General features: G+C 42.1%; 1 protein-coding gene across 1 annotated transcript; it reads right to left on the reverse strand.

Moving 5' to 3' along the window:
* Positions 1–12662: 12662 nt before the first annotated feature.
* Positions 12663–118318, reverse strand: CRHR2 (corticotropin releasing hormone receptor 2). Its single transcript, XM_086466646.1, has 12 exons — positions 118201–118318; positions 117939–118058; positions 80827–80912; positions 74363–74469; positions 59015–59132; positions 55074–55227; positions 51529–51589; positions 45302–45374; positions 31084–31169; positions 26411–26546; positions 24638–24679; positions 12663–12803 (listed from the first exon to the last, which is right to left on the reverse strand). Exons 1-12 carry the CDS (start codon positions 118316–118318, stop codon positions 12663–12665), a joined length of 1242 nt encoding a protein of 413 aa, XP_086322772.1.
* Positions 118319–144179: the final 25861 nt, after the last annotated feature.

Here is a 144179-nt window from a genome sequence, read left to right on the forward strand (position 1 = left end):
AGGAAGACTCAGCTGTCTCTGTTCTGGAGGTAGGCATGTGAGAAATGAAGAGTATGGTGCCAAGCAAGGATCAATCATAAAGTTTCTGGAAAAATAGAAATTGATGTTAAAGTGAGTGGATGCTGAATTGGCTGAAATTCAGAGGCTCCTAGCTCTCATGGCAGTATTATCACCACATGCAGGGCAGAAAATGCATTCAGGTTTCTCTCAAGGATTCACCCATAACCTCAAGTCAAACTGAGGCCAAAAGCAGCCACCAAAACTCACGGAGATAACTTGCAGGGTAAAGTACCAAGGGGAATTAGGGTTGTGAGGCCTACAGGTGGTCCTTTTGGAAGTAAGAGGATTTTGGAGCAGTTTGATAGGAAGCTGCTAAATGGCTACCACCCATTTAGCCAATCTTGCCAGTTCTCTGGACATTCCCTTGCCTTCGATGGTCATTTTTGCTTTCAAAGTTTCAATGAGCATCAGTGTAATGAGGCTGGGGGAGGATGTGCTCTTAGCAGGCTCCGAGAGGACGTGCTCTTAGCAAGCTCCTCATTTTCTGATGGGGGAAGCTACTACCAGTTCTTCAAATCAAGAACTGTCTTCAAAATCCAGAAGAAAATGTCTTGAATGTATATTTTAAAGGGAAAGTGTGCTACATATTGCCTGGCAGGACAGAGGAGAAATTTTTTAAAAAGCTAAATTCCATTTTTCCTAAAGCAATCTACTTGTCAGACAAATAAAACTTTGTTTTATTACGTGTGAAGAAGAGGGAATCATGTGCCCAAAGCTCATTTACCTTGTCCAGTGACATGAACAGGTCTAATAAAAGACACTGTCCTTAGTAGGACTCAGTACAAGCCAGACAAGCATCTTTATGCTAATATGTCCAAAGCTGATGCAGATTTTAAAGAGTTTGGAATAAGTCTGTGTTTTGTTACATACTGCCTGGTCAAGTTGGAGGGGGAACGTAAGAACCACGGTCACTGAAGTGATAGTTAGACATTTGCTTCATGGGCTGCCAGTTCTGCATAAGGAAAGTCACCGAGGAGTCCTGCCAGGAACTGGCAGCGTGTGGCAGTCAGATCGTCTGGGAGATGTGTTAAGCAGCTTTCATCTGTGATGTCTAAGGGGGGGAAAAGAAGAACCAGTATGAATCTCCCATTTTTACAAGGCCCTCTTTACAAAGTGTTCATGGTAGGACTAAAGTCTGTAGACATTTGCAGGAGCAATAGCCTCCTCTGCTGACCCACAAATGCTGGAGAAATTGGGAAAAACAGAAGGAAGCACTGGGTAAAGAGCTTCCTGTGATTTGACATAGGTGTTATTTCTTAAATCCTTGGGTTTTTTTTTTTAAAGAATTTTGTCAATTTTAAAATAAAAAGATCGTTTTTTAAAAATATGAAATGTAGTTCTTAGTCATCAGTAACAGCGCTTTGAACAACCTGTTTTTCTTCAGTCAAAATTATTGCTTCATTTAACCCAGTTTTGCAAATAGCTTTAGTTCCTGTGAAATTCCCTTTTGGGAAAGAGACATGAATTTGCTGTCTATTGGGAAAACGTCATGTTGTTCTGGTTCAGCGACCTAAACTGATTTGGTGGTGGAGCTGGATATATAAATGGTACCTCTTGCACATATTTAACCCTTGAAAAATGGAAACACTGCCTACGAAAAAATCTGAAGAAAAAAAAAAAAGCCCACTCACTTAAATTAAAAAGGGCAAGTGAAAAATAACCGAGACTTTTCCTCTTTGTATTTTCATAGACACCACCATCAAAGAAATCCAAAATGGCTTCAGGAAAAAAAGGAATATTGTTCCTCCCACTCCCTCTTTTCCTAAGGTATATGATATTGGGTTCAAAAGCTTGATCTGTGTCTTCAAAGCTCTCAGTGGGTCAGACTGAAATTATCAAAACAGAAAAGAAACCAATTGGTGGCTGTGATTGATTCATTATTTTGCACTGAGTGTTTCTCGGTCTGTGAGTCAGTCTTTAGCCATAATACATCTTCTTAAGTAAAGAAAAGGATCAAAAACCCATGTGTGCTCCTATACATACAAGTAAACAAGTTAAAGGCTAATAGAAGCCATCACTAGGTACTCAAAGTGAACTCCAGCTTTCACTTGATTGTTGTTATTGTGGCAAAGCAGAATAGGATGACTAGATTTGTGTTTGATTTTTTTCTTTTTCCCTAAAAGATTCTGTGGTCCTTTTGTTAAAGAAAGGCTGCTCCAGACCTGATGACTCTTCTGAAACTCCTGCACACAGGTACCCGCTCAGGGCTCTGAGCAACCTGCTCTAGTGGAAGATGCCCCTGCTTACTGCAGGGGGGGTTGGACTAGATGACCTTTAAAGGTCCCTTCCAACACAAACTATTCTGTGATTCTATGATTTACAAGGCCAATCCCCATCTGGTTGCTGGACAAGGAGACTTGCAGGGATCCCTGGGAGGTATAAAACCACGGCAATCACCAGATCTCACAAACAAGCAGTTGGGCTGACCTTGTGGCCTGTTTTACTTTGGTTGCACACTGGTCCTGAGTCACCTTAGATGTTGCCTCACTCTTGTACTAGGAAGAGGCAAGCTCTGTTTTAGACATCAGAATGATCAGTTAATGTGCCAGGACCCAGTCACTGGTTGACACAGCAGCTAATTAGTTAACCTCTGGCTGAACTGCTGAGCTCGAAGTCAGCAACCAGTGAGCATCCCCAATGTCAAAATGAGTCAACTACTAAATCACAGGCAAGCCAGCTGAAGGACACTCAGAATTTCTACTGTTTAAATGTGCTTTCAGGCTGGATGTGGCTGGCCAGGGTTGGGATGACCCAGGTTAACCATTATTCCCTGCTCAGCCTGGATGGGGCAGCTCATTAGCCACTCTGCCAATAATCAACACAATACCGCTGGACCCTGAGGAAAGCATCCCTGCAGGGTGCTGGTGCTGTTTCTTACGACCTTGCCAGCAGCTTTATAATTCTTCATTTTTCCACCACAGAAGATTGAATCACTCATTTGACATATGCCAATATCCAGAGGGCAATTAATTGGTCCAGCCTTTGACATGACCCCTTGGAGCCTGGAAGCGCAGAGGAAAGATGTGTCAAAAGGGTCAGAGGGTTCATTTCACAGCCTTTGGAGACTGCTGAGCACAGACAGCCTCCATGGAAGCTGGCTTGCTTGTTAGCATCTGGGAAGCTCATTAAAGTTTTACGAGTTCTGTTTTAAAGCTTTGGCTTCTTGTAGTTTAAGGTCACTATAGCACTGCTCTACGGTAATCATACTAATCAAAAGTATTTTCTTTCTACTACACTAATTAGAAAGTGGAGAAACTTAAGAAACCAATGTAGAATCCAACAGGGCTATCCAGATGATGCATGTTTTTGTTTTAAATACGTATTTTGCCATCAGTCCACAATTTATAGATATGCTCTATTTCTTTTCCAAAAGTTTCTCCTGAGGTGCTTGTTATCTTCCAGCTCTATGGCATTAAATGAGAAAGGGAATAAAGGGAACTAGTCTATGAAAATTTGAAGGATTTCTGTGAAACTTTCACACTCATGAACCCACAATATCCTTTCCACATAGGGAAATGACATTTTCTCGATGGGGAACACAGAGCACTGTAAGTGTTTTGTTTCTCTCCATGGGCTAAAAGGAAAGCCTTGTGGTGGCTGTCTGCAGAAGTAGGTAACAACACTGCAGAAACAGTGAGGCTGACCAAAGACCAGGGTGGTCAGAAGCTGGCTAGACCCCTCCACAACTCCTCTCTGCCCAGCCTCCTGCTCCACACTGCCCTGAGTGACTCAGCCCCAGCATCAAAACACGTTTTTGTCCCAAGACCCATTCGCTTGTGCACATCATCTCACATTGCAGAGCACATTACTAATGGTGTGATATGTAGCCAAGGTCAGGAGTGTTCCTGGAAGCTGTAGCTATGTACTACATACCGTGGGTTCAGGGCTGTCCTATTCCTGCCCTCCAGCCAGCTCAGACCCCATGCAGTGAAAACTCCTCTTTCCTTCAAGGTGCCATGCACATACCCATCTTTGTGCACGTTGCAGCAGCCAAATTGTTGGGATCACCAAAGCTGTGTTAACCCTCTGTAAGGAAATCTTCCTGCAAGTCAAGGGGCACCCAGGAAAACAGCACCATTTGCCTCAGCCCAAATCACCTGATGATCCGTCCCCAAAAGACCCTGCTGCAAAATTTACCTATTAAATGGGTGACACTTAGAAAATCAGCTAAGGCATTGCCCTGTTAGGTGCTAAGATGTTCACAGTGGAATAGGGGTTAAGAGGGACTTGCTTCCAGCCCCTCTAGGCCTGGCAGGAAAGGAAAAGATCTTCTAGATGGACGTGGGAGCTTCAATGAGTTGAGTTTGTTCGGGCGTGAGACTTTAAAAGGATGCCCAAAATCTTCTTTCTCATCCTTGCTCATCTCCTTGAACAGTTTGCAAGAAGTGACTTTACTCTGAAGAGAAAGCCTTGGCACAGCCTCTCCTTGCAGAGCCTTGAGCTTTTCCCCACTCTGGGACCAGTTCTCCAGGGCACACTGCCTATTTACTGTGTTCATCCTTGTGACCCTCACCTGAAATTGGACCTTCACCTGAAAACGGAGCCAGGCTCCTATTTTCTCCCTCTGGTCCTTAGGCCATACTGACCTCTATGCCCTGGAGGCACATCCTCCCTTCTTCCAGCATACAGATCATCTTGGTCTCATGTCTCCCTCTTCCTCATCCTCCAACAGACTGCTGCTATGTTTTCTAGGTGACTGTTAAGAATGGCAAATCTTCATTATGGTCCTTCCTTCTGCTTGGACATTTTAGCCTTGAAAACTGTGCTACGGTGGTCTGATGGCCAGTGTTGTCCACTGGTACTCCACTGGAATGGATGATAATGATGCTTAATGACCCTCCGTGCCAGATGCAGGGGATTTTTACTGGTATCTCCTGGGGGCTGGAGCTCAGTCTGGAAGCAAAAGATGACAGAGGAGGCTACAAAACCCTGCATTTAAAGCGGAATTTGCCATCTGATACAAGCGTCTATGCTCATTCCCTAAGCTGACATCCCTACATCCAAGGAACTGCAGTGCAGCCTCACTGACTCCCCCCCAGTAACAGTCAGGAGAAGGCAATGTGTTGTCTCCACAGCAAGCTGGGACTGGGGATTTATTGCAAAGGAGGAGGGTGAAAAGATTTAAATAATGTCAGAAGGAAGCAATTATTCCAGATCCAAAGTAAGCTTACACTTGCTCTCAGATGCCAGTTGGCGCATGCATTATCTGCAACACTCAGCACTGCAAAGATTTTCCTGGAAGAGCTCTTATGAATTCTGTTTCAAGTACTTAAGTGTTCGTGGATGTTCACTTCCATAACGATTCACTGAAAACAAGAAGCCTTGTTTTCTTTGTACCTCATAGGCTATAAATCAAAAGTACCTTGACTGGTTTTCTTCACACACACAGACACACACTCTCACACACACATACAATTGGACACGTACGTACACGTGCATACACTGGTACGTACACACACATAAACACAGAGGTTGTCCGTCCATCATACCCACAATCACTTTCCTGGCATAGGTGAGACTGTTCCTGATGATCCAAAAGCCACTTCTGAATCATCCCAGATCTGTGCTGTGAATAATTATTTTGTTGAAAGAGACGTGGGCTTTAAAAGGCATCCCGATGTAAAGGAGACAGTTTTACCTAAAGAGATGTGATTTATTCAACTTCGCACACTTGCCAGGAGAAAGCAAAGGAAGACAGGGGGCATCAGCATATTTCCAAGATCCCTGAGGTGCACTTGAAAAAAATTCAGCAGCCAAAACACTCATATTCATTCTTTTGTAGTGTAGTGGAATGACTGACTATATTACTACTAGGATGACAGGATAATTCAGGTTGTAAGGAGGTCTCTGGTCCAACCCCCTGCTCACAGCAGGCTCAGCTATGATCGCAGACAAAGTTGCTCAGGGCTTTATCCTGTTGGGTTTTGAAAACCTCTCGGAGATGGAGATTGCACATCCTCAGTCCCCTTGCTTGGCTGTTGTCTTGAGGAAAAACTTTCTCCTTATATCTGATCTGACCCTTTCTTGTTTCGACTTATGTCTGTTGTCTCATCCTCCAGCCATGCACCCTTGTGAAAGGCCTTGGTCTGTCATCTCAGTAACCTCCTTGTAGGTACTGGCAGGCTGTTATTAGATCCCCTCAAAGCCTTCTCTTCCACAAGCTGAACCAGCTCCTCCGGCCTCTCTGCACATGGCAAGTGCTCCAGAGCTGAGCATCTTGGTGGCCCATGGCTGACCTTGCTCTAGTTTATCGAAGTCATCTTGGACTGTGGGGGGCCAAACTATGGTCTAATGAATGCAAAATAGAGGGCAACAATGACTTCCCTTAGAACAGTCCAGGTTGCTGGTAGCTGCCCTTGCTGCCAGGGCACGTGGCTGGCTTGGGTTCACTTCATTATCCACCAAGGTCCCTGGGTGCTTTTCCACAGCACTGCTCCTCAGCCAGTTGGTCCTCGCCTTTCTCAGATGGCACACTCAGCCAAGGGACTCCCCTTTGCTATCCAAGACATCTGTGGATCATCTCAGTAGCTCTGCTCACAGGTATCCTGAATAATCCACGTGAAAATCACTCACTGGACTTTGGAAATGGACAGTGCCATCGGAGGCCAAACACCACTGGGGGACATGGCTGGTGTGGAAGGCAGGGAGGAGACAACCCCTTCAGAGACATGACTCCAGTCTGTGAAGGTGTAGCTGAAAATGACTGAAACAGCTTGGTTTGACTGGCAAATCTGTCATCAGAGATGGGAGTTCCTCCCTGTAGAAACCCAGGAACCTTGGCCCAGAAGTTCACCCATGTCAGGGCTTCCCCATACGCTCATGTTCACATCCTCTTGTCCTGCCAGGGTTTTGGTCTCTGAGCTGGGATGATCCCCGAAGGGTGCCCTTAGGTTCCCAGGCAGCCACAGGCTTACTTGCACATGCCAATTCAAATCTGGAAACCGTTGGCTTCTTGAGCTGAGGCTGTGTGGCTTACCTCCAGCTCAGCGAGTAGTTTTATCAAAGGCTACCCAAGCTCTTGCTTATCTGTTTTGATTCCAGCCAGTTTTCTCCTGGGATGATTTCCAAACAGTTTAATTCAAATGAATTCAATTCTGAGTAGCCCCATGACTTGATCTCATGCCATGCTACTTTGGCTGGTGTTTCGAGGAATGGTGAGCATTTTGTCATCCCAGCTTAGATGTGCCAAATGTTGTTGATGAAAGGCAGCTCTCCATCAGTGGGACTATACAGTACAGCAGAGACAAGAGTATCACCATTGATAACAGTCAAGTGAACTGGGAACTTCTTCGAAACTTCTATGGGTGAGAACTTGCAGAGTCGGAAAGGTTATTTTGATCTCCTTCAAATTGTTTGCACTAATAAAATAAAGAGTACCATATTTTTACCCTTGAGTCATGCCTAATAGCAGAAAAAGGAGACAGCCCCTCGTAGCCTCATTTCTTTAGGCAGTGCAAATCTTAATGGCTTCAGTGTGCTTTGCATCGAACTCACTGATGAAAGAAAAATCCACCACGGTCCCTCCTAGCTTCCTTGGCTAACTAGGTCTCCCTACACTCTGTTTACAGCTAACAGAGGCTTATTCACAGGACCCTGGATTAGCTGACTTGACCCTGTCCAACTCGATTTCTCCCTAGGGGAAGAGCAGAGAAGTGGTTGAGTAAGTGTACAAGTGTAAAAGACATTCGTAAGTGTCTCTTTCCGCCTGAAAGAGCTTAGAGAAGGTGGGACATATGCACAGGCCGTACAGCTACTCTTCTGGACTGACAGCTAGAAGGCAGCTGGGATTCCTGGGGCATCTGAAATGATACTAGAAGAGTGTATTTAGGTGACTGAATCAAGCCCTCAGCAAGGCCAAGAGATGTGTTCCATCCAGCAAGGCCAAGAGCTCCTCCTGAAGCAGATACCTCCTGACGGCCAGCTAAGAGGCTCTGCAGTTGCTGCACAATTTGCTTAGTCATGCACAAAGTGTAATGGGAGATCAGACATCTGACTTACTGAGACAGAGACCGAATTTAGGTGTATTCATCTGTCTATTGATCTTAAACGTTTAGTGAATATTTATTGTGAGTGAAAACAGGTCATCTCAAATATAGCCCTGAAAACACTGATACAAGGCCAGTGCCCTGGCATCAATGCATTCCAGTGGTTTACTGTGAGGTCAACGACTCTGAGCTCTCAAGGACTTTGTGAAAGCAAACCCTGCAGTTGAATGTCTATTGCCAGAGACATTAGTTCACTTCATCTGCCAAATTTATTTTCTACTCAGACTGCTAGACATCTGGATTTGATCTGGACAGTATAGATTTAAGGTTAGGTATATGGATAACACCACAGTCCTTCAAAAGTTTGGTTGTGCAATCCACAGGGTCTAGATAAGACTTACTTCTTTCTGTAGCCACACCATGGGACTAGAAAGATGCATGGCTAACAGCATCTACATCAGACCTAGATAGATCTGGCAATTCTTCAATTCCAGTTCTGGTACCTGGACTCCTTAGTTTTGCGAAGAGCACAAAAAGGACTTGTTACCATCCCCTTACTGCTTACTGGATACAATATCCCATTCCATGTCACTGATGTGCTACCAAATTTTGCACTGGGTCTGTCTCTACAGAAGCAAATAACTCAGGGACAAAATAAGTGTTAGGTGCAACTCCCCTGCCCTATTGTACACACCTACTTTAGGATGAGATGATTCATACCTTGGACTCCATTGACCGTATTGAACAGTTCTCCAACGATCACAGAAGGAACTAGCTCCAGCTGAAACTTTTGTAGAGCTACGTAATGTCAAGTGAGTCTTTGGAAGAACAGTATCCTGTGCCCGGATTGTACTTTTGCTCCACTGACAGGACAAGTCCTCCATTCCAGTGATGGTCACCGTGGTCCTTTATACTGCCCCGAGACTCCACTTGTGGCTGAGAACTATATGATGCCAGGTGTCATGCAGACACACAGGATTAAGATGATCCCTTCCTTACAGTACTAGCGGAGTCTCATCTGACAAAGGGCAGGCTTCACAGGATAAAGGCGAGTCACTCTGTCTAAGCACTCCAAGGGCAGATGCAGCTGTGCCCACAAAGTTGTGTTTTGTGTCTATTAAGAAAAAGAAAATACCCCATTATAGGAGAAAGAAATCAGCCCAGTGAAAGTGTTGCTGCACTGCACTTGTATTTCAGAGCTGGGTGTATTTCCACAGCAGTGAGGAAAACTCAAGATGAGTTCTAGCTCTTCCAACTCTGAAACGTGAAGAGCAACTTGGTTTCACAGCTAACATGCGCTATACTGACTCGCAGTCGTGGTATCGAGTAGGGTTTTACTGCACCTAGTAAAACCAAAAGAAGGATACAGGCAGACAGGTAAACTTAAGGAAGCAATAAGATGATATTGATCAGTTGACAGATTAGGGGAAAGAAAAACAGCCTTCAAAGCACTATTTCCATGGAGACTACTTGCCACTCCCTGTTTCTATGGCAGCTTTCATCAGGAGATCTTGACTGCCCTATGGTCTGCCTGTCCTTGATCTGGAGGAAAGGGAAAGACAGGGAACCAGAAAGGGATACTAAGATGGAAAATGTGAGCCTGACACCAGTTCTACCCACACCAGTAAGTCCTTCCAGAGACTTCAAATGTCTGCCTAGAAAACCGACTGACAGTGACCACCTTGCAAATGCGGAGAGCCCACAGATAATTTGCCTCAGCTTGTGGCTCCAGAGGAACTGGAACATGAGATCCAAGACAGAGATATTCCACTTCTTGTTGCTGACCAGGAGCTTTTGGTGCCCACTGAAAGGTTAGGCAACCTACAAACTAGTCATTGGCTGTCTACAGGGCAGCCATGTGCAGAAAAGGTAGAGCTCACTGTATATAATGTGAAGAGCTTTGGTTTGAGCCTCATGTGTTCAATCTCAGATAGGAAACCCTCAGTTGGTGCAAATATTCCTTCCACTAGCTGTCACAAAGCAGTCACCCCCTAGGACTTTGCCTGATACAACCTAGACCCTGACTCTTTTTTTTTCCAATCTTGGCCTCCATGACTCCCCTAGATGTGCTGTGTTCAGTCACACACGTAGCTGTCTCCAACATTCTCCCCTGCTCTGCACTCTGAGAAGACAAAAAAACCCCACCCTCAAAATAATTTGTTATTGCTCTTCCAAGGATGGTCTGAAATCTTGCTCTTACAAGGCTAATGGTAGAAATTGAAGCTTGATTTTCATCACAGTGCTCTAGAGAAAATGGGCCGTGGTTGTCAGTACCTCAGGCATGACAGAGTCAGAAAGCTTCCACGGCAAAACAAGTACAGGTAGTGTATGTGTTAGCATGGCAATCACTTCAAAATTAACATAAGCAATATCCCCTCAATGCTCTATGCCCACCGTGCTGGCTTGAAACAGGGTCCAGTGCTGGAAGGACTGAAAATCTCTGCTTTGGACAAATACTATTTGGAAAAAGGATTTTAATTTCTGTGAAAATACACTCCTGATCGCAACAATAACCTGCAATTTCTGACAGTATCTGTGGCATTGCAAATCCCTTTTCCATCCCAGACTGGCCTAGAGACAGAGCAAACACAGAGGTACTCAATCCACATATTTCTACCCTGTAGATACATCTGTCCCTTCAAACACAAAACGCCAGGAGGCTGTGCACTGCTATTGTGATGCATGCAATGAATAAAAGCACCGACACACTCCTCTCTCATCAGACACTTTTGTTTCCCAGCTACCACGAGCACGGTTCTCATCGCTTTGCAGAACTCACGGCATGCACAGCAACGAGTGGCACAGGCAGGCACATTTCCAGTCTTATTTGTATCCCTGCCGCACTGGGATCTATCACGCTGGTTGGCATGCCACATGGAAGGCTATGTGAAGACTCTTCCCTGCTCCTCCTCTTTGGCAGAGAGGATAGGTCTAACTAGACAGAATCTCAAATCTTCTCCCTCCTCCCTCAGTTATCTCACTGAGGCACATGAACCCAAATGACAGTTAGGAGGTAGAAAAGTTACAGAATTTTAATTTGTTAATTTAAATTTGCTGTGCATTGCCAATCAGCTCAAAGTTGAATGTGATCAAGCTGTTAGGACAGAATGCCTCCAAAAGCAGGGGATTAACATCAGTGTCTTCCAGGTTATTTTCCAGCCTTGGGTAGTCCTGGAAACTAGAAAGAGACCAATTTAAATGTGGAGATTTAAACCCATCTTGTGCTGGAAAGTCCTCTAAAACATGTGAAGAAAATTCAGAATAAGCATGCCAAAGTGGGAAGGGAAAATGACTCCAGCACTGGTGAGATACAGGTGATGGAGAATATAGTTACACAACTTGCTTTTTCCTTTCTGCTTGTTGCAAAGCCCAATGGAGGGAAGGGGAGTGCAGAGGGACAGGGATCCAGTGTAACACCATGAGCTGAGAAGGAAGGCAATTAGTCTTGCATTTAAATGCCCTCTTGCTCAGATTTTATCGTGAGGTTGTTCTTTTTATTGGCTAATTATCCAACAGAATTTCTTTCCCTGATCTTAGCTATAAAACCACTCTCAAGATAGGTGTTCTCTTCCTTTCCAGAGTAAAGAAAATGATGCCTGGTTTTATTGAAACCAACCCAGAGTAGTGTTTATTATTGAAAATATACAGTATTTTTGAACATCACATAAAAAGCCTAGTAGATACAACTGCTCTAGTTGAAAATGCTCAATAGATAATCTTTGTGCAGCATGTAGCACTACCCTCAAAATGCAAACATCCTCTTCTCATTATTATTTTTACAGTGCTTCCCTTTTATATTTTTTTTAAACCCAGAAAACATGTTCAGTTGTCCTTCCCCACCCCAATCCTCTTAGCTGAAAAAAACCTGAAGACTTTCCAAAGGCTACTTACATTGTGTCAAAAGCGTGGGGTTAAGAGGAATAAGGGTGTTCTATAGAGCTAGCTAGAGATACTGCTGTCCTTTTCAAAATTCTGTGTATGAACAGGGCGTGGTTCTTACAAGGCAAAGTGCCCTGTGTTAAACAGTCCAGCGATGCCCTGGCCAACTCCCAGTCTATCAAAGGGAGAAATCGGGAAGGTAAGTAGATTCAGATTTTTCACACCACCTTTCAGGTGCTCTTTTTCTTGCTGCCACATGTTCTCAAATGACAGAGAGAAGAAATTTTTACAAAGAAACCAGAAAGAGACGGGCTATCTATACACCAAACTGTTGAAATCATTGGGAATCAATGTACAGGGTGAGGTGGGCAGTATGTCAAAAATAGTCTTTGTTCACCACAATACAGAAGGCAAAAACAAAAGAAAGGAGAAGAAAATGGATTGTTCCTGCCAGTGTGCTGTTCTAGACTTTGTATTGTCAACTTCCACAAGGTGCAGTCAGTGCTGAATCTCTTTCTTCTCTGAATCTGTTTCGCCACCACCTGCTCCAAGAGGCTTTTGCCTTAAAGCAGCACCACGAACATGGGAGATGAGAGTCCACAAAAATACGACGGGCACCTCATTGCAAAAGAGAGCAGTGCAGAATAAAGGAAGAAAGTTTGAAGAAAGGGGCTTGTGGAGAGTGAAGAAAGAAGAACCCTGAAGGCCACCAGGTGGTGCGTGTATGTGCGGGGCATATCACACGGCTGCGGTCTGTTTGATGCTGTGGAAGCTGATTCGTGTCGGAGAGGTGGGGATAGACATGGCACGAGCCACACGCACTCGGAGGGAGTGATGGTCTTGCCAGCGATGCCATCTTTTCCTGGCAGCAGAACGGACCTGGTGAAAAAGAAAAAAAGGAGGACATGAACACTTAGAAGACTCAGATGTCCTCTGTAAAGGGACACTAGACAGCACTGAGACAAATGATGGTAGGTGTCGCGCCACTGAGACATGCAGGGCTTGTTTCAGCTGCCTAACATGGGCATCTGGTTCCCTTGATATTCTCTTGGGTACCGCACTCTGGGAAAAGCATGGGTTTCACATATCTCATGTCTCACATCTGACGCCTTAAATACCCCAGAGCATTTCAAATGGCAATAAATGCCTAAGCTTATGCAATTGAATCAAGCCCTCAAGATGGATGCACCTGAGAGAGATCTATCACCGGGGCTGTAGCTGCCCCTGCTTCCCTTGTCTATGAAGGGGAATCACAGACCATCTAAATAAACAACGGTGTCTACAACATCGACACACCTGACCTAAGCCCTGTGAGCTCCTTGTACAGGCAGCGGAGAGCTGCTCTACGGTCAACAGAAGGTCATCCTCAAGCAGATGCTTACAAAGATGCCAGTTGAATCTTGAACTTTTAAGTGCACATTTTTTTGCATGGAGCAAAGAGAGAGCCCAGGATCTCTTGCTCAAATACCTGTGTATACAAGCAGGAGAAAGACAGGCGATAGGAACCCTAGCCTCAAACACAATGGGAGGGAAAGCTTAAGATACTCCTAACATAGACTGTAATCAATTCCTGCCAGATCACTGGCATAGAAGACTCAAAGTCAGAAGCTGAGATGAAATATTTAGGCCAATTTCTAGAAATTCTTTTTGATCTCTGCTTACTGTAGAGACGAGAGCAATTCAGACCCCTAACCCAGGCAGCTAGGGAAGGCTACAAAATTAGGTGAGATGAAACTGGGCCCAGCTTCTCGGACATTCAATGGGTAATTGTACTCATGACATCGGAAAGGACGTTGCCATTCTGCTGCCGACCTGAAATCCAGTCAACTTTGAAAAAAGAGCATTTTTACATCCAACCTCTATATCAAGCCAGAGCCTCCTTTGCCAAAACCACATTTGTTTAGAAGGTGGGGTTATAAATAATATAATGTAGCATTACACCTCAGCTACTGACCGGTAGTTCTCTTCCTGGACAAGAGAGAACCAGCCAGTACGGTCAAAGGGTATGACTCATCTCCTCCTAAAGCAGATGTCCAAAGTAGTCCAGATATTGTGGTCAGATGAAAAATACCTATTTCTTTTCAATAGTTATAAAGTGAGTCTAGACAACTAGCTCTGCTTTAGATGTCTGGATTATAAATTTAGCTAAATTTAGACAATATTGATATCTTACCCTGAATGTTTTTCCATCTTTAATGTACTTATCTTCACTGCATCCCTCAAAAGCAAAGGAGTGCTCTTATCCCCATTTTACCACCGGCAGGCTAAAGCCTGGGTATTAATAGCAGTCATGTTGTTGTAGAGAAGACCTCAACACGGATCAGCTACCATGGCAACTGTACAAGGCCTGGGATGAGCTTGCACAGCCTGTGTGAAACCCATGCTGACACAGCTTCTCAGCTATCAGCACCTGAGGCAGATCAAAGCCATCCCAGGTGTACCTATAATCACCGCTGGGATTGCAGGGAACATGGTGTTGAAACAAATTGCCCAAAGGTGCACAAAAGCCACCGCTTTTCTTCATTTCTTTTGAAAGCTGGGGCCTGTCCTCAGGTGCAGTGGGAAGCCTACTCAAAACACAATGAACACACACTTCCAAACCCCACTTCAGACTGGTTCCAACATGCTGTCTAACAGTTGCTCAGATGAGCTGATCAGCTCTATTAGCAGAGGTATTTCCCACCCAAACCACACACGGTCAGTATTAGGTGTCCTCAATGAACAGGAATGGTGGCCTGATAGTTAAAACATACAACAATTCATAAGAAGGACATGGGAAGGGGGGGATTTGCAGTCCTTCTCTCAGATGATTTCAATCCTCCTATGTCTTGGTGGGCCTTGAGGGACTTAGACTCATCGTCTGTAGCGCTACTACTTAGACAGTTCGCAGTGCTGTGGTCTGGCACTTAATAATCTCTTCTCATCACTAGCTTTGCCCATGAAATACACTCCATTTCAGGTTTGCGAGTATCAACTTGGAAAACAGTTTTGCAACTGCCCTCTTTGGTGCCTTGTCAGGGGAATCCTGAAGCTGGAAATCTGGCTTTTCTACCAGAGCCCTTCTAGAAGGTGCAGATTGGGCAAAATGGACCCGAGGATCTCTTTCTTTGGTTGTTTTCTTGACTGTGTATGATCTGTGCTGCTTGATTTAGCACTTAAGACAAGCAGATGCAAACATTTATAGTAAGGTGAGAAGAGTGCCACACTGGGTTTCTTTCTTTTGATTTTGAATTTGTTTCAATACAAAATAATGGGGTTTAGACTTAATAGGTGGGATAGACCCTAGAAAAATAAAGGCTACGAGGGGATAGGACTGCTTGCCTGGAGAAGGGGAAGAGTGAACATCCAAGTGAAAGAAGGACTGAAGTTAAAAGACGGCACTGCCAGGAGAAGCATGACCATCATGAACGAATTTGTGGTGAGAATGAGCATAATGTGGTCAAACAACAGTGCAGGGGATTTCTGGAAGAGCCTCTCATTACGAAGCAGCGGTACAACATGCCTCCGCTAGCTTCAAGAAGGGATTTGGCCAGTTTACAAAATGAGTTAAATGAGGCAGTTACATGAGATAGCCAGAATCAGGATGGGCTGACTCAGTCACATACTAACTACTACAGTAGTAGCCATCCTGGACTGATGACTTTCACTGTCCATCAAACTGACCTCACCGGCTCACTGAACCCTCCTGTTGAAACATGACAAACAGTGGAAAGGTGCGTCACGGTGTTGCACTTTCCTAGACGCCCACTATTTGCAAACCTATTGTGGTTCTACCTGGAGTGGCAAAGGGATACTTATTTCTGATTCTGGATTTAAGGGAGGATATAATACACACCCAAAGGCAAATATATGTGCCAGAGTACATACAAGGGGGGGATGCATCTCATCTGAAAGCTTGACACGTAGTCTTGGACAATTATTTATGCTTTCAATATAGACAATGGAGCATAACAGATGATCCCCCTACGGACATGACTTAGCTAAGTGGAATGAGTAAGTCCTTGCTCCATCTTGCTCCTCCGAGTAGAAAACCAGCTCAGCTAAATGTTGGGCACCTAAGGCAAATGGTAGAAGTAACATGTAAAGTGTCGGAGGGGTAACCATTGTCGTGGGAAATTGTCCCATGAAGAACATAGGACTTGATTTGAAGAGGCATGTTGCCTCTCAAATGCTCATTTCTTCCCAGATGTCACCAAATGCTGAGATATTATTAGAAAAAGTTTTTCCCCTTTCTGCTGGAGTGAAATCCATCCTTGTACAGGCAGCCTGTGATCCACTCAAGTCCTTCAAAGAGGTGAATTTCTTCATCTCTGGTGCAAAAGCAGAGAGTAAGTCTCTGTGTACAGCACAGTCTTGCTAAAGACAATCGTAGCAGACTGGCAGTCCGGTGAGTTCACGTATCCCAGGTACTCCTGCAGCAGCATTTCATTGGGTCATGAAAAGGGGAAGTCACCTTGTGGGATTTTTGTGTTTCTGAGCAACTTGTGTGAACGGATACTTACTCAGCCAGTGAAGCCAGACTAGATTTATCACTTGAGCTTCAAACCAATCAAGTCAAAAAGATTCACCTGGAGATAAAGACGTGAGTCTAAACAAGCAGTTGACTGAATGGCTTTTATGATACGGCTTGTTTACAAGCTTTGAGAGAGGATAAAAAGTAGTAACAAAAGTGCTGTCTTCTTGTACAGCTGGAGCCTTTCCTAATGGACTGGGCACATTCCTAATGGACTCTGCACTTACAGCGGTGAGCGCAAAGCATTTCTTAATGACAGAGTAATTCACTGAAATTAGGAGGTGACCAGAGCACAAGCAGAAAAGGTTAAGCTCAAATTCACCTCTTACAATTGGACTCGGAAACAAATGCTAGCTTAACTTTAAGTCAGGAAAGAAAAAAGAAAACGTCTGTGATTGCTATAATAACATGTTAAAAAAGACACCAAAAAAAGCTATTACACAGAGAAAGAATAATAGAAAAAGATAAAGCAAAATAGCAACTTCAAACCTGGTTGTTAATCTCCATGAGAGCAACTATGCCTATCCATCAAGCATTTGTAGAGTCAGTACCATGTCCTAGAGTCAGCATTAGTGCATCTACGACCTGCAATTAACAGCACTTGCCTGTACCAGCCCAAAGATGCGTACGGGCTATCATCAGTGGTTAAAGCCAAACAGAGTCTTGGGAATACAAATTATCCGCTTCACCTCCATGTAACTTCAGTTGCTTGAGATGACAACGTTTATCTGCGCTGCGGAGCAGAGAGCTCAGTTTTCTGTGTTGACCCTTGGTCTTTTTCTTGCTAACAGTCACACTCTCAGAATTACTCTTTTCAGCTCTTCACACTTTGCATACTGTGAATAATCACAGCTTCTGAACATGTGGTCAAATCAGATTCATCAACATATTTGTGTCTACCGAGTGTGGGCACTGCTCTCAGCAGGATTGCTTTAGAACAGTCAAGAGAAATAATTCAGGTGATGGGATGGAGAGAAGTCAGTGGGTGATTTTCTTTCCTGATTGGATCACCTAACTGAGGAGCTCTCAAACTTTCAGATCACATCTGAAAATCACTAAAACCCACATCTGATCATAACAATTGTTAAGAACTTCTCCTCAGAAGAACAACAACAAGAATGAAAGAGATGGAGAGAAGGGTGAAAACATGCAGAGGAGGTTTGCTTTTGATAAAATACACATCAACTTTCGCTATTACTTATGCTAGACATTGGCTGCTGGCTAATTTCTTGCAGCCATCAATTAGAAATGAGACGAAGAAAGAGCCTTTAGTGACATTAAAACAGCTTTTGGAAGAAACGTCATGTTTTATTAGCAGAGAGAAAGAAAGCTTGATCCATTTACACAGTGCTTAGGACAAAGGGGCCCATTCACTTGGGGCTTCTTGATGTAATACTAAAATATAATAGTAGTAATGTAGGTAAAAAGGAAGGTTTTGATAAGGAGAGTAGGATTAAATGAGCTGTCATGGCAATGGATGTTTGAAGCAAGATTATTGGGATGCCTCCATACTGTGTCCCCAGAGAACACCTCTCATATGAAAATGTCAGTAAGTGAGGGGCAGAGAGACAATACGTATTCCCTAAGAATAATCATGGTGTGACTACATAACTCTAATTAAGTTCTTGCTTTGCTCATATGCAACTTCTTATTCCCAGAACACCTGATCCAAAGGCAAATGAAATACATGAAAAATGTTTATCTAGATTTCAATGTCCTTTGAAACAGACTGATTTTCTCTCTATGAAAACAGGTCTCAGTGATGAACTCATGAAGTTCCACCTACACTTGAGCACCTTTGTGACATGTTTCAGATCCTTGTGTTGCAGCTGGAGGTAACTAGAGAATAACTTTGGACTTTAAACATCTTTGGTTCTGAATGGCGGTGCAAATTGTGGAAAAGTTGATGAAGTTTTATTCAATCTTATTGTAAGTTACAGACGAGCAAGAGGGACTTTCAAGCCATGCCTAGATCAGCAAAAGGGAACTGGCTATGCAGCCTTTAAATCTCCAGACACTGGTGTCACTGTGTTTGACTCTGCAGTGTAATCCACTTCCATGAAGTTTGTGAAGCCCTGGCCTCTCTCTGTATCCAGAAGAGATACAGGAAAGGCCATCAGGTATTGGCAACTGTTTATCAAAAAGAGACAACTAAAATAGGTCAGTTGAAATCTACTCTCAATTGGGTGAATCATTGCCTATAAATAAAGTCAAGGGTGATCAGCTCAACTGCATATATGTATCTATTAGATGTCTAACGTTAGGGGAATAAATCCCATCCATTACATAATAGAACTTAAACCAACGTAAGGTGATGGCTTGCGTGATACCTTGACAGTTTTCCAAAGGGTTAGGGTGTCCCCCAAGGGAGGACGGACAGTAAATGTGGGATTTAATAGTAAATGCTGTGAAGAAGCCTACAGATCAAGCCTCTCCACATGCTTGGAAGGATTCAGTGCAGTCCTGAATGGAAGCAAAGAAACAGAATGGCCTAACACAGAGACCATTGAACTGACAGACCTGGGGACCTGCAGATGGGGAATGCTAACGCTCTCAGAGAGCTATGAGTGAGTCTTTATTTATTCTTTTGTAAATAAAGCATATCACTGAGCAGCTACATGTATGTCCTACAGCCACACCTCACCCTATTGGTATGGCTTTACAAGAGCCAACCTCTCAGGCCAAAGATGGCCATATTACCATTAGACAAAAAAATTGAACCAATCATCTCTTTAAAGATGCCATTATCAGTGTTTAATCCTCCTAAGGTAGGGAAGAAATGTAGCCAAAACCATCTGCAAGGCTGGAGGGAAGCAAAAATGAAGCTCAGGTGGCTTTCTTTTTCCTCCCAAATAGCCTACACCACACTGTTATTTTATGTAACATTTTTCTTTCTATTCACAGTTTCTTTTTCTCCCTAAAAAATTAGCCTGCTTATCTGGTCTGCAATTCATCTTTTGTGCCAGAGTCTTTGGCAAACACCTGGTAACAGGTGGATAGTTTTGCAGCACCTGACAGACCGGGATGTGGAAGTTTCATTTCTCAGATCACAACACTGCAATTTTGTTATCATATATAACTGCCTGAGAAGCTAAACCAGTTCTGATTAGTTATAAAGATTTGCCTCACATTTTGGGCTGGAAGCAAATGCTGCTCCTTTCTTCTAGGCCACAAAGGACCAGAGCTAAGCACTAGAGAGGGAGGCCATGAATGCAATCAGCCCACCCCAAGCCTCTGTGGTTTTGCTGTGGAGTGCTCTGGAGTCGTGCTAACAGCAGTGGCGCCGTGGAAAGGAAGATAGGGTGGGGAAAGACCCTCAGACCAGTTGCTATTTTTCTCCGTGCCTGGACTTCTCATTTTTCTTTCTCTGGCAGGACCTCAGTCTGAAGAGGCCTACTGGAGTCACAGCAATGAAGGTGACCTTCTACCAGAGCGCACCCGGGTGTGGGAGATGGGTACCGAGAGGCGACTGCAGTCCTGTCATGAACTGCCGCCTGGTGGTCCCAAAGGGAAGGTTTGATCCCTTGAGTTGACTCTATATTGACCAGGCATTCTCAGGGGCATTTAGGAGTAGTACCCATGCACGCACTGTTGGGCACCTTCGCTCAGAAAGTAATTGCTGTGGGAGATGGAATTAAACTTTAGCCCTCTAGTCCACCCCCATATTCATATTTATTCAGTGGTTTGAAGGAACGCTTAATGCGTGTCCTTTGGGTTCAGAATGATTAATGTGAAGTCTGTTTAGATTGACGGGCAGGTGGATGACTAACCATTTAGGCAGTGATTCATAGCTGGCAATTATAATGAATAACCTCCCAAGATGATCAGATCAAAGTAAGCCACTTTGAGCTTAATAGATTTTGAGAGACAGATGGTGCCTGGGTAAAGGGTCAACACACACAAAAAATTAAACATATTTATCCTTGCTTTGCATCTTGTTGCGAGAATAATTTACAGTGCTGTCTAAAGAAGTAACCTGCTCTATTCCTCTCTGGTTATGGTTCCTCTCTAAGTCAGCTAATTGATTTACATTTTAAATGTTAATTCATAGCTGATTATCAGTATTGACCAGATAATACTAGAATCTGAGGCCTGCTTGAGCTAAGAATTCATGCTTTGCAGGACGATTTCAGGCACACACCTTGCTAGTTACATATCCCTCCAGGACATGGTTAGAAATGAAGGACAGCCACCTTATTATGGACATAGGATCAATGAATTATAGAATAATTAAGGTTGGAAGGGACCTCAGAAGGCCTCTGGTCCAATGCCATGATCAAAGCTAGTCCAGCATAGAAATTTTATCCCGTTTTGAAATTATGTCAGGGCCTTATCCAGTCATTTTGAGTACATCCAAGGACAGAAATCTCAAAACACCTTTGGGCCTCTCTTCTAGTGCTTGAACGTCCTCACTATGATTTTTTCTCCAGCATGTTTAACCAGGATTTCCCTTGTTTCCTCATTCAGCTTGATAGCGGAGGTTCCTCTTTTCTGTCTAGCCCTTCATCAAGCACTAACACTTTATAAATTTGGGTCATTCTCACACACAGTCACCTTCATTCACAAGCACCTAGATATAGTACAGCTGTGTTATTACTTCCCATTATGGTTGGTAAGGTTTCCAAGCATCACAGAGCTCTCTGAGGGATCAGCACTGGTGGTTATTGAAAATGACATGAAGCACCTAATAACAAGGATAGGTGTTCTCTGGAGGCAGGGATCATTCCTCCATTATCCTCTTGTTTCCATCATGTCTTTATTGAGGTAGCAGGAATGTATCCAGCCCTACCAACGAAGTTCTCATTCCTCTGGATGTTTACCAGTGGCTGGACAGAAATATTTTATTTCCTTTTCTGGGAGATGCTGCAGCATCTGAGATCTGATCTCTTCCCCTCCAGACTCCAACAAACAGCAGCCATAAGAACAAAGCTAACACAACTGTACAGGAAGGTATATTTGGAATATGGAACACTATAAAAGCACTCTTTTCCATTCTCTCTGCAATAGTTTTTCTCTCAGGAGAAAACCGTCACTAGCAAGGAGGTCTGGCTGAGAAGGTAGATACCACACTAGAAAGGTAACTGGAGGGAAGATCCATCTTCCTTTAAAGATGCTTTATCTGGAATCAAAGAGGGAACAGAAATGCTGGGAGTGCTGTACCCATCTGCCTGTGAGCAGAAGGTGCATACTAAAGAACTGAAAGAAGACCCCTAAGCGAGCTGTGAGCCTAAAGACCAACAAAGAGCGATTACAGTTTCACTACTGTCTTCCCTTGATGCTCCCCTACGAAAAGCTGAAGGTGACAACTGTCTTCATTGGCCTAAGAACAGTTAGCCTCTTTTGGTACTGAAACTATAAGGAATATTCTTCCTGGGTTTTGTATCATGCAAACCATTATAAGGCTACTCTACACATGCCTAAAGACTATAACCATTACTGAGACTTTTTTCAGTTGCAGGTCTGGCTGTTTGTCCTGGATAGGATAACAATGTCTTTATCCAACACGCAGTTGTCAAGATCATTGTCAGAAAAATCAGAGGTACCATGTGAGATGAATCCCACACGAGATACCCTTTTGAAAGACAGGCTGTAATTAAACACACGCTATCAAGCTCAGTTACTGCACTGAATTAATCAGCTTGAAGAGACGGTTTAGTGGTTTCTATGGATTTATACTCTCATCCAAACTTACATAAGGATGAGATATCATGAAAGCATATCCCTGATCACACATTATTATCTTGTTATAAGCAAACGGTTTGAGGTAGAATAAAGTTCATCAACTAAAAAAAACCTAAAGATTTTTTAGTAACTTGCAAGAAAAATTGTCCAAGAGTTTTGTGACAATGCATTCCCTTCAGCACAGATTCAAGCCATTATATCTACTCTTGTTCCAAAAAACTCCATCTTGAACTTTTTTTTCTTTAATCCAGTGTTATGTGAAATTAAATTCAGTCATGTGATCTGTGAGTCGACAGAAAAAAATCTGAGGAGCATCTTGACTTTTGCAATCATTGAAAAAGAAGTTCACAACCTACATTCATTCTTTTTAAGTGGCATTCAACAGAAATGCATATTTTTCATTGTGCCATTTTTCATAACGTCGTAAGTTCTCAGAAACCTCTCATCCTTAATTTTCTTGGAAGCCCAGAGATGCTCTTTACTACTCAGATTATATTAAATTTGTATATTTTTGCCCTCTAGTGCTAGGAGATTTTCTCTGTCCAAAAAGTACAACTTTTTTCCATAAAGTCTCTAGATAAATTAACATGAGTCAAGTGTCAATGGCCCTTCGTGCCCACCCATGGCACACACTCTTTGTTCTAAACAGCTTCAGAACTTTTCAGAAGCAATAAAACATAAAAAACCTGTTCAACTTTGTTTCTAAACTGCTGCTGCTCCTTAGGTTCATTGGAATAACTTGTGTAGAACGTGTTGGCTTCAAAAGATATTCATATTAAAAATCTGAAGGATCGTATCTCCAGTAGAGTGGCCCAAATGATACACGCTCTCTCAAGACCTGGCCCATCTTAATTCTTAATGCTCACTGCAGCCAACAAAGCTAGTCCAAGATCTGTGTGAAACATTGGGTATTGTGGAAATGAGGGAAAGGCAGATGTTTGTATTCCCAGGTCAAATGCCTGCTCCAAAGCATAAGGAAATAAACTTGTCCCATTTGAAATTCTTTGTATGGACTATAATTTAATAGCTTCACTTGTTCCCTTCAGTGATCCCACTGCTGAATTGTCAGACCAAATCACTGCAAAATCAGGAGCAGGACCTTTTATGGTGATATCTTGCATTACCAAGGTGCCATCTTCAGTGAGAGTGCTGCAGGCGCTGCCTTCTCCACTAGAACACCAGATCTATTCAAGCAGCACAGCTGTGTAACTCCTCTGATCTGGGGTAAAAGAGCTCATAGGAAGAGAAACGCTCTAAGTCATATTTGTTTAAATCAAGGGAGGCTACAAGAAGTCGCAGAGAAAAAAACCTCTTTTCTGTTTCATTGTCTATTGCAGATGAAATAGAACACTGAAAAAAACCAGAGGCTTTGATAACTTCAATCTGCGATCCATATTGTTTGAGCTCTACTACAGACAGTTATTGGAAGTGTGTAAGTACCTAGTGGCACCCGTATCAAATATGAAATGGTAGAGATGCGCTGAGGTCACAGCATTATTACAGCTTTAAATTAATGGATTTTCTAGCCTTTTCACTTGTGTCATCATTCAGAGCAGGCCTGGCACTGTGTGGGATGAATAACCTGAGAAAGCGGTGCTGCTTGTTGTTAACATCACCTCAGAATTAATGAGGAAGAGAGGAAATGAAGAAAAACTAAAAAAAAAAAAAATAAATACTGGTGCTTCATAGGCTGAAGTATAGAAAATGTTGTAGAGCAGCTGGGTCAGAAGACATGCCCATTCTTTCTCATAGCCCTCAATGAAATTAAGAAGCAGCACAAACAAAATATATACCAATACAGCAGGAATAATTAAGACATGGAGTTAATTTCTGCAGAGACACAAATTTTAACTGGACAAAGATGACACACTCAAATGCAGGTAAATGAGACACTGGCAGTGTCAGTAGAGGAAAAGATGTAAATTGTTATTTCACACTTTGGGGTGTAAGTCATTCAAACACCGAGGGATATTAGTGAAACATTTCTTGCTTGATTAGCAGTACCTAAATTTAATTCTGAGGAACACCACTGACCCTGTTCCCAAACCTCTTCTGAATGCAACAGGCATTGATCACTCAGAGATAGGTGTTCACACAGAAAAACGAACTCACTCAACTCAGCATGGCAATCCCATTGTAAAAATGGGTCACCTGCAGCATATCCTTAACAAGAGCCGAGCTCAGAAGTAACGCTCATGTATGCCCTATTAGTAATTAATGAGAAGCTTCAAAGAAGTCTTAAAATGAAGAATAAAAATTTTATAACACGAGAAGACTTCTTTTCCTCTGCTCTGACCTCCCAGGTAATTACTTGAATGTGATAAAGCTTTGTGAACAACGGACACCTACAAAGAGGGCTGGGAAATTCAGATGCACATTAACAGAAACTTCTGCAAGAGCAAGAGACTGATGGGACTATGACCCCATGTAAAAACATCTCATTTCTCTATAATCAGGCATTCAAGTAAGTTCCACCTCCCAAGAATTAATTAGACTGACAGCAGGGGACAACACTTACCTCACCATTCAAGAAGCAGTAAAATACTGATACAAAGAAACCCTGGGAAGAAGAGAAAGCAGTCAATTATTAGGGATTTTAACACGTAGAATTGAGGACTGAGCTTTATCCTGGGATCACCCTGAGTAAGAACATGATCTTGTTGAGATCATCCACTTCTAGGCAGATGAAATCCTTACCCTACAACTTCATTAGAAAATACTAAGTGTCTTGCAGCTCACAGGTGAGACATGAGTCTAGAACTTAGACAGCCCTTCTGCTGACAGAGGGGATGGACAATTCAGCTGTGCTAAAGCTTATCTACAGCTGCCAGCCGCCTCCCCAAAATGGCACAGACCCCTCAGAGGGGCTATGTCGTGCCTGCCAGCTCTATGCGGATGTCTCAGACGCTTACATGGGGGTGTCAAATGGCCTTAGATGGTCTTGTGTGGGCAAGCGTATCATCAGGTTGCTTACACTCATCTGAGCTGAATTGCTCTGTGGAATCTGTTGACAGCAGTGACTGTAATGACTGCAGAGCTTGCAATGACTGTAATGGAAGCTCAAATGACAACACCATGACACTTTCATCTCTAAACCTGTGAGCGGAATCCTACCTGTTTTGCTTTCAGCAATGAACTGTAATTATTGTCACCATGAAGGAGAGATTCCCTGTGCTTTCTTTCTTACATCTCTTCATAACACTAACAATAAAATAAAGTGTAGCATTTTTTGAGACATTGAGCATCAGCAGATAAAAAATATAATTCATTTTAGGGAATGAAAAATGTGGATTGGTTCACTGGCAAAGGCTGAATTTCCTTTGTTCATAGATTAAAAGGGACATTTTTCATTTTGAATATTCACTTGTGATTTCTGGTGGGACGCCCTGTGTTTCAAAGCTAAACATGCAATCAGCAAAACCAGTAATCTAAACCTCAAAACTTTTGTAATCCATAACCCTAGATTTGGCTTGACAGTGTGCATGCTGTATATTTGTATTGATATCCTGGGTATCAGAGTGTTTGTTCCTGCAAACATCAGAGGTAAAACATTAACGTCATAGTTCCACCCTGGTTCAAGAAGGTCTTTAAGCAAAGGTAAAGCTGTAGAACACACCTAAGCAGAAATGGTTGGCTAAATACCATTCAAGGTCTTCAGTCACTTTTGGGTTTGTGCCAAACTCAGAAAGCTGGGGCAATTACTCACATTCCACTGCCTTTTACATCCTGGCAGAACTCCTATTAAATTCAGGGAAGGGAGGAGACAGGGTATGAGTTCTCAGTCGGTACAGGCTGGTGGCTGAGTGCACGCACCATTGCAGGAGGGCTGGAGTGACAGGCTGAGAAATATAGCTAATGTCTTAATCAAGCGAGCCCAACAGGTAGGAGTTGTTTCCCTTTGTTTTAGCAACATCTAGTCTAAGTCTCAGCTCACTGTGTGCTCTGTGAAGAGAGAGGTACCTTGGGAGGGTGATTCATCATCCTCTCTCAGGCAGTTTAGGGTAGAATGAAACATCATCTCTCCACTGACTTTAGATGGAGCCCAGGTGAGGAGCTGTAGCTACAGACTGAACATACTGCTGATGTAAGGGAGACGAATCCCTCCAGTACACACCTGAGAGATCTCCGTCCCATATGTCATGCTTTTGTATCTGTTGCATAAACATGGACAAAGCTGAACTGTTTTCAACTGATATTTCTATCAGGGACTTCATTGCCATAAGTTTCATGGCCGAAAAGCATCGAGGATCTTTTCAGTAGTAGCTGACACAAGCTGTAAACTTGCTCTCACCTGAAAAGACTGCAGGAAGGAATTGAAATAGATGAAGACGATCTGGGAAATGTCATCTTCACCAGGATTGACAAAGAAAAGCATATAGGTGATGCCTAGCAGAGGCAGAAGAACTAACGTTGCCTTGACTGCCTTCCTGTGGGTAGGAAACAGAAAACACAAGTGAACACAAGGAAGAACTACCGTGTTATCCGAACCACAGCAGATCAACCCAATCCAAACAAACCACTCCTTTAGTGGAGCGAGGGGAGGTGTCTCAGAGCAATTCAGAGGGAAGTGAAGTACCTACATCAGCTAGAGAGGGAACTTGTATGGCTCCTTAAGACAGCTTAGCACCTGCACATGTCAAACAGGGTGAGAAAAAACTAAAAGGATGGCCTAAGACATGTCTGCTCAGGGCTGTTCAGCATGTAGAGTTGGTGGAGGAAAGAAGTGTTTTAAGAGAGAAATTTACATGTCAACTTCTGTCCAGTATCTAACACGAATGAATGGAGTCAGGGAACACAAGTACTCACTGTTGATACCTCCATCTCTCGAGGCGTGCTGCTAGAGCATTTGCTGAGGAGAGCAGTGCAAGCCTATATTTGCACAGTGGCCACATAATTTGAGCTTTTTCCCAGGAGGACATCCAAGTTTTAGGCACTTCACCTGCCTGCACAGGAACAGTCCCAAGGCTCATGACCAGCTTATCGTGCAACCCAAGATGGAGGCTCCCGGAGTCCTCAGGCAATGAAGAACACAAGTTTCTTAGGCCCCAGGAGAGGACATTTAAGAGGGAGCCCAGGGGATAGGACAGAATTTAGCAGAGGGGCATGGAAAGAGCAACAGCCTCCACTTTGGGCTGTGAAGCCACAGGTGAGTTTGCCAGCTAGCACTTTCTGACCAGTGCCTGACCACTTGGGGAAACTGGGAAAGCCTTTGCCTTTGGATCCTGCTGTTTGTCCCCACCCCCTGAACTCCAGGGGACAAACGGAAACCTTTTTTATATCCCTCCCTTTCTCTTCTTCCTCCAGACAATTTCTGTCCTGCCAATTAGGCTTGCATTAGGCTGAAGCTTTGACATTCTCTGCAGCCCCAGTGAGTGATTTCTTACACCTCAGGGTGAGGTGGTAAGTGCACAATTTAGCTGCTGACCAGGGCAGGAATGCTGTGCCCATGAGACCTGCTCTACTCCCATCTTCTGATTCTGTCTGGAGTATAAATGCTCTCTCTCTCTCTGCAACACCTGCACATCCAACAAAATTGCTAAGAGCTGTCTTATAAATAATAAAAGCAAATGGTGCATATTGAAGAATAAGTGATTATTAACAGAATTATTAGGGGCTAATCTTTATTATTGGTGCTATAATAGTGTCTTGAGATGTCAGCTGCAGAACAGCACTCATTGTGCTAGACCCTGTACAAACACAGAAGACTGCAATTTTGCTAAGCCTGTAGAAATCTCTGTATAATGCTGTAACAGGTAGATAAAGACAGGCAGGTAGGCAGGCAGGGGAGCAGGCAGGGGAGCACGAAAACCTTGCCAGTGTCACGACAGAATGACAGTCTTAACAAAATAGCTGCCACATCATTTAACACTTGCTTAACAAACGTTTGGACTACTTAGCTTTAGAGCAGCAAGGCTTGCCCCAGGCTTTCCTGGTATTACAAGGGTTTATATTTAGGCTGTGAAAAAGAAGATTCCCTCACAGAGCTTGTAGCAAGGATAAAATCACCATCATCTGTTCAAGGACGAAGGCAGTTACTCCAGATTGCCTCAGAATCTAGTATCTCTAATGCTCCCCGCAAACTGCGGCAGGGAGAAAAATGTACTGAGATTTGAATCAGTGTTTTTTCATTCTAGTTTTAGTTCTATGGCATGAGATTTGAGCATGAAAAAGGTGTATTTTTTTCCCTTCTCTTCTCAGGAAACATGCAGAGAAGAGTCTGAACAAGGAAGTCCAACCACTGCATTAACTTCACATTTGTGCCCAAACCCCAGACAGGAGTAAAAGGAAGGAATCGTGCAAAACGACAGAATCCCATTACTGCAGCAAAACTGCCTCCAAAGTCAAAAGCGGGCTGATCTATGGACATCAGGATTCAAGCTTCAGCTTGATACACTGGGATTTTATCCAGAAATGATTTAGAGGATTTTGACCAAACTTACTCCACAAAATCTGTGTTATTTCCCAGTGTAAGGACCTGTTTGTCCATAAATGTTCCAAACACCTTGCAAGATACTGCAAATGTAAGAGAGGGAGGGCACTCAGCATCTCCTGATCTCTAAGAATTTGCTTTTGGACTGTTTATGTTAGTCCATACTGCTGCCAGAAGGGGCCAGGCCACCTTCCTTTCGCTGCCTTGGGCTAAACATTCCTGTCTCCTCCTTTTTGCCATACTAGTGCTCATGAGGTTGCATAGTCAGCCAGCTCAGGGATCTGATCTACCGGAGAAGCCACCTCATATAAAGGTAATGATTAGTTGAGGACCAGTTCCATGATGCAACCCACTGAGTGGCTACACTAATGCTGGTACCAGCTGAAGGGAAGGGGCACTATCACCCTTCACTCCCATTCCCTACACTTATAAATAAAAGAACATTAAACCCTACTGTAAATACCTGTATGCACACAGTAATCATCAGTAATGATACTGCTATTGATTACAGATGTGATATGAGTGTTCTGGCCCAGGATCTGTTATTCTTTTACTTCTGGCTCTGCATCCCAGTTTGGCTGGGATAGAATAACAGCCCAGCCATGCGAGGCAGGCCGTTAGCAGTTTTGAGTCAGCCAGGGCAGCTGGTGTAGCCTGTACCATAATGTCATGGTCATTATAAAGGGGGAAGGTTTCCTGAGGAAGAGGAGTTCCTGTGGGATTCCTCACGCTTCTCTCTGCTCCTGAGGACTGCTCTCCTGTTGATTGTGACTGCTGTATATTCCATTTGGCTGAGTATAACTTGTATACCTTTGTTGCTATTAGTGCTGTTTCATTAAATCTGTTTTTCTCTTCGACCCATGGGTCACCTCTCCTATTCCCGATTCCCTTTCCTGGCTGGTGAGGAGTCATCAGGTGATACAGCAACTGTTATAGTTTAGCCGTGGATATGGGCTAAATGTAGATGCTCTACTAAGGTATGTATGAACAAGGACCTTAATACACATATGATTTATTGGGAAGTCTTGATATTGTGTTGTTCTGCATCTACAAAGCTAGAGACTGGGACACAGAAGCCACCTAGTAGGGACTGAACAGTTTTTCACTGATTCTTCATACTAGAAGATTCTTCAGACTAGACCAGCTGAATGAAAGGACTTACGGTATAGTTATACAATATCCAGTTTGCAGCTGGTAACAAGTGGTGTTCCCCAGGCTCAGTATGGGGGACAGTTCTGTTCAATATTCTTTATCAACGATCTGGATGAGGGCATTGAGTGCTCCCTCAGTAAGTTTGCAGATGACACCGAGTTGGGTAGGAGTGCTGATCTGCTTGAGGGTAAGAAGGCTCTGTAGAGGGACCTGGACAGGCTGGATCGATGGGCTGAGGCCAATGCCATGAGGTTCAACAAGGCCAAGTGCCGAGTCCTGCCCTTGGGTCACACCAACCCCACGCAGCGCTGCAGGCTGGGGAGGAGTGGCTGGAAAGCTGCCCGGTGGAAAAGGAGCTGGGGGTGCTGGTCAACAGCCGGCTGAACATGAGCCAGCAGTGTGCCCAGGTGGCCAAGAAGGCCAACAGCCTCCTGGCCTGTATCAGCAATGGTGTGGTCAGCAGGAGCAGGGAGGTGATCGTGCCCCTGTACTGGGCACTGGTGAGGCCGCCCCTCGAATGCTGGGTGCAGTTTTGGGCCCCTCCCTGCAAGAAGGACATTGAGGTGCTGGAGCGAAGGTGGGGAAGGGTCTGGAGAACAGGTCTGGTGAGGAGCGGCTGAGGGAACTGGGGGTGTTCAGCCTGGAGAAGAGGAGGCTGAGGGGAGACCTTATCGCTCTGTACAGCTACCTGAGAAGAGGTTATGGTGAGGTGGGGGTCAGTCTCTTCTCCCAAGTAACAAGTGACAGGACAAGAGGAAATGGCCTCAAGTTGTGCCAGATTGGATGTTAGGAAAAATTTCATCACTGAATGGGTTGTCAAGCATTGGAACAGGCTGCCCAGGGAAGCAGTTGAGTCACCATCCCTGGAGGTATTTAAAAGATGTGTAGATGTGGCACTCGGGGACATGGTTTACTGGTGGATTTGGCAGTGCTAGGTTAATGGTTGGACTCATCTTTTCCAGCCTAAATTATTCTATGATTCTATAATATATACGCCTGAGTACATATAGAAACTGACGAAGTTCCTATCCTAACTTGAAATTGAATCCTTCAAATTGAATGGGAAGGGAGAAACTTCATGTGTGTTGGGGTATGTGCAAGCCTGAAGGAGGTTAAAAAGGCTGGTGGCTGTGGTAGTACACTGGTCTGTACCTGTTAGCCTAGGGTGTTTACATTGTTTGGACGTAGAAATGGAGCAGACAGAGGAAAATGCAGGCATGCTTTTATGGATAGCCTGCAAAAATAAACACTGGGTACTCAACTGTATGAGCTCAAGGGGCAAGAAAGATACCCTCTGAGATCAATGGAAAGACAAAGATGGGACAAGGACAGGGCAGTTCTTTGTTAACACCAGAAACAGCAAGAAGCACCAGCTGACTTACCTGTACTGTATTGTTTCTGAAGTGGTTGAAGCTCTCAGCTTTGTCATTAAAATCCTAACTATGTTAAATAGAAATACAAAATTTATCTGGAAAAGAAGAGAGAGAGGAAAAAATAAGACCAGTGAGTCAAAAAATGGCTTAAAGGATGTGATATGCCTTAAAAGGCACATTCTGCAGTTCTAATCTGATTGAAAACTGCCTCTTGGTTTTACCATTGATTGCAAAAGTCTCACAAGTTTACTAGAAATATCAGATTATGCAGCAAATATCCAACAGCTATTAATGTTTTCAAAACAGCAATGAAAATGGAATACAAAATTAATGGTCCCAGCAAGGAACTTACTTTCACTGCCTTTTACTCCTTTCCTGGGTGCCTCAAGGAACTAAGGGTGGGATTTGTCTGGCTATTTGCATCTGTCTCTGGCTGAGCTCATCCGAGGCTCCCTCAACAGAGTATTTGGCAGCACTGTGCTGTGTCGGTATGGCAGGTGTTTGAAACCAGCCTCCCATTCCACAGCAGGCTGTAATGGTTAGGTAGGGCTCCCCAGACCACAGTACAAGGCTGCGTTGCAGATATCTGAATGGGAGCTAGTCACACCGGACTCCCTTTGTATTCAGTGGAGGCTATTCATTGCACTCCACAAGAGACATTTGAAACAGAGCAGATGAATCATACCTGAAAAATGCCTATTTTTTTGCACTGTCTTTAAAGGTGAGATGTTTACCACTTTCCTTTTTAATCTGCTGAGCTAGGTAATTATTATCTCTGTTACCATCTCACCACTGAGAATTGAGATTTGCTCTAATTATTGTTGCTGCAGCATCTGCTAGCGAGTTCCTTACATAAGTTTTCTCTCAGTGTAAACAGGAAAGAAAAAAACCAAAACCCTGAAAAGAAGATTCTGATTTGTAGGTTGTGATCAGCAAAAGGATTTGGCACCCAGGAGCAAGTTTTGGGTTTATTTCAACACATAAAAGTAGGGTGGCTTACAAGACACTAATCTGTCTCAAAACTGTTGATGTACACTGCCAGAATCACAGAACTGTTACCTCGGGACTGCTGAGGTCACAACCAAAGCTCGTGAGAAGACACTTCTCGCACACATTTCCAGAGTCCCAGGGCTCCTGGCATTTTGCAGTCTATGAATGGTACAATTCTGTAATTGACTTTCGACTATTTATGAACCCTGTAGCAGAGCTGCCAATTTAAAGGTGTTCTTAAAATACGCTCCTTTTTTTTTCCCCCCATGCGGTGTGGTACATTTCAATGATGACAGTATCTTGGCATCCATCATATCGTTCCCTGTGGTTACTGGAGCATCGTTAATAATGAGTGGGGCAATAAGCACCTGAATGGACACTGAGAGACTGGCAGCGGTGGGAATCATGTACATTAAACACTTATTGTGTGAGATGCAAAAATGCTGCTCTAGGAATTAACGTGACATTTTTTGAAATCATTTCCTTAGCAGAGAAGGGCCTTAGGGAGTACAAGAAACAAATAAAACAGTGCAGTTTGTATATTTGTTCTTGCTACAATTGTCGTTGTCATACTTAAGAGCTTGAAGTCAACTGGTTCTCACTTTATTTATCAGAGACAAAACCAGCTTCATATCACTGATTTGACTCGAATCTTAAACTCCTCATGTTGGTGACCGCACCATTCTTCAGTAACAGAAAGAGAAATGTTCAGGCAGCCTCCACTGCAGGGGAGGTGGATGGGAGTGTCCCTCACCCACAGAAAGAAAACTTCTGTCTCTGAAATTCTGCTGCCAAATCTTGAAGTTCTTCGTCAGCTCAGAGCCAGGTTTGGGTTACTTCTATCGAGGATAGAAGTGCAAAAAGGCACCGATCCAAAACTTGCCACTTTTGTAATCGTAATGGAAGGTGTCAGATGGAATTACAGACTCTTAGGCAAGGGCAAGTTCAAATATAAATAGGACTAATCACATAGGATTAATGTGACTAACTGGAAAAGGCATTTCAAGTTTTATGAGTCCTACTTTGATGTGACAGTAGGGAACTGGAAATTCAAACCGCCACAAGCTGCATCAGAAAAATTAGGGATTTTGATCTTCTCTGAAATGAAATTGCAAAAGTGTGATTCATCAGTCCAGAAGGAGAATTGCTAGCTGAAAAGTTTGTAAGTTACTGCACTAGAAACACTCTTACTTTATATAAATCAATTTTTCATTCTCCCACTCCTTCCCCTAAGCTCCCCCTATCCGAGGGCTGCAGAAAGAAAACAACGATGACATACAGCAGAGAGGATGTATTAAAACGTCTCGCCTAGATTTTCATGTATGTCACCCAGTGACAGCTGGCTGGCTCATCTGGTTGGCAGCAGTAACACGGACTGTCGTGGCTGAAGCTCACTGTGTGCTGGGTACCACCAAAAGCACATTCTGCAGTTCTAATCTGATTCCAGTGGAGGCCACATTCAGGGAGACAATTAGCTACTCAAGCACTATCCACAGTAGCACGTGAGGTACTCTGGCATAGCCAAGGCCTACGGGTGGCACTGGTACATGTGTCCCAGGGCTGGTAAGAGACCACAACTGTCTACAGCAGCAACACGAAGGCAGATACATTGGTGCTTCCTTCTAACAAGCTGCCCGGGTGTCAGAGGAAAGCCTGCTAGGGACACTGTTTCTACAGCATCTTCTAGGAAAGAGGAATACTGAACCCAGAACAGGGGCATTGGCCATTCACTCTGAGCCTCTTCCTAGTTCTTGCACGGAATATGCTGTGTACCCTTAGTCACACAGGCAGTGTTCAAGCCCGTGGATCTGAAGGCAGACACTAAAATCTACCTGAAGGGGGTACTCGGTGATCTCAGGTCTGCATTTCAGAGTGACTGTCACCCCTATTCTTAGAGAGGGTCCCAAGTTATATCAGCTCCAGAGCTCAGACCAGTTTAGTACTCACACAATTACACTTTGCTAACATTTAATAAATGAATTTAAAATGCCCATCAAAGCCCTGGTAGTTGCCTAAGGAGAAATGTCAGACCTGACACCCAGTCATCTGATCACTGTGCATACCCTGATGTGTAAAGGAAGAGTGCAAGGACAAATATTCAAAGACATTGGCCAAGTACAGAGTCCTAGCTTTCAGCAACAGGCAACTCTGAGTACTTGTTTTTTTTTGAGACAGGTATTAGAGACTCATCACTGCCTCAATGAGCTTCTCCTCCCTTAATCCCTTAACTTAATTTCCTCTGGGTTTCATCTTTGCAACACCCAGCGACAGTGAGTTCTGCAGTTTAGTAGTTCATGAGGAGGAAGGAGGAAAACTTGAAAAGAAAATAAATTTGCCTGAAAAGCAAAGAGAAACATGTTCCAAAAGAAGGAGGGCAGGAAAAATCCAACATCAACATTTGGTCTGTCTTTCCCCGCAAAGCAGAGTGGGGTGTGTTGTGTTGTTTGGGTTTTTGTTGTGGGGTTTGCTTTTTTTTGTGTGTGTTTGGTTGGGTTTTTTTTTTTTGCCCTTTTTTTTTAAAGGGCTGGTAAATGGGACAGGGAGAATTAGAGCATTCTGGGCTGGCTGGAAGGTACGGGAAAAATGAGTCATATATATCAGCCCAAGAGATGATGGCTGGGATGCAAAGAGAATCATCAAGTCGGAAGAACCCTATGGCCTTTTTTATACATGAAGTAAGGTTAGAAAAAACATTCACATCTCCTTCTGGCTTTAGAATCTATGAATAATGGATGCAGCTCTTTTAAGGCTTGGTTTGCTACTTTCCACATAGGTTGCTGCACCAGGACAGCACACAAGTGCAGTCTTTGGCTTGTTATGCACGAAGCTCCTTTCTGGCTTCATCCCACAGGCTTCTTCAGGAAAAAGAGTAACATTCTTCCTCATTCTAGATTAGGTAACTAAGAGAGACAAGTGGCTTGGCCTTGCTGTCCTAGGTTACAGTGTAAAATGTGCCAAAAGAAAAAAAGTATTCTATGACCATCTTCAGGAGCTGTTGAGACCAGGTGGGGCAGCGCTCCCTGCCTCCCCCCTCTGGACTATCTCCTGTTCATGGGCACAACAATGCCTTATCGCCTGACCCATCGATAACTCGCTCCTGGGCTATCTCCTGTTCATGGCCCATCAAGGAACTGCCTCATGACTCCCCATCCCATGGTGAGATGCTCCGCCCGGGGGGGAAGGAGCCAAGCAGTCCATGCCAAATAAAAACTGAGAGCTGGAACACCCTAGCAGCCTTCTTCCACTGGGTTCCCAGAGGAGTTTTTCCCCCCCCCACTGGAGTTCCAGAGGACAAGAGCTACCTACCTACCACTGGACCTTCGGAGGAAGACCAGACCCTTTTACAAGATCGCTGCTTCCACAGAACTACACCCATCGCTTCAGGAGGACTGCAGCCAGCATCTTATCGGACTGCTACTGCCACCCTAACAGGGTGTCAGGTTGTATTTCTGACTCTGTCAGTGTAAACCAGTGGGTTGTTTGTTTCTTTTTTTTTTCCTGCCTTGTGTTATATATATATATATATTTTAGTAAAGAACTGTTATTCCTATTCCCCATATCTTTGCCTGAAGGCCCATTAATTTCAAAATTATAATTATTTGGAGGGAAGGGGGTTGCATTTTCTATTTCAAGGGAGGCTCCTGCCTTCCTCCGCAGACACCTGTCTTTCAAACCAAGACACTTGCCTATAAAGTGATTCCACCACACAGTGAGGATAAGAGTAAAAGCATAAGGAGTCGAGTTGGATTGTTAATTTTAGATTACTTCTAGGCAGCTGGTTATCCCAGGCTCTATTTATATTCAGTGCCAAGAAACAGGCACTTTTCAACAGTGGTTCATGTGGTATATTTAAAATAAGTGTCTTTAAATAGTGCTTGGACTTGCACCAGTTGTCCACACAAATCATTCGGTGATCTTCAGATTGTCCAGTGGTATCCCACCTGAGCAGTAACTGAACGAATGTGGCTGTATCTACTGAGGATCTGTGACTTGACATGAAAGCGTAGAAAATGTTTTGAGGCACCAACATCAGGAGTTCCCTCTTGCCTCTATTTAGGTTTCTCTGGGAGATCTTTAAGACTTGGATAGGATAACCTCTCAACCGCAGAGCTCCACAGGCAAAAAGATCCAAGGCAAATGATGCAAATGTGGTTACATTAAAATACTTGTTTCTGGTTTTGTCTACTAGAAAAACATTTCAGTATGTTCAATTTTAATAATTTCTTTAAAAAAAAAGACTCCATTTCAGAAAGACATTTGGCTCAGTAGGACCTTTTAGTAGCACTCAGAGGTCTAATCTGAAGATCAGTTTTCGCTCCACAATCAGATGGATTCTTACCATCCATTTATCCACGCTGGGCCTGATGCTGTAGCCCACAGGGTGATAGCTTGAGTTCGTTCAGGACAGAAGCCACAATCTGGGAATCAAACATGCAACCGGCTGCTGCACACAGCCTGTGAAAGCTGAAGTCTTTGAAATGAGAATGGAGCTATTTTTTCAGCTGGAGAGACACCATACAGTTCTAGTGACTACCAGATTGATTCTGATTTACAAGCAAAGAAGATGAAGCCTCTGGTGTTTATTCCTTATATATATATATAGAAGCATTTCAAAGGAACAAAGATCCTACTACTGCAAAGTGAGTTTTCCTAGAAAAGAGCCTCTGTACTGTATCCAGCAAAGTACACAATTATTTGTCAAGGACTTTCTTGTTATTATTGGAGCTCTGTGTCAACAAATTAATTTCTCTCAGAATGGGACAGCTCTAACAAAACCCACATGTTAGCTCCATAAACGGAGACTGATGAATAGACATTTAAGAGAAGTCATGATGACAGGCAGTGCATCCTTCTTATTTATCTTTAATCTCACTTGATATTTTTATTCATCTCTGTTTATACATGTTTTCTGCTTCATAATGGAAAACAGAACTAAGGATTTTTTCCCTTGATACTTATCGAGAGAGAAAATGAATCCAAAGGTGAGGTCTTGAAGTCAGAATAAAACAGCTTATTTCTTATTCTCTTACTTTTATTTATTGCGTGCTAAGAATATCCTTAGTGCTGGAATAAGACTCTCTCCAACTACAGATGGGAAAGAAGTAGTTTCATATCTTGCCAGGGCTTTGGAATTTTAGTGTTTCCATTTCTAAACTGAGATGAAAATTCAGAGCCCCAAAATGGAGTTATAAGCCAGTGATCCAAAAAGCATTTGGACCATCTGTTTTGGCTCTGATCAATTCTAATCTGAACATACAAACCAAAAGCTCTTTTGAACCAAAAGAAACTTTTTGGTGAAAGATTTCGGTCATAAAAGTTTTCTGTCATAAAAACCAAACTCCATTTGAGAGGAAATTTATCTCCCTTAGTGAGAGGAAATAGCCAAAATATTCCAAGATGCAAAGAAGAGGGAAAACTGACTGTGAAGGCTTCTTTGAGTTTTCCTTAAGCTCAGGAGTTTAAATGGGAAATCATTAAGCTCTGCTCCTTTTTTTGAGAGTTTAATGGACAACTAGCATTCATTTTGCTCATTTCTGCTGGTCTTCCTATTTTATGCTTCACAGAAAGATTGTACTTCTGTGCTTCCTAGAATGTTTGCTTCTTTTCACTTCCACGTAACGTAAACATTATTCTATTTAGGCTTTGCATTTTTATACAATGTGGTAAAATCCACTCCAGGATTAAGTAACCCAAATTAGCACCAGAGCAGTCATTTTAGCTGGAGCACTATTTACTGTCAACCTGACCGCAAATGATTAGTCTGCCAGTTTATTAATGCCTCATTTTAATTGTTCTGTCATACCATCCTGACACAATTCTCAGACAGGGCCTTTTATCACAAAAGTTTCCCTTTCAAATATCACAGGCATCTCAACAACTCCTTTTGGCATACAGCAAAGTGCTGGAAAACGCTATCTGATCAGGGACATTGAGATGCAATTAAGAAGAGTGAGGCATACTGTGGTGGATGGTCATGATCAGGTAGACTGTGGAAGAGACTCCCTAGATCAGCAGTGAAAGACCAACTCTTCAGGCAAGCAAGAAGGACTATATACATCCTGAAGAGTGAAGGGGATGCAGTTGTGTTTTGGTGAAGAAGGGAGAGAGTGGTAAATGAACAGACACCTTCCTTACCTAATGTCTGTGTTACACATCAGCACACAGACCCTTGCCCGCACTGTCGCCTAAACCCAAGTCCAAACACAACTCCAGTCCTAGTTGGGATCACACTGTTTCCTCACTGGAGCCTCACATTGTGCATGAGCATGTCCACAGTCTCTTTTTCTAATCTTATAATCCCACCTCTGGTCCTCTTACTACTGTGCTGGTCCTTCTGTTTCTCCTGAAACATCTTGTACTCAAAAAGCTTTGTGAATGAAACACACTGCAGGTCACTCTCCAGTCCAGTCAACTACCATGGGGTCTCTAGTCACATGTGACTCAACACGGCTTCTCTCCAACTATTTCACCTCATAAGCCAGGAACACACTGAATGTTGCAATACCAGTTCACACACCCCCTTGCAAAAATAGCAATGGCACACAGAGAGTTCTTGCCTGGATGGAGTGATAACCCCTTGACAACCAACTCAGCGCACCAGCACATTGAAAATGACCGAGATGACAAGACAGCCTAAAACATGGGCACGCTGCTGTGAATAGTCCACCTGGCAGTTCCCCAGGCTGGGCAGGTTCAGGTTGCCATGTGTTGACAGGAAGAACCACAAGAGAAGACTCAAGAGAGAGTCTTCGTCCAAAGAGGAACCACCCAGCAACTCGCTGATGAAATGTAATTTCCTATCTGGAAAGTATTCTGAGTAAGACCTGACAGGATGAATTTTAGAGAAAGTTTTATGGGCAACTGCTGCTGGTCATAAGAGTTTCTTATTGCCTGTGGAACATCTCACAAACAGAATTAGAAATCATAGAAAGAAAGAGACATTGTAGGAGTGTACACGGTATTGGACACCCTGTTTGACGCTGCTGACTCCACAGCTACAAAATGTAAACCACAGGAAGACAGTAATAGCAATGATGGCAGAATCGGAGATAAATTCTGGATGGACTGTAATCAAATTAGCATATTATCTTCATCCTATGTGTAGCTATGACAGCATGCTTGAAAACCACTGAAAATTATGATAAATGTCTTATAAGAAAAACTTAGGGATGTCTACAGTTTGTAGGCCATGAACTACAACTTTGTCAGCAATGAAAGAACTGGGAATCTGTAAAGAGAAAGAAATTTTAAAAAATCAGTAGGAAAACTAAATGAATCAGCAATCCAGTGGTTAAGAAAAACCATAAGCCAGTCAGATAGGAAGGAGAAGGGAAAATGGAAAAGATATATGATAATAATAATAAATTCTCAGTCTCTGAACAGAACAGTGTAGAAGTCAAAGCGTAAGTGTGAAGAGAGTCAGCAGCAACTCAGGAAATATTCAGAGAAGTAATTGTATCAGCAAGGAAGATGGTTGCACAGATATAAGGAATACTTTTCAGAAAAAAACAAAAATGAACAGCATATAGATACATACACAGATGCAATGCTTCTGTATATAAAATGGCAAATGAACAAACCTTTATGACTGTTTTAGAAGAGCAAAAGAATGGAACTTTAGCAATGTGGACTGTAACATTTGGAGTAGAGCATTACAGTCAAGCAAAAGGAAGTGAAGATCAAGTTTAAGATACACCATGAATTTTATCTATTGGAGATATCAAAAAGGAATGGATTCCATAAACACTGGTTATGTTGCTTAATAAACCTATTTCCCCTACCTGCAATATTTTTAAAGACATATTGGGAAAAGATGTATGTAATAGGATGGCAGAAAGATGCCTCTGCTCTTCAGAAGTGTAAATGCCTATGTGAGTATCCTATCATGCAAAAGCAGAGAGTAGCACATTTCAAGAAAAAAAAATGAACGTGTGAACACTGTAGAGTATCATTACACTGATAAACTAGGACACAGGACGGGAAGAATTATTGAGTTGAGCCCTATAGCTATGGTAAACAGTTATAATGAAACATCCTTTGCACAAGCGGGCAGTATTAAATAAATTGTTACTATTCCTTTACTTCTATTGGAAGACAGCTAATGAAGCCTACTTCTATGAATGCTAGAAGTCTTGTTAATTTAGCTTAAATAAATTAATGGTCACTTATGATGATTTCCTTTTTGTTAATAATACTAATAAGCTTAAGTACCTCCATTCTCCTCTGTGACGTACGTACAAAACCACCGTATCTTTCCACAGTCTTGAAAAACTAAACAAACTCAGATATTTACCAAAAATTTCTCCATGACGTGGTCTTCCAGAATATCAGCCAGCAATTGCTATATATAAGATATTGATATATCCCATAACCTGAAGCTGAGCTGGACAAATTCTTTGCAAGCACTGTAAAGAAGAGTAATTGTAGAAATGAAGTGTAAAGAGGAAGAATTATGTGGTTTGTGAAGTCCTCTGAAAGAGTCATCACCGCGACAAGGGAGATCCAGCAGACAGTCTACTCGGGTTTCTGAAAGGAATTTAAATTTGTTTCTCCAAAGGGTCTTATAGAAATTTGGCCGTTGGAGGTTTGGAGGGAAGAACATTATGCATAGAAATACAAGAAAGAAAAGGTAGGAATATATAGAGTCTGTCTTCTCAGTGGAGAGATGCTACCAGGAGATCTGTGCTGTTTTACATAGACCTTAGTGATCTATAAAAGGGAATGAAGAGCAGGCTGACAGATTTTTAGTGACACTAAGCTACTCAGGATAGCAAAACTAAAGGCTGATTGCAAAGAGCTGTACAGGGACTCACAATATTAAATGACCAGGCAATAAGACAGCACATGAAATCACATGATATAAAGGTAATACAATGGGGAAGTAAAGCAATCTTAAATTACTTGAAGAGTGACGAGCTCTGGATATTTTCATTCACAAAAGAAATGTTGGAATTACACTAGCTAGCTCCCTGAAAATTTCATCTCAGTTCCCAGGGATATTCAAGAAAGGAAACAAAAAAATGTTTGGAATTCCTGAGAAAGAAAAAGAAAATAAAACGGAGAACAGGATGCTGCTAAAAAATTGCATTTGTGTGGCCACACCTTGAGTACTGGGGCAAGCTTTGGTCTTGCCACCACCAAAATTTTATGCTGTTAATGATTAGCACAGTGTAAAGACCACTTTGGTATACGTGTCAGCTGTCTCCTGAGCAAAATTCCACATTACAATAAGGACAACCCTATCTTCTTAAGGACACTTAACTCTCCTACAGCACTCATCATCCAGGGGTCTCCAAACATTTTACAAAGGCAGATAAGTATCATTAAGCTTGCTTTATAGCTGAGGAAACTGAGACCTAGAGCAGCACCTAACTTGTTCAAAAGTAAATAGCAGATGAAGGCAGAGACAGATGTGAACTCCAGGTCTTCCCACATATCCTCTTCTGCCAGCAGTTAATTGAGTGTGGTGAATTATTTCCAACAAGGCCCAAAAAGCTGAGGTTAGAAAACTGTTCAGTTCTCAAGCACAAGGGGGAAAAAAATCTATTAAAGCTGAATCTAAGGTTTGAAAAAAACCTAAATAATTGATATGCTTGTTTGAAAAACTGAATATTTAATACAATTTTAGTTCCGAGAAACATTGCAGAGCAGTTCATATCTGGGGTCAGTTCACAACAGTAGTTACCGAGAAAAAAAAAAGCAGCTCAGTTAACTGCCTCTGGTGCCTATTTCTTGAGGTTCGTCCTCTGCTCCGCTGTGTTCTCATGGTTCACCAACTTAAAATTGCACATAAGAAATGTATTTTTCCTAATAAAATCAGTCTGAAATTCAGATCATTGGCATGTATTTCCAACCCTTTGCCCCTTCTTTACCTTCAGAGAGGGAGGTATGATTAAAACTTCATTATGCCATTCTGAGGACGATACCAAAATTTTAAAAAAACCCACTAATTTGCAGAGAAAATAGAGTATTTTTCTAGTGCTATCAGAAATTGAATTTCAAAGCATTCAATGTACTGAATGGTTACATCTCTCTTGGGATATGTTCAAGCCAAAATCCATTCAGGAATGAATTAAAGAAGGATGATTACCTACATTTTCTCCCTCACTTTTTCTGTCAATAAAAATACGGGTTTCTCGCCCAATATTCAGGATCAGCATTTATACCCAGTTTCCTTTGCCTCTGAAATGGTTTCCTTGTTTTCAGCCCAAGTCAATGTTCAAGTTTCTTCTAAAGACAAGTGGGAAAGCAATCAAACAAATCTCTCTACTGCATTGTTCAAAGTTTTTGTACCTTGAGACATAACAGAGAATAATATGGTTTGAAGATGGACTTGAGGACTGCTACCATGATCGAAGCGCTTTATTTTTGGTCGATCTTTATTTCCCAGTGAGGCTTAGAACTCCTGCATGACCTGTTTCATGGTGATATGCTATCTTGTGCTGCAGCAGTCCAATGCATAGAGGCAAGAAAAATAAGAAATCAAAATGAGTGGAAATAATTTTTGATGGACAAAATCTTCCTATCTTTTAAAGAGCCTCAGCATCTTTAGAAGCAGGTTTTATTCCTCTGGAACTATTTATCAACAAGAGCACGCTAATCACATTGCCACTGGCTAGTATGATGCCCCTTGAACAGAGTGATTCTACCTTTGTCTAACAGGTAAGCAAACCTCAGCTGAGCTGTACAGCGGGCACTTGGCTCCTAACTAACTAAAGCGGGTGAAAACAAAAAATTGTTTTGTGGACAGGAACTGTAATTTGATGGAGTTTTTAGACTTTTAGCGTGAAGACTCTTTTGGAAATAAAATTCCTTTCTTCTAGTAACATTCAGGTCTCTCTTATCATTCCAGCAGTACACTGGGATAGTTCTCTCACGGAATTGTCCTGTACGTTCTTTCATAAAACATGACTGTCAGTTGAACGTTTCAGTTCTTCATTAGTTCAAATACAGCTCATTAGCTGCGACTCAAAGAGGTCACAGAGTTGTACTGTTTTTGAAATCTTTGTGTCTTCCACTTCTGGTGAGCATTGTCCACTGGAGGGGAAAGGAAAGCAGCACTTTGCCCCCATTGATGTTAAGGCAGAGGCATACTGGCATATTGGGGTGGTGATGTTTGACTGTTGCCTTGATTGTATGGCAGGCATCAAGCTTCAGTGCTCTTAACCCAGCATCCCTCATGGCACCCTTGAAAGGGTCAGTAACTCCAATAATAATAAGTGATGCTTGAGTCATCACATACAATTTGATTTCATCCAGGATCAAAAAATGAGCCTGTCAGGTTGCTTTAACACACTATGAACTTGTGTATTTTAATTACGAACAAAGGACTTACCTTTCAGGTTTTTTAAAAAAGGGGGTGTGTGTACATTTCAGCAATCAGGAGTGTATTGTAACAGGAGTTTTCAGATTTACCTTTCAGATTTTATTTCTGGAGAGCTCTTTTCCTCAACCAGCAGTGCTTTCTGATGAGAGCAACCATGAAGAGAGGGAAGGAAGGGCTTGCCCTTATGTTACTCCTCTAAATTGTATCAGCTGCTTTCCACCCCACAGTGCAATTACTGTTGTTATCTCATTAGTGTTTTAATTACAGCTCAAGTGAGCACAATGTAGAAAGGTTCAATACACAATGTCAGTTCAGGGCAGTATAGTTATTGGCTCAGTTTAGAGGGGTCTCAAGGCTACTCAATATTAGAGGCAGATTTAATGACTTCTACATAAAGAGCCATCCTCCAACTGTACCTCCATTTTCTGTGCCTCTTTGGAGTCTTTAAATAGAAAGTGATGTTCTGGGGAGGACAAAGCTATTTTCATGACTCTAAGCTACCTATGGTACCTGCCAGAGATGCCACCCACAGATCTTGTTGACTCAAGGAGTTATGGTAGATTCACAGACTTCCAGGCAATGATTTGAAAACTAATGTTCTGCGTATTGCAAACCTGCTAGCTTGTGTTGTCTAAACAGGATTTGTTTGTGAGTTAGTCTCTGTATCAGTGAGCCAATTTACTGTGAGGCTGTTTGTGTTTTTTGGGATGGCTCCCTTGAAGACACACAACTACACTGTGTGTATCACACCAATTGTACTTCTCTCCTTAGAACGTAAAGAAAAGAATTTTTACATAAAAAACAGACTCCTATATGTTTCCCCCCCCCCCCCTCTTTTTAGCTATGCACAATCTGATCTGTTTGCTGCATCTTAACAATTAACACAGAAATTATCTCTCCTGATTTCAGGTTAGGAAACACTCAGATTAGTAGCTGACTTCCTAGGCAACAGTGAAGCTTTTTCCATGCTAAATCACAGGAAAGGCACAGCACTGACAAGGTAAGAGCACAAGGCTTCAAAACCTTGAAAAAGATGGCAGTGGCTGCCTGTTCTGGAGTACTTGCACCTTCTCCGTGGGTCTTGGAGAGGCCTAAGGGACAGCTATACTGAGTCTTGGTTCACCAAGAGAGGGGACCCCACTGAGACCTGTGAATTCTCTGTTAGGACATCTGCCTTCTTCCTAGCTGGCTTTTACCACAAAGGAGTGGAACAGTAGAATCGAGTTTTTCAGCATCGTCCTTTCTAACAGCATTGATCCTTTCCATCCACACACACAGTATTTTCTGGGAAGGCATCACTGCATTTTAGCTGAAGGTTCAAAATGGTTTATGCATAAGCTTCCTTCTTCTTCTGACTACTGTTCGTGGGCACAGAAGACAGAGTGTTGGGTAAACAGATAAACATCCTGTTAACCGTAGGCAGCACCGACAAGGAAACTTAACAACAGGAAAGCTAACACATACACACCAATGATGGGGATGTAGAAGACGTAGATGACTTTACAAAGAGATGCAATTCCTTACCATGATTACTATATTTTTCTAATCAATGTGCATGACAGAATTGCCCTAGTTCGCAAGAGCCTCAAGTGGATGAGCAGATATTGTAATGTACCTCCTGTTTTTGAACACGTTTCCTTCCTACATCTCAAAACATTGTATAAAGGAAGGCAAACAGCATTACAGAGAGAAAAGGAGAGCGGCCTAAGGTCAAGGAAACAGCCAAAACCAGATCACTGCAATTCTGACTTGCAGTGTTAGCTACTGTGGCAACTTCAGAGAACAGCTGAAGATGTTTGACCTTGTTTGTGTCTTATTTTACATAAAAGTAGATATGGAACATCACAGATGCCTATGAAATTATCCTTCAATGGGAGATGGCAGTGTCCTTCCACCCACATATATGCTTACCAGGAGAACAAGAATCACTGGCCCTTGATATATGTAGTCAATATATTTCCCTGGCTCTTTTCCAAACCAGCATCTGTAAGAAACAAAATAAATAAGAAAATAATTTATAAAGGGGAATACACTTCTTTTAGATTGTAATATCAAGGACACCATAGAGAGATGTTGCCTTATTCCCCGAGTTGTTTAATCATATACATAATCGACAAGTGATTGAGTGTTCTACTACAAATCCACCTTTTGTTTGGACACAGACCTGAGCCCCATTTTCCGTTCCCATTAGACCATTAATTTTCCCACCATGTTTTTTGCTATTGCCATGTAAACATTTCCAAGAACGTGAGAACCTGCAGAAGATATGTCCTGCTGAGTCTGAAAAAGGGATGGTAGAAATATTTTGTGTAAGGAAAGCACTGCAGTGCTCAGAGACACTAAAATTCCATGAAGTAAGGGCTGTTACTTACAGCAAATACGTCTCGAGTTGCATGGAATGATGTCTAAAGGTATGGGATGAATAAGTAGTTTATCCCATTAGCTTTGAACCAAGCTGGTGACCACCAAATCCAGCATACAGTACAGAGACATCATCTGAAGATACCAAATACTGATCCAATGTCAGCAAAGGGAAAGCAACTCAGGTTAAGTGAAACCACAGGTAAACTGAAGGGCCTCAAACCAGACTGAGCGCTGGCTTGACTTCCAGTAATTACAAGTGTTTTCCTCCCTGCTGTGTTATACAACAGGCTAAGCCTGTGATTTCACAACAACCCACACTGACGTTCACTTCATTCTCTTAACCGAGAGTAATAAATCAGTTACATTCATGTCAGTAAATGAATCAGAAACTGGGCTCAGGTCTGGACTCAATTATTTACACCATTACATTTTCCTTGGTGCAATTTTGGCCCAGGCCAAACAATAGCCAATTCTGAAACTATTCCTGGGGAACAAATCTGGCGCTAGCAGGAGCCAGACAACATTCCCAGTAGTCTACAGACTGCAGCTACCATGAAGTGGAGGCCAAAAGGGTTTAAGAATACGGATGTGAACTACTCCATGCTATTTGGACTCCAGCCCCAGGAACACTTCCAGGACCAGCTAATTTAATAGTACAGATACAGCCACGTGGTCTGGATCCTGGTTCCACTAAGCATATACAACTTCGCTATTATAATGCCTTACGGTTTAAGTCATTGGAGCTCCACATCCCTTAGGAAGTAGATTTTGGAATTCAAGGGTCTGAGAGTTTTCTTCCCTTTTGTGGATGCCACATAACAAGTCTACACAGCAAAAATTATGCCTTCCCTGTGTTCACCTTGTGACAAAAGATAAGCTTAGTGCCACTGGAGACATGAAAACAAGGATAATTCCTGAGCCAAGGAGACCATGAAGACAGGTGAAGATTTGCACTTTTAGAAGCATGTAAGAAATATACTTGTTGCCTCAAAGAGGTTGTAGTCTGTAAGACGTGCCCTCACAAGATCAAGGTAAATAAACTGAGATAAGCAGAGCTATGGTTCAGATGGAATTCCTTTGGATCACGTAACGTCCCCAAAATGTATTGCTTGCTAAGACACGAGGAGATGTTTGCCCATTGCAAAATGCTCTTACTGAACTGACTGTACAGAAATGTTGAGATATGCATTGAGGTATGCACCTAGGCATATCCTAGTTATGAGGTATCTAGAAACACGATTGTTTGCCTTTTCTTATTCAATTTCTACATCTTTTAAGTTCCAAATGAATGAGAAATCATTGAATATTTCCTAAATATAAGACATGTCCCATTCTCTTGATGCACTGACTGCAAATTAGTGTAAATTGATAATTTTGCAACTAATATTCCAAAATCTGGTGATGAGAGCAAGATTTGCAATCAGGTACTTCCTCTAGCCAAGCCATCATCCAAGAAGAATCCTCAGGACAGCCTTAAATAAAGGAATGATTTTTTTGGGGGGGGGTTGTTACAGACATGGTAAGATATGAAGAAAATTTAATTACAAGATATGCCAAGGCAGGAAATACATCTCTCCAGAACTTTCACGACCTACATTTGAGAGAGGTTTTTGAAGGGCGTTTTGGGATAAATACTATATATTGCCTGAAACTCAGAGAACCAAGAGCTGCTAGAAGAGGAGTTTCTGGGAAGCTGGCTGTTCTAGCCAGCAGAGGAAGCCAGCAGAGGGACTAATAAGAAGCAGACTGAGGTGTGTCGCAGAACTTAGTGGGCTAGAAAAAGTCAGCAGAGAATTTGGAACAGAGCTGGTACAGCCCAAATGAGGTTCCAGGGCAAAGGCTGCGTACTGCTCTTTGGAATTTAAATATTGCTTAACTGTAAGACCATACTGAAAAGCAAAATGCTGACATCTATTATCTGAAGCCCAGTATTAGATCAAGGTTGCATTGAGTGAAACACCATGTGTCTATACACGTTTTCACACAATTTGAGGAAACAAGGCCAAAGGTAGACTTCTACAACACAGGCATCTACAGGGCAGCTTGACGCTCCAGGTTCCTTCTGTAGTTAGTGGCGAAGAAAACGCAGCTTTTCTAGGACAGCATTCATCTCATTAGGCTATAAACCAGATCTGTTACATCGTAATCTAAACATTTCTAATATACACATTAAATCAAGTGAGTAAGGGTGAGAGGACAGGTATTTGCCACTGACATTACATATGTCTGCATTTGATTAGCCATATTTCGTATTTACGGTCCAACTGTTCAAACTAGGACCTTAGATATTGCAGGCTTTTCTGCCTGTCATCTTAACTCTTACTTTAAATCCACCACAAGTTCTTATTTCTGCAATAAAATCAGCACTGCACATTTCTTGAAAGAGAAAGCTAAAGAACTGAAAATTACTCGGTGCATCAGAATTTTAATTCCATCTGTGCGAAATAAAAGCCATTTTCTTTTTTTTACCTCTGAAAGAATACACAAACACTCCCAGAATATTGAAGATGACAATTTAGGAAGACAGTTTTGATTAGACTCAGATATGTAAACACACTTCTATTGAATAGCACTAATAAATATTCTTCATGGTTCTCTGTTAGTTCCTTATATAACAAAAACCACCACTGGTTTTATCATTATTGTTAATTAGATCTTACTAATGTTCTTCCCCTTACCAACTGTCCATCAATGAAATTACTACAATAATTCTTAATCACTTGTGAGGTTTTTTTATTGACACTTAACCAGTTTTTTTCAGAGTTGTCTGATTTTACTAAAGTACTGCTAAACCCCAGACAGGGTATTTGCCACAGTACCAATTATATTTGCATCACTATGCAGAACACAATCTCCAGTAAGTACAAAAATGAAAATAATTAAGAAGTTGGTTGAAGCATTTTCTTAACATTCTTTCTGTGTGCTATTTTGAGCTTTTAAACTATTATGAGCTACATAACTTGAAGCCCTATTCAAACTCCAAACAAGTTACAGCTGAAGTGCATACTCAGATGAAGAAGAGGAGTTTCCCATTCTGTCCGGAGTTTTGGGCTGTCCACTGAGTTATCCAAACAGTCTTGGAAGCTGCAGGAGAGTGTCTATTTTCTGCATGTGTCCACTTTGCTAGGTCTGACCTCATGGGGGAATAACACATGATTTCCCCAGTGGTCAAGATAAATGGAGCATAACAGCTAGGCTGACTGGGGACAGCAGCCTGTTCTCACAGAGTAGCCGAGCTTGGCAGGGACCTCTGGAGATTGTCTAGTCCACCCCCGTGCTCAAAGCAGAGTCAGTTGAAGCAGGTTGCTAGACCTGTGCACAGCTGAGTAGCTCCAAGGATAAAGATTCCACTCCTTCCCTGGGCAACCTCTTCCAGTGTTCTACCACCCTCACTGTAAAAAGAGGTTTCCTGACGTTCACATGGAATTTCACATGTTTCAGTTTGTGTCACTGCCTCTTGTCCTGTCACTGGGCACCACTGAGAAGAGTCTGGCTCCACCTTCTTCATAACCTCTATCAGATATTTATAAACATAAGATCCAATCGAGCCTTCTCTTCTCCAGGCTAAACACTCCCAACTGTCTCAGCCTCTCCTCACATGAGAGACGCTCCAGTATCCTGACAGCAATTATTTCTCAAATCCAGGGCTTAGTTTTCTCTCATTAGTCTATATTTGCACACACTTACAGAATTCAAATTAAAGGCATGATTTCTATATCATCCCAGCACAGACAAAGGATTTTGTAAGTAGTTTAGACCGAAGTCTAAACAAAGTTTAGACTAAACTGTCCCAATGGCTCATGGACTGGAGAGGAGAATAGACCACAAGTAAGTTAAATACACACAAGTGTACGTCTCAGACGTACCAGAGGTACGTTCCTACATGTGGTTCAGTTTGATGGTTTAGCAGAATCTGCTCCTCTCCTCAGGCCGGGAGGCAGTGAGCGGGGGCTATCTGAAGTATCACATGCTTTAATGCCTGAGAAGATGACTGAATATTTATGACAACTGACAGGCCTCAGCAAGTTATACATCTCCCGTTTTGCTTCGGTTCATTTACTTTACTCAGTCCCCTCTGCATATGACATTACTACAAATGCAAAAAGCAGATTTCATTTAATAGCCTTTGCTTTACAGCTTAATGCCCTTATCAGCTCTTCATTTACAAGAGCTCTGCCTGTCTCCCTGGGTGCGTGTGCTACATCAAAGAAATGGCACTTTTGAAGCATCCATGTCTCTATTTCTCAAGCAGAATAAAGTATGTGAATCTTGGCCCCACTGCTGACAATAAGCGAGCACGACACTGAGGCTCCAGGCCATTACACCTCACGCTATGGTGGGCAGAAGCCAAATTCTGCACTTACTCAATGCACAACACATTTAGAGTAGTTACAATGTGCAGTGAGGATGTATGTGAATGTTTCACTCCAAGGCAAACACCAGCATTAAAGACAGAAAGGTGAAAACATCCCACGACATTAGGTTTAATTGTCTGGGTTGACCAAGAGTAACCTGCAGCCTCCCTTATCAGCAAGCTTGTGAGGCAAATGGTGTATGTGAGTTAGAGTGTACGGGTTTGTCCATGACATGGATTTAAAAGCACAAGCTCCAATTGATAATCCACCCAAGGCAGAGAGCTTGAGACTAGAGACTCAACAGGAACAGCCTGGATATTCTGCATATCAAATAGGATCACTTTGTCTTTCTTCCCTGTCCCCCTTTCTTTTGTTGCATGGGATCTGGGCCAGTTACACCTTCAGTGGTGGAAGGTGGCACACATACCTATGTAAACATGCCACGTCTTTCTTCATATCCACGACATATCAAGGGGAGATTTTTCACATTCACTTTGTGGGCACACAATGATGGTGAAAGAAGGCAGTGGTACAGACGATGCAGTGGTTTCTCCATCTATCCAGCTTGTGGGCAGTGCAATCCCAGTTGTTGTGGCATCTTTCTAGCAGGGGTCCTACTTTCCATTATTTCTTTTGGGAGTGATAAGCAGTCTTCCAAAATGAGGGGATCAAACCTTGGTGTTGAACCCCCTCACAACAGCAATGTTTAAAGCGCATCACCATTATTAAAGCATGTGGACTAGATGATCTCCAAAGGCCCCTTCCAACCTCTACCATTCTGTGATTCTGTGACAGTCAGACAGTGTGGTCACACGAAAAACAGATTCATGGAGAAAAGAATTTGCTTAAGGTTAGGGAAGGGAGCTGTAACAGATAACAGACATGATCCAAACACTAGTTGAAAAGTAGACGCTGAGCCATATCTGACCAGTATCAATGTTTGGGGGAAAAATTCCCCAAACACAGATGCCTCTTTATCTTTATTTTTCACTTTCATGGACTATTTCCAACTGGAAAAGCCAGAAACACAAAAATTCCAGCCATAAGACTATTCTTGGCAGACTGTCAACTGAATTCTGCACACCCAGAAGGCTAAATCCTTTAGCACTCAACTGTAGCTTTTACCAAAGTCTAACTCAAGCAAAACTCCCACTGATGGAGATTACACTGACTGTAAACCATGTATAAACCTATCAAATGAGAACTTCAGGGCTTGGCCAAGGATATTTGGGAAAGGTATTTTCAGGAGTTGACTCAAGTAGTGGTCTGAAATTTAAGATGGTCTGGATTTGGACGGAGGTGATGTGACCTCTCCTCTTTCCTATCAATCAGTCTTATTTCTAAATTAGCAGTTCAGCCTGCAGGCATTTCTTAATTTATTTAGAGAGCCACATAAACACAAATGTTAACATCACTTACTGTTCGTTTTCATAATATAGCTTGCCAATGGCCCAGGCAATGATGATTGGGCAAGGAATACCTGCAACAGCAAAAAAAGAGGGGTTAATCACAACCCATGGATGGATGGATGACACAGATGTAGATTCAGATTTGTGTGAGAAGAGTCTTAGTTAATGAGCTGGAAGATTCTAAATACAAGTGGTCCTATCTTGGTATACTTGAGACATTGCAATTGCTAAGACCTCTTTATGTATATATGAAAAAGATCATCTCAAAAAGAAAAAACTCTAGTACCAGCACGAAAAATTAATAAAATTATTAACAAACACACTTACATATCTATATTTCTATATACGTGATCAGAACAATTTTGGCTGTCTTAAAGGCAATTTTGGTCCCTTTTAATTTTCCTGCAGTTGATAGGGCAAAACCTTAGAAACATCATTTGGAGGTAGGTGTTTGGATTTTTATTTTCCAGGCTTCAAGAAGATTGTAAACTTACGGGGCTGTTTGGATAAAGCCCATTTTCAACATTTTTTTTTCAGTTGAGTCTTCCCTGTGACACAGGATTAGGAGAAAGAATCTCTTGGTATCTTGCAATGTCAGAATTCATTCATTGTTTGCCCTTTCTAAAGGATCCAGCTACTTTACCTTTATATATATCATTCTCCCTATGATGTGCAGTGTGCTCTCTGTCCGAATGTGAGTTCTTATCAAGGCCACGCACCCAGAAGGTGCTACGGTAGCGTTCCTTGGGAGTGCAACCTCATTGCTGTAGATGAGGTCTATTTGTAAACTTAATGTTCCTGCAGTGCCATATCCTCTGCTTTCCAGTTCTACCATTATACCAGTCTCATGTCGAGAGCCTTGCCCTTGTGCTTGTTTTGTGTTAGGCCTTCAGAGTTCAGCTGGTTTCAGGGGCATTTGCCGGAGCAGGAAACTGGAAATGAGGAAGAGTAAGTGAAGCTGGCCTTTTGACACAGACCTCCTGGGGGAAACAGGAACTTTTTCACCCAGGCATTCTCCAGCCAAACACTGGATTGATGTGAGAATCGGAGGAGAGTTTCTCCTCTCCATTTCCCCTTTGCCTTTAAGCTGTCACCTCAGGCAAAACCAAACAAGAAGACAAGCCTCTCCAGCTCCATCCCTCATTCCAACCTCTAGGTTCACGTCCCTCTGAAATCACTGCTACTCTAAGGTGAATTCATGACTCAACATGACTTAAACCTTCATGTAGGAGTCAGCACATCCTCGATCTAATACTGCCTTTTAACCTTCCCTTTGTTGCCTCTTCGGTGGGAAATAGAGGATTTAAAGAGATGAAGCGGAGTGGAAAGAACCACAATACAGTAGGGAAGGGATTGAATTGCCAGGTGGTCATGTTTAACCTCAGCAAGAAATACAGCGCAGCTCTGATCTCCTGCACCACCACCACCCCTGGCGGCTCTTGGGCCCTGCAAGTGATTGTGTTGTCTTCCATCTTGTTCACCACTGACTCACAGGGTCCGGCACACTTGTTTCCCTCATGTTCTTGCTAGGCATGAAGACAAAAAAAGCGCTATGCTCTTTCTCCTAGAGGAAAACATATAACTTTTCCTTGTGAAGCGAAAACCAGGGATTTGAGAATGAGGATGGTAAAAGATCATGTATGGGAAGGCAAGGCAAAGCCAGAAAGCACCTGAAAGGGTGAGAGGAATGGTTTAGTCAGCTCACACCACTCCTACATCAGTAATCAGAGACCCAGAGGGCTCTGAGAGAGGTAAAATACTAGGGACCAGAGCAGTCAGGGGGTCTGTGAGAGCTGTGTGAACAGCTGATTTTCCAGTTTGTGACAGAACTGAAAAATATTGGGAAAAAAATTGAATCAATTCCCCAAACAGACATTTTCTGTCTACTGCAACTCCTCTTTCCTCCCATTTGATTTTGGATTGACTGATATATTTTGTTTTAAAGGTTGTTTCTGCCCTCAGAACTGCAATTCAATTACTTCTACTCAATTCTGAGAGGAAGAGGAATTTCTGAACAAAATGTCATTCTACTTTCAGAAAAGAAAATATTTGCGACTTTTTCCCACCTTTCCTCTTTCAACAGAAAACAACTGCCAAATTCATTAGTTCTGTTGGATGCATTCAAACAAACAAGCTGCCTGCATGGGGCTTGTCTTGCCAAACTTCTCCTGGACAAGTTCAAATCATGGATATATTGGTTGGAAAGGACTTCTGAAGGTGTTCAGTCCAACTCCCTGCTCAAAGCAGAACTATCAACACTAGTTCAGCTCAATCAGCGCTTAAGCTTACTGAATTTTCAATACTCACAGGGTCAGAGACTCCACAGCTTCTAAGTCATCTGTTCCAGTGTTGCACTACCTTTTTGATAAGTTTTCTGTTTTCTTTTTGTCCAGCTGGAACCTCCCCATCTGCAATTTGTGGTCACTGTCCCTTCTTATAACATTTGCTATTACCAAGAAGAATTTGGCTTAATCATCTTTGTAACTATCCTTCAAATCACTCCTGGTACCTAACAGATCCCTCCTTATCTTCCACTTTGCCAGATCAAACAAGCCTTCAGCCTCACTTCACAGGGCATGTACTCTAGATCCCTGATCATATTGACAACCTCCTACCGGATAATCTCCATTTTTTCCCCATCCCTTTTGATCTCAGAGACCCCAAACTAACCACAGTATTCCAAAGGCAGCCTTACCAAAGCTGAGTAGAAAGTATTAGTAACTTCTCCTCATCTTCTGGCCACACTCCTGGTGCAGTCCAGTATGTGTTTTACATTATTCATGATGAGAAGGCACTGATGGCTTATACTCAACCTGCATCCACTGCAAGCCCTATATTCTTTTCAGCAGGACTGCTACTCTGACAGTCGGTGCCCAGCCTGTACTGATGGACTAGTTCATGTTGATGCAGCTAGGGAAAAGGTGCAGCCTTTGCTCTGGCCCAGGCTGACACGAAAGTGAGGTAACAGGGCATGCAATGAGCTATTTTTCTGTCTTTGAGCAGACACAACGATAGTGCAAAGATGACATGTGACTCTTTGTTAAAGGCTGTTTTCTAGGAACGAATCCCTCAGCAGTCCAAAAGACAGCTGCAAAGTTGGACTGGCAGATAATTCGCTTTCTCTTCTAGGCAGCTTCTGACTTAAAAATGTCTCTTGAGACTGAGTGGTCCACAGGGCACGGACAGTGCCTTTTCTGTTTCACGCCATGTTGAAGAGCAGTGTATAAGGGGTTGTGATCACTGCTTTGATCAGCAAAGTGAAAGGGACGTGGTATGAACTGCTGCATTCCTAAAATTCTGAGCCTGGGAGTTCTCTTTCTTTCCTTAACGCCAGCTGCCTGAGGATCTAAATGAAGAAGATAAATCCAGCAATAACCTATTTGTCATCACCACAGTGAAGAGCTAAACCTGATCTCATGTTGTTCTGACCAAGTTAGGTTTGAATGTCAGATTTCATCACACTGGGATTTTTAAACTTCATTCTTGCTGCTGTTGTCTTTATCACTTTAATGCCAGGTACCACGTAACACCATTTTCAACACAGAAGTCACTTACACCATCCTATGAAGAGAAAGACCCATTTCCGCAGCTTATCTGTGGAATAAGTCATCACTATAGCAGTGTGTAAGTAGCAGCCTTCCACAAACATCCAGAAGAAGTTGGTCACCACAAAATAATTGTAGACAGTGGTAATACACCGACACCAGGGCTACAAAAGAAACAGAAAAGAATACTTTAAAATCCTGGTGAGAACATTTAAAACATTCTGTATGTTGTCATTTCCTTAAAAATCACTGGTAGAATTAATTCATAGGATGCAGATTTATACCTGTGACTTGGAATCACAATATCTTAGGCCCTGTTGGGAGCTCACAGCTTTGTCTGTGACTTTCTACTGAGGCTTGGCTCTCCTGTACCTGACCATATCTGGAAAGTTAATGTGCCACAAGGCACGTCCACATCAGCCGTCTGCAAGCAGTTTAACAAGCAGCCGTGTGGAAAGAAGACAAGAGGAGGCAGGTCATTTGACTACAGATGTTCTTTCAGAGAGGTACAGACATAGTCTAGGGTCATATCCAAAGATGACATAAGAGTCTAAGCATATCTTAGGCAGTGTAATCCACCTGCTGAGCAATTCAAAGAAAATATAAGATAGAAGTTAGTGTCAGTCTTGCTTCATCTCCACTGAAGGGAAGGGGCACCACTGACATTTAGAAAAAAGATATTTTACTTTAAACATAGGCTTTTATCAGCTACTTCATCCCTTTTATTCTTGCCATTGGTGCTTCAGTCTGGAAGTCACAACACTAGACACATCACCTCTGAATTTTGCCATAACTTCAACAGGGATTTTTGGTCAGGCTCAGAGTATCAGTAAAGGCATCTTCTCCTAACGGCTGTGCAGTGAGAGCACAGCTGTGGAATACACAATTAGCTATAGAGAGGCAGATGGTAACATCATACCAATAAATCACAAGTAACTGCTGATGGTAATTTCCATAGTGCTACACACAGAAGTCTGGGAACATTTCTTTCTGACCAAGGAGGCATTCAGCATATTCCCTGAAGCACGACATTAATTACCTATGTTAGCTGGTATCATTGATGTCATTTTGGTCTCACCATTCTCCAGCCTTTTAATTAACTCTACTAAAGTATTTGAAACTTTTGACCCTTGGTTAATTTTATTTCAGATTTCATATGCATGAGGTATTGATGATCTCTAGGCAGTTAAACAGAGCAGCAGATGCACTATCAAACCCAGCAAAATTCTGTGGACTAAGAATTTATTGGACAAGAAAAAGAGTTACAAAATGATAGCCCGTTCACAAGTTGGGATCACTTCTGTTTAGTGAGCTGAAATAAACAAAAGAAATCTTTTGTATGTGTTAAAGCTTTAATTTTTGTATTATTTCATCAAGAGTTGAAATTTAGTTTGGCTTCATCTTTAAAGTAGGATTACAAACCAAAACAACCCAGAAGAAGATGAAACATTTTGTTTTTAAAGTTTTGTTTAAGTCAAATTAAAGTTTCTTGGTTTGTTTTTTTTTTTTTTTTCCTTTTGGCCTAAGCAAAGGGAAATAAAACTACAAACTAAAAAAAAAACCCTATTTTGAGCTAAAACCAAACAAATTTTTTGGCTCCGTTCCTGACTGATCCCCAAACTAGTAAGACTAGGTTTCCAAAGACTCTAAGTCTCACATTCAATTTTTCGAAGGTATAAGCATGAATTAAATCTTTCCCTGTGGCCTCAATCTCATGTAAATTCTCTGATACAACGTCTAGACTCTGGTTCTCCTCTATCCCTCAGTTGCAACACTTCCACAGTTTTTGTCCTCTCCGCAGTTGCCCATTTTCACATGAAATGTAAAAAATAATTATATCTGAGCCTCCTGTTCCTGTGTCAGAACTGAGTGGAATTGGCCAGTGGATTGGGAAGGTACTGGGACAGATACAGACAAATACACATAATGGTGGTGAGACCTCCCTCTGCATAGTTTCCATAGGAAACCAGAATAAAATGAATGTTCAGCAATTCCTCTTGGAATTGTGGATTTATTATTATTGAATAATAAGCCAAATTAGCAGAACTCATTAATTTACACCTTGTCATTTATTTGACCACAGATTCTTGATCCCCACATGTATCCACCAGTAGGCTCCAGATATCTTCAGCAATTCCCCTTCTTGAGTTATTAACATAAGCACTATAACTTCATGCAAAATGATTCCACGTCGAGTCCTTGGTGCTTCTGTAACCGCATTATTTAATCTCCAGTGATCAGCACAGAAGAGATCACACCATTAGCTAGCATAAATGATATTGCTTCCATTGATTTTGGTGGTGTTATTTTGACTCTGACTTATACCACAATGAGAACACAACAAAGTTATCACTAAGCTTGTATAAAGCACCTTCCCAAAAAGACTGCCGTGTTCTACAGAGAAAAGGCGAGTCAGTGAAAACTGAGGCATGTGAGGATCTGTCCTTATATTTGCAGGTTTATATATTCCTTGGCACTTTGTGGTCACATTTTAAAAGGCCTGACTCCAACTGATTTTACTAAATAACTGTAAAAATCTGTATTAAGATTTGCAGTATTGTCATGAGAGTAAATCACGCAGCATAAAACTGTCAACAACAGAGCTCATACACCACCAACGGGTGGTGCTATGGGTGTGTGTATGTGTGTACATGTGAGTTTGTAGCACACTTTTTTCTTGATTATGGAGGCAAATATCAGACGATAGCCCTAAAAGGAGAATATTCCACTGTAAGAATATTACAAGGGAAAGAGAACAGTAATAGACACTGCCAAAGGACTATCAAAAAGGACTACTTGCCAAGGAAATACAGAATTATTCCCCAAGAAAAGAAATAAAAATTCTTTTTCTTTTGGAGTGGATGCTTTCAATCCACTCCAAAATCCTCGTGTTATTTGGGCTGCTGGATGACTCCACAGGGGGAGGCATTACAGTACTTACATAGGGACTGAGTCAACGTCCTCAGTCAAGCATCTACAGTTGGAAGTTGTTACTTCGAGTGAACAAGAAATAACAGGGAGAGTAAGAGAAATGGGAGCACGGTGACATGCTGTATTCCTGAAGAGTGCTCAAAGCGAGGTCAGCAGAAAATTCCTCCTTGCTTTTCTGTTGGCTAGGTTAGTTCTCCACCAGCTTAGTGAGTTCAGTCTCCAAGGGCTCAGTCCTCCCCAAGGGATCAAGAAATGGAGCAGAATTAGCGCAAAAGAAGCAGCAGGTGCTGCAGTGAAGTGTTTGGGGCCCTGGAGGAATGAGCCACCCCTTTCAGTGACAGGGAGCTGCTGCTGGATGCAGCCCATGTCACAGAACTTCACCTTCAAGGCCAGCACGGAGAAAAAAGGATTAGCAGAAAAATGGAATTTTGTAAAAAAAAAAACAACCCACAAAGGTATCAACAAGCAAAAATTTTAATGTTTCAGGCCCTGTTTCTTTTATTTCCTTATTTTCTTGGGAGTCCCGCTGACTCGAGGCAGCAAGGTGCCCACTGTCATCAGACAAAGTAGCTGATTGGGAGCCTCAACAGCCAAATCAATTATTTCTGCACCCTCTTCATGGAGACGTTGCCCTTTGGAATGAAAGCTTTCCCTACAGAGGTGCACACCACTGCAAGATGCTCTGACAAAAATGTTCAAGAACCACCAAATTTAGTGTCTTGCACGATACTGCGTCTCACAGTATACAAATTTGGAAAGCGTCTATGGTTAATGATGATAAGAGAGAAGCTTTTGGGTGGGACTCTTACTTTAAAAAAACTCTTTGATATTCAATAATGAGGGAATAAATGAAAAAAATAGCAACCAACACTCATTTTCTTAATCTTTTTGAAATTAAATGAAAGTCACTCTAGGCTGTGGATAAGGTGTCCTTTGTAATATTTCTATCAGTTGAACACTTCAGCATCCCTGCCTGCCCCCAAACTATGTGGCAGAGACACGCTACCTCCAAGCACTTACTTCATTGCTTTCATGTATGTTGTGATCTATCATTTGAAGCAGAAACCACATCACATTCCTCAGGATGAATGTGGTGATCAAGTTCCAGTGGATAATATTCCGCAGGCATCTGATACTCCTAAATAGGGAAATAAATTTAAATCATCACATACACATTAATGACTATATAAAATAAACAAGCTAATTCCGTTCACTTGCAGAATTCCTCATGGTTTATCCCCCTCCACTACCTCTCTCACACTATGAAACAGGAGGTTCGTCTGTCCGATGGGTCGGCAATAACAGTCTATGAGCTTGTATCTTTACCAGCAAGCGTGTCTGGGTCTGGTCCCATTCTCTGGCTCTCAGGGTAGATTGCACAGCTAGTGTCAAAGCCAAAACTTGGATTTTGCTGTGTAGATGTTGCGGTGTAGTCACAACACAAATAAATGACATAAATATAAAACAGCAACAGGAGGGTGGCAAAATCAGCGTGTCTTTTCCTTGCTATCCACCTTTCCAGAAGCTACAGCATAACTTTTGCAAAGCCATGTACAACAATTTGTCTTCATAACATGAGGAGCTCCCTTTGACAAGAAACAATTCAAGCAAGTAAAGCAAGATCTACTGGAAAGGCTCAAATATTCAAAAGGTCATTTCATTCTTGGTTATCATTTTTGCTCCCCTCCATGCCAACCCTAGAACAACTAGAGTTGACAAACCTCTAAACAACCAGGCTGCACCGGTTCCAAAAGGAAAAGGCACAATCCAATAACCAACTCTGCTGTTGCTTCAGGTCTTTTGCATGACAATCGAGCCAGACTTTTTAATAACAACCACCATTTTGCTATCATAAAACACATTGAACTTTTCCTAGGACTCAATTAGTCAGTCTCAGGGTCAGAAGCAATTCTGTTACGTCCTTCAGCCTCACAAATCTCTCAACGATTTCACAGCAATCCAGCAAAAAAACCAAATAGAAGACCTCCCACATACGAGATACTGCAATGTACAGAGAGGTGCTCAAAGGTATAACTCTACTAAGTCAATGTTGAAATAGCTTCTGAGTTTAACAGCTCAGGCTCCAGGTATGAAACTGGTATTTGAAAGCCTCAGTGATTCATGACCGGAGTCAATTTGGAAAACAAATCTCCAGCTGCTCGGATCTATTCACTTTTATTTTGGCTACAAAACCCAGAAGTGTTGCTCTCAGTGTAACCTGCGGTACCAGGGAACATGACAGAGACATGTCTCACTTTGAAAATTTCACTTCTAGCACAAGGCAAAGATCACAGTTAGGCTTCCAAAGAAACTAGGCAGCCAACACCTACTGCCTTTCATACTGAATCCCAGGAACCCATCTGGCTCTGGACAGACTTTGAAACATGCTATTAAGTTCTCTTCTCTCTTGATCGTTCTGCACATAAATGTCCCGCGGCCGCTGTTCATCTAGATGTTTTACTCACTCCCTTCAGGTTAAGGATTAGCAGATTAAGGAAGGAGTTTGAAACACTGCTTCTAGGGGGAGAGAGACACAGGGGAGTAGAAACTGAGGAAATTCAGGTCAAACTGTAGAGGCACTGACATCAAATTAATTGCTTTTGAGAGCTCTAACAACAAAACACATCCAGCACACTTGCCACCTGAATGCATTTCTTGACAGAGAAGATAAAAGAATGGAAAAAAAAAATCCTTGCTGCATCCCTCCATTTAGATGTAGTTTAATCATCCCATATGCTGGAACATCATTAAATCTGGCTGGAAGAAACCTTATTTCCACAAGACATACAGCAGGACATTGGACTGGCTGCAGACGTAAATGGCATGAAACAAATAGCTGTAGACATTTTGGTCCAGTTCATAAAAACAACTTTTTTCCCCCCTAGCAGGATCCTAGTCATCAAAACCACACTCTTTTCTGTGTCTTGGAATATAAAGACAAACTCAGCATCTACTGGCTGCATGATCTTTGCCCTCCTACTACTTCTTGGTTCATACTTTTTTGTCTTCTTTGCCCATCTGTCTGCACCTAGCCATTGGCTTTTGTTTGGACTGAAAGATGCTTGGGACAGAGGGAAACTTTAAATGATGTCTGTTCAGGACCCAGAGCAAGACGATCTGGTTGTGTTGGGAACTCCCAGGCTTTACAGAGAATTATAACCGAAACTCTCGTTTTAATGAAGCTACGTGTGCTGAAGGAAGATGTGCTCCTGGTATAAATTTAAGTAAAGTATAAATGTGATCAGCAGCTGGAATTTACCAAAATGAAGCCTGAAGTCTTGTCAAATAATGTTTTGGACATAAAACAGGGACAGTTGGCTCCCATGTCCCACTGCCTTTGGTAAAAGCCATACTTTGCATATCAGCAACCTTGTACCATGGCCTCATTCTCTTTCTGAGACACTCTGTGTGCGGCACAGAGGGTAAGTAGATGATTTTGCCTGCTAAAAAGCTTCTTGTCTCTAGGGCTAACAGAGCAATGAAGAGGCTCGAGCAAGCACTTTGCTTTTCTGGCTGCAGCCTCTCCCCAGTCACATTCCTCACAACATTGCTGCCTTGGCAAAGCAGCACAAACAGGCGAGGGGCAGGATCTGCTTTTGTAATATCTGGGCCACTACTCTGCTGGTGATAAGAACAGTCAAGGTTTTCATGGAAACACCAGCATAGTCAGGCTGAGAAACACATGTTTGAAAATGCCACAGAGCTTCCCCACGGCTCAGACAGTGGTGTGACCACAGGCACAGAATGGTTTTAACCCTTTTCCTTTTTTTTTTGTTGTTGTTCCCCTTCCTTTTCTTTCAATAAGAGTCCCAACTGGAGACTCAAAGTTTGGTTTTGTTGTAGAGAGCCCAGAGCACATGGTTTCTGTTTGTTTCTGTCTCCTAACTACTACTAGCACAGAAATCACAGCGGAGTAATGCAACTCATAGCCAAGGGCAGGAAAAGCTTGAGAAATAACTGTGTCAGGTTCATACTGGGGAGGGAGAAACAGCAGAGTTAATATAGTGTGTGGAGGCTGCAGGGCACAGCAGTGGAGGACTGCAGCTAAATTAATTGATGTAACAAGGGAAAGGTCTGTTGCCAGCCACCTGAGAAAGCTGCTCTCATTTACAGGCACTGCTGGTGAATGTTATTATTCTAATTTAGTCTGGGTAAAGCAGCTAGAGGGATGCTGAATGGGATGAGGGTCCCCTCTTTCAGCCACTCTTCACATCAGACGGTTCTGCTGGGCTCAGGAGCTTACCCTGTGCATAAAGTTGGCATCTGTGTAGCCAGACTGGAGTCTGAGGTGGACAGTGAATGAAGGACATGTCCCAAACTGGGCAACAAAGCTAGTGAGTAACGGGGGACCTGCAGCGCAGCTAATGTCTGGTGAAAGGACAAAGCCGACCTTGTCATACTCACTCATCTCAAAGCCTGAGGAAGAAACTCATAATACCCATAGGGGTAATTTGTCCTCCACAGGTCTTTTCCTGCCTCTTGGTAGATGGAAGCTAGCTTAAATTTATAAACCTTAATTTAAAAGCAAATACTGCTATTATTCATGAAGATGACCTGTCCTTTTTCGAAAACTTGTTAAACAGTCCTAAGTCTTCTCTGACAGTGAGTTCCACAGTTCCTTTCTCACTGATTAATTATTGTCTTCACTCTGTCGGGTGAAAAAGTAAGCAGGTCTGTGCTCCAGAAACAGCAGTAACTGCCCTCACAAGCAGCATTGAAAAGCAATTCCGATCACATTGTAAGTGGCAGGAGGTGGAATCTGAAACACATTGAGCTGTATCATAAGGTACTGAACGGAGCTTTCCTAGAGTCACAGAGATTGGCATGAATGCATTCCCTCACATCTCAGAAGCTAAGAAATTTGGGGTTATTCTTACCTCAGTAGGGAGATACCACAATTTGGAGAGTGTGGCAGTGACAACATCAGGAAGATGAGAGCACAGACAGCAGAGAGCTGCCTTCTCAAGATGGCAAAGGGTCACGTGAGAGAGGGGAGAAATGGGAGATGAGGGGACTGGGTGATGAACTGCTGCTTCACACACAATTACAGCATCGCTAGGAAGAAACTGTGAGTTACAGAGCCATTTAAATTCCCCTAGCCTAGAAGATCAGGCGGTAGAAGTTTTCACATTCGTCTTCATGCCAGGTAATACTGTTTATGCCACTTCCACTTGCTTTACAACACTTGATGTGGATTGAACGGTGCAAGTGCAGCCCAGCTTCCAAGAACAGCAGCACAAGTCACCACCCCAGAGAGCCTGAAGGATGGCACATCACAAGACACTATGGACTGAGGCTACAGGCTTCCATCAAAGAGCCTTTTCCTTTATTTGCTTCCTGCCCTGATCCTTTTCCAACAAAAAGTGTTGGTCAAGGCCTTAGACAGATTCTTCTACTAACTATTCCCTGGTGCATGGGTCCAAGGATGGAAGGAATAAGAAAAGGGGTTGTAGCAATTCAGTCAGAACAGACACAAAGATTGAGGCCACAACATAAAGACCTAAGAACTTCCATATTCAGTCACACCAATGAGCTATGTAGGCTGTGACTCAGTCTCCAGTGATGATCAGTAAAAGTTTGACGAACGGCATGGGAAACAGGGGAGGTAGACTGCTAGTTGTTCCTTGCTCTTACCTCCTTGCTTCTGGTAGTCAGAGGTTTTAAGATATTCCCTATTCAGAGACCACATTTAATCACACGAAATCACCCCATTGGTGGCCCCAGCTCCTCACAGGAGTCACTGAACTCCTTTTGTGGTTTAAGTTCACTGGGGTCAGGCCATGGCTTATTCTACTAACATGATGGAACGAATTGCTCATAAGCTGTTATTCATGGTAAAATGCATTTATCTATGTTGGTTCTTCTTCTCTGCTTGCCTGTCCCCTCCCAAGGGATGGATAAGGAGGCATTTCCTCACAACTATATTCCCTCCTGTCCTTTGGGAGTTGCAAGGAGGAGGGATAGAATGAGCCTGGAACTGGACAGCAGGAAACTGCTAGTCCTGTGGGCTGCAGGAGCAAGCTGGGAGGAGTGGTGGGTAGTGTATCTCCAACACGTGCTCCTGAAGTACCACGGTTCACGCAGCAATTCCACTTCTGGCTGTGCCTGACAGCAGACTTTGGGCCTGAAATATCCCCCTGAAATTCAGCAAGTGGTGTCAGACAGGCACAAGCAAGCAGTTTTACGTTACACTGAGTGAAGGGGAGGGCAGAAGGTAAAGGATTTCCTTGAAAAGGAAAGAAAAGAAGAACTTATGGTTTCTGACTTGGAGGGAGAAAAGATACCACCACTAGAAGCTTTTTGGCTCTGTGAGTGAAAGGGTGTACTGGCTCGTCACGATTTTTTAAAAGAACCCTATTGAGTGATCTCCAGACTGCTTCCGACCAGGAAAGAGTTTCTGCTGAAGGCCTTCTACACAAGAGTCCTGCTGCTATGCAACCCTTCCTGCTGGTTTGGTCAGAGATGTCCTCAGATCAGGCAGGCGAGACTTTTTGCCAGGAGTCACTGTTCAGAGTACAGCCACTTGCGTCAAGGCTAATGATGTGAGGCTTTGGATAGAAGAGTGTAGCAAGAAACAGCATATTTTCACAGGAGACTGAGTTATGAAGTATCTTGCTTTATATTTATATATAATATATATTATATATAAATATATATAAACATTTATAGATTTATATATTCTAGGACTTCAGGGTACTGGTGGATGACAAGCTGGCCATGAGCTGGCAACATGCGCTCACAGCCCTGAAAGCCAACCATAGCCTGGGCTGCACCACAAGCAGCGTGGCCAGCAGGTCAAGGGAGGTGGTTCCCCCCCTCTACTCCACTCCTGTGGGACCCCACCTGCAGTGCTGTGCTCAGCTCTGGAGTCCTAAGAACAGGGAAGACTTCCACCTGGTCAACTGGATGCAGGGGAGGGCCATGAAAATGTTCAGAAGGATGGAACATCTCTCCTATGAGGACAGGCTGAGAGAGTTGGGGTTGTTCAGTCTGGAGAAGAGAAGGCTCCGGGGAGACCTTACAGGGGCCTTCCAGTGCTGAAAGGGGGCTACAGGAAAGGTGGGGAGGGACTCTTGATTTGGGAGGGTAGTGATAGGACAAGGGGTAACAGTTTCAAACTGAAAGAGGGGAGGTTCAGACTAGATATAAGGAAGACATTTTTTTACAATGAGGGTGGTGAAACACTGGCACAGGCTGCCCAGAGAGGTGGCAGAAGCTCCATCCCTGGAAACATTCAAGGCCAGGTTGGACGGGGCTCTGAGCAACCTGCTCTAGCGGAAGATGTCCCTGCTCATTGCAGGGAGGTTGGACTAGGTGACCTTTAAAGGTCCCTTCCAACCCAAACTGTTCTATGATTCTATGTTTACAAGAATTTGGGGACAATGTGTGTGTTCCAGTGAGTTGAGAGTCCCAGAGTATGTCTCTGGTTGTGCTGGCCAAAACCAGACAGGATGATCTGGGAGCACATGCCTCCCACTCACTGCACACACAAGAGAGCCCCATAAAAGCATTAGCTGCAGCTCTGCAGCAGAAGGTTAAACACAAAGAAGCAATTAAGGTGAAAGCAAATATAACTCTCTTTGGCATTCCTAATTAGTAAATCAAAAGCCAGGTGTATGGTGGGAAATTACACATAATGACCTCTTTATTTGATTTGAGAACAGACCATTTTTCAAGCCCAAATGTCATTCCCTGACTCGATATCATACCACTGGCATCCTGAACTGCTTGGTGTGCATGGTGTCATAACTGGGCTTCCACATTAGCAACAACAGCAGCAAATGAAAAAAAAAACCACCCAAATTCTCCAGCAGTTGACTGCAGCCTGTGCCAGAGGTGGGCAGAAGGAGTTTCTGATTGTTGGTAGAGAAAGGACACTTTGTTAATTATTTCTATCAAATGACCTTAATTGTATGGTTGGATACAGAAAGCAGAGAATTAGAAAATCCATTATTTTGACTTGGGAAATATCGAGATCTGAAAAGGCAGAAAATCTTATCAACTCTTTCTGTACAGGTGGCCTCACTGATTCAGAAATGGAGCTCTATAAAAGGGTTTCTAAAATAGCACTGGTAAAACTCAAAGTAGCCTTTCTGTTGATTATGGTTTTTTCTTCTCTCTCTCCCCATACAGCGGTATTTTTCCTCTGGGATGTGCAGAGCTACTAGTTTCTGATTCAAAGCATGACACAAACAATTAACATTAGCAATCATAATAATGTGCCAGCATGGTTGAAAGCTAGCTGAATTAGTTGAATCATCTGCACGGAAATAATTGCAAATGATAACTTTATTAAAGAAGCTTGGAAACCTTCTATTAATTCATGTAGTATTCCATTAATAAGAATGTTCAATTAAGAATGCTGTCCCAAAGTCTGTCTGAAAACAGCTGGCAGGAGAAATCTGAGCGCACTTTGCTGGAGCCCTTCCCATTCCATTACTGATGAACAAGCAGGAAAGAGAATCATGGACAATACCTAAAAAAATATTTTTTTCCCTTTAGTCTTTTCTAGGGCAGGCAAAGCTCATGGACAAGCCATAAATGGAATGGGAAGAATACCTAACAGCAAATTATTTCCCAGGCTCTGAGCCTGTCACGGCCTATTCACTTTCATCCACATGGAGACCTCCCCTGAGGTCCTCATGGTTTCCCCTGCATGCTCATGTTCAATCAGTGCATGTATTCTGGTACTCCTAATGCTTACAGATGGGAAAAGCAGCTGGAGAGGTTGGCAGGGAAAATGAGCTTCTTGGTGGCAGCTGCCTGGGGGAATATAAATATTCCCAGAGGAAATGCAAGGGGCAATTGCAAGGGAAGAACGAAAGCCTGGAAGAGAATGACAGCTTTATTATGAGGATGTGGGTGAAGTGCTCAGGTGAAGAGGAGAAGCAGCAGCTTCCATTAGTATTTAGGATGTGCATGGACCCTAAAAATAAACCCATTGTAGAACCATCTGTGCTCCACTGAGCCTTTTCCAAAGCTTCTTTCTCCGCCTTCAAGCCAATTTTTAATCACAGGACAAGGGGCGCTCTGCCTGCTTTAGACACAAAGGCTTAAAACACTGATGTTCCTAGGGTTGGAAGGATTCAGCCAACACAAGCTAGAACAGGACCACAGCCAGGACAGCCCCAGGGCAGGACCAGACTGACTGTGTTCACTGTTGGTGTTTGTACCTAGCGCTGTCTGGCTGCGTAGCATGGTGAAAACCAGCCCTCTGCAAACTACCCATGAGCACGCCAACAATGAACAGTATGAACAGCTACAGGACACTACATCAGCCTGTGTTCCGTTCCTAGACAGCATCCAAAGAGAAATGTCGCCCCTGAGAACCACGTGGTTAAATACGGGGTCACTGAAACCCAGTCACTGGACACCCCAGCCTAAGAATATGGCTCCAATCTTGACTGCGCAATCACCTCTTCCACTGGAGAAAATTCCTGTGTTATTTTCACAGGAACGACAAAGTCAGATATGGATGACTTAATTTAGTACAGCATGTGCTTGTGGTTTAGCTGGTTGACGGAAGATTTAGGAATCTGCTCTAATTTGCTTTGCTAAATGGAGGTCAGATGTCAGTCAATTTTGAACCCAACAGGAAAGGGGGCTGTAAAGTATCATTTTAGCAGAAGCTACCTTGCAGCTGAGGATTTAGTACCCCGTCACAAACCAGCTTTAGAGTAGCAGGGGCACAGCACGTGGCTACAGCTCTCTGGGGTTTACCTAAGACATTGCCCTGTTGACAGAGGTTAGAGCTACCAGGTGAATGTTTTCTGTGAAGAGTGACCATTGCAGCTGGATTGCACGGAGTTAGGACTTCAGAAGCCAGATACTGAGAGCTGACAGTGGTTCATCTGGCTTACAGCTGCTGTTTGGGAAATATAAGAGTGCACAGCATGTCCTCATTCATAATCCCCTTGTGAGATTATACAAAAAAAAAAATCCGAAAGAAAATTCATTTACATGACCAGCTAGGGAATTCAGGGGGTATGTTGTTGTGTTTTTTTTTTTCTTTTAATACAATTACACAATTAGCAATGTTTATTAAATTATCTACTTTTGCAGATACTATGTGGATAAACCAAGGAGGAAAGTCTGAGGCACTGCCGCTGCTGTTCGCACTCTCCTTGGCCTCATTTCCACCAAAACATGGTGTAAAATATCCCACTATTTTTGAGTATTTGGCCAGGAATTCAGGAAAGACCATATAGGTTCATTCATAGCCTGCTCCTTCCAAATATTCATTCCTGTGCTTGGTCTAGATTCATTAGCCTCACTGCAGAAATGTTTCCAGTGGTTCAACCTGGGCAACAAGAAGCGGCTGGAGAGGTTGGCAGCATGCAGAGGCAGTCCACAGGGTAGCAGGAGCGTACATGCCCCATTTAAGGGTGATACAAATCAGTGATTTTTCCACCACTCTCATGTTTTACTTGACAGAGTAATGTGAAGCAGCAGTATGTGCAATTCCTTGGATGAAAACTGAAATGGAACCATTTAGTACTTGAACACCCACAGGTGCATTTGTGGTGGGTAACTCTAAACATCTAGGCTTGAAAACATCTTCTCTGACTCTCCTTCCCAGACATGACTGAGGACATGTTCTTTTTTGAAGTAAATTGCCCTCCTAAGCATGATTCATATCTAATCTGTAAAGACCACACTTTGCTTTCTTCCTTCCTCTGAAACCTTGAAAAAAGTTGCAAGGCTTGCTCCACTGTTCCCAAAGCCGTTCCATCATCATCAAAAGGAGAACAGAGCACAGGCAAGTTTTAGCTAGTCAGTCAACATAGATCTAATCTTGCACAGAGCAGTTCTAACACCAGAACTTAAACAAGTCAGGGTCCATCTCCAAAAACACTGCCACATAGCTAAAATCTTGGCAACAACAGAAATACACCACTAGGAGCATATTTCAAGCACAGAATAGTGGCCTCCTGAGCCTCCAAAATTCAGGTCAAGAAAGCCAGTGAATGTAAGTCCTTCATAAATTCCTGGAACTCTAGTTTAACTCCAAGCTAAATTTTTCCTCCATTACATTGCTACTGGACCCCTCCGCTCTGTGGGTTGGAAATCATCCTCTAATATCCACTCACAAGGTTATCTGTAGAGCAGCACCTATACTTATTTCTTCTTGCACTGACTTTGTCCTTGATTGTAAGTAGCTCATCAGGTTCTAACGTTTATCCAACAGTGAGGTATTTATTTATAGGCAGCAATAATACTCCTTGCCAGCCTTCACATTGCTAGGCTACAATACCACTATTTCAGATGCAGCTTATGAAACCTTCCACATTTTAAGAATACAGCTCTCTGGGCACACTTTTAATTACTGGTATTATTCCAGGCCTTCATGAGGGCTCTGCTCTCCTCCGTGGGTTTTGCCTTAGGTAGGCTCTATACAAAGAGTCTAAAGAACAAGTCGTACGGATATGAGATCAGATGGGGGTGAGTAAAGGCAGTGGGAAGCAAAGACACCCGCCTAAGGTTAATCAATAGGAAATGTGTTTCTGTCCTTTATCTGAGTTCATGAGATGCGACACTTCACACGGTTTCAGGCAGTACAGGACCTTTAGATGTTTTGTATTCGAGGAAGACTATCTCATTGCATATGTGCTTATTTACAGAGCTCCATCATTTTCATTCCTGCCTTGCTTTGAGAACTTTACTATGGACTATTAAAGGGTGGGGCAGAGTGCCATCCCCAGGCCTACAGCCATTGCATCCACCTAACACATGCTCCGCAGTTACTAGTATTTATGATGAAGTTTAAAGAATGCCATGTGCCTGCATCACTGTTTAAGGCTCTGCTATTCTAAGTGACAGAGGAATAGACTTAACTCAGAAATGAAGGGGAAAATTACATGAACTCATGAATCAGTTGATGCCCTGTCCCGGGACTTGCTCTTTTCCCCCTTGCTCCACAACAGAAAGGTATGTATGGGAGGATTGTGTCTTAGATCTGGAATCTGCTCTGCTCTAATCACATCAGAGACCACATGACTTTTAAGTGCAAACCAGTCCTAATTGTGCAGATCACCTACCTGCTAGATATATCCTCAGTATCTAGGCTCTGATAGGTGTCAGATCACTTTGCTCTATGAAACCTGCTTTGTATGGATGCTCTACATTTCTTCTAACAGGTTTCTACAAGGCATTTAACCAAACTCTTCCGTTCTTACTAACACAGGCCTGTCTAACAGCAGTCTCACCAACTGCACACCAGACTGAAGATCAAGAGGCAGTTCAAAGGAGCTTGGAACAGGGGAGGATAAAGGAAAGTAGATCTCCCTCTCCTAAACCCTGGAATATGGTTAAGGGGGAAAAAAGAAAAAGAAAAAAAAAGTGACTATATTGTTTCCAGAAAAAAATATTTTAATCTTTTGGGAAAATAAAAAAAAAGTGAGATTTAGGAAATCTAGCTGTAATCATGAGAAAGAAAAGGGGTACTGCCTCAGGCCTATAAGAAAAGAAAGTCAGATGTTTTAAAGAGGAAATAGAGGTAAATTTAGGGGTGACAGGAAAGCAAAGTTTCCCTCAAAACCTCAGTTCGCTTTCGTTACCACCATACTAATGACAAAAGATGTTATGCCAATATTTGGGGTTTTTTAGAGCTGCCTTTAAACAGCAAACTGTGCAGAAGGACATGTCATTTTTAATTTTCAGCCTGTCTTCCTTTCAACACCATCCCTCCTTACTGGATTCAAAACTCAGCAGGGACTTAGATGCTTCCCAGAACAAATACCTGTCTTCCCACACATTTTTGGTCACTACTGCACAAATAAAACATCTTCTAATTGAATCCAGTCAAGTCACTGCTGGCCATTGCCAGCACATTGTTTAATAACAAGGCAGGAGTTTTACAAAGGACTCTTATTCCACCTCAGAAGCTGGTGTGACAGCACACTAACAAGAAAAAAGCCAAGACAAAGCAATTTGGGTTTCTGCGTTATCAGCAAAAGTAAAGGAAAAAATATGGTTCAAAAGAACAAAAAGAACTATTTTAACTCTTTTGACTATTTTTTTTTTTCCCTTCAGCTTGATTGGTATTACTGCTAGCAGGATTCCTCCTACGGAAAATTTCTGCTTTCCTAGTATGAGGATGCGATTATGTGGGACAACGAGAGCCTGTGTGCACCTGAGGGATGGATCAAAACTTTACTGTTAATGAGAACACACAAAGAGATTCACAGTAGTGCAGATACATTTAACAATGCCCTGTGAGTGCCCCGAGCAAGTTTCCAGATCCCGCGCTGGAGATCAATGCAGCTTTAGAGCACATGTGGTTTATGCACAAATTCCTCATTTTTCCTTCTCAGCATATTCCTTTTTGTTTGTGTGCTTGTTTTGTTTTGCACTGTAAAGACAGCATGGCTTTCACACTTTTAAGACCACCTACGGTTAGACCTTGAGGAGCTATCCTTGACTTAGGTCTTGAGGAGCTATCTCAATGACTCATTGCCATTCAGTCAGCGTGCCAGCAAAGATCAAGCCCTCTCCCAGAAGCCGGACTTCACTTTTTATTATTTAGGTGCTAACCGAAATGCTAACTTGCTTATTTTTCATTGCACAGCCAAGAAAGAGGGGTTGGTTCATATGTGACAGAACTGGAGGAAACAAGGCTGGAATAGGTCTTAAAAGTAAAAGAGAGTCCCTGGCTGAGTCCTCCTCCCTTCCCAGTTGTGTTGGGGTCCCCTGGCAACATAAACACAGATGGCAGATGATGTCATTACTTGCTGCTACATGTGAGATTTCTGACCCTCAAAATATCTTTTGGTGCATTGTTCCCTAGAGTTTAGGACAGTAGAACATTTCTACTGGCATGGAGGGTGGGTTGTGAATGGAGGACAGAGGGTTGCATAAGGAACTGAGGAAGACAGGAATCGGGGACAAGATGACACAGGATAGACTTGGAAGAATAGGGACTAGATCCTGTTCTTTCCCCTTCCCACTTCAGCACCACTGAGGACTAAGCTTCCCATCAATACAGCAGCTACCTGTGCTGGGGCAGCACCAGCAATGGTGAAGCTCATCGCCAAAAGCAGAACACCCATCTCACGAGCTGATCACCACAGCAATACTCTTTGCCATGCCAACCAGATATTTAACCTGCTCTTAAAACCTCCAGTGTGAAAGATCTCAACAGCCTTCCTAGCAGTTATGTTCCAATATAGCAGGTGTGCTCCAGACTATTCCTTCAGACAGAACTGCCTTTGGGACCCCATCTGCACTGGCAGAGCAAAGGAAAATCAAGTAGGTGGTGGGTGAGAAGCATAAAAATATGGAGCAGTTGTAGAACTTAAGCATTCCTGGAGGTCTCCTCCATCTTCATCCTCAGCAGACATTCATGGAGCGAGGCAGATGGTTAGCGTGGGGCAGGAATAAGGATCTGATAGATTTCTACTCATGGGACTATCAGATCTAGCTTTCAGGGTCTTCTATTGTGTTTTTTTTTTTTTAGCCAGGAATTATCTGAATTCTTTCATTTCTCCCAATTAGTAGATGTCTTCTTCCATCCAAAATAAAACAGGAAAAACAGCCCCAAATAATAGGACTCAATTGTCAAAACTGATTTGTTCTTGGGGCACTTTGAAGAGGTAAGTGTGATGAAGATGTGCATAACCTAGAATTTGTGTAAGGGAAATCTGTAATGGAACATGAATCTGGGCTGTCTTCACCAGAGCTTCTTTAGAACTTTTGAAAACAGGTGTAACTCTACAGGCACTGAGGCAGCTCATGCTCATGTTAACACTGGCTGGACACTAGCTATTTTTTGCATTATACAGTGGGAATTTTAAAAGATGGACTATCTTGATTCACAGTATGTACAGGGAAGTACTTAATTCCTGCAGCCATTTTCTAATGCTGAAGTTGACTGCAAAATTTAAATCTTAAAGTTGATGTTTAAATACTAGAAGAACAATTTAAAAGAGATCAGCTAGGCCACTTCTGTGTTAGAAGCTGGATTCATTTACACCATGTTATCTCATTATTGTTGTGTTATTTACTTAAGCATTTATAAAAGATTTAGCATCAAAGTAGGGATCATAGTTACAATGAATAATTTGAATTCTTTATTTAATAAGTAAATTCAGGTCTCCAAGCACTATGGGAATTAGCATTATAGGCACAGTAAAAACGTTGACAGGAAAGTTTAAACTGATGCACCATAAATGTTCCCATTGAATGTTTCAACCTTTTTTTCCTTCCCACTAGCATAGACTATTCTGTTTATAGATGCTGTGGCGAAAGATTCCTGTTGATAATAAGGAAGACCCTCTTGTTAGGAATGCTCAAGAGGAAGACTTAGCATAAGACTTTCCAGGGATGCTCCACTCTAGGAAAGCAGTAATTCTTTCACTTAGGTCACTGTCTATCATCGTGCTGTAATCCTGTGAGGGGGAGGGTCCTCCACCTGTTTCTCTTCTGCTACTGGTATAAGATTTTTCTCAAGGATTATCAGGGCATAGCACTTACTGCAGTTGGTTCTGAGTTCAGGCTGAACGCTCCCAGACAAGACAGCACAAATAGTACAGAAATACCAGTCAAGTAATCCAACAAATAATACAGAAATATCCAACCAGGCCACTCCTATTAAAATACATCCCTGTGACTCAGGCCATGGATATGCAATACATACAATGACTGATGCACATCCACCTATTACTTTCCACTGTTTCCTTCCCTCCTGTCACTTCTCTTCTCCCTGTAGCTCTAACTCTTCTTTACAGACTTTCTTTCACTGACATACCCATTTGACCTGACAAACTCCCTCCTGTACTGTTGAACCAGGAAAGGGAAGGGTTTCTATGCAGTTTCATTGATTTGTTTTCATCATTTAATGAGCACTGGTGGGGATAAAGATCCTCTAAAGAGGTCTCTTTTGTTATTTAAGAAAAATTCTAAGTTCTTTAATGCAAGAAAAATAGAAATTAACTGAAAGCAAAATGGAAAGATTTCATTCTATCTCCTTTGGCCTAGACCTGTGCATTACCTGTCAGGGAACGCGTTATGATGTCAAGCACTGCATTACAAAAAAAGAAAACCTGCCCCCAAAACTTGCAACTTGACACACCCAAATCCCAGTTTCCCTTAACGAAGCACTCTGTTCTCACTGAAATTTTTGCTGCATCAATAAATCACGTTCAGCTCTCTTCCTGAATACAAATAGGCCTTAGGTCCTACGCACAGAAGGCACCACTACAGCTCATCCACTGCATCAGTTAACGAAACCATGAACACGCTTGAGAGTGTAAAAGCCGTGACCATATTTCAAGACCGTGCCCAACCTGGACAGTGTTATTAGAGGGCTTGAGTAACCCAGTAAGTGTCACACACCCAACCAAGTTAGAAGCATGCAAACAGATTACTCACCTCAAGCACAAGAAAAGCATAAAGGCAACTATAAGGGCCCCTACTGATATACAGTGCCCCAGGTAGTTTATGATGAGAGCAATCTTGTAATGGAGCGCATACTTCCTCTGGAGGTAAAGAGATAACATGATTAAATCAGCATGACTCTCTAAGCACTGACATTAAGGAACAGTTAATCAGTTTAGGAAACAGTAATTACTTTTCTCGAGTTTAAAATGGTATAATAGCCCCAGGGCTGATGCCTATGTATAAGCCAAACGTGCTGCCCATGCACAGAAGTACAGGCTTGGTTTCATTTCAGTTTGGGATTTGTCCACAGTTTCTTACAAATCTCGGCAAAAAAGCTATTTTTATTCCCCCCCCTTTTTTTTTTTTTTCAGTTTCCTCAGGATTTCTTATTTTCATTATTAGACTATTTTAAATCTTTGTCGCTTTAGAGTGACAAAGCTACCAAAGACACATCTTCTCACAGTTTCAAAAGTTATAAAACATTATTTTGCTAGGAAGCTGCATGGTCTTAATGAGCCAGGTTATGCTACTTTCCTACTCAAATGGTTTGGTTTTTCATACAAAAATGAATCAGTTGTCAGTAAAAATAAATAATAAGCCCTTTCCTTACAGGCAGATTTTTCTCTGAGGTACATTCCTTGCAAGCTATGATCCTTATCTTTCAAATTGAGGGCAGAACCAAGGCAGACTGAAACAGCTGCAATCTGATGGTGTCCCTTCAGTTTTGAGAGAGCCTGATGAACCAGAGATCCCGTTGTTTTTAGCAGCAACCCAAGTATGTGGTGAAACTAAATGTAATAGTGTCTATTTCCTAGGATGCTGGGGAGATTATTGGTAGGTTCTTGATCCTGTAAACAAAACATTAAGTACAAAAGTGCTCCCACCTAAATCAGTGAATTTAGTGATGTGACCAAAATTTGACCTTGAAGTAACTGGAACATTCGTTATTGGTGGGCTGCTGCTGGCTTCAGAGAAAAGAGAAGCATCTCCTCTCTTTGCCTGATGGATAGGAAGAAGTAGAAAAACACTATTCAGATAAATACTGAAGCTGATTAAAAACTGACAGAGGTTTGCTACTTAAAGAATAAATCCCCCTGAAAAAAAGATATTTATTTGTTTATTTTTTAGTTTTGGCATTTGTTTAAGATTAAGCAGATCTTTCCCCACTTTGGGATGCTGTCCTCCTTCATAAGAATGAGATCTCTGAAAATGAACCACCTAAATTTCCTTCCTTGTGATAAAAATATAGAAGTAAAATCCTAAAAATGGCATCAGTTTTCTAATTTTGTTTGAACTTCCTTTGTTCCGTTTTTTTTTCTAACAATTTCCCTTAACATTTTATTCCACTCAAAGGAATTTGTCAGTGAATGAACGTTTGGATGAAACTTCAACCAGCAGCTGTAGTTAATCTGCTCCATTGTTCTGTGAAGATAGCATCGTCCAGCACTTTGCCAGAGAGCGAGCAAGCGCTCTTGGAATAATTTTCATAATGAAACCTACCTATATCTTCAGCACACGGAGTAATGTGCTGTTCCTGGACAGAACTCAACCATGTAAGGTATTTTTAAGTCTGTTATAAAATCACCTAAAACAAACTTCCTCATGCACAGGCCCGTTTTCTGAATAGCCTCGAGGAGAAAAAAAAAAACAACCAACCAAACCTACAAGATCTGAACTCCACACTGAGTTTTATTTATCCTTAAGTCACAGAGACACCTAAAGGGGAAGAAGACACACTTGACCTGATGTTGTATTGTTCAGCTAATGCTCTGGCAAACTGCCTTGCTTATTCACTTTTCCACTTAATTCGCAGCAACACTGAATATCTCAAGTTGAAGGGCCCCATAAGGATCGTTGATTCCAACTCCCTGCTTCTTGCGGGAGTACTTAAAACTAAACAATATGACTAACGGCGTTGTCCAGAATTGCTCATGTAGTGCTAGAAATCTTCTGGAAGAGGACAATGTTTCTCCCAGGCCAAGGATCCTGCTCTTTGAATCTGACACTGCAGCTCCCTCCTTTGACTCCTAACCACTATTTCAACTTCACTCAAGTTTTAAGAAGGTATGATTCAAAACACAAGAAAATTAATTGGAAAGACATATAATTAAGCTCCTCTTTGACACACCGATGCTAAAGGAAAAACAAGCACGACACTTACTTTTTCTGTTGCTGACACTAACAAGGTTTCCTGAAGGCAAATTCAAATATCATAGAAACAAGAACTGCCTCAGAGCCTATGAACAACTAAACTGACAGGGTGGCAAGATCACTTTCCACCAGCCTACATGCAATCTGCAACTCTGGTAGAATTGGAGACACCACCTTCAGGGCTGAAAAACACGTGCGCAGAATCACTCATGTGCTGGCCAAAGCTCTGTTCATGTAAAATAATTGTGTAACTCTTTTCTGTCTCACCATCTTGAAGACTGATGCATTTAAAATGGTAACAACCTTCTACTCTCACCCAATATTCCTCTGCTTCCAGGAAGATGTTTCACTTCACTAAAAGGCAGATTTAAATCCCATTCAGGCTGAGGAGGAGGGTCGTACATTAGAAAGGAGATAGAAAAGGAGATGGTCTGGACACTCTGTGAGCCTTGCTCTCTGGACCACAGCGGGTCACATCGCTGGAGTCCTCTTCTATGGCAAACCTTATGCATGGCAATCATGTTACATCAGTGCAGAGTTATCTTCCAGCCACCTTCTACCAGGCAAACTGAGGATGCACAGCTTTAAGTCTTTGACTGCACCAGCTTTGCAACTCTAAGGCACACTGGGCTCCCTGCAGCCACATTCCAGGCTAATGACAGAGACATTCTGTCTAGAGGACTTTTTCCTTTGCTTGTGCTAGGACATGACCACTAACCTGTCCAAACCAAATCAGCTAATGCTTTGAACTAACAACCACCCAACGACAGCACTCTTAGCTCTCCAGGTGACAAGGATCTTTCACCCTCTAACAGAAGTTCCTGACAGGTCCTGCCAGTGTTTACAGCACGTGTCTTCCTGCAAGGCTCTGCACTCCATTCCCAGCTCAGCCATTTCAGATTTCTTCCTGCTGCCAGGATGATCTCATCACCAGTATGGTTTAAAGGCACCATATTTCCTCTCCAAAGACTTTCAGAAGCAACTGGGAAGTATCCTTGTCACCCAAGATGCCTCTAAGTTCATTGCTTTCTTCTTCTGAGCCAGCTGGAAGCTGCATAGCTGTGGCTAATGTGACTGCTCCTAAGCAGGATATATTAACTTAAGCCAAGAATGGTGCTAACTCAGCTACACAGCGTGAACCCACCTCAAAACATCAGCAAAATCAAATTGATATCCAGCTGCCTTAGGCCACACAGACAAGACTGAAGTTCCTAATTTATAGCTCTTTTTGGAGGCTGAGACGTATTTTTTTTGCTGCCTGAGACTCTCATTTGTCTTCTAAGAACACAGATTTGTGCCAGATGCAGCAAAGGTCCCTTTGACACAGGAAGCTGTAGTCTGAGTAGAAGCTTTCCATTTGTCACACATTATGCCATCAAACAGCCAGTTGGATCAAAATGATTTCTGTACCTGATTCCTGTGTCTCGAGAAGGAGCTAACTGATTGTTCAGAGGATGGGATTCAGTCTGACATTAGGACACCTACATTTGGGTGACTACCCAACATCTGAACCAGTATCTGAAGCAAGGGCTAGAGACAATTATGAACACACAGGCATCTACTGCCCCTTAAGGTGCACTCAGGACACTCTGTGCTTCCTAGTTGGTCCTGGTGACTGACCTCCAAGAGCTGCTGCTGAGGGACACAGGTATTCCAGAAAGCCTGTGTCCCTCTTGCCAGATGAAAGGAAACACTCTGGGGTGCTTTAAACTACACCGTGTAACTACATGCAGGCAACTAGATCCTGGCCAAAGTCGGAATCTAGGAGCAAAGCAGTCCCAGAGCACAGTTTTATCAGCTACTGCCACAGGTCTTGACCACAAGGAAAGCAACGATGTGATAATGTAATCCAGTGAATGTGTGTTACAGGAGCTTATACCCCCTAAAACTGACCCACAGCTGAAAAAACCCTAAAATTTCCCTTTCCCTACATTACCAACATGCTTTCATAACGTATGCAGCACGGGACATGGGGCTGATCGTGAAATGTCCTGTTCCTGTCCCGTGTATCAGTCACTGCATTTGAAGTCAAACCATGTAATTCTTTAGCACTCTGTCTGTGAGTGGCCAAGCTTGACAGTAGTGTTGTTTTCTGTATTCAAAATAAACATGAAACACAGGGTGTAACTCCTGGCTGATGCTTAGCATCTGCTAGGATCAGTCAATAAATAACAATAGACCCACATGTATGCTTGCATCTCACCTTTAATCAAAATGGAGGATTATGGAAGTCCTTGGGGATTTTTCTTTTTATTTTTTTTTGAGATCAGAAAGCAACCCAAGTATTCATCTGTAACACTGAGCATTATGTAGAGATTTCAAAAATATTCACAAATATGAATATTTGCAAAGCTTGTTGCAAATCTTTGAAGATCTAATAAATGAGTTTTTAAGCTTTTGCAAACAAGGGTGGGGGAACATCTGCACTTTCATCTGTTTAAGGAACATGCTATTTAAGAAGTTTTAAGCTATCACCATAGCTGCAAAGTTTTTAAAAGCAAAAACAGAGTAAAGGAAATAATCCTGTCCTCTGGTCACAACACTTTTCCAGCCTCTTCAAATAAAACTCCTCTGTATTTGCTTATGCAGAGATAGCAACTGTTCAAGTCATGCAGACAAATACATAAAGAGCATCATTAAAATACAGCAGCATTTTTCTGAGCTGGTACAGCAGACTGCTACTATCATCTCAGGTTTCCCATACCAGCTGAACCACATCTAAGATTTTGGGTCTTTGCCTAGCTCTGTTCCCCATTCTCTAAACCAGCGCTGGCTGCTACACACATCCCCTCTTGCTCATTTTTAAGAGGGTAATTTCACAGAAGTGCAAATCCACTTCAGTCAGACATGGTCTGCTACCATGATGCGCTATCCCCCTCAGCCCCAGCCACGCTTTCACTCCGCTTGCTCGTGCTGGCCCCAGCACCCCTGCAATAATGCAGTAACATGGTTTAGGGAACTGATTCACCCAAAAAATGGCCCAGAATAAAGTTAGTTTTTCATTAAAGTGGGAAAGAAATGTAAGGAGGGGCTGCACTGGGGCGGTACCAACTTCGATCAGCTTAAACTGTCATGGGAGCCTCTCCACTATGCTAGACCACCTTGAATGTGTATCAGTCCCTCTGGATGGCAGTCATGTAGTGGCACATTTTTTCTTGCCACCAAATTACCTAGCTAGTGGGTAAGAGTAGGCACTCCTCAGCAGCTGGTGTGTAGTTATCTGTTTTCTGATTCACTTGTCAAAGCCCACACTCAGCAACAACATGGATCTTACAGGATGGATGCTGGGCCACAGCCAAAGCACATCATGACTGTTTTGGGTACAGCACTATTCCAGATAGTTCCTGAGTACTAAATTTGGATTAGCTCTACAAGCAGCCCTCAGCAGGTGAGACCTTGTCTTCCTCCTCTCTTCTTCCTCCTCTCTGTTTGCAACTGGCATGGCACAACTCTGATGACAGAATGAGTGGAATGAATCCCAAAACATAAACAGGCCTAAACTACTGGGCTCCACCCTCGTTCTTAGAGGGGAAAGTCACCCCTGGCAGCAAGACAGCACAAAGCCTATGTGTGCTTGTGTCCCACCATAGCACTCAAAACAGGAGGAAGAGAAAGAGAACACACCCTGAAAGGCTTGAAGGTTTAAACTGTGTGAGGATGAATGTCTACGATGCCTCTGAGAAAAGCTGGGACATTTGACAAGAAAAGGACTTTGCACAGTTGCTTGCAGACTTTCTGAAGGAGCTTAACCCTATATGCTAACTTCATTGTCTAAACTCCTATATAACGCAAGACTGGCTCAAGCTTTTAAAGACAGTTGGGACCCAAGTCCACTTTTTATGTATTTTTCTGTTGCTGACCCTTTACATATTTGCTGAAGGAAAAATGACATTGAGATCTGGAAAGGCCAGTTGTTGATGAGACCTCAGAACTGATAGGTACAGCGTAGAGTCAGCTGGTGAAAGCTTATTTTTCAGTGCCAAAGAAGCTTTTTGGTCTTACTGTTATTATTACTAACATTTACTGTAGCAGCTGTAGGATCTGAACAAAGCTAGGAAGGATCTGCATAAATATACGTCATCAGGGACAGAGTGTAATAAAGCATCCTTTTTTAAAAACCATGTGTGAGTAGGGGATACGAAGAGAGGATAAGTGATTCGCCTGAAATCACAGGGAGGATTTGTTGCAGAGACAGAAATGGAAATTGTCAGAAGTCCCAAATTAGTATGTTAACCTTAAGCCTAGCTCTGCATTGATGTATGCTAAGAAATGTCATTGAGAAGAATGAAGTGAAAAATACAGACCTTGTCATCCAGAATAGGCTCACACTGAGAGTAGTTTATCTTGGAAGCCCATGTCCCATTGCCCAGGCATTCTCTGTAGGCATTTCCTGGTATGGACCAAAATAAAAGAGAGATGAACACTCTGTGCTGGACTTTAAACAGCCTAGCAATTTCACAGATTTAAGAAAAGGTTAACAGAACAGATTATTCACAAGGCAAAACAACTTATCCCACCTCTGTGAGGACTAGAACAGCCTGCTGAGGAGAGGAGTTAAAAAAGGACATAAACACATCTAGAGACAACAAGTATTTAAAGATACTTACTGATAATGTTTTCTTACGGCATATGGGTTCAGAAGACAGCAAAGGTATGAGAAGAATGTTGCAAGAGAAAGCTTAATGCTAGTCTTTTAAAAAGCAGTTAAATGATGTATTCAAAAGTGGGCAGAAAGGTTTAGGTCTTTAGTGCTCCATCTAGGAGAATGGTATGTATATGGTAAACCTACTGCTCTGCTCCCCTCCCATTTATCCCACTGTAAACTAGAAGAAACATTCCTGGAGATACTGATTTTCTAGAGTCTTCCTATGGAACAATATTACTGGTAAAACTTCTGCAAAGAACCTGGAAAAGGCGCAAGTTAACCACATCTCCCAGCCCTGGGGCAAACCTTGTGTGGACAAGAATGTCTCTGAACAGATTTCAGAAATGCGTACACCTAGGTTAGGATGTGTTCACCCATCCTCTGTGAAAAAAAACCCACTTCTGATCTTTTTCCAAGGCACCAGTTCTCCCAGAATGTAAGCAAAAATCATGCACTACTTTACTGAAGCAGAGAAATTTCATGTCCCATTGCAGTGTCACCCTGAGGAGTTCTGGAAACTGCGTGTAGTAATACTGGGGGGCGAGGAGGGGAGTTCAATGCCTGGCAAGAACTCCTCTTCATCCCAAGGAACTCTGAGAGAAAACTATGCAGTTTTGCTGTCAAACTACCTTCCTCCACCCATCAAAAGCACATCCAATCCCAAGCAATAGGTTTTTTCCATGTTTATTTTGAACTGTGTCTTAGAAACAAGAGAACTAAAATAAAACAGGAAATTCAGAAAGATCCCCAAAGGACACACACAGACAACTTCCTAATGAACTCTTCTTGATGTTCTTGCTGCCCTTTACCCAACTTCTTCTTGGGCCTTTGCTATGGTCATTTAGTGCTTGATGTCAGCACCCAGCCATCAAGAAAATAAGAGGTCAAATAAAAGCATCACATCGAACGTTTCCAAAAGTGCTCTTTACAACAAGCATTGGAAAAGGTAGAAAGAATTCTGAAAAGGTGTTTTTTCCTATGGAGAAGGAAAGGCCACATGGAAAGCAAGAAGGAACAGTTCACCTAGATGCTCCAGATTACACCATATCCATACAGATCACTGAATTTCATACTGCTATTATTTATTTGCACTTTTTCACTGTTTCTGCTTGGAGTGACAAGGCCAAAATAAAATAAAATAAAATGACTGGTAACATCTGGGTCAACTGCAGAAACTTGTGCTAAGGTTAAAGACCTCAGTTTCCATTTCTGTCACTAGTTTACAGACAAATTCACACACTTCCCTCTCTTTCTTACTGGAGAATCAGGTATAGACTGCCATTTTCTGTGCCATTTTTTTGTGCACATTTCCCCTGAAGGCTAAAGAGGTGATCAGACTTTTCTCCTCACTGCTTTGTTTATCACTAATCAACATCCCAAGCTAAATGTGTCTGGAAAATCTTCTGTCCCTGTTCTCTGAGACAGGTCTGAATGGGATTCAGGCCTGTTGGACCTGAGTTACATCCCTAAAAGCCCTTGTATTTGGCCCCTCCTTCTGGCCAGTGCTGAAGCTCTCTGTGCAGAATGGTTGCTGATTTTGAGTCTCTGCAAAAAATGTCCAGCCACGGCGAGGGAAGCTTTGATGCTTAGTCGGATGTTGAATACCACTTCCAGGAGAGTGCTCATATGAAACCCTTGTTTTATTCATTCTGGCTTTTCCTTTCCCAGCTCAGGTGTGGAGACCACAAACACAATCAAGAGACACTTAGAACATCCAACTGGGTCTATCTATGTAAGTACCTGAGAAGAAAAGCTACATTTGAATCAAGGAGTTATTTATCCATGAAAAAGACCCCTTTGACACCAAGGCTCCCTTTCAAAGATTTCTCTTAGTTGAAAAAGAAAGCAAATATTAGGAGTGCTCCCCCCATCCACATTAACTTCTTCCTCTGCTCTTCTCATTGTTATTTCCATTTTACAGGTACAGAAACAGAAGCAAAATGTGTGTACATGACTTCCTGAAAATGACCTGGAAGGACCGTGGCAGAGCTGTGAACCATCGCAAACCACGTATTCTACCTTATCAGGCCATGAACCCTCTGTCTCCTGCACTACATCTTCCCTGCTCATTAAAACCTTCTTTTCAGAAGGATAAATGTGTGTCTCATGTTTCTTGTCCAAAAGAATTATTAGAGAACAGATCATGATCAGCAAAGCAAGATTGAGTATAATGAATGCGATCCTTTTCCACCTCCATTTTGATGTGTAACCCATCCACTTAGAGTATCAGGAGCCATAAAACGTGCCTCTGAGCTCTCTTTCAGTGCAATTGTAGGAATCCTATACAACACCCACATCAAAGCAGTTCTTTGAGAAACAGTGATCTGGGTTTGTGAGCTGTCACACCAGACTCCTACATGGTGAGTATCTCAACCAGAGAAGGATAAAATCAAACTCTGAATTTCACTAGTCCAGAATCTCCACGAATATCAGCCGCTTCTCAGAAACAAAAGCAGCAAGTAGTGCTGACTTCTGGGAATGTCTCATTCCAAACTCCAGTAGTCATAAGTAATTTATATCCCAAATCTTTCTTCCAAATGCCTACAGCATTAGTTCTAACAGCCACATGGAAACAAGTTTCCAATCATACTGAATATATTTTCATATATCTATTTTAATAACGTAACACAGATCTTTCACCCAGTGCTTTAAAGGAGAAATATCTGGTTTAGTGAGTGAGAGTAAGAGCCTCACTGCAGTCATCTGGAAGAAGCAACTCTCATTCATGCACAGATGAATCCCATGGCACATAGTAAGTGGGTCTAGCATTTCTTGGGGTCACTGGACCAATCGCATATGCACTGGATAGAGGCTCATCACATTCAGGGACAGTCACATCTGGCGTGTGCCAAAATTCCTGTGTGCGCTTGTATGTCTCTGCACAGAAGACCCTGGATAAAATAATGCCAACTTCAAACAACCACCTCAGTCTTTTCCGCAGCAGCAAACAGCTGCTGCACGGCATCCCTACTTACTGTCAAAAACAGCACAGAGAAGATGAAAGAAATAACAGACACCGGACTCAAGGACAGGCTGAGTCACTGGGACACGCAGAGAGTTGTAGCAGTGATCAAAGCAGCAAAGAGATGCCAAAAAGATGACAGATACATCGGTTCTCTGGAAGACAGCAATGGATGATAGGTGTTCCTCAGCTTCAGAGTATGTAAAGGAAGAGAAGAGGGAAAGCAGCAGTCAGCAATCTAACTGAGAGACTTCTATGATCTCTCTGGTGACTGAACACACCAAAGAATATTCCTTCTCACCTGGTTTTCCAATGAGAACCGGGATTAATGTGCTTTACGCTAGAACCCTCCTTGCCCTTTGCTTTAAAGCACTGTGTACAGAAAGAGACTGGATTAAGCTGATTTTTTCTTAATGATTGTCATGAACAATAAGGAGAAAATGGAAGAGTCATGATGGAGATCTCTATTGTAGAAACAAACAATGAACACCCGGGAAGAAAAGAACAGCTACATGATCTTTCTAGGCAACAATAGCTAATGAGAGCTATTAGCACTATTTCCTTTTTTCCTAGTTAAAAAAAAAAAAAAAGGTGCCAATTTTCATGTTCTTAGACAAATGGCATTCTGAAGAACTCAGTATAGTTTCTCTTCTAATAATTTCTCCTTCCTTCCTTCCTTCCTTTATTCTAAAGAACAGATACACAAAATAAAGATATTTTTGATGGTTATTTGTGCTCTTTGTGCACGTGCACCCATATAATACAACTGGACAAGCAAATTTAATCTCCATGTAAACTAATAATGAGCAGTACATGACTCATGATGACACAGGCAACACATAGCCATTACACACATAGCTTTTGACACATCATCCGATATTCCTTTCTATGCTTCAGTCTACGGCCTCTCCTCTGACTTTGAAAATGTTGATTTTCTTTTGTTGTAGAATATTAGCAACATTTGTGGCACTCGATTGCTTCTGCTAAACCAGCAGTCCAGGGGACAGGCGAGGAAGTAAGAGGGACCTCCCTGAATAGAAAGAAATATCCATTAGGGCTCAGACTGTCAATCAGGTTGCTAGCTTCCAGAAAATGTATTTCAGCCCCTCCAGGTTGGTCAGCGTAACATACGCGTTTTCATGTTTCCTGTAAGGGCTGATTCAGTCATGCTGATCATAGTCATATTCTATCAATAAAGCCAACGACAGCAGTGGCAGTATTCCAAGAGTCCCACACAGCAATTAGAGCCCCTCAGACAGTGCACTGCCATACCTTCCACTACCGTTCCTGCTCTGTAGTGGTGCCTGCTGTTTCAGCAGCCCAACGCCAGACCTTGATTCCACACACCAGTCAACGTTTCAGCTCGATTCACAATATAAATGCACAACCCCAGACAGGAGAAGTACCAACATTTGCAGTTCTCATGGGCTCTAAGGTACTGTAAAAGGGATCTCCACTTCTGAAAAACTTCGTATCACGTTATAAAAAGGTAAGTAAAAGATCCGAGCATGACTATAGCAAAGCATTGGCAGGAATAGAATTGGGGAATCCTCTTTCTTACAACCAGCCACCCTTAGCAGGAACAGGGACTCTTCAAAGTACAAAGCTATTGTAAAAGCTATGCTTGCTGAGAAGTCCTAACTAACAAAACTGTTCCAACCCACTTTATAAAGTCTTCGTTAGCAATGTGTCACTGTTCACCCTTGGCTTAAATAGCCCTCAAGAGCCCCTTCATCAAGGAGGGAACTTTTATCACCGCAGGTTTCACAGGGTCTTCAGAAACGACCTCCTGTCGGTAAGCGTTCAGCAACGAGCAGTGTGGTGTGGATACTGGCTTTTGGGAAAGGCATGTGCAGCTCAGTCTGGTTTTTTACAGCTCTTCTCTGAATAAAGTCGGAGGAAGCAATCAAATAACTACAGGAATGTCCCACTCATATATGTTGTATACGCATACCCTCATACACACACGTACTGCTATATAGAACTTGATCTTTTCTTAGTAGAGTATAATCATTTAAGACCAAGTGAGAAATATCAAGGTGGAGATCAAAAACTCCTTGAATGGAGAAGAAAAAATAGTGTTGCATTTATCCAAAAACTGAGCATGATAATCACAACTCTGGATTTAGGGCAAACGAGATTTTTACGAAACCCCGGCAATCTGTTGTTTAAATAAAGAGAAGCTGATCAACACAGATTTGTGCAATGTAACCCCAAGCAGACCATGCACCAATAATTATGGATAATGATTTTGATCTGACATGGAAGGACGTGAGAGAAGCTTTCAAACTTTATTTGTTCATTTTGAGGGACTCCTTACACTCAGGATAGGTGGGGTTTGATAAGGGGAGAGACATCCAAAATTCGGTTTACAGCTTTGCCCAGAACTCTCTTCAGCATTCCTGCCACTCAGTACCAGGATCACAAGAATAGTTCCCAGAAAACTTGCATGGGTTGCAGTTTTTCACAAATAAGCTCAGGGACCTTTATCCCAGAACAGTAGTGTGACTTTTAGCCATCTAAACTCATGCAAAATTAATTCCTCCTCAACATTTACACTTTATTAACAGCACTGCTAGGGACTCATCTAATAAGACCTCAGTGTTGTGTCTAACCAGCAAATCGAGCAGCAACAGTCAATATTTGTCATCCAAACCGTGATTTTTCTGCTACTTAGAAACCACTGAATTTGGATGACTGTGGTAAGTCTTAATATTAAGTATAACTGACTGCTTCAAAACTGCAAGTGCTCACATGAAGATTATATCCAAAATACTGATAACCAAGAACATCAGACGACTAAAGTACACACAAACACAGAGTGGCTACAAAAGCTGTACCAAAAGGTGGGCTGAGGATGGATCCAGGCTCTTTTCAGTGGTGCCCAGTGACAGGACCAGAGGCCACAGGCACAAACTGAAACACAGGAGGTTCCACCTGAACATCAGGAAACACCTTTCTACTGTCAGAGTGCCTGAGCACTGGGATAGCTTACCCAGAGAGGTTGTGGAGTCTCCCTCTTTGGAGATACTTAAAAGCTGTCCGGACATGGTCCTGGGCAACTGGCTCTAGGTGGTCCTGCCTGAGCATGGGGCTTGGACCAGATGACCTCTAGAGGTCCCTTCCAACCACCACCATCCTGTGATTCTGTGATTAACAGGACACCATTATCCTCTGGAGCAACTTTAAAACACATAGCTTAGGTTCAATGTTTTACGTCAGTTTGAGAGGTAAAACATTGACCTTAATTTCATTTCTAACAGCAGATGATGTTGCTTTTCCGACTGGAATATGCAAAGAAGAGTATTTGATGACTGTCTTTTTTTTTTTTTTATTGACCCTGTTGAAGAACATAAAGCCTTTTGGGTAGCGGTAACCCAATCTGTATAGATTGGCCTTGTGGCAGGCTTGTATTTAGCCAGTAAAAATCCATTAAAATCACGAAACAAACAAGAAACAGGAGCACAGGGTAAAGGTAAGTGGATGTAATTCTCAGCAGGAAGTTAACCACATCCTTCCAGTCATTAGCGGGTGAAAGACAAGTGCAGACACTGCATGCAAGCGCTACTGTAATGGATCTTGGCCTTGACAACTGGAACTAATCTGGTTTTGAAAAAGGTTTTAGGCATCTTGCTGTGTCTCATGTAGACGACTTTCTGACAAGGTTTATATTTCCAGTCATCATTACAATGGAAATCAGCCTTCTCAAATTATTTATGCGTCTCATCCTGGATCCCACGCACACAGAGCGGCCCTATATCCTTGAGACAAGTTCATCTGCTACTGGAGTGAGGGAATAAATAGGCAAATGAATAAATAAATAAAACACGGTCTGTTAAGTTCTGAGCTGTGCAGAGCTATAGGTATCTGACTGCTTTGACAGCTTGCTGATCCACGTTAGCTGTCAGCCAAGCTCAAATGAAGGGTCCATCAACCAGAAAACCAGAACCCCCACTTAACAAACTCCCTAGAAAGCATAAAGTTTTGCAAAGCGAGCTAGCAGTGACTAGGGCAATCGCAGAGAATCACAGCTGCGGCAAAGAACTGAAAGAGCACAGTGGGTCGTGTCGTCCATCTCCCTACCAACAGGATTTGTTCAGTCCAGATTAAAAAGCGTAAGCCCCAAGAATTTCTAGTAATTACTTTGTAAAACTATTTCAGACAGTCTGTTAAATCTCTCCACTGGGATTTTTTTTGCTGATATCCTAAATAACTTTTTCTTTTCCCCTCCTTTTTAAGACAACTATTAACTCTTTTTGCCCCTGTACTGCCATCTAACCGAGTTGAATAACTTGCCTTCCTTTTTGGGATAGGTTAAACCTGCACAGGCAGAGTTCAACCTTGTAATTTTAGAATACTTGCAACTAGCCTTGTTCAGCACATCTTACCAGTCCCTTCCTACACTGGCTTCAGGGCACAGCAAAGCAGGCCGTACAGCAGCCAGTCAATGGTGCCCCCAACACAGAGGTGTTTATGCAAAGTTTGCCAATGGAAAGCAAGCACAAGTGAGGTTTTCCCTTAGGTTTGCAACATTAAAACAGGTTCTGTGAAACGCTGGCCTTTAAAATCAGAAGGGGCAGTGGAGAAAACCTGTCTTGTCTCAAGGCCAGCCTTAAACCTGGATGACATTTTCTGAGCTAAATAAATTATTTTTTGAAACATGCAGTTTCAAGGCAACAAGAATCACTTGTTAAGTCTGGTAAACTGGAACCAGGTTTTACTATCCAAAAAGAAAAATTTTAGAAAAATCCAAAGAACACCAGAGTAAAACAAAACAAAAGAAAGAAAACATTCCAGCACTGAACATTGTTGCCTGTAAGTTACTCACTACACAGAGTACTTTGGCTCTGGTCCTTCCACTGTTGGACTTCAAGAGGAACTTGAACCCAGTTCAATGGATTCCTTCCTTTCAGAGTGTCCTAATCGCTGGGATATTGCGAGATTCTCCAGTGTCTTCTCCAAACAGTTTTTATTCATTTAATGTTCAAAATAAGACATTTTGCTTGGTATTGAGCAGAAAAATTTTTTTCTTGGGTACTTATCTGCCATGATCCCCAGTAAATCCAACAGCAACTGCATGATATAAATTCCTTAGATTGGCTGCTCAGATTTCATAGGATTCAAATCAAATGAGAAAGAAAAAAACCTGTGTTGCATAAAGGATGCATCACTTCATGTGTATACTATTTTTAGCCCTTTTTCAACATCTCAGAAAAACAGCAATCCTCTAAAAATAAGGGCTGAATCACAGGGCTATAAATTATTTATTCATGTGCCATCCTTTCTCTTTGGTGAGTTTCTTCTGATTGTTGCAGTGACAAGCTACAGCCAGGTAGAATTCACAATGCACCAGTACACAGCTTGCTATTTCTAGAAATCTTAAGTAACAGCGGTATAATTGTACAAGCAGTCAGAAGTCCATGAGATTGAAAACAAAAATCTCTCTCCACATACGTTATTTGTGAATGAGGGATACTCAGACAAAAATAAGGAAAGAATAGTTATCCAACCAATGTTTATTACTTTGTACACCAGCCAACATCATCCTGAAAGCCAAGCTTTGTGCAAAGAGACGTTTTCTTAGATGTCACGGTTCAGGTTTTTTGACATTCAGGTAGAATTGCAATGCACTTACAGGAGAAGCTTGGAAGGCAGATAAATAATACTTTAGGCAAGAAATGTTTCCCTAGAAAAATATTTCTGACCTCAGCTCTGTCTGGCTTACCAAGCCGGTGTTTCTTTAGGCTTCCAAGCATGCAGAAACTTTGCTCAGCTTTCTGCTGTTTTCTTTGCCAAGAAGTCCTAAAATGTTTTATGAGAAGCTCAAGCAGTCTAATTATGCTCACTTTCTGTATCGATTTCCTATCTGCTAAAAAGCTCAAGTGATTCACCCAGGTCATATAACACGTCAAAAGCACAGGCAGGAACAGAACCTTTCAGAAGTTTAGAAGTCCTCCAGACTTCTTCAGTTTTCCAAAACATTTCTATGGATTTCTAGCCCAAGGCGCCCTCCATTAGCCATACTGATAAAGGTCATAGTCTTGCCCACATCTTTGTGCCCACTCTCACGCAGACCCTCTCACTTAGGTATACAGCATTTCTGAACACAACTCTTCCTTAGGCAACCTGAGAGGGTTTAATGCTTGCTAGACTACAGGAGTACAAAAGGGCAACCGAAGTATAAAGTTCTGCTTGTCTATACCTCTTTCTCCATCTCCTATTTTTCATCTAAGTGCTGAGGTCCAAGAATCAACCTTTATTAAATCTTCTCCAGGCAACTCCTGACTGCCTCCTAGACAGATTGGCTAGGAACCTACTTGGTGTGTTTCCCTGTTCACTGCAAACCCTCCTGAGACCTGGATTCCACGTGCATCTCCTTCCTGGGCTGGCCAGTGTTCCCTTGCTTCTCACTGCTGAGAGGTGCCTCACTGCTGAGCTGTGGCTAGATTTTGGGCTATGTTCTCACCTTCTCAATAACAGTTGATTCCAGGACCCACAGCCCGGACTCCCTGGCCCTGCCTCTTATCTCCACACTCCCATGACTGACCTAAATAGGTCCAAATCCAGAGTTTTTGATTCTGATGTATCTCCACTGTTCTCAGCAAATCACTCCTGTCCTAGGCTGGGGCTGCCTGGCAGCAAGCATTTCCATTTTAGCACCTTAAGAAAGATCTCACAGACTGAATTGTGCCAAGCTGTCTCTTTTTAACTTTGTTCAATGAAATACCTGTTAATATAAAACTATACACCAAAGAAAGTACACATTCCTTTTGACTTTCCAATTCCTTGCAAGTCAACCCCACACAGTTCACCTCAGGAAATAAAAACACAACTTCTTGCAATATTTTTCACTCCTTTCATCCCTCCAGCGTTAAAAATCTGTTCCATAAAATACAGCTCTTTGCTAGCACATATTCTGTTTCTTTACAGCTTCATTTTGAACTGTTTCAGGATTGAGGTGTGGACAGTGGCAGGCAATCCCCAAATGGTTGTCCTTTCTCAAAACAACCACTCCTCAGAAGGATGATTAGGGAATTATCCCGGAAGCTGCTTTCTTTGTCACATCTCCTTACAGCTCCTGTTGTAACCCTTCTATTAATCATTCAACAAAACAGAATTTTTATTAATTTCTATCATTATTATCCCTATAATACTATTAACTTCCTTAGGAAATTATTTCATGGCCTGTGATTAAGAAAACTGTTGTTCTGAAATGCCAGAACCACGCTGTTACAGAAACAAGTGAGGGACACCAAGAAGACGGGGAGAAAGACAAGTGAACAGTGTCATTAGTTTTTGATAAATGCTGTTTTCATAAACATGCAAGTGTACAGGTTTTTCCTCATACTGATTGACATGACAGAGTTTGGGCCACACGTGACTAAAGCACTAAGGAAGGGCAAAAAGGAAAACAATCTCTCCTTTTCAGTGTCTGTCAAAAAGTGCTGCAGTGCCTGAAATTAAAAGTTATACCCTGTAATAGCTTGCAAAGTTCATAGTTTTGAAAAATGGAGGTTACTTTCTTCTGTATTGTGTTACTCTGCTGAACTTGAGATGAAGGTGCTGGGCGAGTTTGCAGCTTCCCAAGGCTATTGGCACTTTGCAGCTAAATCCCTGAGACAGCACATACACAAATGAGAATGCACATAGAACCCAATGGTTTTCAACTCAGACCTGCAAGTATTTTTCAGCAGAAAGACAGAAGAGGGAGATTATAAAGCAATCTGTATTGAACTATTCCTCAGGCTATCACCTTTTCCCTTCAGCTGGTTGTCAGCACATGAGAAAAAGAAAAAAGGGGGGAGAAAAGGCAAAAAACCCCCCCAAATGTCTTCATTCTAGTTGAACAGAAACCAGAATTTATTTGAAATCCAAAAATCCTGTTACAAAATAAAAGTCTGAAATTCGTGCTGGTCTTAACATTTCCAAACACACCTATTCAAATGAATCTTTGCTGAAAGACCAGGGACCACGTACAAGAAAGATCAAACATTTGTCACTTGTTTTACATGCACAGACATACATCACTTCTAGTTCAGCAAGTCACAGAAACTTGGATTGCTGGAAACGAAAACAGCACCCAAGAGCAGTCTTTCTTCATGCTTGCCCTATTCTTATACACCTCTCTACAGATGAAACTTAGCTCAAGATCAAGACATACACATTCTGATGTGGCGATGGAGGTGCTTATATGTAAGTGAAGGTTATGACGACACGCTGCTAGATAGACATCTAGTACTACTTGAGACGGCCCGTGGTGTCCATGGTATCCACTCAATCCAGGCCATCCAAATACTGCTGGGTTCTCAAGTTTAAGCAAGTGAATTGACCCCCAGTTACTGCAGCCAGCACAATCTAGACAGATTCAGCTGACTAGTGGCCATTTACTTCATGGAGCTGAATTGTTCTTCCATTAACTACATCTTTATTGACAATAGCAGGTACTTAATCACCTAGAGCACATATAAGCACCTTCATACAGACAATCAAATTTAGGTGTCTGGGCTACACAAAATATTGGCCTGGATGGGCCTGTAATTTGATGTGGAACAATCAGACTTCCCTCACTTGAGTCTGGTGATGTAATTGTTTTAAGAAACACAGGCTATCATCCAACTACTGTTCGTATGGATCATGCACATATTACTAGGAAAAAAATCTATGGCCCAGAACATGTGGGAACTTCTGCCTACATCAACACCTAAAAAAACACGAGTGAGAAAGGTGTAGTTAAGAAAAGGTTCTCACTGCTGGTTAGTCCAACAGGTCCTTACTTCTCCCATTGTCCTGTAGTGGTAGTGAGTTTCTGCAAAGCACTAAGACTGGAGGAGGAAGGTCATTACCCAGGGCTGAAGCACATTTTCTTTCTCATCCTGATAGACTAAGAGAGCACAGAGCTATGAAACTCCCTGCCTAACCCCCTTCTGGAAGGCTGTCAGAGCACAGGCTGATAATGATGTTTGATCTTTATAGCAATTGTCTCTTAGTTGAAATTCAGAATTCAATTAGTCAATTGCCATAATTACTGAACGCACAGAGAGATGGCAATGACAATGAGAGGTGTAACTGTACTTTATTACCTGTAGTAAAGCACTGTGGAATTGAGAAGCACTATGATCTGATTAACACAATAGTGGGAGAGAGGGGAAAGGAGCCCAAGGCCGGAGTTCTCCTAGGACAGATGACTCGAGAAGACAATTTGTACAGCCTGAGGTAAAATGACTCCCAGTGTGTAGCCTCCCTCTATTTTAATTTCTACTGAGGTAAATGGGAATGTGGGGAGCAATGTTCTTCTCACAGAGCCTTCACTGCCTGGAATTTATTCAGGAATTTGGTGACCTCATGAAATCCAAGTGGCAAGTGCATAAGCAAAGCACATCAGCCATATGAGTGGTTCATGATGGAGCACAGAGTCAATGTTCTCTGGGAATCCTGACGTGGTCCCAGAGCTCTGCAAAAATAATGAGAAAAATGTTTGAGAAAAGAAGGAGGTAGTGGCTAGGGGTGGGGCTGGATTCCAAAATGCACCTAATCATGCGATATTTGCCTGGTGAGGTTCAAATATCTTTTGACACGGAATTCAGATAAAACCTCCAGTCAAACAGCAGAGGCTGCAAGAGGAAAGCAGCACACAAGAGAGGCAAAGACTCTCAGAAAGTAACAGCAACCCAAGGAAAGACACCACACATGACACAAGGAATGAGTCTTTCTAAAAGGTCAAGAGGATCTACAAAACCTGATTACCACAGAGTCAGCACTGGGGTTTTGTTTATACCACAGTAACGTCCATCAGGAACCCGAACAGTTGTTCGAATTTACAGGGATTTTTTTTTGTTGGTTGTTTTTTCATGCCAAACTCTTGTCCAGATCATAGACCCAGCATTTTATAAGAATCATTGCCTTTTAGAACTTTACAGTCTTACAGGATGATCCAGACAGATCCTGTCTCACTTGCATGTCTTAGGATATCTGGACAAAAACACAACACACGTTACTGTCAGCTTATGCTGTGTTTGGTTGCCAGAAAGCACCGTGTCTTCCTTAAGCCTAAATATCCAGCGGAGGAGTGCAGGGAAGAAACAGACTGTCTACGAGAAAAAACAAACAAACAAACAACAAAAATCCGCAAGCATGAGATGGATGACCATTTGCCAAAGTCATGCCTTCCAGCTTTCATAACTAAACCTGATATAAGAGCATAAAATTTCCGGATGCTTCTTGGCAGATATGAGCCTGTTTTGCTGAGCCACAATTCTCCTTCTAAAAATGTAACTTCAAAAAGGGGATAAGAATGGGCAAGTTCTCCCAGTTTCTGTGGAGTCAGCTTGATTCTCCTTAATACAAAATCCCCCACAGTCATACTGTTTTAAAGGATGAGCAAATATTCAGCAGCACCAAGAGCCTGAATTTTGATAGAGGAGATGACTGCTGATGCGACAGGTTATAAATATCCATCACAGATTAGGTTTGTTTGAGATGAGAAAGTAAAGTCCCTGCAGATACAGGGAAATACAACAGTAATCCTAAGTGTTAAAGTCCCATGACAGCTAATAATAGTGCTACACTCCCCATAAATACGCCCCTTCTCCTAGTGGGGAGCAGAATAAGGTTTAAAAACAACTGCATCAAAACGCTTGCCAGGAGAAAAGCAACACCTAGCTCAGATTTTTCTTATGCAGTCACAATGAGGAACAGGAAACTTCCATTAAAGAATTTACCTTAAGGGACACCGGGTCTGAGCTCCAGTTTTGCCTCCCTGTTTCTTAGTTTTTCTCTTCCCATCCTTGAAACTGGTGCCAAAAGGTTTATTGAATAAATCACATAAACCAAACACAGCACTGCTACGGAGAACACTGTGTCCAAAGGTGGTTTATCTGGTAAGAAGGGCAGCAGGCATTAGCTGACTTTGTAGATATGCTACGTGCTACATTAATAATGTGCCTACTTGTTAGACCTTGAATTTGAAAGCCTAACAACTGCTTAAACCACTAAGGGCATTCCTTCCTATGCTTTATGTTACTGCTTCCACTGCTGTAAACACTGCTGCATTCGTATGCTTTCCCAAAATGTAGCATGAAACATGAATGATGTGCCAACCCTTTCCTCTAGGACAGTATGTGTCAAAGCTTTAAGTAAGATAAGAAACCTGACAGGAATAGTATTTCACCTAATGTGCTGGACAGATACAGGAAATTTGGTTTGCAAGTGATAGCAAAAACGAAGTGAAAAAGTACGAGATTAATTTTGGGAGGGAAATGTGAAGGATCATACTGTTCTGTAAGGGTTGTTTTCATGCACACACCTCAAAAGGCAGATCAAAGATATGTATTTGGCACTCTGAGTGCAAGATGGGAACTTCTGCAGTGCTCCTTGTTCTCTGTTTCAGTCCAGCTTCCCAAGACATCTCCCAGCCGACACACAAGACACGATCTTTCTCTTCACGAGAAATCCCCCTGTGCACCAGGACTTGAGTGATCACACATTGGCCAGGAAGACCATGAATAATCTGCAAAAGCTCAGGCAGGTGGAAAAGAGGAAAAGAGGCTGCTCTCCTGACACAACCTTATTAATACAGTGCATCACTCATTTGGAAAACCTGCTGTTATGTGGGAAGGTGCTTTCTTATCACCTGATAATTATTGTCTCTCTGCAGGTTTGAAATGGCATGGAAGGGAGAAAGGGGGTTTTAAAATTTCTTCTAATTTTATAGTGTAAAATGGGTGCTGTCAGCACATGCTGTGACAGTCTAAGAAAAGCATTTCACCAGCTAAGCTTTCTGATGGATCTTAAGAGTCTGAGCTCCTTTTGACTAGGAATGATTAGTAGGCCATCTCTGATCCGTTCTCACATGGTTTCAGGCTCACTGTAGCCTGGCAAATGTGGCGTGGCAGCTTCAACATCATTGCATGCATCTTTTTAAGACCCATATACATGTGATTTCACTGCTGTCTGTAACACTCTTCAGAAAGCCCTACCATGAAAAGGATCAGGATTTCAAACCATCCCAAGAGCCATCCTTATAATGGTATAGTGCATTCAGTTCCCTGAATGCAAACTACCTTCTGGTGAAAGCCTGCCTCAGGGAAAGACCGCAGCTACTCTGTAGAGAAAATCACAGAATCACAGCATGGTTTGGGTTGGAAGGGACCTTAAAGATCATCTAGTTCTAACTAGATCTTCCTGAGCAGAATAGAGGAGGAGAAGCACCTCCCTCGACCTGCTGGCCACACTACTCACCCCAGGATGAGATTGACTTTCTGGGCTGTGAGTGCATATTGCTGGCTCATACTCATTTTTTCATCCACCAGCACCCCCAAGTCCTGCTCGGCAGGGCTGCTCTCAATCCACTCATCGCCCATCTGTATCTGTGCTTGGGATTGCCCCGAGCCATGTGCAGGACCTTGCACCTGGCCTTGTATTTCTCTCCCAGCACCAGTTAAGTAGTTAATAAAGAAGTATCTGGGTAGCCATTTAGTGCCCAAAAGCAGCAGAGACTCCATGGTAATGGAAGTTTTGTGAACTGTTGCAGTAGACAGAGGCATGGCTTTGAGTACAGCGAGAAAAGAAATTGTGCTCCAAAACCTGCGGTGGAAGAGCAGACGCTCTCTAAACAGGTGCTGCTGTGGGTCCTTGACCACCATTGGAATTAGCTCAATCGCCCACCAGAAGAGAACTATATAATAGGTACAACTATGCAAACTTCCCAGAGTCAGTTATGTGTCATCTGCAGGTACTGACATGCCTGAAAGGCTGGTGATACTCTGTCTATACATTTAGATACTTGCTACCTGCTTTGGTAATAGTTTTCCCTTATGAAAAGAAAAAGATTGCTGAGAATTCATACATTACATTTGTTATGATGAGGCAGATTTATCCACAGTGTCATTTCCACTTTAACCACAGAATTAACACCAGAGAGCAAACCGAGTGTGCACTATTAAAGCATTGGGTATTCAAGTCAGGACTGCATAATTTATGTTCTGCTTGATACCAAACCACAAAATCTTAAATCACAAATTTTCCATGAACTGTGTTGTAGAAGAAAAAAAAAAAAAAAAACAAACAAAAAAACCCACCGTGTGTGAATGGGCAGACAAACTGCATTGGACTTCAAAGAATCCAAAGTGCACGAAAAAGTCTTAAATTTATAACACTTTTCAAAGCAACACAGCTTTGACTTCATCTGCCAAATAACAATGAGCTACTGGCTTATATATCAAACGTGGAAAATATGATATTAGGTTTGTTTTCTTTGATAGATAAATTAAAAAATAACTTCCACACTTTTTGCTTTTCTAAGTTAGGGTGAAATTTTAATTGCCTTTACAGAACAGTGAATTACATTTTTTTGCAATACAGTCTTCATGTCCACATTACGATTCAGGTAAAGAAAAGCTACATAAAATTGTTGAAAAGTATGTTAGCTTGACAGTTTGGACCTACTTTTAATTTAATATGTGCATGAAAAAATCTGCAGTGCAACACAAAACCTCTGCACAAGTGAGCATCCGACTCCTGAAGCCTGTTCTGTAAGAAAAATAAGCAGTCACTTACAGTTTCCACTGGAAATGTTCATTTTGGCCTCATGCCTCAAGCGACTAAGTGCTGTTCTATTAAGCTCTAACACTGTTTGTTTTCATTTTTACTCTATGAATTTTATTTTAAAATACTGCAATAGGTAGACACAGTCTATCTCCAGCTGCTCTATCATCTCCCTTTCACAGAGTAATGTAAAATGGCAAAGACCTTCTGGAAGACCTGCAGTTTTTTTCCTTCACTTACGCATTTGCCACCCCTGAAAGCATGTAATTCCATATGCAGGTCAGACCTTATCTCTAGACAAGACAGATGGAGAAGAATAAAGAAAAGGAAAAAAGTTTTTTATAAAGTAACAAAATGTGGTGCAAAGCTCCACAGGGCTAAGTCCTAATTAGCTGTTTAGTCATCATTCAGAGACGGCTAAAATTCACTGAGATATACCCCCCCTTATCGATATGGTCCAAACAAGAATTTATTTTGGATCTTGAGGTTCAGCAATGCTACAGTTTTCTAGAAGAATCCTAGCATAATAAAACCCAAATGGAATTGTACGTTCTTTCAGGAAGAGCACGATGCGGCAGGGTCACCGAGGGTGCATACAGATCATGCAGCAAGCCATAGCTACAGAAGAGAAGTTAATACTTCCTGAATCTGGACTTCTATCCCTCTATGGTTTTAGCAGCAGTGACGATTTAACACACACAAAAGAACATTTTAGGTCTTCTGAATTTGATTCTTTCTTCTGAAGTGGCATCTGGAGGTTTTTACACAGCACTGACTTCAGTTACAACAGCAGAAGCCTCAGTTAGAGACCCAGGCCCTTGTTGTGCTGTAAGATGTACTCATATGAAACTGCAAACAGCACCTTTCCCAAGTTTCTATTATCTAAGGTTATGAAGAGACAGCATACGAAGAAGAAACTGGAAGTAGGGTGCAGGATCCAAGCCAGACAGTGAGAAGATTGCAAATAGCATAATGAAAAAAGCAGTCACAGACCACAGCTAATAACAAACACCGTTGTGGCAGGACAGAGTTGCCATTAGCCTCCATCAAACCCACAGAGCATGGAACAAACCTGCACTGTACTCCCAAAGAAGTGATGATCACAGCAAGCACGCCAAGGGAAGGATGGCTTTTACGTACGTGCTCCTGACGCTCATCTAAAATCCAAGCTCAACCCATCCATAACAAAAACATGGATTAGGGAGTTCACAGCTTAACCTTCATTTCACCTGCTGTAACTTACAAAGAGAGATTTGCTGCACAACACTTCCCAAATGAAACGTTAGTGACTAAAAGAAAACTTTACTGTCACTTACACAGTTACAACATCCTGGAGCAGTTCCCATTAATGATTTCTTTAAAGGAAATCATTACCAAGATTTTTTTTCTTCTTGGCTACTTGATCTTCATTATATCATGTAAAATGAGATCATTTGATGTACTACCCTTTAACTCTCGTCCTCTTAAAATAGAATCAAAATCTTTAGATAGATAGAAGATTCTTTTTGTAATTACACATGAAGTGTTTAGGATAAAATATCTTTTCCTTTCCTGTGCATAAGAATTTATCTATTTATCTTTGGATCAATCAATAGAAGAAGGTTAGCAGACTTTCTAATGAGAGCACAATGTTAACTAAAATTCGTTCTCATTATTTTTGAAACATGAAGGAGATGCAATATACATCATGTAACAGTTTCTTCTGGTCATCAGCTGTGAAATTCAGTTAATCGCTATAAGTAGCTGTTACGTGATTGTACGTCCAGAATGTGATAGGAAGGAACATTTAGAGAACTTCAGAGAACTACTCAGGATTTAGTTCAGTCTAAGAGAAGAATATAGCTCGCTATCTCTGTTTAAATAGATTGACAATGCAGTGCTCATACACCAATTACAATAACTTAGTATTGATAAACATTTCTATTCACAGGATGCTTCAGACTGCAGAGAATGCTATTTAATTACATGTGACCACAGCCAGTTTACAAATCCTCCTTTAAACCCTTCTACCTACTCTCTTTTTACCACTTACTTTCCACTTATACGTTCTTCCCATCCTGAAATACTGTTGTTCATGATCAAAGTAACTGATCTCAGAACTCAAACACTGAGAAGGATTTTGTGAGCCATACAGTAGCATTAACACATCCCTAACCGTTACAGCTTTCAAAACACTTCATTCTGTAACCAGATGAAACATCTGGATCAATAGAAGTAAGCAGTTCATGCAGTTATATGTCTGTGCTACTTCATTTAGTGACATTCAGACTGTCTTTAGGAGGGAAAAAATGATCCCAAACAGCAAGAGCTTCGCTACCTGCCCTTTCCCATATCCTGTGAAATAGTAGCGTAAATGACAACTTCCCCTGAGATAACTGTGAGGAGAACAGACTCACAAATGCTGCTGAAACAGTGAAAACTGAAGTTCCTCAAGATCTGTTGAATGGAGAGCAGTTAGTGAAGAACAGTCTGGAGGTGTCATGGTACAGTTCTTTGACAATCAGCTGATGGCACCACACTGAAAACTAAAAGCATCATCTTTGGAGCTAAGTTAGGGAAGGTAGAAACACACGCTCAGCTTTCATAGCCCTGTGGAATTTTAAGGACCATGTTAAATAGGACATGATATCAGAAACTCCAGGAAAGTTTAAAAATATTTGTAAGGAATGAAAATAATTACTACAGATCAGTGAGTTTGTTTTGATGAAAGAAGATCAATTTTGAAATCCTTTGAATACAGACAGCCAACCTAGAATTTCAGGTAAAAATAACAAGTCAATTTAGTCTGGTGTCTCTATTTTGGGAAAGGATATGTGCTGCAGGCAGAGAGAATTTCTCCATATGACTTCACTAAGCTGTTAAGAGATGAAAATGTCTTTGAGTCAGCACACTGAATCCTGATTGTTTTCTGAGACTGAAAACCAGTCAGTGTATTTAGCTATAGACCGTGTGTTGATTTTAAAACATTTACACCGAGCTTAAAATACAGCCAGAGATCAGTACTGAAACAGCCATAAGAGAACCATGACTGTAGGGAGTATTCACAGGGAAGTGACGGGAACAGAACCAAGCTGAACTGGGCAGTGAGACTGCAGTGTCACACCCGAGCATCGACAGCCCTGCCTTTTAGTCCAAGGTGGGCTAGAGCATCAGAAACTGATGGTTGTGCTGTTACAGCTTTGATGTTACCAGTACTAAGTGAAGCTACACTAGGTGTACCTGTAACAGTCAACAACTTCCATCACACCTCTGACTGCAGAGCAGACCTATCCCTTTGCACAGTTCTTCGGAGAAATAACTGATCTCCTTCCATATTCAAGGTAGGATATGCCACTAAAAATTAAGTCAACGTGGGCAGACAGCAGAGAAATTTCAATCTGCAAATTCCATTCAAATGCCCCGTTTTATCTTTCTGGAAGCCTTTCTCTAGGACAACAGCCTGAGCTCTGTAGCATTCCTTCCCCATAACCATATTTTCCAAGCTTTAAGAATTTCGGAAAAATACGTCACAATGAGTTTTGCTTTATTTATTTCACATCTTCCCGAGGTGGGTTGACCTCGGCTGGCTGCCAGGTGCCCACCAGACCTCTTGTTCTCTGCCTCACCTCATCAGGACAAGGTGATAAAATAAGATGAAAAACTCATGGGTTGAGATAAAGGTAGTTTAATAAAAAAGAGCTGAAACTGGCTCTGTCCAACATGGGGGCAGCCACTGGCCTCTTCTCACTGAAGCCACTCTTGCAGCCCTGCTGCTATCAAAACCTTGCCATGTAAACCCAGTACAGCTCCTCTCTTTCCTCTCTCACACTTTCTGGCCTTCTAGAGCCTCCGAGTAGTTGCCTGGGGCAGCACAAATTTTCCAGAGTTTGTTTAGAGCCTACGAAAAAAAAAAGACCTGGTCCCTAGGCACCACAACAACGCAAACAAAATTAAGGTAACTTTTACGTGTCAATAATCATCAATAATTTGGTCCATCCAGAAGCAAACAAGAAAATACTGCAACAAACAAGCAAAACCACGACAACAAACCACAGTATCACAACAAACAAACAAATCTCTTGCTTGATCTTGCAAAAAATTGAAACCAATTCCTCTAAAACTGCAAAGCGCTGTCTACGTTTGTACGCATTCATGAGATTCATCAAAGCATTCGGGACATTGCTAATACGGGAGCTGAAACCTACTTACTAAAAAACATTTTTGTGGCTATATCAGCACTTCCAAAAGAACATGGAAATGTCTCGAGATCTTTTTCCCTATCGATGATCTGACTCTTATTTAACTCTTTTACGCAAAGTTTCTCTCGCAAAGCTTCCTGCCAGACCCTTATAGTCAAAGACAGGTTTGTGTTCTGTTACCACACAGCACTACTCCTTCATTACAAAATTATATGTATTATGAACAGGAAAATTACATAATCTGTGTAATTAGCTCGTCTCAGTCATTGCTGGCAATGGAAACAGCTGCGAAGGTTGAACAGAGGCAAAAGCTAATGGCATCCATTCAGTAACGGGGGTTGTAACTGTAAAACTGACTGGCTCTAGCTGTCTGCCTTGTCCCAGAGCACAGAAAGCTGAGATGATCATTAACTAGAGGCACTCAAAAGACATTGATTTATAGCAAATACCCGCTGTACACTGCAGCAAACCAGAAGCTGACTTGTGAACAGATTAGCGTCTGTGAGCTGGGGCATGGGATGAACAGTTAGGGACAGTATCCTCAGCTTCTGTATCGGGCTACGTTGGACCCACTGATGCATCAAAGCCCCACAATGCATGGTAAAAAACTAATCCTTCCCCATTCCTGGCTTTCTTTACTTTTGTTTTTCCCCTTGTCCTGACAATAACTGTTTCTCCTTCTATTTACTTAAGTATAAGCCCTGATTCTGCACTTTCTTTAACAGACAGTTAAGCTACTGGTTTCACTACCACCTTTCTTATGCTTGTAGGCTGCCCTAGTGATGCTCTACACACACCTGCACTGCTCACAGGCAGACAAGTCGCAACAGCAGTCACGGGGCTGATATCAAACAGGCGATTAGCCTGCAGAGAATCGACATCCCGTTACTTTGGTTTTCACTCGAAAAGGCAAGGCAGAGCCTGATCAAAGGCTGTTTTCTTCTAACATACTGTCTTTCTTACATCGTTGCCTGAGAGTCTGAATTCCTCTTCTTAATTTGTGCTACCGTGTTGCATGATGTATTTGAAGTGTATTTTCAGAACAAAATGTTTGAAAAACTAAACTCAGCTTACGGAAAATGAAGACAATCTCCACTGACAAAGCAGGACAGTCCAATAATGTATCTTCACTGGATCAAGGAATGAGGCAAAATCCACTGGATGGGATATCTGACAACAGAATATGTATTATACTAGCAAATGTAGCCCAGGAAACAACTCTGCATTGCAGAGGAGAGCACAGAATAGCTGAATACATGTGATTTTGATAACTAAGCACTTCCTTTGGTACACAGAAAAACTGCAGGTGCTACAGACCAGCTGATCTGCATCAAGACAATGAGGCATGAAAACAGAGATACAGATGAGCTGTGAAAACAATCGGTTAAGCATAGAAATATATTGGTAACTGTAGCGATCACGTACACAGATTAAATATCCAAGCTCATGGATATTTTTGCAACTCTGAAGATGTTAATTACAACAACTTCAGTTTTCCCAGACCACAGAAAGGGACGCTTTCCGTTCAGTTCACGTTTTCGTGCTGAGAATGGAAGATTTTTATTGCTGAAAGAGAGTCCTGGAGACACTGATATTAAGATATTGAAATCCAACGTCTGAAAATCTTTGTATGAAAACTCTTATAAAGACTGCAAAACACAGATTCTGTCCTCAAAACTGCCCTGTTCAGCCCCAAAGAAATTAATGACACTGAGGAATAGAGGTGACATCTTACCAGCAAACTTCTTGCACTCTAAACCAAAAAAAGCAGGAGAGAAGCCTTTACAGAGTTGGAAGGCTTCAGAGTCCCTGATTTATTGGAGTTACTTTACAAAGAGCAAGACCGAAGGATGGGAGACTGAAGCAGCTCGCCTGAGGTCGGTTGCAGGGTATGGGGTAGGTCTCATTTACTGTCTTTTCTGACAGTTACAAGCTGCATTCAGCGTGACACTACCCTAGTCCTGTACCTTTCAAGCTGGCACAACCACAAACGCTGTCTCTCCACTGCAGCAGGGTACCAGAACAATCCCACACGTTAGTGCTGTCCCAGATGGACCAACGCAAGCTGTGGTCAGGCAAGTCTTTGCATTCACACCGAAAGCTGTTCTTTCACGGCAACACAGCCGGAACCAGAGTGGTTCTAATGTGAAGTTACGGTCCTGTCACTTGGAGGACAAGAAAGCTGGTCCTCACCAGCTTGGAGGACAAGAAAGCCAGAAGAGAGACAGCAAGAAAAGATCATGAAAGAAACTCGTCTATGAGCATCTCTTCCCATAGGGGAATGGAAAGAAAGTCCTTAGGCCAAACATGCTAAAAATCAAGCTGCACATCACCTTTTCATTTACAAGACAGATACGTTTGCTTCGACATTTTCTTCCGTTGACTTTTAATTTCCTCAGAGGCCCTGGTAGTACTGCTGCCGATAATTGTGTCTGTTAGTCCATGCTGCCTGCCTTGGATGCAGTGCAGCACGAATCACACTTCCTCTTTATATCTGGTATTTAACCAACAATTCCCTTCTCTCACCTGCTGTTCTTTGGGAGGGCAACTCAGATTTTTGCTGGTTGTCTCACAGCTGGCAGCCAGCTCGCATGGCACTCCAGTTCTTCCCCACAAATGCTTTCTGAATGTCTCCTAATGTTTGCCCCACCGCTCTGTCAGGGTTCATGCATCGGCACTGAAGTCTGAGCCATTCCTCACCTGCGTTCTGTTATGCCATCCTTCCATCTAACCTCACAACACTTTGTCCTTAATTGTCTAGGAGCTGGTTGCTGTTTCTCACCTCTGCACAACCTACCACGCTACACTGCCAGCTCTCACTCTTGCATAATGGCATTTCTATGTTTTAAATCACTTAACATGTTCATTAAAGTCTTCTGCAGGAACTCCACCCTCACCCACTCCCCACAGCAACTCTTAACTCGTGTTCTTCTCCAGGCACAAGGCCTCTGTCTCTCTGCTCACTTTCACTTCAATGAGCAACTTCCTTTTCCATTCCCAGTCTGCTTGGCTGATGCTCTGCTCTTCCTCTGTCCTTTCTTCCTCGTACTTCCACTCTTCCTGCAACCTTTTGTGATTGCAGAAAAATTAGCAGTGAAAGCCAGTCAGTCCCAGTGAGATGAAAAATCTTTTAATTCTACATATTTCCTAGATGGTTTCAGAAAGCGTCCTCTTTCAGGTGTGCTGGGGCTCCTGCATCAGACATTTAGCTCACTGCTTGTATGCAAGCTCCAGGCTTGTCAGATGGACATCTGAACCAAGTCACTGGTGCTCTCTGAGAGTTGAACAGGTTTATTCCTCTTACCTCGAGGCAGAAGAGCATTTGGATACCAAAGTCAAGAGTTTGTTTCCAGCAAGCAGCATGCAACACTCAGGATCTAGACATTTGAAACTTCCAGCACTTAAACTGCTTAATTTAATCTCAAAGAAGCTATTTTTATCTGGTTCTTCTACATTGAGCAGATAGCTTTTCTGAACAAGCCATCAATGAGTCAGGATTAAACGAAAGCAATTAGCCCTGCCTTTTCCAGCTGACTTTGATTAAGGTAACATGGCAACTAGACAAAGGTCAGTGCTCTGTGAGTCTCACTTGATTCCCCTAAAAGCAAGCAAAGGATGAACTAAAACAAGAAAAATATTACAGAAAGGTTACAACTTACACATCAATAGGTATATGGAATTAAGAGACTGAGACTACGCTGTTGCACACCATGTAATACAAATTTTTCATATTCTGCTTATAGTTCAAGTGTCCTAGAAACTAAAAATGCCACCACTAAGTGTCACGTCACAGGTGTTCATGAAGAACAAAAGTTTTGATGACAGAGACCACTGAAGGATCCATTTGAAATCTGTGGGGATAGCATATAACCATAGAAACGCTGGTTAGAAGGAGCAGTAGAGTTCATCTAGTCCAACCTGCAATACGTCATGTTACCACACCATGTTTATTTTCACCAAGCAAAGTCAGGACTTCTTCAGCTCAGTGCTCAAAACCACTAGAAACACTTCATTTCCAGAAGGTACTGGTAAAATCAGAGTAAAGTTTTCAAAGCTACTCATGAACTTAAGGACTTGGACACGTAACTGACTTACCACAGTGAAAATTTCTTTCCCTGAGATTTCAAAATGTGAATTTTAGCTCAGGTTTGCCAGAAGCTGAGTGCACACACAGTTGACTTCCATACGGTCCCAGAGCATCAGCGCCTGATTCATGCATCGACCTCATTCACGACACTTTCTGTGCCTAGCCAGGTTACTGCAGGGAATGGGAAAACGGGACTGGAGGTTTAACAGAGAGCCTAGAAGAGGTAATGCATCGAAGGCAGGCAGGAGGCATGCAGTTATCTAACCAGTCGAGGAAGTGACGAAAAAATAACAACACAAATTCTCTTGAGGCCCTGCAATTGGAACGAGTGTGGTCAGGTATTCCACCCTCTGCTCTTCCACGTGCAGATGTAATCACAGCAGCTCAGTCATGGATCTGCAGCTGAGACCTAAAGAGAATCAGTAAAACAGGAATCCCTAGGAAATACTTTACACCTACTTGATGAAAAATCCAACTATTATTTATTATATTTCTAGTTACAGGAGAGCATTTTACATATCCCCATGACTTTATAAACTGAAACACACTACTGTAATGCCTGTGCTCTTCTGACACACTCGCCTCTCCAGATCAGCTCAGAGACCCTTCTATTCCTTTCAGCATTCACTGAAGAAATAAACAAAGTGCTTTTGTGAGAATAAAACTGCTATTATTATTGTTGCTGGAATTTATTTTACAGAAGAAATGTGCAGTGAATACAGAAAAGATGAAGGGGTTAAGAACAGGTTAGGATGAAAAAGACAAGCCCAGGCTGAGAATAGGTTTCTAGGTGGATAAGGATAACTTAATCACAAGATAAGACCTTTGTGGTGATCTTTTAGCTCTCCCCCAAGAAAGAATAAGAACAGCAGCAAAACTCAGTATTCATCCTGCTCCAGCCTATCTCCTTGGGACTAGGCAATGCAGTGCACCACCATAGCTGCATTTGGATTCATCCCTGCCACTTTTGAGACTTAGGCTTTGAAACACAAAGCAGATCCAAATAGAACTTTGTTCCCTCACTTCAAACCGAAACAAACCAAAAGCCTTCTCACTTTAGTGCTGCAAAGAAGGCTTCCTTAGTCACAGTCAGCTTTGGTGCAGTGCCGCCAGCTGAAAGGTGGAAATGTTCATTTTCAGAGAGGCCTAATGAGAGGGAGACATTTGTTAAATATTGGCACAATAATGGGGGGTGAGTTTGTACACGAGGTTTTCGTGAAGTGGGAAATTCAGAAGATCAGATGAGATGGCCAAAATGAACCACAAGGGGATCTATGGGATCCTGGCTTTCTTTAGTACAAAGTGCTGGCAAGGAAGAATGAAAGGAGTTCACTCTACAGAGGTCTTGTGAGCTGGTGGCAGTGCTAGCTGGCTCCCACACAGTCCCACCCCACTCAGAGGACAGGTGCACAAATCCCTGCAACTTCCCACCCAGGATGTCACCATCCACATCCTGAGGCAAGGAGCTCTCAGAACAGGAACGTAAGTCCTTGAAGAAAAGGGCCTCCCAAGTCAGGGGTCTCCCGCTCTCTCCCCACAGCTCCTGGGACAGAAGCAACTCCCACCAGGCAGTAACCTGCTAGGTGCTTTCTCTGTGGAAGCCTAGCACTGGGACGTCTCTCTGAAGTGGCCCTGCTTCTCATCATCCCCATACTCCCTGCCTTTTCTCTCTATTGTCCTGGAAAGGACTAGTGTGTCCCCAGTTTATGATACTTGGAAAGCCATTTCCAGCAACCAAACACCTGCTGCCCTACTGGTTTCCAAGTAGAGCTCAGAGCATTTCGTGGTCAAGTGTATTAAGATGAGCACAGAACCTAGGATCCTTGAAAATACTCTCTGTTTCCAAACTCTGCATTAGCTGCTCTACTTGAAAAGCAGGAAACAATGTGGCAAGCCTGGAGATTCTGCAAGGAGTAGTGACTGCTCATCATGTGCTCTGAAATACACAAACGCTGATTGTTTCAGGTATTATTGGCATGATTCAGCAATAATTAAGTTAAATTAAAATTCTTAGCAGTGAGGAAAACAATCACTAGGAGTCCACATCTAAGTTTAGTTAAAATGGTGATGATGCACTAGCAAAGTAATTTCCTATTTTCTTTGTTTGTCTCATTTCCATAACACATTTTCTATTTTCCAAATCTTCGTTTGCTCCCTGGCTGACTCAGGAGAATAAGGAACTGCACTACTTCTTGTGTCACTGTATGGTCAGTGCTTTCCAACCACCAGGGGTTTTGGACAATGCAAACACATTGGGAACAGTTCTTTCTTCTTCTGTTTTCCCGGGGAAAACTCTTCATGAGATCTGGAGTTTTTTTCTGGGGTTTTTTAAACACTCAGTTTCTGTTCCTATAATTTGCTTCAGTGTATTGCTTCTCACTGCACAAGTCTCATATGGAGCAGCATCTGGCCCTCTGTTATTCCCAGCACTGCAGAGAAAGAAGTCAGCGTAAAGCAATCCAAGTTTTATTGATTTTATGAATTTGTCCCAAGAGCTACCAATTACAAACTCCACGAATAACATCTGAGGGGAATAAAACTGCACTGAAAAAGGAAAATAACTACTAAAAATCCATTCCCCTCCAATTTCTATGGGAAACCATATTTCTCATTGCCTTCTCAAGCTACTAAGAATGGCTACTCTAATCTGGATGCCAAGCCATAAGTAACGTTGAGGTCCAAAACTGAGTAAGAGTTTCCCTTTCACAGAACAGCAGACTGTGAGCAAAGTCTTGCATGACTTTTGGAGTCTGAGAACTTTACTTGGAACAGGACACAGCTTAAAGTACTGTTCTTCCAAGCCTCAGAAGTTGCAAAGATTCACCACTACATGAACAGCAAAGATACTTCCATGTCTCTGAAGAACACAGAGACAAAGAATCTAAATCCGATCGATGGGCTCACTGATCTGCAGAACGCTATTCCCATGAGCAACAGGCAAGTTCAGCAGTCACAGCTGAGGAAAATATTGTCCCACTGTTAATACACCTATTTGTTATTCTTAAGTGGGAGAACCTAGAGCATCTGTCGAGTGCCTGAGGGTCCACAGGGAGGATCTAAGTCCTTGCCAGGGGATGGCACTCAGGCAGGAGGGATCGGGTTGATGAAACAGGGAGCAGTACAGCAATGAACGTGGTGTGTACAGCAAGGAGGAATCCCTGTATCATCCAAATGTAGGTTCTTGTGGACTGCTTAAGCTTCTTTGATAGAGTTGCTTCACCCCTGAATGGCTACACTATGCTTTGCACAGCTTCCACATCTTCTAATAAGACACACACCTGCTTGGGAACAAAGCTTAGCACTTCCCTTCCTTTAGCCTTTCAGAGCAGCCCTGGTGAAACCACCACCAACCACCTACCTTCAGCCATTAACCTACTCTCAAGCAAGCACCCTACAAAGGCAGGGAGACCAGGGTTCCTTCCAGAACATCCTCCACCTCCTCCTGCCCCGTGTTCTTGACGCCACTTCACTCAGTGAGTCTATTTCACCACTGGGTAGAAGAAGACGGGGAAGGATGGGGAAGCTGCAGAGGCAGCACTGCCGGCAATCAGAGCAAGACAAAGTCCAGGACCACTATTCACACCAGCTTTCTTGTACCCCATCCACCCCCAAGTGACTCAGTGCAGATGACTGTGGACGTTCACTTTACCTGCAGTTTAAGTGACACCCTGTGGCTGAGAGGAGGAATTACGGGTGACCATTCCTTCAGAGACACTCTCCCTAAGGTTTTGTGACAGTAAATACAGAGGCTGAAACCCAGTGAGTCACAGACAGTCTCAGGTGTTCAGCGACTGGACAAAACAGCCTGATTCCACCTTCCCCAGCGGGGTTTCAGACCTCATCCTCCCACAGCTTGGCTGGACAGAAAACAGTCTTAAGGCAGAATAAAACAAGAAATCCCATAGTCACAAGAGAGTCCCCACACTAGATGTAGCTGGGCGGGATATTCTTCCTCTCGTTTTGATATTGCAAGATGAGGATTTCCTGGTTTGTCTCCCTTGTAATGTATTTAATTATTTCCCTTCCTTACATATTCCTGAGCCATGCCCTCTTCCACTCCTCCCCTGGTCCCAGCAGCACACGATTTTGCAAGTATCACTTAATTCCTAACTTGTGGGAAGAAACTGAACTGCAGTCCATCTGTTTGCCAGCTGGTAGTTGCTGTCAGCTTAGACAGCAGCTCACTATCTCATGCAAGCGACAGAGAGGTGGATGGGGCAGGGCAGCTTCCTTAGAGACAGTCACAGAAGCCTCAAAAAATAACGTGGACAACCCTGTGTTTGCTGACCCTTCCGAAGGCCGCAAGGTTCAGAGCCCTCTCAGAGACTCGTCATCGCTCTCTCGGTGCGACAAGCCACTCTCCCCAGCAATCTTGGGTGGTGAACCCTCTGCCACAAGTTCAGGATTGCAACCCTGAAGGGCAAAGCAGGGGACTGGCCTCCTGCTACTGCTGTCCGGTCTGATTGACTTCAGCAGAGGATGAGATGGGCTTGGTGCAGAACGGCAGCAGAATTCCTGGCTCTGAGAAATGTGTGAAGTCTGCCTCAAAAGTCAAGCCAAAACCTAAGAGAACCCCAACCAGACACAATAGGATCATAGCAAAGCCATCCACCAGTGAAGAACAAAAATACTAATTAGTGTTTAATTAACTGGAGAAAAGGTCCCTGAACGTAACTGACATAACATTAACAATCTTCTTGTTCTACTACATGCGATTAACTTCTGTGTTCCATGAAGAAATCACATTTCACAGGATGACAGTAGTTGGAGAAAAAAAGATGGGTTATTTTCATTCCCGCTTTTAAGTATTGTTTTCAGCACTCTTCTTCCATATCGGAAAATCAGAGTGATTTCCTAGCACAAATTATGTTTCACAACGGAAAAATTAAAAAAAAAAAAAGAAAACCTTGAGGAAAAAACAGTGAAGCCTCTCCCATCTGTGCATGCACTGAAATCAAGAACCTCTCACTGATGTATCTGTCGAAGAATTCAACCTAAACTAGCGGGAGAAAATGAACAAAGACTGAAATCTTAATCTGGATATAACGCTACTGGAGTCAAACTGACCTAATCAAACTGCAGATTTGGTCTTCTCAGAGAGAAGCTTCACAAGCTTAAAAATTGTTTTATTCCCTCTCCCAGAATTCCAATTCAAGCCTTCTTTTTCCCCTGCCATAGTTGTTTGGTTTCTCATCTGTCTCCTTCCTTTAACTTTCATGTACTCTTGACTCTCTAGCTGACAAATACTGTGTTGGTCACCCCAGAACGGCTAAAACACGGCTTCTGCAAGACCATAGACCTTTTTGGGTTTTTCTCCCCAGCCTTTTTGTTGTGAATCCATAATTAAAATTTGCTATAAAAAATCTCTTCTTATGCCAAATCTCCTTCTGTCATTAAACAGTCCAGTGGAATAAAAGCCTTCTGGACATCTAACAAGGCTACAGAAGACAGACGAGGTGGGAGTAGTTTTAGGGCTTCATAGTACTTTCCTGAGTCTGAAAACACACACGCGTTGCCTAGCAAAAAGAGAAAGTTTTGTATTTGATCTTTGAAACTCTTCTTTCAGGAACGTGTTTTAAACATAGAAAGAACCCTTCAGTCCAAATGGCATTGCACCAGAACTGCTCAGCATCTGCTGCCTCTCGGGCTGGGATGCTTCCTCTAACTTGGTCTTCTTCCCCAGCCCACACCTCAGCTGCATCTCCTCGCTGCATCTAGCGGTACTTCTAGGAATCACCACTCATGTTGACAAAGCTGTGTGGATGGGCATTTTATTTCTCTCCCTCCAATAAAGATGAAAGGCCACCAGAGCATAAAGGGTCTTTGTCTTTTCCAAGGGACCTAGCTTTCAAAAATGCACCCTTCAGAAACCAAACCAGAATAACCTCTGGGGAAAAAGTCACATGAATGTGATCAACAGAAGTGGTCAAGACACTGAAATACACAAGATAAAACACAAGTGAAAATGTTAATTGAGCCTCTAGGCTAGCCACTATAAAATTGCACATTTCTGTAATTATCACAACAGGTCTTACCCATACAGTATAAACAAGACTCTGTGACCAATGATTTCCAAGGAAGGCTCATGTTTTATATGCAAGCTGAAGTCACCACTCCAGAAGAACTTTGAACAACAATTAACTAGAAAGAAAAGCTGCAGAGGACGGACTTTGATAGAAGAATGGCTGTTTAACCTATGAAAAATAGCTCTTTTGCTCTTTTAAGAATTAAATAATTCCTTTAACCCCTTTCAAAAGAGGGGGGATGCAAAACAGAGGAGCTATTAATTCACTTCTTCACCCTTTCTTAAGCACACCAAAGATTATTTGCCTCTGTTCCAGATGAGACACGAAAGAACTGCAGGAATTTTTGTTTTGGTGTGGAGTAAGCCACGTCAACAGGTACAACCGTGATACTTGTGCCAACGATTCTTTCTCCCACATCCATCTACGTGATCAACAGCCCGCTTGCTAAGTGACTAACCCTCTCCAAATCATTCTCAACAAGGCAGTTAGTTATAGGGCCACCAAGGAATCATAGAATCATAGAATATCTCAAGTTGGGAGGGATCCATAAGGATCACCATGTCCAACTCCTTGCTCCTCACAGGAATACCTAAAACTAAACTATATGACTAAGAGCATTGTCCAGGTGCTTCTTGAACTCTGGCAGGTTTGGTGCTGTGACCTTTTTGGGAGCCTGTTCCAGCAACCAACCATCCTCTCAGGGAAGAACCTTTTCCTATGTCCAGTCTGAACTTTCCCTGATGCAGCTTCATTCCATTTCCTCGTGTCCTATTGCTGGTCATCAGAGAGGGGAGATCAGCACCTCTCCTTCGAGCAAGTTGAGGACTGCACTGAGGTCACCCCTCAGCCTTCTCCAAGTTGAACAACCCAAGTGACCTCAGCTGCTTCTCCTAAACCTTGCCCTCGAGGCCTTTCACCATCTTGGTCACTCTCCTCTGGACACACTCTAATAGTTTGATGTCCTTCTTATAATGAGGTGCCCAAAACTGCACACAGTACTTGAGGTGGGGCCACACAAGCGCAGTGTAGAGTGGGACAATCACCTCCCTCGACTGGCTAGCTATGATGTGCTTGATGCACCCCCAAGATACAGTGTATACACCGTGGTGTACACACCCTCAGAAGAAGGAGTAGGCGAGGAGGGACCAAATCCCCACCAGTGCAAGGTTAGCAGTGCTTATGTGCCTGTTTTCAGCAGTATAGTCCCTGAAGATGAGGATGCTTTTTGCAATACCCAAAGCACTGATCTGAAGTGGCTATTTCAGTCAAAGAGCTTTCCTATACTGAGAGAGGGGGGGAGGAGATTTGCAGAGAGGGTGTTAGAGCGAAAGAGACCTTTTGTTCCCGTTGATCACAAAAGTAGTCTGATCTCCTAATGTCAACCGCCAGGTTTTGGTTCCATTCATCTCAACAGACACCCAGGGATGAATCCAGCTGCCTAAACACAGGCATCGTATCATTTCTCTTAGAGTATCTGCAACATCTATGTGGCCTGGAAGATCAAACATGAACCTACACAAGGCCTAGGCCCTCTGAAACAGGAACTAGATACCAAGATACCCCTGGACACATTAAATGGCACTAGCACTTCTGCCCGGGCTACTGAACTGATCTGTACATTTAGGTTGAGCTGAGTAACTCTCTAGGCTTCATCCTGCGTAGCAAATAGAGCTCCATTAACTTGTATGACAGCTTAGATATTTAAATTAGCTGTTGATAATGAAAAAACCTGGATTTTTGTGCCTCAATCTGCAAACCAGAGGCCTTCCAATGCTTCCACCTCCTGCTTGCAACCAGCACAACCAAGATGACCAGCCCCTGACAGACAGGTCTCACCGTAGAATACCTCTGTGCTGCACTGGCTGTTGTAGACAAACTCAAATCAGGCAGCCAGAGTACAAGAGCCAACACTTATCGTCCATCAGATGAACATCTAATCCTGGATTTCCCCATCGCACAGAGCAATTTGTAGGGAAAGGAAAGAGCTAAAGTAGACATACTTTAGCCTGTAACATTCTGTAAGTACTTACATCTACAACCATGTTTTTGCAAGCAGCAAAAAGAGTGTCATTACTGCCCATTTGCTGAATTAATCAAGCTTCAAGATATCCTAATAACTGAATTAATCTGTTTCCTAAAACAAGAATAAAAGCTTCACACTGTCAAAGCATAAACACATCTAGAGGGCAGCAATGATATTGTCATCTTTAGCTAAATATAGATCCTGAGCAGAGACAAGTGCACAGCCACACACTGCTGTACACAACACATATATTCCACGCCCCCACACTTTTTTTTTTTTTTTCTTTGAGGATAATACATAAGCTTTGCTGCAAAATTAAAAGTTGTAAGTGGATGGCATCATTTTCAGATCCTTAGTCAAAGAACATTTTCACAAATCACACTACAGGGTAACCAGATCCTGATTTGTCAGCATGACTTTATTTCCCAAATAAAGAGGGAGGAAAAAAAAAATCACCAAAATAACAAAGTGTCAGAGATGAAAAATACTCAGAGACTGACAGACTTTGTTTTACGAATCCAGCTGAAACTTATCTGAGTCACTCAGCAGTTCCCAAGAGACCCGCAGAAACACAGACACAGGCACAAAATCACCACGGGAATTTTTTGCAGTTAGAATGGAAACACTTTATGTAAACAATTTATTCTATAGTGGCAAACAGGAGGGGATTTTTTACACACCAGTTTTTGTTCCTACGTTTCTTTACTCAAATACTTTCATTAAATTTTGCTGGCATATCGCAGGGTTTGGTATTATTCCCCATCCCAGCACTCAGGGGTGCTGAGTGAGAGCAACGATCAAAGCATGACAAGATGGATCCCAAGCCAAGGTAGGTCCATCCAAAGCCTTTGAAGAGCTGACCTGTGGTGATGCGAACTACATGTCTCATTTTCTCATTAATTCCATACACTATGTTCACAGAGACTACAATTAGGCACACAAATAGGCCCATGAGTACCAGAACTCGGGCATCCTGGTTTGCCATGGATCAGCGTCTTGTGCTTGACAGAATCTGGTATAAGTTTTTCATACAGTTTGGGCACTTCCAAGTCTGGATTTTCTAGTGTCTACAGTGCAAAAGCTTTCATTTACAGGGAATGCTACTGGGTTGTTTCCCTCCAGCTGATGAACTACTTTTATGAAACTGGTAGGAACTTGGCATCTTTGTCAGCTTTGTTTCTAAAATTAAAAAAAAAAAAAAATCACTGAAATTGACCCAAAAGTTTTGCACACATTAGAATGAGAAATATACTCACAGCCGCACAAAACCAAAGATATGCTATAGTTCCCAAAAGGCGGCAGCTCGCAAACATGGGATGCATGACAGTATAATAAATAGCTGAGTTATGACCTAGAACTGGATAAACCCTTAGTAGAAGAAAGGCGTTGCACAGTGCTTTTCTAAACTTGCCTGATTTCGCTCTCAAAAACAATTCAGCATAATATTACACATCATCATTTCTCCTTTTACCTCAACAAAGTGCAAGACAAAACAGGACAAAACTACACTACACATCCTAGGCAGAAATCTTACGTTGATCCAAGCCGTCTCCTGATCAAATCTCCACTTTTCAGCTGGGTTATTCACCTCTGAAATTTGAAGATCCATTTCTCATTTTTTATCAGTTTTCTGTGCTTATTTTATCATCTGCATGAGGTGCACAGTCTAGGTTAGGTTTTAAGCGCACTGAGTCTCAGTACAACTGGCCCTCTAGTCAGCCCACAAACTAACTTGGTGAAATCATGCCAGTGGAAGTAGTCAGACCGTGTCAGTATTTGGCCCTCCCAAACTCTGGACATGTTCTGCACGAACTAATCGCCACATCTTTCAAATCACAAAAGAGACTGCACCGCTACGCTTGAATCTTTACCTGCTGTCCTACTGCCTTCCCAAGCCTTAATCACCAACCACTATCGCCCAAGAAGCTACCGACTCAAATCTTGGTATAGTCCTTCCCTTCCTCTTCTGCACCACAGCTTGGAGGAGTCACACACATGGACAGCGGCTGCAGTGTGCTTTAGTTCTCTATTGCAAGCTCATAAACTATCACCCCTGGGCACCAGTATGCACTACCGATCAGTCCTGCAGACAGACATTTTCTCAACGTGACTACTCACATTTTAGGTTGAAAGGAGAAAAATGCCCACTTCTCCAGACTATGACAAAATAATGCTTCAGCATTTCAACAATATATTTTCACCAGTGTTCAACTTAATTAACATGCCATTGTTTCAAGAGCAATGAATTTAACAAAAATTTATCAGCATTGCAATACAAGCATTAGCCACCATTGAGAAGGAGAGAAGCAGGGAAGAACTATAAATCAGGTCATTGATGAACTACTGAAAGCATTTACAGAGTTTATAAAAATAAAATGGGGATATTCAAGATTTTTTTCTTCCATACACATGAAAAGCATTTAAATTCTCTCTACTGTGTTTATGCTATAAACAAGGAATCATCCATAATGCATTTCTTTCCCTCCTTGTCTCCTTCCTTTTGGAGAAACAAAAATAAGGCAGTGGAAATCTTGACATCCCTCAGCAAAAGAAAAGGAAATGGAAAAAAAAAGCCATACTTCTTTGAGGTACATTTTCTATGGCTGTTCTTTTAGGGCTCATTCTGATACGCTTGCTTTTGTCTGAGCGGTCCTTAATTCTCAGAAATTTTCTTCTAATCTCAACTGAGACTGTGAAGGTAGTGGACTACCTGCTGTAATCAAAGGCAGCATAACTCAGCCCTATTTTATGGCAAAGAGCACAGGTCAGAGAATACAGGATTTGAGGATGATCTTGCAGTTCTCTGAAGGAACCTCCTTACTCTGCTCAAAGTCAAGGGTGACAGAAGCTGGTCCCTAAGAACAAATCTGGAAAAGGGCTTTTGTTTTGCACTGCAGATACACAGAACTTTTGTCTAGTTATCTGACCCTCGACACCCAGAGCTGGGGAAAGAACACATTCACTTTCAACAAGTTAAAAAATAAGGTCTAAGATGACCAGGTCATTCTTTTATGTGACTTACTGAGAATGTTAGCACCACAAAATTAATGCTACCTGAAAATTAGACTACTCACACCCGAGGAACAGTTCAGAGTGAAACACAGAATGAAATGTCCCCACAGCCAAAAGCAGCACACTGAGTAGCCTGAAGAAATGAGTGACAAGCAAGTGGGTGTGCATACTTGGAACTAATATGTTAAAAACTCTTAATGAAAGGTCCAAAGAGTATTGACAGATAAGGAAAAGGAAATGAGTGCCTGTGTCCGACAGCCTGAATAATAAATTTTTAGTGAGTCATCATGATTGTTTACCTCTAAGACTAAAGCATCAGTTCCAAGAGATTTCTAAGGAGCCCCCATGCTCCCTTGCTTTGAATATTATTTGCCTCATAATATCCTCTACTGTTTCCCTTGCAGTAATGATGCAGCCACTCCAGCCTCATAAGCCAACCGCTGATGAAGTTACTAAACAGATTCCAGACCTCAGCCTTCTGTTAGATACAACTTCCAGCCCACTTTGTTCCCCTGTTCACAGAAACAGGCTCTCAAAGGGAGAGTGCTTTCAAAATACAGTTCTTAGGTGCTAAGACTAAATACTTCACAAGCCAAAAGGTCTTTAATTATCCAAATGGCTGAAGTACTGCTACAAATACATTCAGCTATGCATATCTACACATGAACAAACACACAAAGCACAGTATGCCCTCCTTAGATTGCAGAGGATATTTTTGACCAGACCTACCTAAATACACTTAAGTAAAGAGGAACTGGTGTCCAATAGTCTGTGCTTTTAAGAAATCTGCATCATTTCAGGCAGGAATTTCGAATATACAGGCTGGAATGTGGAGGAAATGTTGATTCCCAGGCAAACACTTCTTTTTTTTTTTTTTTTTCAGTGGAAAATATATTTTGGGTCTCCAGATTTGAAGGAGAAGGAAAGGAGTTTGTACTTACTTGTGGTGTTGTATTTGATCCCATTGAAGAACTCCGGGCAGGGTCTCTCTACTAGCTCCCCCGCAGAGGTTCTGGGCCAGCAGGTCCCGATCTGATCCGTGGTGGCATTGCAGTACGGACCTTTTGCGTTAAAAAGGGAGACAGAAAGAGAAAAAGAAGCAGTTGAGAAAGCACAAAAGCGACACGCTTTGCATCACAAAGCATATCGAATCTTAGCAGTTATAAAGCTTTTCCGAGCCCTGCGCTAGGTAATGTTTCCTACCGTCAAAGCCCAGGAAAGGGACAGAGGAACTCTCCAAAAAAGTCTCTTGTAAACGATCCAGGAGGCTGCAGTTGACATCAAATTCTTCTAAGATGAACTGAGAGATGGTTACATCCATTATTCCCCCCGGGACTGCTGGACTGGATCAGGCTCCTTCCCCCTTTTCTGTTTGTTTGGGTTTTTTTTTTGTCCCCTCTCCTTTCTTCCTTTCTGGAAATAAATGAACATCAAGCTGCGGACACCCTGCAATCTTGTGTATGTGAGTCTCTCTTCCTCCCAGCGTGCTGACAACTTGGCTGAGAGTCTGCGTCTGGCTGTGCAGTTCAATCCTCCAAGCTCTTCTTTGCTTTAAAACGGCAGCTCAGGAACCAATGGGATCACGCTGAGCCCAGAGTAAGGGGCTTGCGTCTCTTAGCCAGCTTCCCTGGTCTAGCAGCTCTCCAATGCCGCCTCACATTGCCAGACTGTTGTATTGCTTTTTCTCCCTCCCTCTTCTCACTCTCTCCCTCTCTCTCTCTCTCACACACACACACACGCACACAGAGACAGCTTTATTGTTAGCTTCGGGGATGAGCACTTTTGCAAAAATACTCGCTGCAAATTAGAGCCACGGAGAATAGGAAAAGCCATCAGATGAATATAACTCCTCTGGCTTTTTGTGAAGCAAAGCAATTCCTGCCTTTACGGTGTGGAACTGAGGATGAGCAGAGATGCTTGGACAGGGGGGAGGAAGAAAGGACTCAGTCCAGTAGCTGTGGTACTGGATCCCGAGCAGGCCTTGAGAAAGAAGAGAAATAATAAAAGCTGGGATGAGGGAGACGGTCTGGTCAGAACAAAGCAATCTGGAGTAATGACCCACAGGAGAAGCAGAGTGGGGAGAGTGAGGGAAGGGTTGGGAACCCGCCTGGGAGAAGCAAGGCACAGGGGTGGCACATCTTTCAGCCACTCATGCAGGTGGGATGGGGTGGCAAGGCACGGCGAGCACAGGAGAGCTTTGGAATGAAGAATGGAGCATTCAGGGGACCAGGAAGAAAAGAAAGGCCACTTGCTCATTGTCCAGCAGTAGGAGGGAGCAAGCATTTCAGCAAGGATGAGCACCTGGACTGATCCAGGAAGCAAGAGGAAAAGCCTCTAAGCAAGAAAACCACAATGTGGAGAGAGAGGGAAGAGCAAAGGGCTTCATAAACTGAGGTCATCATGTAACAGGATGAGTGGGAAGGGTCTAGGGAAGGGGAAAGATGAGGAGCTTGGAGAGAGCTGCCCAGACGGTTGGCCATCTTTTGGAAAATCAAAGCTCAGTACAATGGGAACAGGGTGAAGTTCTGCACTCTGGGACATGCTGCAGAGCAGCTTAGACCTAACCAGCCTTTCCGACTCGTGACATTAGGATATGAGGAAATCTTTACCAAAAAAGTCTCAAAAACTTGTCAAGGAGGGTCATCTAGGATCACGGATTCAGAAGGATCTTAGGAAGCAAACAGAAAGCTGATGTGTAAGGGAAGAAAAGCAGAATAAGTTTATATGCTAGTCACAGAGATGAAGGCTGTAGGCAAGGACTATAAAGAAGCTTTGACAGAAAGAAAGGGACGCAGAAATGAACTCCTGTTCACAGTCTGTGCGCACAGCTTTAGATTGGACATGATGCTTACACGGAGTCCAGAGCAGTGGTACAGGACTTCCTACAGCATCTATCTCCCCACCCTGCCGTGGCCTGGACTTCCCCTTTACTCATATTTAAGACCGAAGGGCTTTAGTCTTTACTCTTCAAGGACCAAATGAATCGTGTTATCCAAAGAAAGGAAAAAGAAAAGAACACTGGGTTAGAACGGGAAATAAATTAACAACACGCACTGATGAGAGAACTAGCCAGGACACTATTTTGCCATCTGGGAATCTGGAGATCTTTTAACATTTTCAGATTGCAACGGGGGGAGACGGGAGGAGTGTCATCATGGTTTGGGGATGTGTATTTTTGTTTTACATTTGTAAAAGCCCACAATAATAACACGTGTCCTAACTCTCTAGGCAGCATCACATTCTGAGGCAAGTGAGGTATCTTCCTGTTTTTCATTCTGGAGCCATGACCTCCTTCCCGAGTGAATGTTCCTGAAATTGCAACCCTTTTTGAGAAATCTGCATTTCAACAAATTGATCCTTGTCAACACCACCAGATCTCTTTGTCCCACGCATCTCTAATCCCAAAAAGCAGGAGAGAAAATTTCTTTAGCATCATGACCACCACCAACATACTGGTTGTCTTTAAACACGGCTTTGAGGAGAAAAACGTGTTTCTTGAACTTTCAAGTGAAGGGGATAAAGGGTGCCCTAAACCTTTAAGCAATTCACAGACATCTATCCCTCAAAGTTTCTTCAACTCTACACTTTAAGTCCCTTTGCTTCTTCCTGACAGTGCAGTTGAGTTCAGAAAATTTATTTCCGTTCCTCAAGCCAAGCCTCTCAGTGATGGCTATGAGATCTTCTCAGAAGACAGCATTTGTAAGTGCCCAGTGGCATCACTGAGCCCAGTGGCCATTTCAATTGAGGCAGAACTGACCAGTGAGTAGGGTGCTTGTCCAGGATGCTGGTAAGAATTTTTTTCCTGCTTCTGCTGCCTGTCTGCAGGAGAAAAATCACATAGCCTGGCCAAAAGTCTTCATTTCTTACCTACTGTCTCCCTTGTCTATTTTCTCACACTATTTGTGCAGCACCTACCACAAGAAATCAAGAACTTGGCTGAAGGCTTTGGGCAGTACTGTCCTGATATTTTGGAGGAATTAATCTCTTAATAAATTACAAAAAGAAAGACAGTTTCAAAAAATTAACTACTTTTAAATTTGGTAAATGTTTCACGTTCCTAAATGCTGCCCTGCATTTTCCAGCATAAACACCTGAAGCTTTTTCAAACGGTTCAAATATTACAGAGTCGAACACTAGGCTGGATTTCATTTAAAAACTGTTCTTCATAGCGGTTAACACCCAGAACAATACCCCTGAATTAAACTAAATATTTTTTTTTCAGGATTAAGAGAATGATTTCTTCATTTAAGTGAGAAAAGCTAGAAAATCTTCAATCTAAACTGATTCTTCCCTCCATCTGTTCCGTTCAGCTAACTTTAGAAAATCAAAACCTGTACGTATTGCACAGATAATACTATTGCATTCCATGTATTTAACAACCAAAAAAACCTACCCCCCAAAAAAATACAGCGGTGATGAACAAATTATCTAGGAGTAAGTCTGAACGAAGAAAATAATTTATTGTTCCTCAGTCCAAAAATGACCACCATTCTTTAATAATCCCTTCCCAGTTCTACTGTAGCCTCTTGATGAAAAGCTACTTTTCCAACTTTCCCTGGCTGTAATTAACCACTTCGAGAAAGTTTCCCTCTGGCTGGATCTAGTCAAATCCCGACCACGTCAATCTGACTCATTTGACGTGGAAATGTTGCTCCTTATAAAAGAAGTAAATGCAATTAAATGAAACATTGACAGAAATGTTGTAGCTGCTGACACTGCTGATTCTCTGCTGATGCAATACTCGTTCATGATGCATTTAATACCAATAACTAATAGATCTTGCCATGCAGTAGGTAGCAAAGATCTGCCTTAAAAATTGCTAAGCACCCAAGAAAGCTAGTAATTGCACTTGGTAGGCAGAAAAACTTTGTCAACCTAGAAGTGGGATTGTTCCTCTGTGGTGGTATTCATTGGTTGGTTTGGGTGCACATGCAAGACATATGCACAGCCAATCTGTATAAGAACATCTGAATATGCAAAGTTATGGAAGTGAACAAGACAGACAATGAAACATGAAAACACACACACAGCTCAGTAAGCCTCTTTTACAGAAGAGATATTGGAAAGTGACCTACAGCTTTTCTAGTAAAGGAATGAGTTCTGCTCATAAATGGGGTACAGTGTTCCCTGGTAATGGAAATATTTGTTTGCCAGCCCTTGCATCACTGTTGTACAGCTGATTTCTCGATCTCTGTCCCAACTCAACCCAACCCATGGTCGGCAGAATCAGCCAGAGGATAGCTTTTAGCTTGTCCCACTAACAGTGACTACCAAGGATGACATTGGGCTGTTTAACCAGCAACACCAAAACTTAGCTCTATGCAGACTCAGGCAGCCAACATATGTGTTTGTGTGGGGTGGCATTACCCCCAGAACCAGCTGAATGCTCCTTGGTCATGTCAGCTAGAGGCACCTCTTCTCAGACACTCAACCTCCACAAAATCAAGAGACCACTATATATTTCAATACCCAAGATGAATATTGGAAGGAAAAATTAAAAAAAAAAAAAAAAAAAAAAGCACCAGTTCTCTCCTCATTTCCCTTCCTCAGAGAAAGAAAATCCCACTGTACCTCATACAGATTTCTTTTCCCACTACAGTGACTCTTTTAGCACCCAGGTTCCCTATTCACTGATGTGAAGAGCTCCTGCTTTTCAGGAACAATAGTCACCCATCTCTTCTGGTATGTGATACAAAGCTTAGGACAAGAAATGTATATCATGAGTCAAACAACCTGGTTACACCAATACCCTTCCTCCTTCAGATCCATTGGCTTTCAGGAATTTACCTCAAAAATGACTAATTGCGCATACAGCCCAGCTGCTCTAGTTTGGAGTTCAGTGTCTACCTCTGCGTTTGTCTACCTCTATATTTTTGTTACCTTTAAATATGAGGCAGGAGGGTTTCAAATGGCATAATAAGTTTTTTCTCATCTCTCCTTCTTTTGTTTGAAAAATGTCCCCCAGTAATCCTTTGTTACCGCAACGACCTTTCAGGATCTGACTTTGAAGTCAGTGGGACTATTCAGCTAGGTAAGGAATGCAAGACCATACACTTCAAGGAAGGTACTAATTTACCAGAGCGGCTTCTGAACCAAAACCCTGAAGGCCCTCCTTCTCAACAAGCACTGCAAAACTGATCTGACTGCACTTTCAAATGCAGTCACAACACGACCATTACCTGGTAAAATATTTATCTTTCCTTCTCATTCCTGGCAATGAGTGGAAACACTATTTTCAGAGTGGCGGCAGGACAGCCTCCTACCATATGGAGCAAGACAATTCAAGCAGCAAGAGATTGACAACAGCTTAAAGATCTTCACAGACAGAACACCTCTAGAACTACCATAGGAATGTCATATATGGCTGCATCTCTGCCACACCATGCTACAGCTTCTCACAATGCATTATACTCTGCTACATGAGTAGGCTGTTAAAGAAAACCATTTCTCGAACTGAGTACCACACTTTAATCAAAATCTGGTCCTTACTGCATGTACTTGAGATTTACACAGAACGTGCAGAGTTGCAAATTGTTGTATGTGGAGAGACATATCAGACATAGACAAATACAGATCTTTGTTTCAGCTGATCTACTCTTTGTTAGCAACAGGAGACATCCTTTATTGCTGGAAGTGAAGTATAACTGTAGTAAGCAAAGACAAAATTAAAAAATGCAGCTCTGCGGTGATGAATCTTTGCAGCTTCATTGTTGTTAGAAAATATTTACCGTAGGTGTAAAAAGATTCAGCAGCATAAATAATAAATGGCTTGTAGCTACACATTAATATATTTCTTTCAGCATATTAATACACTTGTCATTCTCTACAGCTATAAAAACGGTACAAGTGAATCATATTACATGAGACAAATGATGAGACATTGCAGGGAGATTATAAGAACACACAAAAGAACCAACCTTGACACTCTCATAAACTGTCAATGTGATTTTTGTTGAAGTGAGGTGTTTTGGATGAATGTGCAGAACCATCTACCATATGAGGGCACAGAAACATACATTCCAGAATAAATGTGATTTTATACAAGGTCAAATTGAGGGTCAGTGCTTCACAGGCACACAAGAACACAAAAGACCCGTTTTATGCATTTATTTATGCCTGGCAACGGCCCGGTCCTCTGTTGACAGCATAAACAAATAAAATGAAAAAAAAAAAAAGGGTGTTAGGTCACATCTGAACAAATGATGACCATGACAATGAGACTCATTAGTCCCACTTTCTTTCTGTTACGTACAATGGGACCATTGCCAAATAAGATGTATAGGACCAGGGGTCTTGCCCTGCTCTCCTCCTTGCAAGGAGAGGAGAGCAACCAGATCTCTTGTGGCTTCATTCAGGACATGCCAGTCAAGCTTTTGCTCTCCCTGCCTTTCAGTACATTCTGGGAAGATATGAGTAGTCATCCCATATGGTCTTAAGCTGGGAGGAAGCATAGAAAGAAAAGGTGGAGGGTAATAAAATGTTCAGAAGTCAATCCCCCCTTTCCCCTGAAAACACACAGACACTCTGCATGCTAACTGACTTGGAAACATCACATAGCTCTGAAAGCAGAGAACAAGATAGAAATAACATATGATCATGTTGCCCAGTATCTCTGACAATGACCAAAATTAGATGCTTCAGAAAATAATTTAGCGCTCCAACAAAACCAGCCTGCTCCAAACTGCCATGATCTAATCACTGGGGCATCCTAAGCAACCTTAACATATGCAGCAAGAGAATTAATTCTTTAGGTTATGAGTCTTGCCTTTGTTGCCCAGCATAGACCATTGTAGCTACAGTATTGTTGTAACTCACAGTTTTAAACCATCCAACTAACATTTGCTTGGGTTTTTTTGAGAAGCATCAGCAGTCTGGCTTTGAGACCTTAACCTAGTGGCTTATGTACTCCTTTGGGCATCTCTGCCCAACCCAGGTCCAAAATCCGTGACTCACAACAGATTTAAACACTGCAGAGTTGCCAGCTCTCAGATTCAGATAGCTTTGAGACTCTGCTTTTCATGAGGTACCTAAGCTGCCAGTATAGCCAAGGAGGATCTAGATTTTGATTCAACTGCCCAAAAATACATGTCCAGCACCACCTGAGATACTCTACCATATCTGAGATAGCCACGTGAGGCTGGCAGATAAACACAGGACCTAGGAAAGGTCCACCTCTTCTGAAGCAGCAGCTGGAGGTTAGCCATTTTGTCCTCAAGCATCTCAGAATGTGCTGGGACACCTTTACCTAAGCAACGAAATACAGCCTGAGATATAACTGATTATAAGGGCTGATCAGATTTCACTTGAAGGTATGTATGCATGGGCACATAATCTTGAAGGCTCAATCTGAATTCCATTTAGCAGGACAGTATCTGTGCTCAGTGCTCCTCTAAATCCTCACAAGTGCCTCACCATTGTCAAACTCGAGGAAGAGCAACAATAGCAAATTTCCTTATAAGCACTTGGTCTTCTAGTATGTATTTCCACTCCGGCTACTGGATATTAGAGTGCGCAAAAAACTGCACCTTCCACAGAAGGGAAGAAGCCCACCATCAGCACGTCACTAGGGAGAGTCTTTCACTATTATTACTCAGGCTTTAACCTATGTAACAGATTTTTATCCCTTGGGTTACCTAACTTGAATCCTTCATACACATGGGAAACCTAAAACACAACCAAAGAGCAGCACAAGCAGTAGCCTTATGGAACAGATGAAGCTTCCTGACAATTTTCTTCTCTTGGTTAAACTCACGCTTATCCTCTCAGAGAGGAAACAATTCCAGACACGTCACAAATCTCACAGTATCTCCAGTGCAGATATCTCCAGAGGTGTCCATCAACCTAGGTTTCCTTTGCAGGCAAGGGAAAGAAATAGGAGCTTTTGTAATGCAATTCACCTGATCTATTGTAACCACCTCTGTTAGGATGAGATTGGTTTTGCCCTCAGCTCCGTCCAATACCCTGAGTAGACCTCCGCAGTCTGTAAGAGGAACATATCACAATTTGGACTGATGTAAATGTCTGCATTTAGTCAAGAGAATCCCGTTCCAGAACTGGAACAAATATCAAATTGCTTGCTGAGGTCTTCCCCACTGGCCTACAGCACCTTGTCTCCCTAGAGCATTTTGCAACTGTAATCCCATGAGTTTGGGCCTATCATTTCATGGGAGATCAAACAAAAATATTTTTAATCAAACATATCAAGAACAAACATGAGAACAAAAATGTCCTGTTATGATAAGCCTATCACAATGCTATCAACATATCATTACGTTTTGAGATTCCAAGTCTTAAATTTAATGTGTTTACAAGAGGAAATCAATACAATACAAACATGGTATAATAGATTTGCAGGTCTCTGCTAGCCAGCTGATTATTATAAGGACCCCAGGACAATCAGCAACCACCAGAGAAAATGCCTGGAAATTAAGTGGAAGAAATCACGAGCAGTCATGCCAACTTCAAGAAGTGAGACCGTAGATCTAGAGCATCATTCTGTAACAGATAATGAGGTAGGGACCAGTCACACTAGACAGACGCTGGAATGATTAGACATGAAAACGGATTATCATAAATTATATTAGGGTCATGACAACGGAGGAAAAAGAACCTAATGACCCCCTGATTTGTGATTTGCAAAGCGCTTTCAAACTGCTACCATATGTGACTGCAGCCCCAGAAGAACAGAATGGACGAAAGGACATCATCTCTGTAGCCTTAGTTTGTGCCTGTGGAACCAGTGACCCTTGCTATCTATGTAATTTTGGATACCTCCTGGGATAACAAATCCATCTACCTCGTTTCAGTCCTCTTCCCTAGCTTGACTTACTACCCTTTGACCTTTTTATTACCAGGGTCAGTATTTCTGATTCTGTACCACAGGGTACCTCAGGTCTTGCACAGGTATAGCTGGATATTTGAGAGGTCCATAGTAGCAGAGGAATTCATCTCACCCAATTTCACCCATCTAAAATTTGGGTGTCTAGACTAATGCAGGTATCTAGGCTCTCTAACAGTCTCCAGGGAAATGGCCACTTTCAGAGAATGATGATTAATTTAATTTGGACACAAATACCTTCTTCAAATCCATAATTCTTAGACATTCTACTTAGTAAGGATGTCATTCACCCCAAGAGCTGTTTAGATACATTTGTATATTTGTCTCCTGCCGACACATCTCACACCTGAGATGGATATTGGAGCTGTAGATATATGTTAGGCAGAAACTGAAGAGGACAAATCGTGCAGCGCAGCACAGTTTCAAAGCAGAAAAGATAAATGCCTACATTAAGCTATCTTCACAAGATAAACTATATTATCTACTGTTCATACAGGTGGTTTGATGGGGAAGAATTCCACTGAAGGCAGAGAAACATCTTCATTTCACTGGGCCTTGTGTACTAGGAATTGTGTTGGGGAACTCTACTGTACACACACACACACACACTCACACTCACACACAGCAGTTTCTGAAAAAAGTAGTAGGTGTGATCAGACAGTTGTTGCACACTACGTAACAGAAAAGTGCTTTAAGATCATTCAGGTCACACAGCTTAAAATTTTGTGTAATAAAAATACCCTCCTCACATTATAGCGACACACTGTAAAATACTGAAAAATATGCATTAGGCTTATCATTAGTTTCGTTGGGTTTCTTCCTAAGCATCCATCGTTGGGGATATGCACTTCGGTAAAGGCTGTTCCCTTGTTCAAAGTGACTTTCATTGATGGGCTCTTTGGTGCTTAAACGTTGCTTAACTTTAAACTCACACTTAACTTTCACTGACTTCAGGAATTAAGGAGTTTGAGTGACTCGGTAAATAGAGGTAATTTGTTGAACTAGGACTTAAAAGCTGCATTGGTCGAAATGCACATGTATTTGTTCGAATACTGTTTTCCCTTGAATGTTATTGGTGTTTATTATAAAGAACCTTGTTATTCTGAAACATACATTTCTGAGCCACCTGTAAAGTGACTGCATCCATTTTATAGGTGAGAACATTCACAGTCCTTGGAAAACAGTTTACAGCCTCAAAACCAATGTTTTTCTGTTCTTATCAAGTGTTTAGATAGGGAGAGATCAATCTATAACTGGTTATGACAGCACTGGTTACAGTGGAATTTTACAAAAGCCAAGGATCAGTCCCCAAGAATTCAATGTAAAAACAGTTGAAGACTGAAGTAAGCGCCAACAGTAAAAAATAATTATTTCAGCAGAGATGTAAAACACATGTAACTGTCACCAAGTAAAATAAAATAACTGATATTGTGATAGATATTTTAATAACAGGTGCAGCAAAAAATTAATCCTAGGAAGTGTGGCACTTCCAATCTACTTGACAGCACAGCTGTGTTTCTTTTCCCATCATGTGTTAATCTGTTTTGTATTGGGTAAACTGCACACCTCACCCCAATGAATATTAAAGAAAGAGTTTTGGGAAAACATGTAACATTCGGAGTAAACATTTTGTCATTCACATGCTCCCACACTCAATTGCAAAGAGAAGATAACTTATCATCTTATAGCTAAGCAAGTACTGTTCCTCTTATGAACTCATCAAATCTCATTAACCTTTCAAAATCTCCCACCTCCAATCAGAGTAGCCATTCATAATGTTGCTAACTGGCAGTTTTCATAAGTAGATGTCAAATTCTGCAGACTTATGCCTGGAAAAGATATTATTTTTCAGCACCTCTTCCCTTCCTCAGCTAATAAAATCATCAGAATCATCATTTACAGCAGTATTGCATGCACCTGGTCATCACAACTTTGCCTTTGGGGGCTATTTAATGAAGAAACAATTATTTTTTGTGAAGAGATTTTTCTGCACTTATTGCAGTCTGAATGCTAAGAATTACTTCAGTGAGGTCCAAGTTCTCTTTATTTTCATTTCCTGTAAAGTTATTACATATAAACACTATTAGTCTATCCCTAAAGTGTTTTCCCCTTCATGCAAATAGCTCTTCCCAGGTAGAAATGACGAATGAATAAATACATGGTATTTCATTCAGGGACAGACAGAGAGTTTGTCAAGTGCTATGGAAATCTTCTGGATCAAAGGACCAACGTAAGTAGGACATAAGTCATCCCTAACAGGACTTGAAGTTACTGCCTATGAAATCTGTAGCACATATTTCTCCCCCTAGTTTCTAGGCTTGTTTGGCTCACTGCCAGAGCAATGTTGGTTTCTTTTGCTTGGCCACTGGAGGGCTCTCCTAATTCTCCATCACTGCAAAAGAAACACTTGATAGAGTTTAAAGACATTATCAAAGAAAACCTGCTTATAGTTACCTGAATACAAAAAAACCCACAACCAAACCAGGAGAGTTCAGTAGTTCAGACAAAGATTTGCACGTGGACAAAGTGCATTTTACTGCCCCTTCTTTAACAGCAAAAATGTCCCTACAGTAACAGATGAATTTCACTGAAGAGAAAATTTCCTTTTAGACACAAGATTATCAACTCCACAAGAGATTATGGGTTCGACACGGACAGCAAGGTCTGCCCTTATCACCCATTCCTCCCCATACCACACCGTCGCACTGTGAAATCACTGCACAACTCAATCCATTTCTCTAGTCAGTGTGCTTTCAGACCTCTGCCATCTGATTTCCAACTTATTTCCCCACTTTGAGACCAATTCCCTTGGCTGGTTCAATTTGCCTCTAATGGAAACACGGATGGATCAATCACTTAGACCTTTTCCCATTAATGCTGCTCGCACGGAAAGAGGAGATCATGTAAGGCTTTCCATTCCCCTGGGGGGAGAGGCACACTACGGCCATGCGTACTTGCAGACTATGGCCAATTGAGAATTTCTGACAAAGTGTTTCTTTCTTTCCCCCCTTTTTTTTTTTTTTTTTTTGTGGAATCAGAACAGTTAAATCTTTTCTTAGGGCAGTATTTCCAGGGCCAAAATAAGAGACAAGTAGCTTTGACCATCTCAGAATAACCATTTGGGACAGCCTTTCCCTTGTCATGGGGGAAAACCACCCTGTTTCACTCAGTTTTGCCCTATACCTTTGTCACTCACCGCTCAACCAAACTCTTCAGTATAACCTGAATCAAAACCTCTTTTCTCCCTGACCCCACTAAAGTGAACTTTATTTACATTCAGAGAGCACAGCAGCTTTCACAGGCCTCACGGGAAGATGCCCACCTCCAGAAGGACAGCAGCTTGAACAAACAGTCGTGACTGTGACCGTTGTATCCCAGATCCTTTGAGGTACTCTCACACAGAAAAACTACCTACGATAATGAAGAAATGGATTTCTTGGCCTCTGTGATTCTGCTTCTGTCTTTGAATATAAGATTAGCTAGTTGGGCTGGAACACCCTAGGGGTCATTTAAATTACACTTTAACAATTTGGTGGGAATTCCGTGGGACTTTTAGTTTGATAGGTGACAGAAAATGTAGACAGCAGAAAAACAAAGGTACAAAATCTGGAGCAGGAGTTTACATCAGTTTCCTGGACTTTTCTGAAATCTGCAGTTTCCTGAATTAAATAAATGGTTGGGATCCTTAAATTTTAGACATTGATTAGCTTATCTTAAAGGCCTTTATTATATCATCGTATACTACAATTAATAACAATATTTCTGTGCTTGGACCTGCAGTAGGTGATCTGCAAAGACAGACTGGAAGCTCTGGTTGAGAGCACTCTGATGATATGGACGTGCAGTAGTCTCTGCCTGTGAAGTAACCACCCGGACTCCTTTAACAGCCAATGAAAGAACCAGGCACGTCTCATTATAATGTGTACACTTAAATCAGATGAATGTATAAATGCTACAACACGAGCAATTGCTTATAAGAGGAGCCTGAGGTGTTTGACTTAATGGCAGCTGTCTACACCACGCATATCTAAATTGAGGTGAGACAAATTCTTTTTCCACATCTAATTATGAGCAATCAGTCCTGTGAGTTTAATGTTAAAACTCCAGTCCCCACTGAAATCAACAGCTGAGTGTTCCTCCACACCAAGAAAGCCATGATTTCATTTGAAATAACTGATTATTTTATGGAGATGAAAGAATAGCCCATTTTACCCTCTTCAGCTAAAAACTAATAACCTCCTTATAAGAAACTTCTGAGATAAGAAGCACTTTGAATTTTTTAGAAGAAAATGGCATTCCTCTTCAGAAAAATTGTACTAGTTTTTATGGATTATGTTCCCTAAAAGTTTTTGCTGGAGGCAAAACCTGTAGAAAATACAAACCAAGTAGTCCATAAAAGAATTAATTGATAGATGGGCATTGCTCGGGCCAGTTCTCCTCTGAGTTGCAGATGATGTGGATGGGATCGTTTGTCTCAGTTTAATAGTCTATAGAGTAGCTGTCAGTGGCCGAGAAATCTTTAGGCTCCCTTGAAAGGCAAGAGGGAGCTAGTCAATGCAGTCAGTGGACTCCACGGGATGATTTCTGTTACTATAAAAAAGACACTTCAAGTGGGTCAGACAAATTGTCTTCTAAAAGTCTCTCTTTCTTAGCTTTAACTATAAAGGCAAACTGTGCTGACCTGCTCACTGGGACACGTCTGCACTATAAATGTCTAAACTCAGAGACAGGAATCCTATCTGTAGGGAAAATAAAAGAAAAATCAGGCCTAGAAAATTTTTCCTGTAAAAATAGCCTTCAGTTTGTAGAGAGCTGAACACACTTCCACTGGGGCTTTGCTTTTGCCTTCATTTTTGTACAGTTTTCCATGGTGATCTTTATTAAGGCTATAGGAATCCTGTTCCTAATCACAGTGTCTTTATTTAGTGAATGATTGGTTTTCACCAACCAACAGCACCAACTCAGAGAAAAGTGAACATGGTTTAATGGTGGGTTATGGTTGGACTGCACAATCTCAAAGGTCTTTTCCAACCCAAATGATTCCATGACTCTAGGATCATTCTTAGAAATGACGTTTGCCACTTTCCCTAATTGAACCCCGCAGTTCTTCAGAACAGCATTTTCCTTGGAGAATTACTATTCAGTTTATGAGAGAAACACAAAAAAAATGCAGGCCAAAGGCTACAAAAAGAAAATGTTTATAACAGCTTAACAGCACTGAAATCAATGTAAGCAGAGAAAAGGCCTGATTGTACAAACAAGTGGAGTAGAATTAATCTCACCTAATTTCAAGCATTCACAGTGGAGGGTGAGTTTTATCCTACTTCTTTTAAAGTGTGCAAATGTCTGAATTTACTCAGAGAAGCCTCTCCATTTTCTGATTAGGCATAACTTAAAGAAATTTATTTGAAGGAGGTTTGTTTCATTTATGGATTTTATGTCATTTTTTAAATAAACATATTTTCCAAACATGTCAAAGTTTTTACCTTGTCAAAAGAAGACATCCACATTTATGTAAATCCACATTTTTTTTTCCTCTGGCAGTAATTGTTGAAAATTAAACACATCCCCAAAGTCCAAATCTGTACGATTTAGAGTTAAAAGGAGTACTGAAGGAAAACATTCACCCTGTTCTAAACCGTACCAGGAGTCACCTGGTTTCTCCTCTGAGATGTGTCCAGGACAGAACTGGTGAGCTCCAGAGAGAGTTCCACCACGCGCACCAGTGCCCGATGGATGTCTGGAAATAAACAGCTCATCAGATTATTATTGATCCCCCCTGAGAGTTATTTGGTCTTAACTCCATATATTTTATACTGTCACTGGACTCGGCTGTCAACAGATGAGTCAACTAGTGAAAAATACATGTGGTCAATCGTGATAAGATTAGCACAGACTGAGAAGTTTCCATCTCTTCCGAGACCTAACAAAGGACCAGCAGCTACAACGAAAAGCAAACTGTCTTTGCCTAAATCAGCTTCAGCATGTAAGAAAGGAGGAGAGCGGAGAAATGCCCTCTTAAAAATGGGTTGTGACAAGTACTTATCTGACTGTACCCTAAGTAAAATCCTGCTGCTTTTCCTCCAGGCTAATGTTCTTTTTCTTTTTGATTAAAAAAATAGCCAGTTAAGTGAGATCTGTTTTATCTTTTCTTAAGGTTTTAATACACTTGCAAACAGTTTCCAAAATATTTTCAAAATCTTATAAAGTAAAAAACTTCCTGCAAGGTAAAACTTGTTATATTCTCACTTAGACATCTACCAGCAATCTGAAGTGCTAAGATTTTAAGTGGAGTTTTTTTAAGTTTGCTTTTGCCTATGGGAAATTTTATACTATCATTGCCTTATGAATTTGTGTTGGAAATTCCTAAACAGACAGGAACAGCAAGCTCTCTGACTGTAACTATATTTAGTGTTTGGGAATCCCTCAGTACATTAGGGGAACTGAAAGAAAAGGCACTGAATCTAGGTGCATACTCATGCTACTAGCTTCATATTGCTTTTCTGTTACTATGTGTTGTTATTTTTAATCTAAGTGATATTTGGAAATTAATCTACTATCAAGATCATGTTTAAGTGCCTCTTGACACTTTTAAGAGTGTCTGTTGTTAACTACTCTGCCATGCTAACAATTACTGAAAATATTGCCTTTCTAGATGTACCAAAAGATTTCAAATTTAAACTGTGACCGTGACATAGCACCAAATAAACACAAATACAAGTTTAAAAGCACTTTTTAAAAAAATCTTGGTTGGAATATCCCATGACATTTGCTTCTCCATTAAGGCTTAAACCAATAAGCTTGTGCATAAATAGCAGCAGTAAAAGAAAACCTTAACATCTCCCAGATATCCAGCCCAGCCCAGCTCTAGAACCTGCTCTATCTCATCTCCATTGCCTCCATCTTTCTAACAGCTCGGCAGGCTCAGAAGGATGAATAAGGACTGGTGGGGACTTCCAGACACCTGAAACAAGGAAGATGTAGTGGAGGATCTGTGGGTCCTAAAAAGGAGTACGGAGTGAGGGACAGGATATCCTGTATCTCAGAAGTCTGTGAACAAGCAGGAAGAAAGAGGAGGGAGAGTAGAGGAAGAGCCTGGAGAAGAGGGGAAAGATACATAGTTTGCCCCCCCCCCCCCCCTCCAACTTCTCAGCCCCTTCCTATGCAGTGAAATGTCCAAATTGACTCTCTACCTTCTCTGTTCTCTGCCAGGAACCAGCTCAGCTAAATCTCTTCATTTGCAAGGACCAGCAAATTTATTTCATCACAGTCAGTGACAATCACAAAATCTAGAGTAATGGAGTACAGCTATGCAACACATGCAGCAGCTGCAGAGTTGTGAGGGACAAGGACTCTGATCTGCAAGCAGACACTGTCTCAAAACTACTCCTGATTTCAAACAATAAATAAAGAGGAAAGCACTGGAAGAAGGAAGCAAAACAACACTGACTTAAAATTACCCAACAACATCATACGGCCTGGGAAAGAAAAACATTGCTTCCCTACGCAAAGTCTTTGGTAGCACTTAGCTAATGGGCCCACATCTCCTCCACCCCCTGGTCACTCAGCTGGAGAGGGCAAAGGGTACTAAATACAAAGCAGAATGATTACTTGCAAGGTGTAATTCAGTCATGGGACAGAGGTCAAATAATAAAAAAAAAAAGTTGTAAACAAGAAACATTTTAAATTTGGCCTTGAAAATAATAAAGAAAGCACAGGAGAAAAAGCATGTGGAGAGGTATTCCACTACCTGAAGCCAGAGGTGGTGGCACTCCAAGATGGGGTCTGCTGGCAGCCACAGAAGTATGAGAAGCACTAATGAGACGAGTGTTTGGCCCACACTGTTACTTATGAGTGAGCAGAATTGAGCCCCTATGTTTGCACAGAGCACTTGGCCCAACAATAAATGAGCTACCAAGAACAGAATGAAGAAGGTGAAGCAAACCAGTGATTCAGACTGCACTGACAAGAAGAGAAATAAAAAAAGAGCTTAACAGTGTAGCACTCCTGATGCTTATTAACAGACACCCTGAGAGATTCCAGCAAGAAAAGTGCTGTATATACCGAAGGGTGTCATGGTAACAAGACAAGCAGCATTTTTGTCTCATATTAAACTCTACAATTGCATGCGCTGAGGTGTTTGGCCACATACCTCTCTGAGGTAAATCCCACAGCTGACCCCCTCTTATGCTTTGTGCCAGAATATCCTGCAGCAGTTCACTGGTGTCCTTCAATACCAGAGTGACTTAACAGCTTTCTTTAACTCAGGTGACTTGGCCGGTGTTTCAGTCTTCTCCTGTCAAGTTTTTTCACGTTTGAGAATTTCCAGCTACTGTTCAAAGTCACTTTATAGATCAGATGAAGGCTGGACATGATCAGCTACGACTTCTGTAGTTGCTGGCTTGCCCACATCATTATTCTCTTCCAAGACAGTCTCGTCTACATTGACCATTGTTTAGTTAAGGTAATATATTTATCCCATAAACACACCAACAACCATGGCAATGCAGAGCACCCATCAGTAGCATTTACATATCAATCAAGAGCTATACACACGGAACAGATAAAGAGGACAGGCATCTTTTGCTCACCTTACCCTCGCTGCACGCAAACGCAAACCTTTTAAATACCACCAGGTCTTTTGCGGGCGAGTGTGGCATGAAGGTGTTTCTACAGGATGTAACACACCAGTCACTGTCCGTGCCATGCTAACACATATATACCCTGTTTTCTCTACATCAAAATGTGCAAGTGCCACATTTCATGAGGGAAGAGAGTAGTTATTAGAGCACAAGACCGAGAGACTGGAATTTCAAATCCACTTCTAGCTAATGCTGTGATCTTGTGCAAGTCACCTGCTTTGCCCTTACTTGTTTCCAATAGGCACTGAATAATTATTCAGTGTGAACACCTCAGCACTCCCTTTCCCCAAATCATTACTTCTATTCCCTGGAACTTCACACCAACCACTAAAATCCAAATTTAATCCCTTATTTTTCCACGGAGTTCAACTGTGAGATTCATCTTCGGGCCTCCAAGATTTCTGAAGAAGACCGAATGAAAGTATCAACCCATAAGTGCTCCAGCTAAAAGCAAGAGCAGTTACATCAATCAATTAGAAAGTTCTCATGTTGCATGTGGGCTTGCAAGGCTACCATGGAATATTAAATTTTTGCAATGCAAAAATGACAGCTGCTTGCTTTTAATTGCTATGATTTAATACCAACCAAGTACCGCAGGCAGGCTGCAGAGCAAGAACATCTCAAGTTCTAATACTTCTCCAGTGATTGGCTTTGAACTCTTGGCAAATCATTTAACTTTTCACCATATATAGAACAGAGATAAAAATATCCACTCCTCAATTGCCATGGATTCTGTAAGAATGTTTTTGCTATTAATTTTTTAAATTTTAAACTATGGAAAGCTAACCAGAACAAAATATTCCTATTTGTTGTAATGCTGCAAACAAGAAGTAACTAAAAATGGTGAACTTAAAGTAAAATAATACATTACAGTCGGGCCTCCTGAAATGAGATGAAAAGTTAAAAAGTGCTCCAAAATCTGCAATGCAGACCAAAAATCAAGTATTCTTTCCTTGTTTCATCTGTGGACTATGGGACTGCAGAAAAACAAAGTAATAGATACTGTGCAATGCTGCATATATTTTTCCTCAACTGTGTGCTTTCTCAAATAAAATGGACACATTTATTTCATTTTCTTGTGGATGTTGATGAAATTGTAACGATTATAATCTAAAAATAGAAGGCATAATCATTTCTACTGTGTGTGTTTCCACTGATGCCCCTGAGCTCTCTCTCTCCTTGTTGAAAATGATCGTATAATCTTATCCTCCAGGTTAGGGAAAAAGTAGCCAAAAAGTTTAATAACATATATAGCTATATAAACTTTGATTGTCACCTCATAAAAAAAAACATTTTTTTTTTTTTTTAAAGTACATACACTGGGTGAATTTCTGTATCACTTACCTCAGAGATTTCTATCTAACTAGCATAACAAGCTATTCTTTAGTGACTCGGAAAACTGTATCTTTTCTGCTAGTAAGTTTTATATTTGGATCTGAGAAGGCTTCATAAGAAATTAAGTAAAAGAAGAACACTAGTCAATCAAAACAACACGAGAGAACACCAGCCTGGTCTGAGTGAATTGGGCAGTCTCTCCCAAGCAGAGATGACAAGCACTTTAGGTGGCAATTGTGGCATTTAAACTACCATTTCCCCCCTTGAAACTCAAGAATTTAAAAACCTCCAGGAGAAACGGGAAAAAAATGGTGAGCATCCTGGATAAATCATTGAGTTTATTTATCTATGAAGACAATGCAGACTTGTGCAAAGCTTTTAATTAACTCAAACAAGAGAACAGGATCTCTCTGGAGAGATGACAGCAAAAAACACCCATCATACTCCAAAACCCTAGAACTCAAAGGATTCAAAATTCACCTGGTGGCTACTGGAAGAAGGACAACTTCAGCATAATGACCATTTTCATTCTTAAAATAATCAGATATTTTTATATATATATATATATATGCATACATCTACATATATGTGTATTTAAAAAATCCACAACTAATTGCTCAGATAAGAAGCCACCAATCTTAGCCAGAAATCTTGGCTTTGGCTCACTAACACAAACTTCAAAGATCTGATGCCCACTGAAGTGTGGCTACACATTGAGGATTCATCTACAGATTTCACACCCATGTTCACAGTGATGAATTCACAAGCAGTCTCCTTGAGCGGATTAATAATGAAATTGCAACTATATCTCCCTTCTGACATTAACTCTTTCCCCTTTATTTACACAGAAGGCAGAAAGTAATAGTCTTCCACATGCTGCTAAATCACCTCAGGGATACTTTCAATGAAAGAGAAAGTTCTTAGGAGTATGATTAATTTCCTGTAACTCTAGATATTGCAAAGTAGACACCTGCAGCTGAGTGGGCCTTAGGCTGCCTCAATAACCAATAAGTAATAGGCTTGTTTAAAAATACCAGCCCAGCCCTACTGGTTCTGACTAAAGGTCCACCTACTGCATCTTCCTGTCTCCAACAGCAGCTGTAAGTAGATGCTTAGGGAACAACACAGGAACAGGAGACACATAGGCACTCTCCCAGCCTCCATATTAACCTCAGAGGATTTCCTGAAGAAGACGAGGTTCCTCTGATATGGCAAACCTCCGTGCATTTAACAGTGTTAGCAGTCAAGAGATCAGCTTCTAAATGCTTGGCCTTATGTACCCGGGGCATCTGCACAAGATGGAGTTTCAAGAGGATGAAGACAGAGCCTTGCAATGGCACAGCTCCCTATGGTGTTCTTTAGAGGGTTTTGGGGAGGACAAACGAAGCCACAGATAAGCTAGGAGGGTTTTTACAGCACTGCTATTTAGGGTCACGAAATCCAAGTCCTGTAGCACATTAATGGAGCTGAGATACCACATAGCATTTGCGCCTTTAGCAATCTGTTTCTCAGTTGTCTCTTTCTCTTAGCTAAGGGTATGTGCACTTGAAATATTTGCATCCATAAACAACCTTTTTGTCTAACATGTCTACGCACACGAGTAACATCACTCAGTGGAGTGTATCGCTGTTGTGAATGAGTCTTCTCATACAAGTAAAGACATACACAGGATGAAGTGGCTGAACAGTTCAGGTCCTAGTGGCTTACATAAACTGCGTTAACATTTTCCATTATCTTTTTTTTTTATAGAGCCAGCTTCCACGCTTTGACAGTTTAATGAGGAAGATGAATGCCTGGAGGGAAAAAAAAAAATCGCATTGTTCTTATTTTGTAATGGAATAAGAAAGCTGAACAACATAGAACTAGAGCTTTACAGGTCAGCTTTGCATTTTGACTAGCTTTAGTGTTTAAGTATTTTTTCATACATGGGACTATACAATAAGATGTCCCCACCTCAGGGTTGGAGGCCAAGGAAAATCAATTCCATGCATTACAGAGTTTATTCAGAAAAGGGCGACCGAGTGATGCAGTTGAGAGCTAAACAAGGAGGGATGAGCTGCCAGCTGCAACTGTACAATAGGTGATTTATGCAAGCTGAACCTCCACTGTCTATGTTCACAGTCTTGTCCATGGGAGGCCATGATAGCAGCTGTAAGTATGAAGCAACCTACCACGTTCTCTTCCTCAGACCATCCACTGGATTCTCAAACAGCTATGAGCACATCTTGCAACACGCTAATAACAGATGGCAGAAGGTCACCCTCTTTTTTCGCTTCCAGTAGACGCTAGTGAAGTAGGGCAGTGCTGGCAGGTATGATTTTATATACAGAGGCCTAATACTCACAGAGTTTGTGACTGTACCTTCACAAAGAACTGGATGGAACCCTGTCTCACCTTGGTCTGTCTATATGGTGAATCTGGCTCTGAGTGTGCCTCAGGGACATTCCTCCAAAAGAAGCATGGAAACATCCATTTTGTCAAAAGCAGGGAAACACAAGCAAGACAACCACTGCATGTCAACAAAAGCCCATCTAGAGGCTCATTCCTAAACTGGAGAGCCAACTTACTCATAGGGTCATAAGGTGCATTTTATTGAAATGAGAAACAACAAAAAAATTCCCATTCTATCCCATCTCTCCCATCTCCTAATAATAGTCATCCTCCAGCGCTCTACATTTTAAACCTCTGCTTGAACCACCCATCCTTCCAAACAGTGCAGTCTGCAGTATCACTATTGTTATGTGGGTTTAATCTCTAGATTGGCCACAGCGTTATTCCACTGCTTGAAGGGCTCATCAACCTACAAACCTAGCGTGAAATGTTGATTTAAAGGACAGGAGGTGTTTTCATTTAAGACCAGATTCACTGACATGATTCCATGTGAACAGAAAAGGCACTCCATCTGTTTAGTAGAACTTGACAAAATGATAGGTTCTACAGAGTATATTTTTATATGCCATGTGTACAAAAAATGTATCTGATTTAGAAACCACATTCAGCAAACGGTATTTATTGTACCAACCATATAAATTCAAAGATTTCAGTATATTTGGTGAAGTGTGGCATTGTAACAGTCATTACCGAGAGTCTGCTGAGAACATATCATGCAGAGTGACAGATCCAGGATTGAGGTGTGCCATTCTTTTGAAATATGAAACAAAACTCAATGGCTTGTTCCCACTGTAACTGTTGTTGTTTATGAGCTATGCCTGTCTTACTGCATTCCTCTAAAATTTTACACTGTTCACTTTTCCCGTTCCTTACTCTTCACAGCATCCCAGGCTGGCAGCATGGAACCACCATGTTAATACCATCAGGTTGAACACTATAAATGCTTCTAGTATCTAACACAGTCATGGGATCTGCCCTGACTTCATATCATCAGCAATCCTGTTCTCCAGTCCTCCCTCAGACCCGCATACCCAACATCTTAGTGACTCCAGTGCCACAGATTTTCAGACAGTTCAGAGCTGATGCCACTGAGAGACACGTTTTGATGAAGATGTTCAGAGGGTTCTCTTCCTGTATAATGTAAAGTCTGAGGAAAGTGGTTACTGATACCAGGGGAGTTGATATTTCATCCTAAATCACTAGCACCGCTTCTGGTGTAGTTGGTCCCTCTTCTAAGCCAAGACTACTTCATTTGGTAGTTTGCTGAGGTTCTGCAAAATCACCCATTCATGTGATCAAGGCACTGGAGCAACTTCCTACTGAAACATGTTTCACATGCAGAATCACAACATGTAGCCAGACCAGAAACAACAGCTACTCATGCGAAGAAAAAGCACCGCCCCACAAAAAACCTGAAACTCTCTGTGTGACTCTCATCACTGCAACAGCTGAGCACTTTACAGCCTCATTTACACAGCTTAGAGATCATTTTCTGTAAATTTTGGAAGAACTTATAAGTATCTGGACACCTAGGGTAAACGTGGGAACCTTTAGGTATGTTTCTGTAGCTCATCCAAAATTCATTTACAAAAAAAAGAAAAAATACACCCCCCCCCCCCCCCCCAAAAAAAATCCCAAAATTAACATAAATATTTTCTTTGTACAGCAAACGTATGAAGTAGACGTGGTGCTTAGGGACATGGTTTAGTGTTAGGTTAATGGTTGGACTCAATGATCTTAAGGGTCTTTTCCAACCTAAATGATTCCATGATTCTATGATCCCAAACAATCCTCTCTAGCTGATCACAGAACTTGTTGGACTGTCTATATAGGTCTTTAACACACAAGAGTTTTTCCATATCCTCAGCTTGGAACTGCACCAGACTTAAGGAATGCAGCTTTTTAAATTATAAGGACCAGTGGCAGTAATACAAATTGTGCAACAACATACAACAGAGTCAGCTTTATTTTGGGAAGTAAAGCAAGCAGTGCTAGACCGCCTGGCATGTCATTTGAGGCAGTGGGAAAGTAAACCAACATCATCACCTCTATTTAAATAGAGTTATTGCAACATCTGAAAATAGGAAGCGCTAGGAAGATTGCTTGTGCTTCGCTCGAGCTTTGGTCATGCAAACAACGATGCTCAAGGTTAACTTTATGCCTGTGAGCAGAAACTGGGTTGTGTGGATGTGATGAAAGCACATTCCTAAGTGCCCCACAGGCAGCTGCAGGAGCAGCGTACGTAGCTTCAGGCAGCAGGCTGACGCCAAGAGTGCAAAGCACACGTTAAAATGAATAGCTCATCCAAGGATCATTATAAATGGAAGTGCTCATTGATGTGACCTGCTGGGAAAATCAGAAGGGAAACAGTGAGAATTGCTGCCGTGCCATTACTGTGGAGGGATATTTAGAGGTGTAATGAAGCCAAGTCTTCTGTTTCCAAGAAACAGAACAGGGCAATGTACAGAAATAAATAACCCCTGGAGCAGCGAGTGCCTCACCTTTGCAATTCTGGATAGAAAGTCAGTTACCACATATGCTTGTCTGTCATGAAACTTCCATCTACTAAAAGAATGATTGATAAAAAATGACTACTAAAAATTAACAACAGTCAGCCAAGCAAAATCTACAGCCTGTGTGAAGTCTGCAGCAGGGGCAGCAAAGCAAAACACTCCTGACTTTTTTTTTTTGGTGATCGAAGCATCTGTGATTAAATCACGGTGTCAGAGAAGATTTCATACATGCATTTGAGCTATAAAAGTGGATTTAACTCCCGTTCTTGCAGACTACAGGCTATATGGTGTTCAATTTCCAGATTTCTATGAAATTCCTGTGTGAAAGTGCCTATATAGGGATGTCTAGATTGAGTGGAACATCTAATTCAACTCCTCTAGTTCATCTAGTGCGTTGGAGATCTAAGGATGGATTCAGATCACCAGACATAGGCACCTTGTGCCACCAGTGCCCTAAGATATCCCTCTAGCCATCATCAGCTATTATAGAGGGCACAAGTCTCTTGTCGATTCTGTGTCATATCTGTCAGCCCTACACCCAAAAGGATCTTAAAGGTCACTGGGCGCTGATACGAGAGCAACTACATCCCATTCCAGTGACAATAATGGGAGCTCAGACTTACATGTAAACACAAATATTCAGATGTGCAATCTGTGAGATGAGTCCCACCCTACGAATCCACGAGACCCCCAGTAACAGTGGAATGGCTCCTAAGCGCTTCTATTTTCAGCTATTAGCTTTTGCTCTGAAACCAGGTTCAGTCTCACCTGCCTGGTTCATAGAGGTGACCTTCACACACGAATTAAGCAGAAATGACCCAATCAAGCCTGTATTAACAGCAAATGAGGACAGCGGTATGATCCTGCCTTTTCAACCAATTGCTCTTATATATGGAAGCAAAGTAATAATTAAATCAAATTCCTCTTCAGGTCCACAAATAAAAACACACATTCCCATCAAGCTCAAAAGCTGCGCCCAATCGATTATGAAGGTGTCATCCAGGGCTTTTTCAAGGAAACAACATCCAAAAAAGAGAGTGAGTTATATTGCCTTCCACTTCTAAAGTATTGCTTGGTTTAAATCACTTCAGCCTGAATTTACGATGCCATTCACTCAGCAATTCAGTGAAATTACACATACATAAAATTCTCAAAAGCATTTTATGCCATCTGTTTGGGATACTTAGTGTGAACATATTTGGGGGGTGAAGTTAGTAATTATAAGTGGAGGAAATTAACATATTGGACTAATTAACAGCATCTTCTGGAAAAGCGACAAGGAAGATAACCAATTACAAAACTTTAATTTTTACTGTTCTCCCAGCTATAAATAAAGATCGTTCCACATGGTTCTCCTGGGGGGGGAGGGTTTGTTGATTTTTTTTCCCCCTCCAAAAGATGTTATCTGCACTGTGTCAAAGAATATGAGCCAGAGGAAAGACTCAGACCTTGCAGACTCTATCGTCGGGTTCCATACATCCATGCTGCTGCGTGGCGCACCCCAGTGTTTCAATGTGATACACCCTTATTGTTATGAGGGTTCAGAATGAAGGAGTCTGGGCTTATGTCCGACTGGCCTGAACATGAAGCAGCGTAGGGGTTTACTGTATGTATAAGCCCACGCTCAAAGCAGAGTACAGGTTCACAGGATTTTGAAGCACGCTGCAGAAAGGGCCATGGTCACAAGCATCATGGGAAGGTACGTTCTACAAAAGCTGCAAGTTGGACTGTCTTTATATAACAATCAAGATTTCATTAATTTCAGAGCAGTGCTTTACCTTTTTGATCAGTGATATTTCACAATGATAGCGCAACAGAAGAGAGGTTTCTGTGGCTTCTCTCTTCCCTTTTCCTATTAAAAGCTATTATAAGTTGTACTCTGCCTGTGAAGATATCCTGTGTTCATGCATCATGCACATAGCCCAGACAATTATTTTTTGTCAACAATTGAGAATTAAATTATTTGCTAACTTCTAAGACTGTCTGGCATAAAATTTGGGTTTTTTTTTGCAATAGAAGCTCTGGACAAGGAAAAAACAACTATGAATTAATGGCAAGTTTTACAATAATATTTACAAAAATATTCAAAAGGCAAAGAACACCTGAAGGAAAGGTCCAAAATTATGGAAGGTTTCACAGAACCTCATCTATCTTTCCTTTGTTTCCAGGCGCAGAATGGAATAGATGGTCATGAAAATTTATACAAGCAAATAAGCCACATGAGGCAGAGTTGCTGCCTGGAACACAATGGCACAAGTTGCAGAGCCCAGGTTAGGTTCATAATACAGGTCAACACACCCATTTATATGCAAATTAAGAGCAGTTAAAGCAATACAACTTTCAGACTTCAGTCTGATCAGCTTATCTATATCAGCTTATTGTCCTTAAGGAATACAGTCAGAACACAATTTATCTGATATATTATACAGAAAGATCTCTTCTTCCTTGAGCCTCATTTCCTTT

Source organism: Leptosomus discolor, chromosome 6 (assembly GCF_034619465.1).
Source record: "Leptosomus discolor isolate bLepDis1 chromosome 6, bLepDis1.hap2, whole genome shotgun sequence".
NCBI lineage: Eukaryota > Metazoa > Chordata > Aves > Leptosomiformes > Leptosomidae > Leptosomus > Leptosomus discolor.

Coding starts and splice junctions, on each gene's coding strand:
- CRHR2 (XM_086466646.1), bottom strand. CDS start 118,318: ATGGATGTAACCATCTCTCAGTTCATCTTAGAAGAATTTGATGTCAAC. Junction 118,059..118,200: donor CCCTTTCCTGGGCTTTGACG/GTAGGAAACATT, acceptor TTAACGCAAAAG/GTCCGTACTGCAATGCCACC. Junction 12,804..24,637: donor ACTGCTTCTTGAATGGTGAG/GTAAGTGTTGTC, acceptor CTTTTTCACCAG/GTCCGTTCTGCTGCCAGGAA.